Source organism: Spermophilus citellus, assembly GCF_964194105.1.
Source record: "Spermophilus citellus genome assembly, chromosome: 16".
Taxonomy (NCBI): Eukaryota; Metazoa; Chordata; class Mammalia; order Rodentia; family Sciuridae; genus Spermophilus; species Spermophilus citellus.
Genome location: NC_138196.1, coordinates 47,364,622 through 47,475,101, shown reverse-complemented (window position 1 = coordinate 47,475,101; position 110,480 = coordinate 47,364,622). Strand labels below are relative to the sequence as shown.

The 110,480-nt window shown below is 34.1% G+C and overlaps 1 protein-coding gene across 11 annotated transcripts; it reads right to left on the bottom strand.

Annotated features, from left to right (window-relative positions):
* Positions 1-16,869: 16,869 nt before the first annotated feature.
* Positions 16,870-109,823, bottom strand: PCM1 (pericentriolar material 1). Of its 11 annotated transcripts, XM_081269593.1 has the most exons (44): positions 109,451-109,823; positions 109,244-109,289; positions 107,848-107,914; positions 95,592-95,709; positions 93,768-94,013; positions 90,961-91,230; positions 90,121-90,291; positions 89,833-89,949; positions 87,774-87,962; positions 82,758-82,935; positions 82,511-82,600; positions 80,174-80,280; positions 77,978-78,194; positions 75,750-75,954; positions 74,337-74,510; positions 73,723-73,877; positions 73,372-73,607; positions 67,342-67,493; positions 67,066-67,195; positions 65,729-65,869; positions 64,627-64,817; positions 62,840-63,040; positions 61,129-61,351; positions 60,879-61,024; positions 60,216-60,406; positions 56,658-56,829; positions 53,865-54,223; positions 48,016-48,180; positions 45,247-45,303; positions 42,903-43,075; positions 42,460-42,591; positions 37,755-37,875; positions 36,026-36,184; positions 35,651-35,787; positions 34,167-34,301; positions 31,325-31,522; positions 28,899-28,961; positions 28,524-28,659; positions 27,958-28,118; positions 24,487-24,559; positions 23,086-23,342; positions 20,881-20,973; positions 20,676-20,790; positions 16,870-18,948 (listed from the first exon to the last, which is right to left on the bottom strand). In XM_081269593.1, exons 4-44 carry the CDS (start codon positions 95,685-95,687, stop codon positions 18,923-18,925), a joined length of 6,558 nt encoding a protein of 2,185 aa, XP_081125719.1. In that variant the 5' UTR covers positions 95,688-95,709; positions 107,848-107,914; positions 109,244-109,289; positions 109,451-109,823; the 3' UTR covers positions 16,870-18,922. The 11 variants fall into 11 exon arrangements, with proteins under 11 accessions (XP_081125719.1, XP_081125716.1, XP_081125720.1 ...); XM_081269590.1 differs by having other exon boundaries at positions 109,244-109,823; XM_081269594.1 differs by lacking the exon at positions 109,244-109,289.
* Between the last annotated feature and the right edge of the window lie 657 nt (positions 109,824-110,480).

Here is a 110,480-nt window from a genome sequence, read left to right as displayed (position 1 = left end):
ATGACTAAATGGTCACAATCTTACATGATTAATACTTACCTCCGCTTAACTCCACAGTATCAACCCAGCGTGCAGGTGTCCAGAGGCAGCTCTTCCCCCAGACAGCAAGTGCTTCCACAAAACAATAGCTGTTCCAGGATTATTTAGAAAATCAAGAGGAAGTACAAGAGGGTTTGTGTTAAACTAGGATTCTATTAATGGAAAGGAAAAAAAAAAAACAACTTTGCTTCAAATGTTGATCCTCTTTTAAGAATGAAGTGAGGGAAACTTGATGTCTGTTTTTAATGTAGTAGCCTTTGATATGCATTTTAAACCAATCATTTCAGACTGATTCTTTGGGAATAAGTCCAAGAGTTTAGAGGAAATACCTGGCATTAAAAATTTTAGTAGTATTGTTCAGTGGTACAGTGTTTACAAAATACTCTCTACACTATAAGCCTGTCTACGTTATGCTTTCTACAGGTACTTATGCATAACTAACTACACATGTTGAGTACAAAAGGATACCTGGGAGGATGTTTACCAAAATGCTCACCACAGTTTCCCCTGGACAGTAGTCAGTGCAATTTTAATTTTCAGAGGACAGAACTTAGTAGCCATGGACATTAAGCATATGCATTAGAAAAACTGGATAAAATTAAGGTTCAGGTTGGAGCCAAACCTAGAATTTACCAGCCTAGTTTTAGGAGTATGATTTAAAACAGGGGTGACTCATACTACATTCCTTCATACATGTAGCTCCAGGATAACTTGCCTTACTAATAGCTACTACTTGCCCAGAACTGTGTGTGTACCAGGGTTTCTCCTAGGGACAGCTTTACATGAGCTTTAGCTTCTTTAGTTTTCTCAACAAACCCCCAAAGTATTTGAAGTCCGACTTGCTAGTGATGAAGTGAAATGAGTTGCTCAAAGCTGCATTAATATCAAGGTGAGGGCTAGAACTGAGCCAGGTCTGTCCAGCTCTTTGCTGTTACATTGACACTCTCATGCAGAACCTGATCACAAGTAGTTGTGCCGTGGGAGACCCCCACTGGGGTGGAGTGCCCCAAGCCATAGTGCTGAGTGTGCATCACTTGGGTTCTCTTCAAAACTATTCCATAGGGATTAGAAACCTTTGGGGCTAAGAATTGGTTCCAGTGTATCCAAATAACAGGTTATTCGTTTTTTCACTACCCCAAGTCTAAATTGTGTTCAGCTTGTGGGAAGTCAAAGAACCTCACCTTTTTGTGGTTATGAGCCAACACTACATTAAAAAGAGCAGTTCTTGGCTGGGGTTGTGGCTCAGTGGTAAAGGGCGCACCTTGCATGTGTGAGGCACTAGGTTCGATCCTCAGCACCATGTTAAAATATATATATATATATAAAGATATTGTGTCCATCTACAACTAAAAAAATATTTTTTAAAAAAGGGCAGTTCTGAATTTTTTTAATTGCTGAATGGGAAAGCTCAGGTGGTTACTGAAGTTAGTCCTCCAGAGTGTGAGGGATAAATTTTGTTAATTGGTGTAAATTTACAAAATATTTGCCAGCTTAGCATTATGTGTCAGACGTGGCCAGCAGGCCCTGGACTACTACATACTGGGCACTGGTCTTGTCAACAGGCCTACGGAGGTGTAGCTGTTAACTACAGCTACATTAACCCAACAGGACTAGTGGCTGCAACTTCTGGAGAGTTGTTAGCCCACATGAAATCAGCTCTTTTGCCTAAGGGACTCCCTCCCTCTTACATTGGGAAAGCAGTTTCCCACCCAGGTGCCACAGGGGAGATGGCTGTGTGTTGAGCAATTTTCCATGGCATTTCTGCCTATCTTGTGGCAGCTTTTATCCCAGACTATCTTTTCAAGATGTTTGTCTAGGCAGAGAACAGATTGGTTTTCTTACTAGGATAATTAAGACCATTGTCTTCCTGCAGGGCATAGGTGGGACAGGCCAGCTAGCAGAGCAGCTCCTCTTATATTTCGGGAATTTTCTTAGCTATGGCGTAGATCATCCAATGTGCAACATCCACTTTTCCTGTTCTTCCATGTTACCTCCTTGGGGGACTTGCAGGGCGAGTGGAGCTGATATGATCTCAAGCCCATGCTGCCTGGTGTTCCCATAGTAGTAAAGTCCCAGGAGCCTGCCAGCATCCATGAAGCTGTGGCAGGCCAGCTGGTTAGTTTACAAACAGGGTAAGATCTCAGATCCTCCATTCTTGGTAGTGCTGCCCTATTGAGCTACCAATGTGTCCTGTGATACCTTCATCCAGGGTCTTTTCATGGCATCTGTCTCCTCCAGAGCTCCTTGGTGTAGAGGCACAAGCATAGTGGGATAGACTGCATCTCTCTGGGGTATCACCAGACTGGAGAAGGGGGGAAGGCATGAAGCAAGTTTGTGCAGATCACCAGCCTTGCAGACCAGGAGCAGCCTGGGCCACCTGGGTTTTACCTATTTCAAATCCCCATAAAGATATCTAGCCACTTAGACCCCATTTTTTTCCACCAGGACCCAAACCTGTCTTGGTGTCCCTGGTCTTCACTGATAGCAATAACATCCAGATACTGCTGCTCTGCTAGAAAGGCTGAGTGAGACCAATGTATGGTACGTAGCACCCGGCTTTCTGCAGATCTCATTGTCTAATGGACACAAGGCCCATGCTCTAACTGGAGAAGTTCATGTTCCAGGGACCTGGAGCCCAGCACACAGCACCATGCAGATGCTGGGGAGGCACAGAGGCAGTGTGGGTTCCTGGTGGATTCAGCTCCAGGCAGCACTCTGGACTTTTGTGGCTGACAGGCCAGTTTGAGGCACCTAAGCTGGCAGCTGTGACTGTCCTAATGTGCTTTTTGCAAAGTACAATGTGATTATTTTGGAATATTTATAAGAATATTTGGGATGGGTTTTAATATTACATTTATCAGTGAAAGAATAAAAAGAGCTATTAGTCTTTAAATATAAATTCAACTTCTATAAATTCCATCACCCAATTATGCATACAAAATTGATCCTGAATGATTTTTAAAAATTTGATGAGATCATCATAAAGTTTTGGTCAAGAATTTGCAGCAATTTCAAATATAAAATAGGCTATTAAAATGTGTTCAAAGTTAGGCCAAGGGCTGGGGATGTGGCTTGGGCTGGGGATGTGGCTCAAGCGGTAGCGCGCTCGCCTGGCATGCATGCGGCCCGGGTTCGATCCTCAGCATCACATACCAACAAAGATGTTGTGTCCGCCGAGAACTAAAAAATAAATATTAAAAATTCTCTCTCTCTCTCTCTCTCTCTCTCTCTCTCTCTCTCTCTCTCTCTCTTTAAAATAAAATAAATAAATAAATAAATAAATAAAATTACATGGGTCACCTTAAATTTAAAAAAAAAAAAAAAGTTAGGCCAAATGTTTTCTCTGATTAGTGGATGCTGATCTATGATGGGGGGTGCATGGGGAGAATGGAGGAACTTTGGATTGGGCAAAGGGGAGTGTGGGAAGGAGTTATGAAAATAGGAAAGATGGTGGAATGAAATGGATATCATTACCCTAGGTACATGTATGATTGCACAAATTGTGCATCTCTATACCATGTACAACCAGAGAATTGAAATGTTGCACTCTGTGTACTATGAATTGAAATGCATTCTGCTATCATGTACAACTAAGTAGAACAAATTAAAAAATTTAAAAAATAGTTTAAAAGACAAATGACTTGGGCTGGGGTTGTGGCTCAGTGGTAGAGAGATTGTCTAGCATGTGTAAGGCACTGGGTTTGATCCTCAGCACCATGTAAACCTAAATAAATAAAACAAAGGTATTGTGTCCATCTAAAAAAAAATTGTTCCAAGTTCTGTACTTTTAGATCAAAAGAGTAGAGTAGGTGGATGGTAAGAGGGGAGGGGAGGTCCTGGGGAATGAGATTGATCAAATTATATATATGTATGAATGTGGCATAATGAATCCCACTATTCTAATGCACCAATTGAAATATTTTTAAAAGTTCTGTACCCTTAAATATCTGATATGGGATACATATATTCCCTCTATTTTTGTTTATAATTTATAATTTCATAATTATTTATTATAAAGGAATGTAATGAGGTGTGCATCAAGCCCCATGTCCCCTCCAGTTTACCTCAGCATGTCTGATGAACACTGTTCTTTTCTATGTGTGCCTGCTTCTAGCTTTAGGGATCTAGATTCAAACTCTACCTCATCTCAAGTTTGTAGGCAGTTCAGTAGCAGTCAACACCCAGGTGTGGTTGGACGTGCCAGAACTGTCGTAGTGTTTTATCATTCGCACAGTTGCATGGGTAAATCTGATCAAAATATCCATTGCTAGTACTTAACATGGATATCACTCTACTTGGCAGAAGGCAAATGCATTGCTAGAGCAGTCATAAGGAGCTAATTTGGATGCTTCCAAAAATGTCCTGTTGACTGGAAATGATGTTATTTTTATATATGTATAATATACATAAAATTTGTTTACATATATAATGTATACACACACATAGATTTTAAAAACATGGAGTACCCGATTTGAGTGTCAACCCTATTTGAATCCCAGGAAAACAATGATAATTTCCGGTTGTGCTGTACAGTGGTCCAGTGGGCTAAATAATTCCAAATCTTCCCACGTGAAAAAATAATGAGACAGCGTTGGTAGCACTATTTCAAAATATAGTGATGAGAGATAGGAGTCAACCGCAAGGCCATGCATGCCCCAGGTGTGAAGGTGAGTGAAATCTCATTGTGTCAGAGGGCAATGACCAAGGAAAGATAACCTGGCACCAATAACAACTTCTGTTTTTCACATGTGTCCTCAGGTACAATGGACCTTATTGCTGAATGGAATAAGGCTTTTCATCTTACTTACTGAGAAAAAGTATAAACTTGCAAGCCTCACTCATTGATTGGCTCTGTCATTGGAGAATTAAGTTTATTGCATATTAAAAATAGAAAATCAATTTCAGTATTATATTTGTTTCTGAATGTTAATTGGCAGTTTTAAATTTTATTAAAACTAAGGCTGGGTGTAATGGTGCCTATATAAATAGGTGGTGCCTATTTAATACCAGCTTATAATACTAGCAGCTCTGGAGGCTGAGACAGGAGGATCGAGAGTTCAAAGCCAGCCTCAGCAACTTAGTAAAGCAACTCAGTGAGACCCTGCCTCTAAATAAAATACAAAATAGGGCTGGGGATATGGCTCAGTGTTTAAATGCCCCTGAGTTCAATCCCAGGTACCAAAACAAAACAAAAACTAAGTTAAAATTAACTTAACATTTTATAGAGTAATTTTTAAGTTATAAAACTCATTGCCAATGAATGATGAAGTTAAGAGACTTGTCCTGGTATGAGCTTGGCCATTTAGCTTTCCTCTATTTAATATGCAAAGAAACTGAGGCACAATGAAAAATCTTAGATGTCTGCAAAATTTTAGGGCTGCCAAAGACAAAGGAATGTACAAATTGATAGCCTTTGATGTCTGGCTGTTCAACTAAATGAACTTGAGAATCTAAATCATATTAATATGTACTGAATGCTACTCTTATAAGCCAAACAAAATTTTATATTTTGACTTATTCTCCTCCATTTGGAAATTCGGCCATGCCCCCAAATAATCGAATAGTACTAAAAATGTTTTTGTATCATCTCCTTAAGCTCTCAGCCATGCTAAGAGCTAATATGATGGATTATTTTTTCGTTTTCATAATTGGTTGTTTAGGAAAGGAGACTGTGGTTCTTTAACATTTTTTTGTTTTAGATATTGATGGATCTTTATTTTATTTATTTATATGTGGTGCTGAGAATTGAACCAGTGCCTCACACATGCTAGGCAAGCGCTCTACAACGGAGCCACAACCCCACATCCCCTGAGACTGCAGTTCTTATTGTTTATTAATATAATCATATAACTGATGGACTACCTGGGGCTAAATACAGATGCTTAGTAACTTCTTTGCTTTTCATTTTTTGACTCGGCTACTTACAATGACAAATCTAGCATTAAAACTATACAGAATAGCTGATAACATTTTGAAGTGGTTCATTAGAACCATGACCAAAGGAACTGTTATTTGGTGCATCATTTTGTGTAAAGTACTATAAAGTAAAATTTTAAAGTAACATTTTAAAATTTGCAGACTTGCCAAGGTACTTATAAATTATAAAATACAAGTTTATGTTTTTCTGAAATGATTCTTTATATTTTTATTTTTGACAATTAGTTTTTCTACAAAACCACCTTTTTTTCTCCTTCAAATTAAAATGAATTTAAAACTCAGGTAGCACAGTGGACAATATTTTATAGACTCATCAACATAGAGCACTCGAGCAAGTGAAAAATGGGAAATTGCAAGTTTTTACCAAGTAATGTTAAGACAAATTTATTTATTTACAAGTTGTGTTTTCTTTTTTAAGTTTGTTTTAGATATAGCTACAAATATTATTTAATACTGATTTTTAAATTTCACTAATAAAGTCGTGTTGTGAGCCATGTGCTACAAAATAAGGGATTTTGTTTGTTTGACTCGACTTTAAGTCTGCATCAGATCCGTCTAGTTAGGTCAGTTATACTTCTGAGCTACCTGTTAGGTGAAATCACTCAGGAACCAATGGTCTAGGTTACCTTAAAATTTTTAAAGAAATATATATAGTATATAAACAATACATTAATTTAAGCCTCTTGCTAAAATTTTGTTTAAATTAAAAAAATAAAAACCTCTCCCTTTATTTCACCCTCCCCGATACTCCTCTCCAAAGATGAACCCTGTCAGAAATCCATGTCCTGTTCTGTGCTCATTTTTGTTTTTCACATAATAGTAGGAAACTCTTTCCATGTCACTATTTATATATTTTCATCACTTTTTTTTTTTTTTTTGGCTGGGGTCTCACTATGTTCCCCAATCTGGTTTTGAACTCATGGGCTCATGTGATCTTTCTGTGTCAGCCTTCTGAGTAGCTGAGACCACAGGCACGTACCACACCCTTTTGAAATGCTTTGAAGGATTCTAAAGTACACTGATGGGTAGTTTTGCAGCTACAATTAGTGCACAGTGAATGTCCTTTGTGTATACTTGTGAGAATATAGACTAGACAGCAGATATAAAGAATAGATGTGGTTAGGGCCACGTTTACTTTGTAGGGTACTCCTGAAGTACCTTCCAAATGTCTGAATCATTGTAAGCTCCCAGATACAGGGGATAGTGCCTTCCCCTCTAGATACTCAGAAAAGATAAATATTATCAAACCTGATGAAGAAATGATATCAATAAATATATTTGTAAGAGCAAGAGAGTACAATTGCTCTATACCCATTGCTAGATTTATTCTCATGGAATCTCTGGAGCCTTCTGCAAAGACATTACTGGGAAGATGGGACTGAGAACTCTAATTTGGCAAAGGGTCCATTACAAGTACTAATGCACAGGGCAACTGAAGGAGAAGAAACTACAAAGGTGAATCCTCCACATCTGGAAAATCAGAAAGAGTAGCAAAAAAGGATTACGAGCAGGGCACAGTAATGTACCCCTGTATTGTAGAAAGATTCAAAGTTTGAGGTCACCCTGGGAAACTTAGCAAGACCCCATTTCAAAACAGAAAAGTCTGGGGAAGTGACTCATTAGTAGAGTGCACCTGGGTTCAATCCCCATTGCCACCAAAAAGAAAAAAAAAAGGGATTGTGACTCCCATATTAACCGGAAAAATCTCGTGGCAGTTGTTCTATGGTCCAAACCACTAGAGTCCATCTAAGCTGGAATCAGTTGCCTGCAACTATGACGCTTCACACTGAATTCAGCAAGTTCAACACTTGAGTGAAAACCTGCAGAGTGCCAAGTGCTGCACCGGGTTGGTTTAGACACAACCTCTTCCCTCAAGGATCTTTCAGCCCAAGTGGAGCTAGGAGAGTAAATCACCCAGGAGTTTGTGGAGGATAAACACAGAAATGAGAAACTTCCTTTAAGGAAGGTTGAAAAAGAATGTAGTCTGAAAGAACAAGTAGGGTTTGATAAAGAGGGGACAGATGACGTGACAGTGCATATGAAGCGTGGAAACATGAAACAGTAAGATCAGTGCAGGGGCCTACAGTGACTCAAGGCTCGAGATCAGCAGATGTATCCAGAGATCTGTAATTAGCATTTTGTGAGTCATTTTGGAAATAATCTTACTTAATATTCACCCCCCCTCTCCCAGTTGCTGAGTCACTGAATTCCAGAAGTCTTTGGGGACAACTTACTCCAGCATAGGAGTAAGAAAAGGATTCTCCTCTGTCCTTTTATAACACCTTCTCTCATGTTACCAGAGACAAAACCACTGAAGGGACCCAGTGGTCTTATTCATAAGGGCAAGACGGTTCTGTCAATGATTCTTCCAGTGATGTTCTGATTTGAATGCTCTCCTGACAGTATCAAGGGAGGACTTTTATGATGATTATAGGGTTATCGTGAGTACAAACTGGTCAGACATCCTTTCGTAATTCTGCAATTCAATGAAAAGATTAACTCCACAAATTCTCATTTATTCATTCTGAAGTGGCACCCCCCTTCTCCACAGAAAAGTCTTAACTGGGCTTCTCCAGAAATCTTCACCATGACTGATTTTAGGACTGTCAACAAGAGAGTCTACAAAAGAGTTCAATGTGGATAAACTTTCCCATTTTCATGTTGCCCTGTTTTACTTGGTCACTGGCCAGGAAGAAATCAACACTCCAGGAGCTGGAAACCCCCTTACTATTTTCACAAACATGTATCCAGTATAGTAGTTTGTAGAAATGTGTAAACAAGGCCTCTGGCCTTGAGCTGGGCTTCACAGAGATGCCTACATTTCTAAGATGAGAGAAGTTACCAATTTGGCTTGGTGAAACAGCTGGCAGTGGGAGAAAAGAAAGGGCAGAAGAAGTCCCTCTAAGCTGCAATCAGTTGCCTGCAACTATGACGCTTCACACTGAAGGGTTAACCTGCCCAAACAGTGAAAGAAAAAGCTGCTTTTATGTGAACTTCAGCAGACTGTGAACTTCTGAGCCCCTCCCCTTACATGCTGGGTGTAAAGTCCTGAAACGACCTGACCTGAACTCGGGGTTTGGGGGATTGATTGATTACAGCAAAACCTCTGCCCTTTGAACCTGGCTGCAGCCAAATAAAACTGTTTCCTATTATCTTCGGTGCCCTGCCTTGTCTGTCCCTACAACAATTCAACAAAATATATACTGGCAACAAAATGTCATCACTGTCATCACTACATATGCTCCCAGGCAAAATGAACAAGCAAAAACCCGGGTTCACCCCTCCACCTGATAATAGGAAAACTAGACAAAATATATGAAAGATTTTCGAGACATTGGATATGAGACGTCTGGAAGATGGAAAGGTGAGCAGACTATTGACCCAGATTACTGCCTGCAGAATTTGCATGCTTTTGAGCAGAAGGGAACATCAAGCATGTCATATCCCTGAGTTGAAGAGATGGAGCTTGGAGTCTGAGTAGCAAAAATCACAGAGCAGAGTATTAGAGAGGAGAGAACTTCACAGAGAGAGAACTGTGATCTTCAGAGGACTCCTCAATCCTATTACTGATTAGTTTGTGCATCCAAGAGAATTGCCTAAACCTGGGGAAGGAACTACTCATAAAATTAGAGGAAGCAATCTTTCTTTTAACTAATAAGGATTTGGGAACAGTTCCTCTTTCTGCCAGCCTGAGTGGAAAACTTCACATTTCATAGAAGCATTAGGTAGAGAACTAAAAAAAAATTTAGTCTTGATAATGGGGAAATTATTAGATATAGGCTACACTGCTCTGCTCCTGCATAACAAAATATAAAAATAAGACCTGAAAGGATCAGTGTATTTCCAAATAATTTAGATACAAAAACAAAAGTATATTTATAGGAATTTTAAAAATATCCAGTATCCAATTACACAATGTCTAGCATCCAATAAAAAAAAAATGATCAGCCATGTATATCAGAAAAACTGAAAGGATTTCTTCTAAAATCAGGAATAAGACAAGGTCATCCACCACTCCTATTCGATACAGTACTTTCACAGAAATTTTTAGACAGGTAAATTAGGCAAGAGAAGGAAATAAAAGGGATATAAATAAGGAAGAAGAGACTGTTTGCAGATAATCTAGTGATTAGAAGATCCAAAACCCTTCACTAGAAGACTTCTAGAACTGATAAAATTCAGCAAAATAGTAGGATACAAAGTCAGCAAAAATCAATAACTTCTCTATATACTAATATACTCACTGAAAAGTAAATCAGTAAAACAATTCCATTCATAATAGCCTCAAAAATAAATAAATAGCTAGGCTCCGTAGTGCATAATTGTCATTCCACCAACCCAGGAGCGTGAGGCAGGAGAATCACAAATTCAAGGCCAATCTCAGCAACTTAAACCCTGTCTCAATATAATAATATAAATTTTTAAAAGGATTGGGGCTGTAGCTCAGTGGCAGAGCACCCCCTGGATTAATTCTCCAGTACAAATGAATGAATGGAATGACCTAGGAATAAATCTAACCGAGGAGGTAAAAGACCTCTATATTAAAGATTACAAAACAGTACAAAAGGACACTGGAAAAGACGCTGGAAGACAGAAAGACCTCACATATTCTTGGATGAGAAGAATTAATATCATTAAAATTTCAGGTGGCACATGCCTATCATCCCAGCAACTCAGGAGGCTAAGGCAGAAGGATCACAAGTTTGACGCCAGCCTCAGCAACTAAGTGAGACGCTGCTTCAAAATCAAAAAGTGAAAAGGGCTGGGATGTAGCTCAGTGTGCTTGGCCTTGGTTCCAATTGCTAGCACTACAAAAATAAAATAAAATAAATTAAAAAAATAAATAAATAAATCAACTAGATCATTGTCTCAGGCAAGGGCTGCTAGAATTGGTAGATCCCAAAAGTTTGAAGATAGTCTATAGCTATTTGAAACAGGAAAGAATTCTCTTGTCTCTATTTATAGAGGCTGTTAAAATCATTTTTGTGTTCCTAGAAAAGTATTGGTTTTCCCCTGAAGAGCCAGCACTGGTTTACTAATAAAGCCTCAATTAAGTGTTCCTTGGTTGTAGGTGAATTGCAAGGTATTCTATTTGTAGTTTTGGTTTCTTTCCTTACATTTTTGTCTTAGAATACTGGGTAAAATCTATAGTACAATATGAATTAGAAGTTATAATTATGATTACGATCATGAACTTCTTTCTCTTCATTCTAAAAGGGATATAGCCAGGTGCGGTGGTTCACATCTGTAATACCAGTGGCTTGGGAAGCTGAGACAGGAGGATCGAGAGTTCAAAATCAGCCTCAGAGATTTAGTGAGGCCCTAAGCAACTCAGTAAGACCCTGTCTCTAAATAAAGTACAAAAAAGGGCTGCTGCTGTGGCTCAGGGATTGAGTGCCCCAGGGTTCAATCCCTGGTACCAAAAAAAAAAAAAAAAAAAAAAAAAAAAAAAGGATATACCTCATTATTCATCATTACAAATGTTGGTAGCAAGTTTCAAAAGAAATCATTTCTCAAATTAAGAATTCCCCTTTAGTTCTTTTAGCTTTTTTAATTGACATGATCATATGTTTTTTCTCTTTCAATGTGTAAATGTATCTCATTAATAGATGATTCTAATACTAACCCATCTCCAAATAGGATAAATCTAAACACACTGGCGAATTCATTTTGCTAATGAATAAACTTGACCCAGTACAAATGAATGAATGGAATGACCTATGAATAAATCTAACCGAGGAGGAAAAGACCTCTATAATAAAAATTACAAAACAGTACCAAAGGACATTTCTTTTTTCATATCGCTCTTATCTAGCTTTGACAAGGCTTTATAAGCATGATCGATCTAAAAGCACTCATCCTTTTTCATTCACTTTGAATTATCTCCAATACCTCTCTTATTTATTTATTCGTTTATTTATTGGTATCTGGATTAAGCCCAGGGACACTTTAACCACTGAGCCACATCCCAGTCGTTTTTACTTTTTATTCTGAGACAGGGTTCTCACTATCTTGCTTGGAGTGTAAATTGTTGAGGCTGGCTTTGAACGTGCGATCCTGCCTCAGCCTCCAGAGCTGCTGGGATTACAGTCATGTACCACCAGGCCCCGATTACTATTATTATTATGTTATTTTATTATACGAGGGATTGAACCCAGGGGTGCTTAACCACCGAGCCACATTCCCAGCCCCTCCTTTTTTAAAGATGTATACAATATCTTTCTTTTTATGTGGTGCTGAGGATCAAACCAGTGCTTCACAAGTGTGAGGCAAGCACTCTATTGCTGAGCTACAGCCCAAGCCCCTCCCAGCCCTTTTTAAAGTATCTTATTAGAGACAGGGTCTCGCTGAGTTGCTGAGGCTGGATTTGAACTTGCAATCCTCCTGCCTCAGCCTCCCGAGTTTCTGGGATTACAGGCGTGTGCCACAATGCCTGACTCCCATTCTCTCTTAAAACCAGTTAAGGCTACTCTGATCATATTTTCACCCTACCACTGTGAGACAATTACACTTGTCAAGATTATCAGTGACCATCATAATTATAAACTCTCAGTCAATTCTCAGTTCTTAATTATCCAATTAGTACATTTGATCCTTTTCCTTGAAACACTTTCAACCTTGCTTTCCAGGCTCCACATTTTTCTTGGTTCTCCTACTTGATTGAATGAGTGCTATTTTTAAAATTGGAGTTCTTAAACCAATGAAGGGTACATCATATAGGGATATAATATTGATACTTTTCATTCCATTTTTGTTCTAAGTTATGATGTGATTTTGTTTTTAGTTTTCTCTATCATCATCCTTCTGTACTACCTTTATTTTTACAAATAAACTTGATATTGTATGACTTGACATACTTTCCAGTAACAGATGTAGTTCTAAAACAGCCTGTTGGAAAGCAGCTGTACTGGCAGCTAGTATCTTACAAGCCTTCAGTAACTATATACAAAGATAAGACTTTTAATTAATGTTTTCCTCTACCCAAACTTCTTTGTAGAATTTCTCCTGGACAGGCATTATTTTCTGATTGAATAGTGTTTTTCTAAAAAATTGTCTTCATAACTGACAAAGACAGAGACAACTTTCCAAGGGCTTAATAGATAACTAATGTTCTACTTAAACCTTGTTGCAAATAGACAAAATGTCACTGGAAATTTGGTGCAAAATTTCTGACTACACTCCCAACCACCAAAAAACCCTAAAGAAATGGTGAAAAGCAGCGAGTAAGAAATAGCACTGAAAGTAAATGTTTGTTCAAAAATATAGGCAAACATTTGTGGTTTAATATTTTGATAATATTGCAGGCATTTTATTTATCATATTGATCAAATGAGTACCCATTTTATGTTGTCTACAGATAGAAGAGAACATAGGCACACACTGATACTGCTCTTCTTTATCTCTGTCCTACTCAACCAAACTCCTTAATAATAGGAAAATACCAAGGGCAAGGAATCTATTTTCCAGGTCAAAAGCTGTTGCTAAGGTTAGAGGTAGTAGGTAGAGAGGAATTCCTATTGCTCTATACAGTTGACATCAAGTTGTTTTTGTTTTCCTTAAGCTAGATGTTAACAGTGGTGGTGATTTCGCAATTATACCTGTCTTCTACAACATTTGGAAAAATCTACCTAATTTTTTCCCGTTTTAACCTATCAGTATCTGACACTGGAATCAGTAATGCTAGAATGTTGTGAATAGTCAAAGTAAAAATATTAGGTCAGCACAGTTATTACTCAAGTGGTGAATGAATGTTGTAGGCAGGCAATGTCACAAAGGTGACAAATACCAAGCACCAACCCTATAACAGGTCCTGTTTGGTTGCTGGGGATACCATGCTGAACAAGTCAGACATGGTTTTTAATTGTTAATGAGGGGACACAGGTATGAATAATAGTTTTAGATGGTAAATATAGGGAGAAAAGAAAAAGGATGAGATAAAGAATTACCAGAGTGTGTGAAGCAAATTTGATGGAAACTAGAAACCCATAGCTCAAGAGCCAAGCTTAGGGCTGGGGTTGTGGCTCAGTGGTAGAGCGCTTGCTTGGCATGTGTGAGGCGGTGGGTTCAATTCCCAGCACTGCACATAAATAAATAAAAGTCGATCAACATATAATTTTTTTTTTTTTTAAAAAAAGAGCCAAGCTTAAAAGCAGTCAGATACATTGCACAGAGAATAATAATGCCAGCAGATTTCTCGCTTACAAAAAAAAAAAAAAAATGTAGGCCAGGGTACTGCCGGATGGAAGGGTAGGAAGGGTTCTCACAGCTTGCAGCGTCCACCCGAAGGCAGGGCAGCAGAGGAGATGGGCGTGGCGGCCGCCAGAACACAACCCCCTCTATACCGCTTGGCTCCCCTCCACCAGCTGCCATGAGCTAGCGCCTCTACCCCAGGAAAAGAAGGAATGGCGATGAAGCAGATAACCATCTCCACTCTGCCCCCACAGACCAAAAGTAGTAGTAGAAACCCTGTCTTTCAGGATTCCTAGGACACACACAGTCCGAGCAGTGACAGTAGCGGGAGCAGCAGAAGCAGTAGCACCAACATTCCTCACAGGGCCAAGGGGCCAGAGAGCAGCTTAAACCAGGTCATGCCCAGATGCAGCCCTAAAACCCCTCAGCCCATGGCCATCAGTCTGCGCTGTGGCAAGGTCCTTATTTCCACATCAGCCAGACCCTAAATGAAGCCCACTTTCACAGCCTGCAGCACCCAGGACGGCCTCCAACCTGATGCGTGGACAGTTTCTTGGCTTCTATGAAGGGACAGCCTTGTGCAGATTTGACATTTCAACTTATGATTTGTTTTAAAAAATTGCACACAAAAAATGCCTGTTGGCTTTTTAGTCTATATTTGAAATAACATACACTTGTGGTTTTACTGCACTATTGCAATTTCAAAGGAGCTTTGAAGCACTTTATAGGATTTTTTTTGAAGGAGGGTATCAAATCAATATCCAGGAAGTGGTGTGAGGAAATCTCATCTGTGTTGCAACCATAGTGTGTCCAATTCATATCACTCAATTAGAAGTTCTACTTTATGTAAAGGGCTTTTTAAAAATGCAGGATCTTCAATTTTTTATTTCAATTAACTAGTAAAGAGTATCTAGTTTCCATGAAAAAAAAATATATGCAGGCAAAAAAATAATGAATGGACATTATCCATTGCTAAGAGAAAAAAATACTGTCCAACTAAATTTCTATAGACTCAAAAGAAGACCTAAATGAACACATACAATGTTCACGAACTGGAAAACTCAATACTTTTTACAATTCCATTTCCTTCAAACCGATCTAAATATTCAATGCAATTCCAATAAAAATCCCAGCAGGTTTCTGGTTTGTGAAAATTAGCAAGCTGGTCCTAAAATTGGAAATTCAAAATTGCAAAGGACATAGAATAGCCAAATATTTTTGAGAACAAATACTTAGACAACTTAATTTCCAGATTTACTACAAAGCTATAGTAGTCAAGATAATGATTTTAGATATATAATTCAATTGAACATAAAGTCTCCAGATAGTCACATATATATAATCAATTTTCACAAAAATGATAATAGGGAAAGGACAGTTTTTTTTCAACAAATGGTGCTATCTGAATTTTTATGTAAGAGGGAAATAAAATTATCCTTATATTAATACCATACAAAACACCCCCCCCCCCAAAATTACTTGAAATGAAAAATAAACCTAAACATGAAATGAGTCTGAGGTGGAAACCAGACATGTAAAGACAGGGAATTTAACAGTCAGAGTTGCATAAGAACCACAACAGGAAATGCTTGCTCTTCCAGTCAAGCTGACTGTGCAATCTTATTTGTGAAATATATAGTGAAATCCAGACTCCCTATTTCTTGACAGATGAGGTGTTTATATAGTAAAGTAAGCTGGACAAGAAATAAGTCAATTTTTGAGTAAATATGAGAAAGTTCACAAAGTGTTATGTATTGATTGTGTTATTTCCTGATTTTATTGTTTTGACACCTTTAAAAGCTTGCTGATCAGAGAGAGACCAGGCCCAAAGGGTCAAGCTCTCTCCTCTAGGCCAGGAGCACATCTTTGATATGCAAACCAAGCAATCTGATGGTCTATAGCCTCAACCATCTTCATTTTAGTTTTTTGGTGGTGCTGGGGATTGAACCCAGGGCCTTGTGCATGTGAGGCAAGTACACTACCAACTTAGATATATCCCCAGCCCAGCCTCAACCATCTTATGGAACTCCCACACACAAGCCAGTATTTTCCCTGTTTAATATGATCCCTGATCAAGGTACCAGAAAATGAGTATATTCCTATAGCCTGAACTCTAAATTCTACATAGAAGGGAAATATAGTTCATACATTGCCTCATCTTTAATATGCATTCTGAGAAATGCTGCAATATGCAATAACTCCAAGGGAATTATGGAATTAGCCAGTTCTAAACTGTTATTCACCAAGTTCAGATTAACCAATTATTTCTTTCTTGGCTTCTCTTCCTTGCTATGTTTCTCCCCAGAAAGGTAAATAAGCTAGGCTTTCCCTTGGCTCCTGTCTTCTGCCTCCTGACTGGCATGTGCCAACACCCTCACTGAGACCTATGAGCATAAAAAGCTTCTTCCTTCTAAATCTCATACTCATTTCCTCCTTTGGCCACACTGAATTATTTATATATCATATCCGACATTTACATTCTTAAAATAGTATGTAAAATAAATGTTAACTAAGAAATAAAGCATATGCTCATTGTGAAACCAGTGGTCTCAAGCTGAATAAATCTTTCTGGCTAGTCAGTGTGTCATTTTTTATGTCCCGATTTTTGTTTCTTTTTCTACATTAAACACTGTCAAATAAGCCGGTTCTGCAATAAACTCATGAGTGTGTCAATTTAAATAAAAATGCAATTCAGGGTTGTATGTAGGATTTGCATTTATTAACAGTGAAAAAGCATTTATCCAAAGTGAATGTTACAAAATACAAAGAGTATCTCCACAGACTGGCTAGCTCATCATTTTAGGCATTCTTTCAACCTGCACAGGGTTCTCTCACACTCATTTGACATTTCCCCCCTTTATCTCCAACCAAAGTTTTAATTTAAATTTTCAGACAAAGAGGAATATTAAATGCCTAAACCTTTACCAATATAATGCTAGGGAAAACGATAAACAACTTATCTGCTCTCAAGCCTGGGTATTTAAAAACTAAAATACCTACTAAAATAGGAAAAAAAAAAAAAACGATTAGGAGCTATAACAAAAGATAGTTTGATAAGGTTCACAGGTACCACGGTGATAGCAGAAAGTTCTTCTGCTTTCTCTGTCCTTAATATGCATGCAGACATAGAAAGACAGCTGCAATATGTAAGGCTTGGCTTGAGAACCAAAATGAAGTTTTTCTCCTTTCCTGATTAGAGTCAAGAAAATACAGAATCTGAATATACATATAAAGTAATTTATTATTCCAATTGCCCTTAAGTCAGTACAACTGGATAAGAATCCTGACTCTGAACTGATAGTTTTCCATATAGGTCTTATAAAATTGGAGATATGTCTTACACAATTCAAATTAAACATAAACAGTAAATTTCCTTATAGGGAAATTCTCAATTAGTGTTCCTTTGTTAGATGTTACAGATTAATTTGATACTAAGATATCAAGCAAGTAAGAACTTTAAAGGAATACCAAGCTAATTCTTTTATTATGAAGTATTTTAGACCACTGGTAATGATTTAAAGACTACTTGGAACAAAGAATTAATTCCTCATATTCTTCATATTTTATTCAAGGAAGAATCTATAAGATTAACTGGATCCTTTGACATTTCTGTCTATGGCAAGTATGGGATAAAACAATAAATCACCATTTAAAACTTGGCTTACTTAGTGATAAAGAAGTCACATAGATTTTCTTAATACTTCACCTGTGAACCTGTTTCTTACTACACACAGAATCAACCACTAGATTTTTGTCTTAAATTATTATCTCAAAAGACAAGAATCTTAATGTTGTATTACATAAATTTAGTTTTATTTATCCGTACTTGAAAATATTTGGTTTTTCATTTAAAATTAACCAGAAGATTACTGACTGTGCAGAAATACTAACTTTAAAATCCAGATTGAGGCAATATAGATAGGAGTTGCAATTCTGGAAAATATTCATCCAATAGATAAGTATTTAAGTTCTAGGTAGTAAGCACATATATTCTAAACTTCTGCAATTTGAATAGATTACTAACATATATTCTATGATAATTTCACAGATATCCTGGATACATTTATAATCTGTCCTATTCTTCCTTCCTTTTCTTCGTGTGTGTGTGTGTGTGTGTGTGTGTGTGTGTGTGTGTGTGTGTGTGTTTTGCTGGGGATCAAACCTAGGATCTGTGAATGATAGGGAACCATATTATGACTGACCTGCTGCCCTAGTCCTGCTTTGTTTATATAGAGGAATGGGACCTGCAGGTATTTAAAGAATATTAACTATATCCAATAGCAGAAACACTGGCATATGTGGAAGACTGGCCCAATAGCTGGGCTTTATAAATAATATATTTCTCTAATTCTGAGCCATTGCTCTCTCTCAATTGCCTACTACTACCTAGAACAGCAATTTGCTGTAGAGAATTCAACATAATTTCCAAAAAATATTTTACAGATAAGTTCAAACTTTATTTAAAACTACATTTTAAATTTAACGTTACCAAACATCACAATGAGAAGAAAATCAAGACCATAAAAGAGAAAAAACAAAAAACAAAGAACAGCCACAGTATATACCAAGGCTTAAATCTGTCCAAAATTCAGTTTCTGATGTTTTAAACTGCCATGGGCAGAAATTAGCACACCTACCAAAAATGCAGTGTCAAACTAATTTACATTTTATACAGATCATAACAATGTTTATTTAGGGTCATTTTCATATATGCGATGACTTTATAAACAGAGTTAGATGAGTCTCTGAAGACATCTCATACACTCTGGGCTCCCACTATTTCTGAAAAACAGAACAATAATTAATGTCTTATAAATTATTTAGTGAATTAACACATTAGTTACTAAAATTTATTTTTAATAGTTTTCTTCCATTACAGCTTTTAGAATAAAATATTATAAAGAGAATCCTAATTTAGCTCCAGTTCCCTGATAACACACACAGTAAAAAAGAATAGGTGAAGATTTCTATTTTATGATGGCATACTGAGCAGATAAACTAATAGAAGAAAAGAAAATAACTATATAAAAAGAATTAAATTTAGGCCAACAACAACAACAAGAAATCAGAAGCTGGGTACAGTGGTGCTTGCCTATAATCTCAGTGGTTTGGGAGGCTGAGGCAGGAGGATCAAGAGTTCTAATCCAGCCTCAGCAAAAGTGAGATGCTAAGTTAAGTAACTCAGTGAGACCCTGTCTCTAAATAAAATACAAAACAGGATGTGGCTCAATGGTCAAGTGCTCCCGATTTCAATTCCTGGCACGCATCTCCCTCACACCTCCCCTGCCAAAAAGAAATCAGAGACTAGGACACACCAACAAATTATCAGAATGCCCAAAGCAGATGGGCGTACTGTCCAATTGTTCCCATACTGTGCAGCTGGGATAGTTGCCATGTAACAGGCAGAGAAAACTCAGCCAAAAACTAGGACGTTAACTGAAGGTTTCATATCTGAATGGTCTCCCTTCTCTTCCCCATTTGCAGATTTTTTTTTTTAAATCGTGTGATTTGAACCAATTGATGAATTGATGGAGAATAACAAAAGAGCAAATCTGGGACCATCACTTGCCTCTGCAATGAGTTATATAAAATCAACTTCAGTTAAAGTATATAAAATTTATTACAGTTACAAAAACAAAATGTGTATTTATTTTAATAACCTTAATAATGTAAGAATACTTAATCAAAAAGGTAAAGAGAAAAGAATAAAAATCACCCAAGTTGATAAAACAAGGAAAGTTGTTGGCTTATTTATTTTGGTACTAAACCCATAAGCACTTTAAACTAAGATACATTCCCAGTCCTTTCTTTTTCTTTTTTTTTTTTTTTAATTTCGAGATAGGGTCTTATTAGATTGCTTAGGCTAGCCTTGAACCTGCAATTTTTCTGCCTCAGCCGCTAAAGTTTCTGGGATTACAAGTGTTGTGTCTCCATGTCTGGCAAATATATATATATATATATATATACACACACACACATATATATACACACACACACATATACATATATATATTTAAAATAACAAAGATGAAAAACAGAAGAAAAAAAACTACAAACACTGAGGGGGAGGGAAAATGTCTAAATACATATTTATTATAGGGAAGAAAATCAATAATGAAAAGAGGTGGGTGTTTGCTATTTATTATTAACTTTTTACACCTTTCTTTGAACCATGTGCTTGCATAAATTTGCTAAAACTGAAAATTTGAAAGATGAAAAAATGATCTGATAATTAAAGGAGAGTACTGTTTTATAAATTAAGTAGCTAAACTAAAGTTTTTACAGAATACCTCCTCTTTAACATTAGACTTAAATCTCCCAGAAGCTAGTAACACACTAAAAAAATAAAAAATCCAAATGGTAGTATCATGATCAAAAAATTTTCAATATAAAATTAAAACTGATGAGTGGATATATAGCTCAGTTGGTTTCCTTACATGCACAAAGCCCTGGGGTTTGATCTCTAGCACCAAACAAACAAACAAATAAATAAAATTGATGAATCTTACCAGGTTCTTTTAGTGTCTGAGAATTTCCAACTAATTCTTCAGTTTGCATTTCACATATTTCACCAGATAAATGATTCTTCTGTTCTTCTTCTACCATTTTCTTCCTTAGATCTGCCTTTAGAATGAAGATTAAAAATATAATTTTTTCATCTCAATAATATCTGTATTATATAAAGACAAATTTGATTAAAGACAAGGAAAATACCTCTGAATATATTGTCAGTTTAAGTGGTAAATCCTCAACTTTCACAAAATCTTCTTCATCAGACTTTTGACTTATGTTACCAGATTCTGCTTCCTGTAAGATAAATTATATTTATCTTGAAAACGAAAGCATTTTATCACTTAATCTACATCTGTCATCCATCCTAAGAAATAAATGCATTCTTATATGGAAATACATATCAGGAATTCTATGATTTTCTCCTGTATCCATACTTGTATGAATATATCAGAAACCTAGTGTTCATCAGAAGGTTTACACATCTGTAGCTGTGAGCATACTGTTGAGATATGTTTGTTCAAGAGCTGATTTACATAGACTGAAGAAAGGTGTATTAGTAATTACAGAGCAGGCTAAACAATTAGAAAAATGACTTGTTTCTTAATATGTCTACAGAATGCATCAGTACTATATCAAGCAGAATATGAGTAAATACTTTTAAAGTTTTCAATACACTGACTCCATCAAGGTTTGATGAAAGTATGAATTTAATAATTTACCTTTGTGATCACCTCAAACTGTTTTTGCCTTTCCCTTCTAATTTTAATAGCATAATTTTCTATGAACTAGTAACTAAATAGAAACCATATGCTTTTGCTTTTCCTTTTCCTGCAAGTCTACCCACCGACTCTTTTTCAGATTCATTTTGTACTTATATGACAGCAGAGCAACCTAATATACCTTCCTTCTTTTTTTTCTTTTGGTACCAGAGATTGAACCCAGGGGTACAAATAACTACATTTCTAACCCTTGCTATCTGGCCTTGAACTTGTGATCCTCCCACCTCAGCCTCCTAAGTCACTGGGATTACAGGCATGCTTCACCACTCCTGACCCTTTACAATTTATTTGATATTCATTAGATTATTCTTTATAGACCATGAATTTAACCATTTACTTTCTTGTACAAAAATTTTCATAAGTCTCTAAAATCTCACTTCAAATTAATTTCAACTAGGTAATTCATCTAATTTTCAGTTTTTTTGTACAGGGGATTGAACCCAGGGGTGCTTAACCACTGAGTCACATCCCCAATCCTTTTTTAAATTTTATTTAGAGACAGGGTCTCACTGAGTTGCTAAGTGCTAAACTGTTGAGGCTGGCTTTGAACTTGTGATCCTCCTGCCTCAGCCTCCTGAGCTGCTGGGATTACCGGCGTGCACCACCATGTTTTATATGCATATATTTACTGTTGGTGAGGTAAACAAAACAGTTTAAGAGGGTTACTTTCTTCTAATGTTTTTAAAACATTATAAGCACCTTTTCTCAGGAATTTATCTTTAAAAAGTAAATCAATTTTAATTTTTAAAAAATGAAGTACCTTTCTTACATCTAGAAGTACTTATTGAGGTTCAAATACTGTTATAAATCTTTTCAATTTTGCTAAGGAGAGAGTAAAGTATATAAAACATATACACTCAAGATCCAAAACATAACTTGCTACTGTAAACTTAACTGAAACAACTGTCTAGAGTTAAATTAAACTTACTACTTACTATCATAAGTACAGATTTCCTAGTATATTTTTATGCCATTCACTGTATAGAAAAAGGACTCTATTTCTGTGAAATTGTTTTATTTCACATACCAAATATAAACTTTTAGGTTTAGCAAAGACTTATAGAATTTCTTAAGTAGCTGAGAAGTTAAAAATGAGTAGTGTATTGCTGGGCATGGTGGTGCATGTCGGTAATCTCGATTCGGGAGGCTGAGGCAGGAGATCCACAAGTTCCAAGCCAGACCCTGTCTAAAAAATAAAAAAAATAAAAAAAAAAAAAAAGAAAGAGAGAGAGAGAGAAAGAGCTGGAATATAGCTCACTGGTAAAGTGCCTCTGGTTTTGATCTCCAGTATCCCACCCCCCAAAAAGGATAGTATGAGAGATTAATGATGACTCATGTATCATTATTACTTCCGATCTGAACTGAAAATGAACTCTTCCAAAGTTGCCACCTATAATCAAAACTATAAAAAGAATACCCTTAAGGTTTTGGGATGGTCATCTTAATTCATTATCACTCTTTGGCTAAAGTTCAAAATAAGTGTGAATATGAAATAAAAATGCTCTCAAGAGATCTAAACCTAAACCTAAAGCGGAGCTTGGTTTATACACTTAAAATGTTAACCTGAATATAAAAAAATGCACAAAAATGAAAATAAAAAATAACTGGAAATGTAAATGATACATACATAGTCATTCACTAACACTGGAGATTCCGTATCAGGACTTCCAGCGAGAGAACTTTCAGGAGTTTCCTGAGCAGATTTAACTTCTTTGACTCTAGGCACTAAGGTTTCAATTTCAGTTAAAGGTAATGGCAAAGGGTTAGGTTGTTTAGATGAATCAATAGTGGTAAGCGAGTCCTTATGGGCAGCACTATTTAAAGGTTGTTCATTTTCCAAGATATTGAGGTAACAAGGTTTCACAGGAGAGCTATCTTGGTCATCTGCATCAAAACAAAGTCTTAATTTTACATCAGTGCAATACCAACAGCTGTTAAATTTACAATAGTAAATAAATACAATAAATAAAATACCAAATAAATACAATAGGCATGAAAGAGAGTAATCAAAAGGCACTTATAATCCCCCAAAAAGGGCAATTAAAATCTCTTCTTTACAAATTTAGTCCATAAGATCTAATCTGGAAACATTAAATAAATTAGATTCCTGGTCACCTGATTTTCAGTGAATTAGAATTTTCCAGAGTTAAGGCTCATTTGTATGGTTTTATAAAAGGTGTCCTGCAAAAAGCTCATGTGTTGGGCAACAGGAATATTCAACAGTGAAACAATTAGATTATGTGAGTTGTAATCCCACCAGTAGATTAATCTATTTGATGGGTTAATAATTTAAATAGACTACTGGGTGGTAATTGTAGGCATGTGGGGCATGGCTGGAGGAAGTAGGTCACTTGGGGTATGGCATTAGACTGTGTATCTTTTTTTTTTAAATATTTTTTTAGTTGTCAATGGGCTTTATTTATTTATATGTGGTGCTGAGAATCCAATCCAGTGCCTCACACATGCTAGGCAAATGCTCTACCACTGAGCCATAACCCCAGTCCTAGACTTAGTATATCTTGTCTCTGAATCCTTGATCTCTCCCTGCTTCCCAGGTGCCATGAGCCAAGCACAATCCTCCACCACACCCTTCTGCCATGCTGTGTGCCTTATTGTGGACCCTGAGCAATACAGTTTGCCAACTATGGACTAAGCCTCTGACACCATGAGCCCAAAATAAACTTTTACTTCTCTAAGTTGTTCTTGTCAGATATTTTGACCACAGTAAGAAAAAGCTAACATTCCAAAGTATGGGTTTAAAAAAAAAAGTCTCATTTTATCTAAAGATGTTCCTGGCAGAATTTTTTGTTGTGGGTAAATATCTGTCAAATATTTGTAACTGCTTTTGCAGAAACAAAGCTCTCTTATGATTTTCTACAAAAGATTTATTGGGGAAAAAAAAGATATACATCAAGTCCCAAGTGCCTTTAAACCCACATTAGCTAAAAATTTATATTTGTTTTAGTTTTAAACCCATAAAAGGCATTTTAGGTGAACTTTAAATTGAACAATTATTTAGATTTCTTACCTTTACTAGTGGGTTCTTGTTCTGATGAAACATTTGTGCTTTCAGCTGTTTCTTCAAGGTCATGTTGTTGAACCTAGACAGAAAAAGATATTTTAATAACAGGGCTTTAAAATATGTGGTCACTATAAAGGAGATAGTTACTACTATGTGTGTGGTTTTTGTCAAACAAGGAAATTAAAAAGAGTTCCTAAAAATGTTTTGAGTAAGCTTTGGATGCAATGACAAGATGGCTAAGTAAAAAAGTTTACTTTCCTTAGACAAAACTCAAAAAAAGTTGGGTGCTGTGGCGTACACGTATAATCCCAACAACCCGTGAGGCTGAGACGAAGTTCCAGGTCAGCCTCAGTAATTAAGCAAGACTCTATCTGAAAATAATGTAGGGATGCAGCTCAGTGATAAACATTAGTGCCCTGGGTGGTTCAATCCCTAGAATACCCCCCAAAATAAATAAACAAACAAACAAACAAACAGAAGGGCAGGCAGATAAATAAATAAATAAATCCCTCAAACAACTACTCAGAAGCCAGGTGCAGTGGAGCACGCCTGTAATCCAAGCAGCTCAGGAGGCTGAGGCAGGAGGATCATGAGTTCAAAGCCAGTTCCAGCAACTTGGCAAAGCACTTAGCAACTCAGCAAAACTCTGTCTCTAATAAAATATACAAAAGAGGCTAGGTATGTGACTCAGTGGTTAAGCTCCCTAGGTTCAACCAGCACTATATCACTCCCCACCTAAAAAATAAAAACACCAATTCAGAAAACTGAAATAAAAATAGATGTCATTACTTTTTTTTCCTTAGACTTATCTTAAATAAAACTAAAAGACACCTATATACATAGACATTAAGTGAATGGGAGAGGAGCTGACGAGGAGAAGAGGAAGATGAACAAAGCCAGTTGCTTTCAGCCAGAGAAGGGAACAAAAACTGAGGTTCAATTACAATTGGAAGTTATCAGATTCTAGGGTGGAAGGTATATGATGGTAGAGCTGGTGATGAAAAAGAAGTGGTGGTGGTAATTTTAAAACTGAGTAAGAAAAATATGGACTTCTAGGTTCCCATCCCAACCTCAACAGAAAATAAAAGATTTTATTTTACAGAAATTGAACTAGTGAGCCTGCACACCTTGGGGGAAAAGGTGGGGTAAAGAAGGCACAAATTAGGACACAGTAAAATGTCACACTGAAAACCAAAGGATTTAATGCAAGTCTGGTAACAGTGGACACTCGGCCTCGTTCCCACATTTAGCTTCAGAATACCAGTAGTCAAAATTATATACCCTTCTTTTTAAGAAACCACACTACTCTGAAGAAAAGACCAAGAGATACTGACATTTCAGAGTTAATATGAGAAAGCTGGCTGTCTACTGAAATGCCCCACAGAGGAACCAAAAGGAACCAAACCAGTTTCCTGCTATACATCCTTTAATATAAATACCTAAGGTTTAGGAGATCATTTGAAGCAAGCCTCTAGGTGGGATAGAAAAAAATAATGCTTCCATGAAATAACACCACTACAAAAAAAACAGCAATTAAAAAAAAGTGTCTAGAAATACAAAAGATGAGTGGGAAAGTAAAATTATCTTTATACCAGTGTTAAGGCCAAGGAAATCTTCCAGAAAGTACAACAAAAAAATAAAGCAATGGAATAAAGGGGAAAAGGAGAAAACTAGTTGTTGATCAACCCACTAGGGCTAATAATATCTGATAATATTAATTCCAGAGGGAGAGAAAAGGAAAAATGGTGTGGAATTAAAAAAAAAAAAAAAGAAAGAAAAAAAGAAAAGACAACGACGACGACTACCACCAAATTGAACAATAGGATATAAATTCAAAAGACGTAGCTACAAGTATGCTTGTGACATAAATAAAAGGAGACCTGCAACAAGGTATACTATTACAGTATTTCAGAACTTCAGGAAAAAAGATCTTTTAGAAAAGGCAGGGGGGAAAAAAGAGATAAAGGATGAGAACTAAGAAAGCCATGGTTTATCTCTACAGCAACACAGGAAACTAGACAAGGAAGCAGCACCATCAAAGATTTTAAGGAAAATATTTTCAACACCAAATAATTAAGACTTGCATAGATATATAATGTATAAAAATATCATGTATTTTGTCAGGCATGGTAGTAAGCCCCTGTAATTCTAGCTCCTGGGAAGGCGGTCAGTGGTAGAGTGCCCCTGAGTTCAATTCCCATAACACACACACACACACACACACACACACACACACACACACACAAAACAAACAACAAAAAAAAAAACCAAAAAGACACTTTTTTTCCAAAGTTACTAAAAAATATGCTACACCAGGGCTGGGGTTGTACAGTACTTGCCTAGTGTGTGTGAGGCACTGGGTTCAATCCTCAGCACCACATAAAAATAAATAAACAGGGTGGGGTTGTGGCTTAGCAGTAGAGCGCTCACCTAGCATGTGTGAGACTTTGGGTTCGATCCTCAGCACTACATAAAAATAAGTAAATAATATTGTGTAATAAATATCGTGTCTAACTACAACTAAAAAAAATATTTTAAATAAAATAAAAATATTGTGTCCATTACAACTAAAAAAAAAAAATTGAAGATATGGTACCCCCAAATAAGGTGGTTAGCCGAAAGAAAGACTGGATTCTAGAAACAGAGATCTGAGAAAGAAGATAAATAAATAAATGTAATTTCTATATTGGTAGCTATTTTGTAGATCTAAAGAAGAGCCAAATTTAGAATGTAGCAAAAGTCGAAATGCTCCAGAAGAAAAAAGGAAGCCAAAAAAAAAAGACAAATTTAGTTTATACAGAAAATTTTGCTACTGGGGAGTACAGCAGAAAACTTTAAATGTTACAAGAAAATTAATAAAAAAAAATGAGGAACTTATTAAATTCAGGAGAAAGATATACAAGGCTAAGAAATAAGCAATATTTACTTGCTCAATAGTAATATTAACAGTTTAATCAAGTCTAAATAGATGGTTAAATATAGACAGACACACATATTCAGAAATATTGAGATTAAAGAGCAAAAGAAATTACATAAAGTGTTGCCTTTGGGACAGAATAAAGTGAAGGCAGAAAGGGAAATGATTTCATTTTTGTTACAAACTTTTTCATGTATAACTAGGAGAAAAATATAAAGATCTTCTAAAGCATTTCATTGTTTTTTAAGATGTTACAAAAAAATTAAGTATTAAAATGTTTTAAATAGTTTGGGCTGGGGAGATAGCTCAGTTGGTAGAATGTTTGCCTTGCATGCACACACAAGGCCTGGGTTTGATCCCCAGTACCACCCCCGCCCCCAAAAAAACCAAGGTTAAACATTACTAAATATAAAAACAAGTGTTTCAGATTCTAATAAGTATACTAAAGATGCTTATATCCATGAAAATGGGATTGAGAAAAGATAAATATTTTGACATTTTTCAGAAGGTGCTTGTTTTCAATAACTGAAATAAAAGTTTGCCCATCCACACTGAAATACCTGACTGTCCTGTTCAATTTCTTCATTAGTTTCAGTGTTAGCCTGAAGTGAAGTCTGGACATCTACAGGGCTCTCTTCAAATTCTTCTATTTCTTCATCCTCATTCTCATCTTCTCCACTTCCATAATTAGTTAAAGCTTGAGTTTCCGCTTTAGATAAATCTAAGTTGATTCATACACAATTTTTAATAAAGTTCATCATTTAATCTTTTTTGGTTTGGGGGGAGATTTTTTTGGAAACTGGTTGCAAACTCCTGGACTCAAATGTACAATGACTTCAGCCTCTGAGTAGCCAGGACTGAAGGCACCTGCCATCAGGCTCACATCATTGAATCTTATGGGCCAGGTGCTTAAAATAGAGTATATAAAATCTTCAAACTGTAAATACTAGAAATTGTGGCATAAAAAGGCCAGGTAATTTAATCAAGACCACATAGGTAATTTAGTCAAGATCAAATTAGAATTCAAATTCAAGAGTTTGACACTTACTTCTATTCTCATTATATTTCTCTAAACTGTTTAAATAAGTGACCAATAAAGAACCACAGTTCAGACTTTTAAACTTACTAATAGATACTGGACATCCTTCACTTTCTTCATCTTCCTCTTGATCAGAAACATCAGATCTTACATTTTTGGGACCTTCGGCACCATATACCTCAGGTGTCTGAATCTGCTTAACTGTTTCAGTCTCATCCTTGTCCTAGCAACAAGTAATTTAAATAATTAATTCCTTTAGATACTGTAAAAGGTATGTAGTTAAGAAATACAAAGATCATTTCTGACAATCTAATTTGATTTTCAAAAGAAAAAAAGGTTTTTCAGAAGAAATAGCATTTGATGATATACTCTGCTCTCAAATATTAAGGTAAATGCTGTTAAAATTATTTCATATTTTGTTCCAAAAGCATTATTTATAGGCACAAATTAATTAGCACATACTTTGTCTTCATCATCAATCTCTCCAGCAGGTGAGCCATGATCTCCTTCAAGAATCCTTTTGGCCTATTAGCAAATCCATTAAGCAAAACACGTTGGTAATTCAGTAAACTTTAACAAATATTGCATTTTTCATCATGTATAAAGAAAAGAATACTTTCTTAGAAATGTAAAGTCAGTTCTTTTGTTTAAGTCTTTTAAATTAACAAAACTAAAAGTAGCAGTACTTACCTCACTACTCCTTGGACATATAAAAAGGCATCTCAAATTTAGTAAGTAAAAAATAAAACCCATCATTTTCTTCCTCCAAACCCCATCCTTCCTCAATCTTCCCAACCTCTAAATGGCACTTCATTCATCCTGATACACAAACTAGAAAACTGGGAACCAGCCTTTGCTTACATTCATTATTCATCTCTAAACCAATGAACAGCTCACTGACTTAATGATTATCATACATTTGTTGTTGCATACCCATCTAAGACATTAGCTTATAATTTCTTACCTGGACAATTTGAACAGTTTTATAAGTGGTCCCCCCACTTCTCTCTCTACTCTCCTCCAGTACATGTTTAATGTGGTATTCAGAAATTCTTTAAAATTGAATGTGAAATTATGTCACTGCTCTTTTCAAACTTCCCCATGAGTTTCCATCATATAAAGTAAAATATAAATAAATAAAGTTTTTATGTGGCTTAAAATGCTCAATAACTTGACCTTAAAAGAGAATGAAATGAAGGGCCCCTATAAAATTGAGAACAACATCTCCATGCTGACAGTAAGGTTGACAACTTCCATGTCTGACAGGTTCCAAGAGCACTGAAAATGACTTTTGCCCCCTGCCCCTGCCTGTCAAAAACAGAACAACTAAATCTGCATATATTTGTCTCACTTTGTTGCTTTTTCTCTTTAGAAAAGCTGTCCTCACACCCAGAATTTCTGAAAATGAAGTTGCTTCTATCTTTCTTCAAATCTATAAAACCTATTTTTCTACCAAATTGCCTCTGAATGTTTCTGGAGCAGTAAAAAGCCTAGCCTCTTACCTGCTACCAATATTTCTGCAGCCTAGTCCATCTCTACAAGAAGATACATCACCTATATTCTTACCACTTCCCTCAATATGCTTCTTTCCTCCATTACCTTTTCTGTTCTCCAAATGATCAAGCCTTCCTTAGAGTTGTTACACTTAAGTTATCTTTGCATGGAAAGCTATTTCCTTTCATTTTCATTATGAACTCCTTATTTTTCATGGTTTAGTTTATATTTCACTCAGTCAAAGGTGAAGACTACCTAGCTAAAGCAAACTGAAAGGAGACTTCCTTCTAATAATTTAATATGGTGTTACACTGTTTTATTTTCCTTAAACTCTAAAGCAATGGCTAAAATGAATTTATGTCTGGAATATAAATGTTATAAAAATATGAAGTACATGGGCTGGGGCTGTAGCTTAGCAGCAGAGTGCTTGCCTAGCATGTGTGAGGCACTGGGTTCAATCCTCAGCACCACATAAAAATAAACAAATAAAATAAAGGCATTCTGTCCATCTACAACTACTAAAAAAAATTTTTTTAAAAAAGTATGAAGTACATAGTTTGACTTTGTCTACTTTAGATTCTAAGAAAGAGAGGTTATTTCTTTTTATCTGGGTCTTGGCCTGCTTCCATTCTCATGATCAGAGGGCCAAGAAAAGGGTGAAGATATAGGGGGAAAGCTTCCTGGTAAGCCTAAGATACAGGCGGAACTTCATCCAAATTCACATGGTCAAAATTAGTTTGACAAGGGAAAGAAACTACAGGAGGATATGAAACTAAAACCCTAACCAACAAACAAGGCTGTCTGTTGTTGGAACGACCTTTGGTTGATATATAGTCTTAGAGACTCTTTGGGGACTGGTAACAGATACCCAGTCCTCCTCTCCTCTTTGGAGACCTAAATAAGTCACAATGAAGTTAAATAGATGTGTGACAATGTACATTTAGCATCAATTCCTATCTGTATTCTGCATTCGTGATTTCTTTTTTTTTTGCAGTGCTTGCTTGGGATCCAACCCAGGGCTTCACACTTACTAGGCAAGTACTGTACCACTAAGTTACACTCTCCAACCCCTGCATTTCTAATATTTACTGTTTTTACTTCTGAGATTTAATATGTAGTATATGTATGGAACTATAATCTGATTAAATGATTTTACTAAAAATAACTACTTTGGCTGAGATCAAACAAATTTAGGTATTAATACTGATCATGAACCATACTTAGGGCTGAGGAGTTGGCTCAATAATAGAGTGCTTGCCTTGCATGCATGAAGCCCTGGGTTAGAGCCCTAGCACGCATGTGCACGTGCACGTGCACGTGCACACACACACACAACCCACTATATTTATAGGCTAATTATAACTATTCCTAAAATCAAAATCAATGTTATTTACCTCCTTGGCATAAGACTGTATCACTCCAGCTGCTTCTATTTTCCTTTTGCATCTCTGTTTAACAGTTATACTATTATTATCCAAATCTTGCATGAGTTTAAAGAAAGCCAATTCATTAAACAACACTTCAGATATCTCCACAAGAAGGTCTTCTCCACAGTCCTTCAGTTTTCTGCCCGCAAATTTTGCCAGTGAATCCTATGCATAGATAAACCAAATGATTTTAAGATCAGAGAAAACTTCACTTGTGGGCACAGCAATATACATTATTAAAAGATTAAATTATAATACTGACTTGGAGAAAATCAGTAGTATTACTTTTAAGTACTGAAAAACTTAAAACTAAGGAAAGATAGTTAATATTACTAAGTTACTAGGAATTTTGCTAGTCCTGCTTAAAGATTATACAAGGGAAAGCAAATAATTATGGTCATCCATAATTTTAATCCTTATTAATATAATTCCTGGGCACAAACAAAACAGGGGATTCCTAATCCCAAAAAAGTTTTCAGATAGTACATACTAGGCATATACCTATGCAATACCTTTATACTACAGTAATGAGTCATTAAATACTGTGAGAGAAAAATAGAAAGTCCTCCACATCTAAATGGTATCATTAATTTAGTTTCCCCTGTATATTAACCAACCAGTCATTGTAATTAGAATTTTCTTCAGAATAAGTTTAAAAGTAAACTTTAGTTCAAGTTGAATTTTAGCATCATCAAATGAAAGGGACAATATTATTTTATTCTATATTCTAGTTAAAACTACTTCTCTTTTCTTTCTTTAAAAAATATAGAATGCCATTTAGAAATAGACAAGCAAATACAAGCAATGTCCCATTACCCCAAACAAATAGTATCTAGTTCAATCATAGAAAGAAGTACTCAAAAAAAAAAAAAAAAAGTACTCAACAAGGCTGAGTGCTTTGTGAAAAAATTCTTGAAAAGATTTCAAAAGGAAAACTAGACAACAATAATTTAAATTCCAGCTCATGAAAAAAAAATTAATATTCTAGGTGGTATTTCACGTAAATTAACTTGTATTTTCACATATGTGGCCCTACGAAAAAAATCAGGAATGGGATGTAAAAAACACATTCAAATTTTCTTAGATTTAGATAAAAATCTTATTTCCAAATTAATGCTTTGGATTCTGCGTAAAAATAAGGGAGAGCTGTGTGGATCTTGATAAAGAAAATATGTTAATTACAAATAAATTATTTCTCTTTCAGCTAGATTCTAAAAGTTATTTCTTCCTGTAGAAATAACCTGATTAAATTTACTAAAATTCATTTATATACAAGCTATCTTAAACATTTTTAATACTTCAGATATTTCTGCAAGAACATTTCTATAGTCTTTTAGTTTTCTGCCAGTAAATTTTGCCAGAGAATACTATTTAAAGTATTCCTACAATGTCACCACCATTGATGTCTTATATTCCTTATAAATTATGCACTGGCATTATTAAGTAGAGTCTGGACAGTTTGATCCTATTACTGAATTTATAGTCTAGTTTTAATATTAACATGATGGAAATTTGCATCTAATCCAGGGTTTAAAAAATTAACCAAGTGATAATACTATATTTCAAAAGGAAAACTAGACAACAATAATTTAAGTTCTAGCAAAGTGATAATACTATATCCACAACCAGTATAAACACAAAAAACGGAAGGCAAAATTTCATAGGAAAATTATGCAATAAAATGAAATTAAAATGCATTGTCTAATTTGGAGTAACAACATCTTACTGAGCCATCTCAATGGGAAAATGTTAGGTAAAATGTAACAGCAAAAGTGTCTGACATAAGGAGAAATAAAGTTTTCTTACTTAACACAGGATTTTTCAACCTGTCCCCCTTTTTTTATGGTGCTGGAGACTGAACGCAGGGTCTTAAGTATGCTGGGCAAGCACTCTACCACTGAGCACACCTTTAGACCTCAAACTGGACATTAATGATATTTAGAGTTATATAATTCTGTTATGAGAGACTGCCCTGTACATTGTAGGACATTTAGCAACATGTTTGACCTTTACCTAGTACTTCCCCTCCCACTTCCCTATCTCCCTCTATCATACTTGCTGTATGGTACTCATAAAATGTCTTTAGACATTATCAAATGTCTCCTGGAAGGCAAAAATCTCCCCTAGTTGAGAACCACTGCCTTGATACAAAGTTACTGTACATATGAATATAGAATATGGATTACTAAAAGCTGGGAAAGGTTGGAGGGAAGGGGGATACAGGAGGTCAGCTGATGGGTACCAAAAGGAAGTTCAATAGAAGTACTTGTGTTAGAAGCACAGTGAGATAACTGCAGTTCACAATAACCTATTATATACTTTATGAAGATCTAGAAGACAGGAGTTCAAAGTATCTAAACATAAAGACATGATAAGAAAACGGAAATGCTAATTACTTTGATCTGATTAGTGCTAAAAAGTTTTTACAATTGATAACTGGTTTCCAGCTTCTAAAATTTCCTAAATTAGTCCAAAACTATCTTAGAAAAAGTCATAGAACATTTTAAACTTTAAACGTTCTTACTGGGTAGAGAAAAAGAAAATCAAACCAATAGATTTTTAAGTTGGATACATGCAATTCCTAATATTTTTTTAATGAAGAAATAAACTAAAAAGTATTTAAAAGGCTGCTAGAATGAATGACTACTTAAATAAATCATGTAATGTTAGAAAATAGAAAAAAAAAAGAACAAAACAAAACAAAAAAAACCCCACCAAAACCAAAACACACCTCCCCCTCAAAAAAAAAAAAAAAACCAAACCAAAACAAACTAACTAGGTGGTAAGACACAGAAGTATAAACTCTTACTTGCAATATACTTCCAAGTTGCTTATGAAAGAACTTCACAAACTCCTTGCTCTCATCATTTTGCTGGGTAAGGGTCAATACCATGCGTCTTACTGAAGTGAGAAGCTGAGAAGAGCATATTTCATCCATGTGCTCCTAAGAAAAATCCTAGTTGGTTAGGATATACACTTATCTACTATTTAAAAACTTTTAATCCATACATTATGAAATTTCATTTCTCTTGCACAAATAATTTTCATACACATTTTTAGAAAGATTCACTCACGAGAGCAAACTCCCATCCTACACACATTGAGTTTTGCAATTTTGACCAACATACCAGTTAAAAGCTAGTAAAATATTATGTGATCTAACACCTTTTATCATTTTCTTTCTGTATTAAAGAGAACTATCCATGTTATAGTTCCCATCTTCATGTCTTTCTGTTTATAGTTCAATTAATTTCAACTACTTTTACAACCCATTCTTATTATCTTCTAATTCAGGGTTTCTCAAACTTCATATGATAGACATCCTGTATATCACAGGATGTTTTGAAGCACACTGGCTTCTCTATCCATTAAATGCTAGTTAGTTATACTACTCTCCAAAATACCCACAACCCTGGCCTCATCCTAACAATAAAAACTGTCTCTAGATGTTATGAAATGTCTTGGATCAACAATACCTTCTAACTTTCTTAACAAGCCACTTTAGGTATGTTTCTTTTCTTTTTTATATATTTTTAAAATGTCAATGGACCTTTATTTCTTTATATGCGGTGCTGAGAATCGAACCCAGTGCCTCACACATGCCAGGCAAGCGCTTTACCACTGAGCCACAACCCCAGCCCCAGGCATGTTTCTTTTTAACTGTCCTTTAAAATTATGTGTGAACTACAAAATAATCTGAATTACCATTAATTTTTTAACACCACACACACACACACACACACACACACACACACACACACATATTTAGTTGTGAATGAACCTTTATATTTATTTATTTTTAATGTGGTACTGAGAATAGAACCCAGTGCCTCACATGCTAGGCAAGTGCTCTACCAATGAGCCACAACCCCAGCCCCTAACGTTAACTTTCTGAGATGAGTCTAAAGAACATCCATTATCAAGTAATCTCCATGACAGCAAAGGGCTTGATTTGTTTACTGCTATGTTCACAAAACAAGACATAAAGTAGACATTCTACAAATATTTTTGAATGAATAATAAATACTGTGTAATCATTAAAAACATGTAATAGAAAAATAATAATCTTCAAAGATGTTTTAACAAATGAAAAAAGCACTATGCATGTGTACAAAATAGTACAAAAAGGCTCACAAAATGTTGCTGGGGCTATCTCTGGGGGAAAACTAATGGGTCCTTTTTGGCTTTTTTCTTTTGTTTACTTGTATTTTCAGGATTTACTATAATGGAGTCTTTTAAATGAATCAAAAATCAAAATACAGAAAGTTTATCTTCTAGAAACAATAAGTTTACCTTCAAAAAAGGAATGACTTCTTTCATAATTGCTTTGATCTGTTGATCCAGCTGCTGAGTATCAATTCTAGGACACGGGATGCTAGAAACTTCACTTACAGGTTGTTGTGAACTATGATTTTCAATAATGGGAGTTTCTATTTTTTAAGAAAAATGATACATTAACAAAATGAAGCCTATGTCACTATACATATATATTTATGCCACATTTTAAAGAATGTTTAAATTATGATAATTTTATGCTAAAAAAAGGAAATATATGCAGTTTTTAACAGTCCAAACAATTAAGAAAAAGCAATAAAAAGAAAATTATTAATATGCCAGGTAGGGCCTTTAATTAATTGTTTCAAATATCCTAATCAATATAAAACACACCTTCTGAATTATTAATTACAGTGGTGGCGGAAGCAGCATCTGTATCCTCAATAACTCTGCAGGTGCATCTCATATTTGAGTTACTTTCGGCCTCAGTCTTCATACGCTCATATTCTCTCATTCTGGCTAATGCCTGATCTAAGTGAATCACTGTGTTACCTGCATTTGGAACAGAAATATTTTTAGTATTCATAAAAGCAAACTTTTCACGTATTTCTAAAAAAATAATGTTTGAACCTAAGTAAAGAAAATTAGCTTTAAACCAGTTCTATATTAATGGGAAACTTTCTTTACATCATCACATTTATTTACCTAATCTTTACAATAAGTAACCCTATAAAGTAGGCAACAGTGTGTTCATTTTCAGAGAACTTAAGTAACCTGTCAAAAAGATTTCATAGTCGAGCATAAAAGTAGTGATTTAAATTCACGTTGACTATGAAACCCATTTTGTTCATTATATTATGTTTCATTTAAATAGTAAAAAAGAAAATAAATTCCAAAACATCACAAAAATTCTACAGAAAATGATCCAAACTAACACAAGCAAATAAGGTAAGGAAAAAGCCTATCAATGAGAGTTCCTAATTCTCCTATGTCCACTTCAAACAATGCTAGCAGTGAAGGGTTGTTGAAAAAGAAAAAAAATCAGTAAAAGAAAGAATATAGCCAACACTTTAAAAGTTAGTAATTCAGAAAGGGAAGGATAAGCAAAGAGGGAAAGAGTTCAGGTGGAAAACTGCCTTTGAAATCATATCAATCATCTTTTCCTCATATGAACAACTAGAATAATGGCACATGAGATTATTTTATCAACAAAGTGCCCTGGAGATCTGAATTACTGACGATTTTGATATCCTTTAATAGGCTGCAGCATAGAAAAGTGTTATCAGGTTTATTTTCTTTTCTCTGATTTCCTTTCCAAGTTTAGCACTGAAGTTTTGTTTTGTTTTTTAAAGTTATGTAAATTCTTTTTACTACTCATGGGGGAAAAACACAATGTGCCATGCTTTAGCATTACCTGAAATTTTTATATAGGTTATTTATGCCAAGAAATGTGAGTTCTTACCTCACACTATGAAGTTAATATTTTTAGTGAAAATGTGTTTGAATAGGCCTGAAGTTCTCCCATTAATTTACTAGGTTTCCTTTAAGGAAACTTTACTTTAAGGAGAAGGAAATTAACATTTTTGAACTCTTATTATTCATGCTAGAAAGTTACATACATTTCCCCCAACAATACAGCAAGGTATACAGGATCACTGCTTCCTTAGTATTTGCAGAATCATAAAGATTAGAAAATCTGCTCAAGGTCAAAGAGTTAAGAATACTGAAATTAGACTTGAGACTTTTAGGTCCATATTCTTTAAAACGCATATTGCCTTTCCAGTTCTTTTTTTTTTTTTTTTGAGTTGTAAATGGACACACAGTATCTTTATTCATTTATTTTTAAAAAAATATTTTTATTAGTTATTGATGGACCTTTATTTATTTATTTGTTTGTATGTGGTGCTGAGAATCGAACCCAGGGCATCACACATGCTAGGCAAGCGCTCTACCACTGAGCCACAGCCCCAACCCCAGCCCCTCACACATGTGAGGCAAGCACTTTACCATTGAGCTACAGCTCTAGCCGATCCAGTTGTTTCCTTATTAATGCAATTCAAAGACTGCATGAGATCAACTTAAAGTCATGTTGAGATGATAAAAAAAAAAAAAATGCACTTACCAAGATCATCTGTTGCAAAAGGTTCAAAATTTGAAGATACAGACATGACACTAACATTATCAGCATCATTTTGTTCACTTATTTTATGTGTTTCTCTTTCAAAGTTCTTCTCAAAAGTTTCCTAAGTTATAATAAAATAAACAAAAATCACTAATATTTCCTTAAAACATTTTATAAATATTAAAGATCTAACAAGGAAACAATATTTGCATAACATTATACATCTTAAAGAGATATTCCATCCAAGCAAAACTGTGACAACCAACATTACTGAAGGATAAATGCAAAGTCACAGAAAATATTAAAATATTAAGGAACCTTACAGAACACTTTTTATGTAGCTAAAAAGTCAGCTGATTAAAAATTCTAAACTGACAAAATTAACTTTTAATTAAAATTTAAATTATTCCTACATCTTTATGGACATAATCTTTTTTTTAATTATATATTCTTTTTTTATTGGTTGTTCACAACATTACAAAGCTCTTGACATATCATATTTCATACATTAGATTGAAGTGGGTTATGAACTCCCAATTTTACCCCAAATGCAGATTGCAGAATCACGTTGGTTACACATCCACAATTTTACATAATGCCCTATGAGTAATTGTTGTATTCTGCTACCTTTCCTATCCCCTACTATCCCCCCTCCCCTTCCCTCACATCTTCTCTCTCTACCCCATCTACTGTAATTCATTTCTCTCCTTGTTAATTTTCCCATTCCCCTCACAACCTCTTATATGTAATTTTGTATAGCAATGAGGGTCTCCCTTCATTTCCATGCAATTTCCCTTTTCTCTCTCTTTCCCTCCCATCTCATGTCTCTGTTTAAAGTTAATCTTTTCTTCCTGCTCTTCCTCCCTACTCTGTTCATAGTTGCTCTCATTATATAATAGAAGACATTTGGTATTTGTTTTTTAGGGATTGGCTAGCTTCACTAAGCATAATCTGCTCTAGTGCCATCCATTTCCCTGCAAATTCCATGATTTTGTATGGACATAATCTTATCTCCAATCCCTAACAATATGTAGTACCTTACTTTAACATTGTCTCATTCTAAAAGAAACAAAAAAGTATAATTAATATTTTTTAAAAGTAGTATTTTATTTAAATATAATTTACATACAATAATGCACCCACTTTAAGTGTACCGTTTGAGGAATAATGACAAAAGATACACTTCTATAAACAGATTTCTGAAAATAAAGATCACTTCCACCAGCCCAGAAATTTCCTTTGTACCTCTTTACAATCAATCCCATTGTACCCCAATTATATGATTTCTTTCACTGCAGATGTGCTTTGCTTGTTCTAGAATTTCATACAAATGGAACATACAGTGAATACTCTTTAGTGTACTTCTTTTGCTCAGTGTGTTTCTGAAATTAATCCCCAATTGTTGTGTGTTCCAGAAGTTCGTCATTTTTTAACTGCTGTATTTTTTATCCACAGTATTCCCTTGTGTGGATATATCAGTTTATCCATTCATCTCCAGTTTGAGGCTATAATGACTAAAAAGATGCTATGAATATTAGTGTATAAGTATTTTTGTGGATATGTTTTCACTTCTCTTGAATGAATACCTAGAAGAAAAATTGCTGGTTCATATGTCAAATTTATGTTCATCTTTAAAAGAAACCTCCAAACTTCTTTCTAAAGTGGTTATGCAATTTTACATTCCCCACAAGCAGTATAAAGAGTTTCAGTTGTTACATGTTCTAACCAACACTTCTTATGGTCAATCTTTTAAATTTTAACTATTTTAGTGGGTGTGAGGTAGTATCTCATATAGTTATAATTTGCATGCTAGTAATTTGAAGCATCTGTTCAAACTTCCTGCCAATTTTTTTACTAAGTTGTCTTATAATGAAGTTGTAGAGTTACTATGTAGGCCAGCCTCTCCTAACACTACCTTTTGAAAAGCAGAAAGTTTTATGTTTATAAAACCTAATTTTCATTTTTTTTTCTTCTATAGTTAGTCCTTTTTGTGTTACTGGACATGCTGGAAATTTACTATAATCCCAGTAACTTGGAAAGCTGAGGCAAGAGGATCTCAAGTTAGAGGCCAGCCTTAGCAACACAGCAAGACCTTGTCTCAAAATAAAAAATAAAATGGGCTGGGGATGAAACTCAGGGGTAAAGTACTCCTAGGTTCAATCCTCAATATTAAAAAAAAAAAAAAAAAAAAAAAAAAAGCAAACATACAATGACAAAAAATCCCCCCAAACCCCAATGCCTACTATTATTGGGGTTTCTCCCCCAATGATATCATTGGGAGGATTCTCACCCATTTCCTCTTAGAGAGTTTTTATAGGTTTTAGTTTTTATAGGACTCTGTCATTTTAAATTAATTTTGTGTACAGTGTGATAGAGGGGTTATTTATGTCTCATTTATATTCTGACTGAAACATTCAAAAAGTATGTTTTTTCCATGTTCTTAAAAATAACTAGCTATTGATCTTTTATTTTAAGTTACCATCATAGCAGAAAAGTCCCTACAGGAAACTGCTGTAAACACTGAATGATGTGTTGCTGCTGGTAAAATGACTTTGGTAGAAAGATGTTGACATTAATGCTGAATTTAAGTTTTGAAAGAAAAAGTAAATAAACTGTATTCAATTATTTTTTTTTAAATTGTAAGCTTTTTGTTTCAAGTCCCTACTTATTCAAGTAGAACACTGTTTACATTTTACTGTAGATTTAAAATCCTGTCAACTTAACTTTATCTTAAATTTAGTCCAATTTTCAAAATTTGCTATTGATGGTGCAAACCAATGTGCTCAAATCTTTCAAAATAAATGAAAATAATGCTGCCTATATGACAATATGAAACTTGGATAATAAGGAGAGGTACTAGAGTTAGGGATACAAAATTACTGAAAAAGATCTTTAAGAACAGACTTTGCATTCTCTTCCAAACTATTACAATGTCCAATAAACTTTAATATAATCTAATCTATTTTTTATGCATATAATTCACAAAAAGGAGCGCACATTTTCAGTTAACTATAATAATGATTTATCCAAAGGAGTACTTCTTAATTTATATGTGAATTGTATAGTCAATGAAAACCATGTAGTTTTAGACACAGTTTTCTGTTAACAATAGCTTAGAAGTTAGATCCTAGTGGAGAAAGATTTTAAGAAGAAAAAAAAATACATAAAGAAGAAGTATTGTTTTCAACAGGAGTTTAAGCTAAAGAGAAACATTAGAAAAAGTCCACAATAGTTCTAAGGAACTTAGTCTATCTGAAGAAGAGATAAAATAATCTTAAGGAAAAAAATCAAGATCTTCTCAAAAAACTGTGTGTTAGGGGCTCAGTAGTAGAGCACTTGCCTTGCATGTGTGAGGCATTGGGTTTGATCCTAAGCACCACATAAACATAAATAAACTAAATAAAGGTATATGTCCATCTAAAACTAAAAAAAATATTTAAAAAAACCTTTGTGTTAATATTTCAACACCATAGTATGATTCCAACTTTCTACCTAGAGCAAACATTTGCGAATCAAATCTTCATATGTTAAGAGTTGTCCTTAAAAAGAAAGAAAGAAAGAAAGAAAAAGTGTATTTGCTATCCCAGGACCATATACATCTTTTATAATAGAATCAAGACACTTTAAATAGGTGATTTCCAAAAATACTTAGTAACATTATCTCCTTAGTATGGTAGCAATTTTTGAAGAATTTTTTTATAACTTTAATTGATTAATTTAATGTGGTGCTGAGGATCAAACCCAGTGCCTCACCCATGCTAGGCAAGTGCTCTATCACTGAGCTACAACCTTAGCCCCTATGGCAGTGATTTTGTTACTTAAGTCATTCCATCAAAATTATGCACACTAAGTACTATTTTCTATCATGCTCCTCACACTCTTCTACATTTCCAGGGCCTTTTTACTTCATTCAAAAATTTCTCCAAGTTGGGCTGGGGTTGTGACTCAGTGGTAGAGCACTTGCCTAGCACGTTAGGCACTGGGTCTGATTCTCAGCACTGCTTATAGATAAATAAATAAATAAAATGAAGGTTAAAATTTTTTTTTTAACAAATGTAATACATTAAATTACATTTTCCCTTGATGATTTTCTTTTTTCCAGGCTCTTTTTCACCAAAAGACCTGATTTATCCTGTACTAAGCAAGGGTTTTTACTGTGATTGGTTTATTCAATGTTTGAAGGCACACGAGCTACATTTATTAGATGACTGTTAGGAATCAGCCCCTATGTTATTATCTATCATTTATGCAGAATTTTTTGGTATTTCCCAACATATTTTGATTGTATTTTCTATTTCATCCTCAATATAAAGTAATAGATTACACTCAATCTTTTTTTTTAAAGCTAAAAATTAAGCCAGAATCAGTGATACAAGCCTGTAATCCCAGTGACGTGGGAAGCTGAGGCAAGAGGATAGCAAGTACAAAGCCAGCCTCAGCAATTTAGCTAGGCCTTAAACAATTTAGCAAAAACCTGTCTCGAAATAAAAAATAAAAAGGGATACGGATATGGTTCAGTGGCTAAGAGTCCCTGGGTTTAATCCCTAATACAAACCAACCAATCAATAAACAAACAAACAAACAAAATTTAAAAAGCTAAAAATTGAATATATTACACATATTCACAGTTTGACAACAACCTATTTAACTTTTGTTCACTGCATATTGAAATATGTCCATGTTTTTCTAATTATTATCAGCTTACATCATCAGTAGTAGCAAGGCTTTCACTGGGAGTAAGCTCTGAGTTTGAAGCTATCCAAGTACCAGAGTTCACTGACTTTACATTTTCCCCTTCTTTTTCATGGTTTTCAGAAATATATCTCGATACTATATCCTAAATAAAGAAATAAAATTTTTATGAAAAAACATAATGCTTAATTCCAAATTTATCTTACAAATGGAAAAACAAATACAGTACTTCTTATCTCACAGGTTAAATGTAAGAAATAACATTAAAGATGAAACATGGCAAAATTACAAAGACTATCTATAATCCACTTATGCTATACAATAATTTTTAAATAAAATGTCAAGAAAAACAAATCAAAATACATGTAGAATTAGGACATGCTTCAGTCTAAAAAAGTAACCAGACATTATCATGAAGTAAGGTGATGATAGATAGGGTTGGAAAAAGAATGATACCTGCAATGCATATAAAGCCCTCTGCCTTAAGTAGTCTGTATTAAGTAGTTGAAGCTCATGGAAGAGTTCAATAAGAAAATGTGGGCGAGATTCATTTTGAGATATTAAAGTAGCCACTTCAGAATAAATAGTATCCCGCAAAGCTTCAAACATAGAAAAATCACTCCCAGTTTCTGGAAGATACAAAAAATCAGGAAGTTAAAAAAAAAAAAAAATCAGGAAAGTTAATACTGATAAAATATCTTCATAACAATTCTTTTCATTTATGTCCTTACTTTAAGCTTTAGATTTCTTAAAAATTAGAATATATTTCTGTTGCAGGACATTTCAAGTAGAAAAATAAGATTAAAATTATCAAAAACAATCTGAAAATATAAAAATCAACACTATATATTAAAGAAATACTGAAATTCATGGATAACATGAATCACTATATAAAACCACATTTATTTCTCAATAAAAAACATTTGGAAATTTTTATATACTTCATGGGGAAAAAAAAATCAGTAAAAATTTTTCAGCACTTGAATGAAATAAGTTCAAATAATCTGCCTTGTTTTTTGCTAATATGAACAGAAAAGAAAATCCGTTTATTTTTAATGTTGAGAACTGCTAACAAAAGCTACTATCTTTAGGTCTATATGGTTATTAGGTTTACTAATTTTCAAATTTCATCTACAATTCCAAAAAGTGGTACTGATAAATTACTAAATTTATAACATAACAGATCAATTTTACTACAGTATTTTATTTACATTCTCAGTATTAATTGAAGCAGGCAGTGACCTAACTGAAGTTTTTGGTTTCCCCGAATTTCAGCATCTCTATTATTAAGCTACAATTCTACTATATGTATTTATTGACAACATGAAATGATAACTCTCAAATGTACACAGTCATACTCTTAATTTTAACAGTTCTTAACTAGGAACTATTCCCACTGAGTTCTCTCTGGAGGGAAAAAAAAAAAAAATCACCAAGTGGTTTTCCTAGCTAGCAAATTCTGTAAACTTTATAGAGCAATAGTAGAACTTCAAGAAGCCAGTCTCAAGTTCTGCAAAAATCAGGAATACCTCAGAGAACCATGCTTTCAAAACGTATGCAAAGAGCATAAATTTAATTGATTTCTGAGAGAGAGAGAGATAAGGAAATGCAAAAGGAATGTGCTCTAATGGAAGAACTTTCTGCTAATTAAGTAACTGAACAACTTCAGGTCTCAATTTCTGAAAGCATAAAATAATAGTAATACAAAAATGCAATTTTCCTATCTTGCCTCAGATAGTCATGAATATAAAATGAAATGAAATGCTGAAGTTTTCTTAGTAGTTTTAAAATGTTCAAATGTGACATATTATTATAAAAGTGACATTTACTATAAGCAGAAACCAAAACTTCCTTTAATAAACCTCTACTTATAGTAAAATTCCAAATATGATTTGATATACTATCTTGTTCTTTAATCATAGTTGTTTGATCTTGAAAATGTTTCTTTCAAAGGTAAAAGAACAAAGGGTTTAATGACATCTTTAATATCAATATGTGATAAAATTGTCACTCTAAATTTAAAAAATTATTTCTACATAATGCATTATCCTTCCTTCCCTTCTACAGTGATGGAAAGTGTATGCCAATTTCTCCTCCTAGATTATTATTAATTAGCTTTTGCTAGGAAAGACCCTGATCTTGGTGAAGTTTCTCTATCCTATTTTGACTTTATACTATTTTGAGAGTTCTTTTCTTTGGAATTACCACTGATATTTTTTGTCAGTTCTGGGTCCTTTACAGTTTCCTAAAGGTTCAAAAAGTCTTTCATTTTTCACTCTTGTAGCAGGAATTGATTTAATCAAAATAGTTTACAGAGCAAGATAGTTTTCTTGAATTTTTCTAATTTCCATCTTGTATCTTTATCACAGTCTGTCATGGTTGTTTTTGTTTGATGGCTTCTTATTTTTCAATAGATATTAACTGGTGATAAAAAAATAACCATAATATAAAAATATCTGTTTCAAAAATATTAATGCTTTGAAATATTCAAGAAATATAAAATAAGTAACTTTAAAATATTAAAATCTCAAAAATAGTTTCTATTACCCTTATAAATATGTTGGTTAGGTTTCATACACTAACTGTAAAACAAGAAAAGCAGCCAATTTTACCAATCAAGAATTTAAAATAAAAGACTTCAGAATTTTATGAATATGAACTTTTTCATTTTTATAATAGTCAAATAACATACACTAAGCTAAATTGTAAAAAAAAAAAATCAGAACAACATAACTAAGAATTTTAGGGCCAATGGGAAAAAATTCACAAAAGTGGACACCAAAACTAAGCAGATTGTTACCTGGCGCTTCATTGCATGCATTTCTGTTAGATTGCTGTAGTATTCTCCTAGCATGTGCTGTAGGAAAGGGCAGACATAAGGATGAACATAAAATGTGTATGAGTAGTAAAGACAGGGTCTATAATATGAATAAGTGAATGAAAAAAAGAATTAAGCAAAATTTTTTAAAATTTGCCTAAGTGAAATGTTATCACAAGGTATGGTTTATTGTTCTATTTAAAAATAATCTCATTAGGGAAAATCTCAAAAGGTTTACTATTATAAACTTACATTACTGTGACTGATGATGACTATCCTAATAAACTTTTATCATTCATTTTTATGAAGCATACACATTAAGATGAACCTCCTATATAACTCCTATAAGAGAAAAAACTGCATAATCCAATACTAGCAGTTATTACACTCTAATAATCATATAATATGGGTAGAATAACAAGTGTTAGTATACAATGTACAAAATATTTTATAGAATGGTTAAAATGAAAAAAATCTCTTTGGGGAATGTAAGGGAGTACTAATTTATACTACTCAAAATATTGTTAAATTCACCAAAATTCAAGCATTACGTTTTTTTCAAATGACAATAAGGTCTAAAGTACCACTATGACTATCAATTATTTAAGTAATGCCTTTCAATTTAGTGCCCTTCCCAACTTCTACCCACTGTTTACTCTTTAAAGATGTCACTATTTGATAAAGAAAATAAAAGGAGATGAAAATTGTAAAGTTTTGATAAAATTCTGGGTCATGAACAATAGAACTATTATTTTTCCTAATAGGAACCTGAACTTAATGCTTCAAAATTCAGCACTATCATCTCCTAACAATATGAGCTACAGAAAGTCATTTCAAAATACAAGCAAATGTGAGTTTTTTTTTTTAAACCTGTGTAATAAGTACTCATTATTAAAAGTCTTAGAACTTACAGAAGATGATTAAACTGTTAACTTTTTTTTTTGATACTGGGGAATGAACTCAGGGGCACTTGACCACTGAGCCACATCCCCAGCCCTATTTTGTATTTTATTTAGAGAGAGGGTCTCACTGAGTTGCTTAGTGTCTCACTTTTGCTGAGGCTGGCTTTGAACTCACAATCTCAAGCTGCTGGGATTACAGGCATGCACCACCACCGCACCTGGAAAACTATTAACATTTTGATGCATTTTCTTCCAGTATTTTTAAATTCATGTTTCTGTTTACATATAGAAGGAATCATACACGGTTTAAACAACACTAAATGTTGATTTTTTTTTCATTCTGTTTCCTTAAGATAGGTACCAATAAGAACAATTACTGGGTTAAGGATATAACTTTTGAAATCTTCTGCAAAAGTTGTACCAATTTATATTACTAGTTCTTTATAAGTAACAGAAAAGACAGTACCCTGATTCCTCATCAAAAAATGGAAACAAAGCCAACTTAGCATCATAAGTCTCAAATGGTATGTAAAAAATTCTGAAAACAACAAAATAAATCAATTTTGAAAAATTTTAAGAATAAAGCATAATATGTATAATTTTACCTAGACCTTATTAACACATTAGTCTATAATTCCTGACTCCCTTTCCATATTTGTTTGAGATGTCTTTATAAATCAGAAAAGTACTAGTATTTATTTAAACTAAGATGGTGGTAAACATATATGACTCCACTGAACCACGTATCTGGTATTATGCTGGAATTTAAGACATAAATTATCCATTGCCAAGGAACTTGGAAAGGTGATAAAGATATTTAAGTAGGTACATATTACATGATACAGGCAACAAAATAGTTTTATATAGGCAACAAAGTAGGTTTATACAGGCTCCAATGGAAACAAAAAGGAGAAATGGAAGTTATTCTGGCTTGAATTCAAATATAATTTCAGGGTCCCAAATAAAAATTTTAGGTAGGAGTCTAGCATTAAAAAGGGCTTATAGTGTTGGGGTTGTAGCTCAGCAGTAAAGTGCTCGCCTAACATGTGTGAGGGCCTGGGTTCGATCCTCAGCACCACATAAAAATAAAATAAATGTACTGTGTCCATCTACTACTAAAAAATAAATATTTTTTTAAAAAAGGGCTTATAAAGGGCAAAAAAGGACTTGAGGCAGAAAGTACAACTGGTAAGGTAAGAAATAGTGTTAACAGCCATGAAAAAACTTCAGATCCCTGTCACTAAAAGAATAAAGTTCAAGGTGGTGAGAAATGAGTCTGGAATGGCAAGATGGAACCAAGTCCCCAATGGACATATATGTTAAATTAAGGCATTCATACTTTATCCAATAGGCATGGTAAAGACAAAGTTGTAAGCAAAGGAACAACAGGATTTTGTATTAAGCTTTTTTAAAAAAAATATTTTATTTTTTAGGTGTAGATGGACACAACACAATACCTTTATTTTTATGTGGTGCTGAGGATTGAACCTGGGTCCTGCCCGTGCTAGGCGAGCGCTCTACCGCTGAGCCACAATCCCAGCCCTATGTTAAGCTTTCAATTATATAAGATTTTGGAATTTCAAATTGGGAGTTCCATGTTAATATCAACTATTCATGAAATGCTTAGGAATAAGTTTATTAAAATGTGTCAAAAAGTATCATTACACAACACAAAAGCATTTCCAGCTTATATTTCTTAATATCAAGAAATGTGTACCATAATCTCTACTACATAAAATCTCATGCATGATAAAAATGCGATAGGGTAATTTTAAAACTTGCTTTAATAAGGCTTTTCAAATCCAAGATGAAGAACTCTTTTAATTAAAGCAAATTTAAGAGAACATACCTGAAGATATTTCTGTAGACCTATTATATTTTATTATTTTTTCCAGCTGTTCATGATTCTTTCTGCAGAATACTTTTGCTTGAACAGGCTCTTCAGTCTGAGCTGAATGTCTGTTCCTACTTTTGCAAGGTTCACATGTGCTAGACATACTGGCACTTTCATATCCTTTAGTTAAAAAAAAAAAAAAGTTATAGCTGTTACCAGTTGCAGCAACTCAGAGTGAAAAAGAAATCGATTTCCATAGTGAAATAGTTCAAGTAACTTAATTTATAGTTTCTATGAAGGCCTGGTATCAATTGAACATAATACACTAAATAATATTATCTTGGAGCTATCTTTGCAGAAACCTTTGGAAGCATAGGGTAATAGTAATACACACTTCACTAGCTTTTGACACTTGCATTAAAGACTTTATCCCATTTCAAAATATAGTACAAGGCAGACCTTATACCACCAAATGCTCTACCGGACTCCAAGTTAACAAGTTTTCAATATTAGGAAAAACAAGAATCATATTCAATCTATATAAATATCCATAATAAAGTGTACTGGGCATTAGTCAAATGTCTGCCTTTCTTATTTATTATATATTTTATGCAAATAACTTGGTTTAAAAAGACTTACCCCCCACAGGTTATACATATATTCTACTACATTTTCCTTCTATGTATTTTTTTTCCCCTCCCGCATTCATTTTGCTATATGGTACAAGGTAAGAATTCAATTTTGTTGTTGTTGTGGTTTTACATAGGTGATTGATTATACCAACCCTCTCTTCACTGAATTAAAATGTGTATTGGCCAATATATTAAACCCTCATATTTACTAGATTTTATTTATTTATTTATTTTGGTGCTAGGGATTGAACTCAAGGGCACTCTGTCACTGAGTCACATCCCAGACTCATTTTGCATGAGCCCAGACAGGGCCTCACTGAGTTGCCTAAAGCCTCGCCTTTGCTGAGGCTGCCTTACCATGATCTTCACATAAAACACATCAGAAATAAGGGTACGATTGCCACATTATTATATAGAATGACATAATTGAAAGTACTGTTGGTGGTGTCATTTAACAGCACACAATGCTCTAAAGAAAAAACCATTTAAGCACATTATTCTAACAAGAATGTTTTTATAAATGAAAATAAGCTTTTGATTGCTAATACTGAATCACATGAAAAAATGCTAAATAAATTTAAATTACAATGCAGGTTACTTAGCATATATAAAATTATCTCTGGGGGAACCCCAGTAGGTACTTTAAAAAAGATATACATACAAGGACCAAAAAAAAAAAAGAAAGAAAGAAAAATACATACATATATACAGCCAACCCTCCCTCCCAAACAACCAAAAATGTGACATGAAACATACCACAATTAAGATGCTATAAAGAGAGAAGAAGAAAAAACTATTGTTTTATATATGAGACCCAAATTTAAAACATCAAAGGCTAGATTTCTGAAGTTGAGCTACTAACATGTGATTGAACTGGAGGGCAGTTTATAGTAATCCTCCAGGAGCAGCAGAAGAATTTAATGAATGTTAACAGTACAGAATAACACTGGCTAGGTCAGCTAGTATAACAGCAGCAAGAATAATACATGAGGTTCATTACTTTAAGGGTGTGATCTTCTATACCACTTCATTACTCTTTCCTTTATCTCCATTTTTTTCTCAGTATGAGTGGCTCATATAATTAGAAGAAATAGTACTTCTATATGGCCCTTCTTTGAAGGGAAATGGCTTAGCCATGGCCCCTTAAAGACCTTACATGTTTCAAAAGAGGATACCAGACGTAAGGACTAAACCACTGCTGAATCTGATTCATGGCAGAAAATCATGTGACCCTCTTGGAATACAGAGCTTCTATGTGATCATTCCCTACTTGCTGTCTTCTCTCCCTGGGAGGCTATTAGTAGATAGTTTTGCATTGCCACTCAGGTTCTGATGAAACATGAAATCTTTCCACCTCACTCCTGAGGGGACATCTGCAGACTATTAAATGCCTTAACTGCAGTACAGCTCTGATTCTCAGCAATAGGGTGTCCTACCACTGAGGTTACAACTGCCATTTGGCATCTCTTGTTTCAGTTTTCCTCTTTTAAGTGTGAGACAAGGGAGCTGGCATCTCTGACTACTCTTCGTTTCTCAGGCCTTGCCTTACCTTTTTTTTTTTTTTTTTTTTTTTTTGAGATTCGGTCTCACTAAGTTGAACTTGTGATCCTCCTACTTCAGCCTCCTGAGCCACTGAAATTATAGGCATGCACCACCACAAAAGGCTCCCTTGCCTAATTCTTATTTATTTATTTATTTATCTATGTGTTTATTGGAATGGGGTACTGGGGATTGAACTCAGGGGCACTCAACCACTGAGCCACATCCCCAGCCCTATTTTGTATTTTTATTTAGAGACAGGGTCTCACTGAGCACCTCGCTTTTGCTGAGGCTGGCTTTGAACTCTGGATCCTCCTGCCTCAGACTCCTAAACTGCTGGGATTACAGGTACGCACTACTGTGCCTGGCTTGCCTAATTCTTTACATCTGTTTAATGTGAGTAATAAGAGAGGGTGGAAGAAAGACATAAAAACATAAATAGAACCCTGAAGTCAGTACATTAACAAGTCTGTTCAATTTTCCAAGAAAAGAAGGAAGAGGCGAAGATATAGACTATGGACCTATTTCCCCTCAAGAATATCAAAACAAGAAACTGGCCTGGTAGAGTGTCACCAAATATCCGATAACTGAAAAACTCAGCAAAGTAGGAAATCACTTTCAGCTCATAAGGTTTAAATCTGAACTGAAGCAGAGAAAATGAATTTTATATAATTTGTAAATTCTTGCCTCACAAATAGTTAAAATAATTGCCACCATCTGAATGAAATAAGTGAAGATTTAGCATTCCACTCAATGAAAGAATATCAGTAAGTGCAAAATATATATAAACAGTTAAGTCTAGTAAGTTTGGGACAGTAAACTAGCTGTCTCAATTGTCTCAAGATACTAACTTAAGTACCACTGTGCTGGTCTATTTGTAATATGCTTTTTCCTTTCCGAATTCCTGTTAGCATGCTTCATGCCAATTCTATATTCTACATTTTTATTGTTACTCTGATTTGGAAAGTTTCTAAATCTTCTCTCCTCTGACCCCATTACTACTTTTTTTTAAGATGCAAAAAGCATCCTTTTCTTGTAACTACTGTTGGCCATTTCCTTTCCAAACAGAATAAAAACATCAATCAATGACCTATCTCAGCACTTCTCAAGACTTTGTTTTTTAAAAATAATTTTAGTTGTAGATGGACACAATATCTTTATTTTGTTTATTTAGTTTTTTTTTTTTTTAATGTGGTGCTGAGGATAGAACCCAGTGCCTCACACATGCTAGGCAAGCACTCTACCACTGAACCACAACTCCAGCTCTACTTCTAGACTTTCATGTGTGTATCTTCACACAGAATACATGGAATCTTGGTAAAATGCATAATTTTACAAAATGTATGATTTCGTTAGTATATGAGTCCCAAAATCTCCATTTTGATTTATGTTTCCAGATGATGCTGATTTGCTTGTCCATATCTCACATTTTGAATAGCAAGTATTTAGCTGACTAATGTGATTCTGCTACATATTAATCTGATTTTGCTACTAGATACTATTTGATTCTGTTATTGAATCTTTTATTTTTGTATGTGTGATTAAAGTAGTACTCTCACTAACAGAGGGTCTTGAATGTCTGTTGAACAAATACAAAAGTTTGTTTTGGCAGGCATTTGTAAACTTAAATATGAAGAAAGCATAAAGATGACAACGTCAACCCCTGCCTTAAAGTTAAAGATTATGTTATATATATATGGAATTGTAACTTCTCAGAATAAAGCTGTTTACAAAAACTCCAAACACATCAATATTTCTAGGCTTAGGGAGACATGGCCCTAAATTGGCAAGGGTTCTCTAAAACTCTGCTACTCAAGGTGTGCTCCACAGATCAATATTGGTAATACCCAAGTCTGTTAGAAAGGCAGACCCCCAGGATCCTTCCAGGCTACGTGAACTAGAATTTGCAATTAAAATAGATTCTGAAGGAGTCTTGTGTGAAACATTAAAGTCTAAGAATCAATGCCCAAAATTTAGCAAGGCCCAGAGCATCTTAGTGAGACACTGTCTCAAACAAATAAAAAATAAAAAAGGGCTGGGGATGCGGCTCTATGGTAAAGTACCCCTGAGTTTAATCCCTGTTACCAAAAGAAAGAAATCATTGCCCTGGCACTCCCGAATCCCCTGGCTGAATGAGAGAAAGCTAGAATAAACCATTTTTATGGGGGCAAGGCATTTGGGGAATAAAGTTATATGACTATTCGAAGGGCCTCTCTCAAAATGCCATTATTTGGTGGCACCAAAAGTAATCTTGAAGAAAGCACAGTAGTTGTCTGAATGGTTTCAGCACTGGTTAATATACAAAATAAATCCACTGCTCTTGAACATTTAATTACTAGAAAATTATTTCAAGAATATGATGTGTACACTAAGAAAAATGCCATCCCTGATCAAATTTGCTTGTTTGACCATTAGATAGATTCTTCAATGAGGGAAGGGGTAGGAGCCAAGGATTTCAAGGATGCATGAATTACTAAGACCCCACCCCCCCGAAAAAAGTGCAATCATTCTCTTATGTTACATCCATAGGTTTTGCTGGGTTTTTTAAGGGTTCCCATCACCTAAAAATGGTTAAGAAGAATGCTACCAAAGTTAATGAGTATATATTTTTTTACTACAGGATTTTCCAGGGATTTTAGTATATCTGTATGTTTTAAGAACTTCCAAGAGAGGGAGTCAGCAGTTATACATAATTTTTTCAAACTTTCCTTATTATAAGCTTAGAATACTTTATTCTGAAGTACCAAATATTATCTCCTTAAACTCAACAACCTCAAAACCAAAAACAAAAAGAATCCCTTGCAAATGTGAGGAAGTATCCCTTAGCTATAATATTCCAGATTTTAGTGAATAAAAACTATTTTTAACCTAGTACTTGACTTCAGAAAGTTCTCTAAAAAAATCAAAGAAAACCTATTTTTTTTAAAGGTATAGGTAGTAGCACTATGAAGAAAACTTTAGTATGATACTCAAAAGCAAGATTCAATAAAATATCAGTTTGGTTCTTTTTTTGTTTGTTTGTTCTTTTTTTTTTTTTTTAATTTTTTTTTTTTTTAAAGAGAGAGTGAGAGAGAGGGACAGAGAGAGAGAGAGAGAGAGAGAGAGAGAGAGAGAGAGAGAGAGAGAGAATTTTTTTTAATATTTATTTATTTTTTCTTAGTTCTCGGCGGACACAACATCTTTGTTGGTATGTGGTGCTGAGGATCGAACCCGGGCCGCACGCATGCCAGGCGAGCACGCTACCGCTTGAGCCACATCCCCAGCCCCTGTTTGTTTGTTCTTGAAGGACTAACAGTGGCTGTTTTAACAGTGGCTTCATTTGTGTGATATTCAAAAATTACAACGTAATTATAAGCCCTCATTTCTTTAAATGAAACCATCAAAAATCTAACAAGTTACAAAAAGTGGAATGCTGGACCAGATGTAACAAAAGACAGAAAAGAGTAAAAACAAAGACATTTTGGGAATTTTTCAGTAACCTAGAAAATTTGGAGAACACCTTTCTGAGTGAGCTCACAGAAACGATATATGCAGAAAACATACTAATGTTTATGAAGCACAAAAAAAAAATGTATGATATGTTATAAAATATTTACATTAAACTCTTGGAAAAAAATAATAAAGGTAACTAAAACTGACTGTTAGGTTACCAACACTAATGCCAATCAACATTTAACAAATTTCAATACTTACCAATATTTTTAACTCTGCTTTTCAACTGAGTAGAATTCCTCTTTTTACTCTTCGATTTGGGTGTTTTGTCTTTAGATGCCAGGCTGGCTTGTGCAGATGCTTTTCTTGTCTTAAATGTTTTAGTTACTGTTGTTGGATCTACTGGGTCAGGCATACTGCTAAAGCTTTCTAATGATTCTTCATCAAACTGGCGTCTTCTCCTGCTTGTATCTAAGTGATTTTTGCGGTTACTATTTGTAGTTTTCTCTACAGACACTGCAAATCCAGTCTTGATAAATGGTTTTCCTATTTCTCCTTCTTGGTCATATGACCATGGCGTCCTAATGTTTTCTACCTCCTCTTCAGGCTGTTTCTGATTCCTTACCAATGAAAACAAGTATTTAGAAATCACACTGTAGATTTATTAACCGAAAACTTCAAAAACTAGTTTACTAAGGACATTTTGGTGAATAAAATCTTCAACAGGCTATAAAATGTTTTCATTAAATATGCATTAAATGGGCAAATACTATACATTACGGATTACTTGAAACTTTAATTTTGGACTCTTCTCACTAAACCATTTTTACTGGCAAAAACTCAAAATCAAAGATCTAGCATTTATAACAGAAAGAAGGAAAGCAAAATTAAGGCAAGATGGGACACAAAAGGAAAAAAAAAAGTTCAGGGAACTAAAAAAGAGCTGTAGCAGAGGGTTCGGGAACATGGATCTCTTTTTATCTAAAGAACTTCTAACATAACCAGAATTTATGAAAACAAACTCTGTTCATTAAGTATAGCCTACATCTGTTGGTCTAGTATCATTTCCCAAATTTTATTTGCTGAATGCTGGCATCCCGTAATATTTAAAAGAAATTCACTATTCATCTAAGTTGGGGGAAAAAGGCAAAACAAATTTAATATAGGTATGTAGAATTTCTTAGAAGTTTTAATATGTCAGTGTGCTTTATAAATGTCTTAAGAGTAATAGTGAGCAATAATTCTACAACTTTTTATCATAGAACTTGCATGGACAACAGTGTTCCAAAGAACAGTTTGGGAGACACTGTCCACAGGGTAATATGTCTAATATGTTTACTAACCTAGCAACTTTACAGGAAAAGTTCTCTGACCTTAGCTCAAAACTAAAAATTTTATCTGACTTGTTATCTCTATAGTTATTCAGGGAACTTATGATAGTTGGGATTTTAAGAGATAAGTTCTATCTATTCAGAGATGGTAAAAATATCTAAAATAAGATATCCAAATCTGTCCTAAAAATATAAATACTTAATGCAAAACTAAAATAATTTTAGAAATTATTATCAATTTTAGAAAACATTGATAATAATGAAGTAGGGAAATGCATTAGAATGAAGTCCCATTCACTGCGATGGAGATTCATGGCAACAGTGCATTAAACACCATATTCATTTTTTTTTTAAGTTGTAGTTGGACACAATACCTTTATTTTATTCATTTATTTATTTGTTTGTTTGTTTTTATGTGATGCTGAGGATCGAACCTAGCGTCTCGCACGTGCTAGGCGAGCGCTCTACCACTGAGCCACAACCCCGGCCTCCCCGCATATTCAGTTTTGATGAAAAAAAAATAGTTTCATAAAACAACATCAAAGTTAATAGGAAAAAAGAGTCCACAAGGTCCAAGAGATTAATTGTAGGATTCCTAGAGGTGATTACAAAGTCGGGATTGTAATTTTTTTGGTTAATCAAGTTAAAATAAAATCCCTAAAAGTTCATAACAATTAGTATCAAATGCTAAATTAAAAGGCTGAGACATGCCCAAAAATATAGCTAAAAGTAAATGGAATGTGAATTTGGGGGGAACAGGAATACTAGAAATTGAATTCAGGGGCACTTTACAATTGAGCTACATACCTAGCCCTTTTCCTAAATTTTTTATTTCAGAACAATCTCACTAAACAGGTAAGGCTGCCTTCCAACTTGTAAACCTCCCGTCTCTGCCTCTAGAATCACTGGGATTACAGGAGTGCATCATACCTTGCCCAGCTACACCACTGCAACTGGCAATGTGAATTTTTTTAAAGGACTTGGACAGCAAATCTTAAGAGATGTTTCTGACAGAATATAAAGTTTTTCCTGAAACTAATAATAAAAACACTGTAAGATTTTCACCAGCTGATTATGAAAATGAATTTTGGGAATCAACATTATTGTTAAAATATTATTTATATAGCTATAAAAATGCCTAAAGAAAATGACTATCTTGAGCCAATCTAACTAATCTCTCATACTATGTGTGTCAGAAATTGTACCTGGGAAAAGTATCCATTAAAAAATAAATATGAGAAAGAGAAAATGAAATCCTAACTAGTGACTGATTCTATTAGTAGTCAATATTATATCTGAATGATCTTTAGAAACTGATTCTAATCAGAGGCTATGAGTCAAATAAATGGACCATCACTTAACAAATATCTTCCAGTAGTTAACATTACTTTCTAGTCCTAAGTCAATGAACAGTGAACTTTCTTAACATTACAGACAAACAAATCAAGGACAAAACACTATATGGGTCAGGTTATATCCTTCCAAATTAAATCTCACAGAATATCCTGGACCAAAATTCTGAACTACTCTTAGACCAGGGTTACCAGCAGATATAATATGCCTAAGAGATATCTAGTAAGGTATAAAAGTTTCATATTTCCAATACTATCAAGCCAAACCATCACAAACATCCTCCTTCATTGTGTTTTCAAATTACACATAACTACATAATTACAAAAGTGAATGCTTCAGCAAATAACAAGTCATGTTCACAATCAAGTACCTCTGCTTTTCTGCTCCAATAGAGGAACTGCTTTCAAAAGGTTTTGGGAAAGCCATATATTCTGTTTTCCCTGAAGAATTCTGGGCTAAAGGCTGCTGCTGTTCAGTGGATGTAGAAATATTCTGAGAAAAATCTCCAAAATTAGAAGGAAATAAAGGGCTGAAATTCATACCTAATAAATAAAAGCAATGGGTAAAAGAATAATAAAGAAATGTCTTTAGCTTTAAATGAAATTAAAGACAGCTTTTAATTAAAGTGCTACTCAAACCCATTCAAACAGAAAATTATTCATTTAATAAATTAATGTTTATTTATTCAATCACTATTTATACTCAGCCACTGGCATACAAAGATGATTAATAATCCTTACTCCTTAAAGGACTAAAGTTATAAATATTAGTAAATGATATTTATAAAATTATTACAGGATACCAGACTCAACTATAGGCACTTTACATATTATTTCATTTACTGTACAAAACACTATAAAATTGATACTATACTCATTTTACCATGAGAAAAAAAGGCATAGAGATCAAACGTCTAATAAGAAGAGCTGGTTAGATCTCAGGTATGCAAGGATCTAAAGTTTATATTTTTTCCCACCCTAATCAGGCAAGCAAAATATCATTACATACTTACCAAACAGTGCTTCCAGGTCCCTGCATAGGGCTATTTAATAACCTGGAGAGGAGGGCTTCACAAAACTGAACCCGTTTATACAGAATGAACAATTACTGTACATGGTGTTGGCATAGGTATAAAGAGTATTACAGTGAAAAGGAATAGAATGGGTAACTTCTCATTTATCACTTAAAAGTCTACTCAATGTTTGCTGTCAATATTCACAGTCTAGAACTAAAAAAGCTTGTTCAATTTTTTAATGCCACCATCTTGAAAATCCTGCTAAGAATATATACTGTGGTACATGAATATTTATGTTCACAAAGCTCTCCCAACTTTTTTCCTCCTCCTACATTCACTTGTAAACAACAACTCTCCTTTATGATTCATTTCATTTAACTGGTCACTTAACTTATTCATTGTATTTCTAAAATGTCTTTTCAATTACTCATTTTTCTTTACCACTACTAGCAATGCCTTAGATCAGGTTGTCATTCTTTCCCTAATATTACTGCTAAAGTCTTTTATTTACCAGCTCCTCCTTCCTTTTCAATCCTCCCACACTATCACCAGTATAATATTTCTAAAATATAAATCTCACATCTGCTCAGAGTCCTTCAATGGCCTCCTCTTCTCTGCAGTGTAGTCGAAGTGTTTTTTGCCAATTACAAAAGGCTTCTGTCCTACCTACTAGTCACACTTAACAACCTCTAAATTTCCTAAGTGATATGTTATTTCATTGCTTTGTTACTCTAAGTGGCTCCATTGATTAGAAAGTCCTTTCCTTTCTAATCTCTCTGGTAATAAATTGTATTCAAAAACTAATTTGCCCAAGCATTCGCACAATAGCTACATCACTCATGGCACTGCATTATAAGCATTTGTTAACATTCTTAGCTTCCTCAATAGATTCTTAATTCCTGAAAGGATTTATCTCAGTCCTTTGACTCCCAATAACTGAATGAAAGCCTAAGAGAAATGCACTTACCAACAAGATATGGTGCTTCTATAGAAGTATACTATGTTAATCATCTTTACTCTCCTAATGCTTTACATAGTGCTTGCTATAGAACAGCCACTAAATAGATTCTCTCTCTTTCTAAATAGCTGAAGCAATCATTCATAAGTAATTCACTTAATTTTGTTAGCAACTATATTATTAAGCTTAAGTTTTCATTAACGAAACAAAGTAGAAAAAAAGTTTCTAACTTGCCTTGCAAACATTTCCTACCATTTCAAAATAGAATGTTAAAAATCTATGCAATATCACAATACCAGACCTTAAACTATACTACAGAGCCATAGTAACAAAAACAGCATGATACTGGCACTAAGAGATATACATATACCAATGGTACAGAGTAGAAGACACAGAGATAAACCCACATAAACACAGTTATTGCATCCTGGACCATGGCACCAAAAACATTAATTGGAGAAAAGATAGCCTCTTCAGAAAATGGTGCTGGGAAAACTGGAAATCCATATGTAACAAAATGAAATTAAACCCCTATCTCTCACTCTACACAAAACTTAAAGTGGATCAAAGACAGAAGCATTAGAACAGAGACCCTATACCTAACAGAAGAAAAAGCAGGCCCAAATTCTGTACCATTTTGGCTTAGAAACTGATTTCCTTAACAAGAGTTCTTTTAAAGTGCAAGAAGTAAAATCAAAAATCAATAAATAGGATAGATTCAAACTAAAAAGCTTCTTCTCAGCAAAGGAAAGACTCGTAAAGAGAGAGCCTACAGAATGGGAGAAAATCTTTACCACACACACCTCAGATAGAGCATTAACCTTCAGGGTATATAAAGAACGCAAAAATCTCAATACCAAAACCACAAATAACCTAATCAATAAATGGGCTAAGGAACTGAAGAGACACTTCGCAGAAGAAGAAATACAATCAAACAACAAATATATGAAAAAATGTTCAGCATCTCTAGCAATTAGACAAATGCAAATCAAAACTACTCTAAGATTTCATCCCACTCTAATCAGAATGGCAATTATCAAGAATATAAACAAGGGGTTGAAGTTGTGGCTCAGTGGTAGATCACTTGCCTAGCACATGTGAGGCACTGTATTCGATCCTCAGCACCACATCAAAAATAAAATACAGGTATTGTGTTCACATACAACTAAAAATATATTTTAAAAAAAGAATACAAACAATAATAAGTGTTGGCAAGGATGTAGGGGAAAAGGTACACTCATTCATCACTGGTGGGACTGCAAATTGGTGTACCTACTCTGGAAAGCAGTATGGAGATTCCTCAGAAAACTTGGAATGGAACCACCATTTGACCCAGCTATCTCATTCCTCGGTTTGTACTCAAATGACTTAAAATCAGCATATTACAGAGACACAGCCACATCAATGTTTATAGCAGCTCAATCCACAAAACCAAGCAAGCATGCAACCAACCTAGATGCCCTTCAAGAAAATGGATAAATAAAATGTAGTATATATACACCATGGAATATTACTCAGCCTTAAAGAAGAATGACTTTATGGCATTTGCAGGTGAATGGATGGAGCTGGAGAATATCATGCTAAGCAAAACAAGCCAATCCCAAGAAACCAAAGGCTGGATATTTTCTCTGATATGTGGATGCTAATTCATAATAAGAGGGGGCTAACAAAAAACAGAGGTACTTTGGATTAGGCAGAGGGGAGTGAAGGGAGGGGAGGAGGTATGGGGCTAGAAAAGACAGTAGAACGAATCAGATAGTATTACCCTATGTACATGACTGGTGTGATTCTACAACATGTATAACCAGAAGAATGAGAAGTCATACTTCATTTATGTATGATGTATCAAAATACATTCTACTGTCATGTATAACTAATTAGAACGAATTTTTAAAAATCCATGCAACAAATTATAATATCAAAAATTTTTTTTTCTTTCAGTTTCAGTCACCTACCTGGTGCAAATGATGAAAAATTAGTAAATCCAGGCAGATTAAATAGATTTACAGGTTGTGTTGGAAAGCTGAAAGGACAAAATAAACTGGGAGATGAAGGGTGTGATGCACTACTTCCTCTTTCCTTGCTTCCAGATTTTTCTGGATGCTGATTTTGTTGGCTCATAAGTTCATTCAGCATTTGTTTCAACCTACAAAAATTTAAGAAGTCAGTAATTTTAAAACGAGTTATATTATAATCTATAAAGTATATTCAGGAAGATTATATGTAAGAAATAATTCAACAGCATGCAGGACTGTTCTGGTCCTACAACAAATAAATGCTTGTTTTGCTAGCCTTTGGAACAAGAACTGAAGGCAGTGTCTCCTGCCAGACAGCAGGTACAAGTAAATTTTTTTGTTTATAGCTTCATTACTGGCATAACTTACACACTACAATTCACCCAATGTTAAGTATACAATTCAATAATTCAGAATTTTACAAACAAAAGTCCACAATATCAATATGGAACAATAGATGAATCACTGCTTATCCATTTCTCGGGTGGTTGAGAATGTGTTAATATATATTTGGTTCATGCCCTTTCTTCCTAGCAGATAACGATAACACTCTCACTAAATTTTGGCACTCAAAAGTGTCCAAATTTCTAAGTAATCAATTACCTCTGAACATTATTCTGTTGCCATGTTAGCTGTGTGTAGCACTGGTTCAACTGGTGCATTATGAGGTGTACCTGAGGAGATGCAACATTGCTTGGCATAACACTGTAAGGACCTGTGAGAAGAGTTTGCAGCAGACAAGACAGAGTCTATTGAAAAAAAAATTTGGTAACAGTTACTGATGAGTTGAGGAAAATTTGTATTACTTTGAAAATAATACAAATAAGATACTTATTTTTGTAGTAAATTTTACCTGCTGGTCTTGCATCAAAGTCTGACAAATATTGACACTGAAGTCAAGTTGTTTCTTAAGCTGGTTAATTTGTTCTTGCCATTGTTCTTTCTCTTCTACATAAGAGAGCTCTGATACCCACCGAAGGTTTTCTTGCCGTTGCATGCTGATATTCTGTTGTTGTCTTGTCTTGGCTAATGGGCGATAATTTCCATCTGCCGAAAAAGGGCGATTGTTCTTCCACCTAACATAGAATTTAAAGCCTTAAGTTATCACATATAATAATTCGGTTTTTAAAACACAGCCATAAACCTGATATCCTAGTCTCTAAGCAAGTATTCTCGTGAAGTTCAAAGGACTTATAAAATACAAAAAATAGAGGGGAAAACCTGCAATTTTCTAGTTTTAAACCATTTTTAAAAACTGCTTCCTTGTCCTTTTTTCCTTTATGTCTTTACACAGAAGAGCCCGTTTATTTCTGTATTCTTCTGTCAAATGAAAACACTGATTATACTACAATCTTCCATTCCTCATGCTTTAAGTTTAATCACACAACACTCCATTAAGTGGAACTATTCTATCTAACCATCTTTTATTCATGAAAAAATGTTTTCACTGCTATAAATCAAAATGCAGTTATTATTTTAAAAAAATTTCTTTGAGATGGAGTCTTGAGCCCAGGTTGGTCCTGAACTGGGCTCAAGTGATCCTCTCTCCTTAGCCTCCTGAATAGTTAAAGATTACAGACAGTGTGCCCCCAGGTCCACAATGCAATTAATATCTTTGTTGACACATCTTTTCACTATCCACCATTTTTCATTTTTGCTTAATTCCCCCAAACAGTAGCAAAAATGAAAACTTATGTATGAATCTTGACACAGTCTAGCTGGGACCAGCAAAACCTGTGATATATTAATAAAAGCAGTCTTTGTCCCTGGTTTTTAGCATAACACTCTAAAAACCCTTGACATTTCCTGAGTGGTAGAATGTCTTTTGTTATTCATAATAAGCCCACTGCAACCATACCTGAGTTTATACTAATGAAGTAACTATTGGAAGGCCCTATATATCTTCATGATGGAGAAGCGAGTGGTCACTAGAAAAACCAACCAGTCCATTTAGAGGGTTATAATTTTCAGACTCATCCCCTGACCTCCAGAGGAGACAAAGAAGCCAGAGCTTGCGTTTAATCAACAATGGTTTTATTGATCATACCTATGCAATGAAATGCCCATAAAACCCCTAAACAATGTAGTTCAGAAAGCTTCTAGGTTGGTGAGCACATCAAAGTGTAGGAAAGTGGTATAGCTAGAGGACACAGATGATCTGCACACCTCCTCACCCCACATACTGCTTTATGCATTTCTTTCACTTGATGGTACTTGAATCGTACTTACAATTGGTAAATATAAGTGTTTTCCTGCGTTCTGTGAGTTGTTCTTACAAATTATCTACTGAAAGAAGGGTTGTGGGAACTCTCAAATTTGTAGCCACATTGGACAGAAGTACAATTATCCTAGGGACCAAGCATTTACATCTGAAATGAGGATACTCTTAAGGAAATGAGCTCCTTTACTTATGGAGTCTATACTAACTTTTGTATAGAGTGCTATAAATGTGCTATAAATGAATTTTAAGATACTGAGCTAGTTTGGAGAATTGTATAATTCCGTTGTGTCAAAAGACCCGAGATACTTAAAATCAAGCAAAAAACTAAAACAAACAAACAAACCTATTTTTAGATTCCTTTGCATTATAGGAATTGTGATTCACACTATTAGGAGGATACATAGAAAAATTATCATTAGAACTGGCATCTTGCTCTTCTTCTTCTTCTTCATCTGTCCGAACAATTCCTTCAGAAAGGTAACCATCTTCATCTCCTTCTTCATCTAAGGCACACTGAGTAGAACCTCCCCAAGTTGCCATTGTTCTAGTGATTAAGAGACATAAAACAGTTACCATTCTGAAAGTAAGCTAAATACTTTATGCACCAGACTTAATATCAAGCATATATATATTAACACACACACATTTAATCGTAACTCTATAAGATAAATGGTACTCTCCTAATTATTGCTATACAGATTAGTTTGCCTTCCATCAAACAATTCTTTAATTGAATTGAAATAGTAATTAATTACATCCCCAGGAACTTTTTTTTTTTTTTGCAGTACTGGGGATTAAACCCTGAGGCACTCTACCACTGAGCTATAATCCTAACCCTTTTTATTTTTTGAGAAAAGATCATGCTAAATTGCTAAAACCAGCCCTAGCACTTGCAATTCTCCTGCTTCAGCCTCCAGAGTATATGGGATTACTGGCATGCACCATTGCACCTGGCCCTTAGGACTTTTTTCCTTAACTAAACCTCCCTCAACTTTTCCTTGACTGACAATTCTCTACTTCAGTGCTATTCAAAAGAATTTTCTGTGTGCTAGGGATACAGCTCAGTTGGCAGAATGCTTGCCTCCCATGCACAAGGCCCTGGGTTTAATCCCAGAACCACAAAAACAAATAAACAAACAAACAATCAAAACAACTTTTTGCAATAGTGATAATGATTGATAGCTGTGCTGCAATACACAGCGGATGCTAGGTACACATAGCTACTGGGCACTTAAAATGTGGTTGATAGGAAATAAAAATTTTCACTTCATTTTAATTTAAAGAGCCACCAATATCTATGGGCTGCTGTTTTAGGATGTACAACTTTAGTCCAGGAATGTAGCACAGTGATAAAGCTTGTGCTCTGCAGGCATAGGGCCTTGGATTTAACACCCAGCACCATAACAAAACAACAAAAAACAACATACAACTCTAGACCAATGGTTCTGCTCATAAAAACTATCTGAAGAAAGCTGTAAAAGAACAAATGTGTAATAACCAGAAAAGAATACTGATAAAATAGTTTGATCAATAAAACTCCAAAAATAGGATAAGTTCTAAGAGGAAGACAGTACAATGTGGTAGAAATGTTTTCTAAGGATAGGAAAATGTAAAGCTGCAAAAAATCTGGATTTCTAAAATTAAGATATAAATATTACTATATAGCAACTTATAGATAACCAACTCTTTATGAAATATTCTAAATATGGAAATGGTGAACTTAAATCCTAAAATCTAAAATGTTTTGTATAACAAAATGTTTTAAAATCCTCAAGATTCTTACAAATAGCAGATGTTCAATTTAAGTAAAAAACTGATTTTTTCCCCTGGTCTGTTAGAAAAACAAGACATCAAGCATTTTCTTTTTATAGGCTAAAAACTTTAAGAAAATAAGACTTATAGACATTAGAAAATCTGTTATCACCATTTATCACATGCCATAATAATTTGAGAAAGCTGATTTTAAAAGAGCAAATGACTGAATTCAGTCAAATTGAGTCACAAAGGTGATACCTAAAACACTAGCCTCAATGAAACAGCAGATTTATGCTGTCGTATCAAGAGGGAAAAACAAACTGCTTTGCCTAAAGTTTGACATTATTTAAAAAGTGATTTAAACTACTCTCTTACTTTTCTGTTCTACTTTGTTGAGGAGTACACAGGTTCTCAGATCCATCACTTCTCAATGACATGGCCACTGGAGATGTAGTTTCAGCTAGACCTTGCCTCTTCTGATGTTCAGCCATTAGAGCTTCAAGCTGCTTTCTTCTCTGTCGAAGCTCTTCCCTTAATATTTCATGTCTTCGCATGTCTGACCACAACTATTATTTTAAAAATCAGAGTTAAGTAAATATTTGGATTTGCTGTAGCCTTAAAGAATATTGTTGGTACTACAGAACTTTCTATTTTCATTCTATCCTTTTAATGATAAGATTTCTTTGAAGGTTAAAATAATATTTTAGTGATGATTAAGAAAATACTAGGTAATCTTTAATTGTTAATGAAAATAAGCAGCACTCAAACTTCAGGAATTATTTGAGAAAAGACACAATATTACCTACAAATTATATATATACACACACACACACACATATATATGTAGTGCTAAGTCTAATTGAAACAATTAGTGTCTTGAACAACAAATAAAAAAAAGAAAAAAAAACAATTAGTGTCTGCTGTAACTACACTCTTATTATGTAATTCTGCTAAGTATTTGCTAATAAAGAGCATGATTATTTTGAAACAATGCCAGCATAATTATTTTCTGTAAAAAAAAGTTTTACTCCAGGGCTGGGGTTGTAGGTCAGTGGTAGAGGGCTTGCCTAGCATGTGTGAGACACTGGGTTCAATTCTCAACACTGCATATAATAAAATAAAGAGGGGCTAGGGTTGTGGCTCAGCAGTAGAATGCTCACCTAGCACATGCAACGCCCTAGGTTCGATCCTCAGCATCACATAAAAATAAATGAAATAAAGGTATCAACTACAACTAAAAATAAATAAATAATAAATAGATAAAAGTCCATTGATTAAAAAAAATAAAAGAGGTTTATTCCAAGTAGAAGACACAAAACATAAAACATGTTTCAAGTAGAATACTGCCAGCATGTGTAAAGCCTTACATTCAATCCAACAACTGCAAAACCAAAACACCCTATGTTTCACAGATACTGTTCTCCATCTTATGATGTGTCTTAAGACCAACTCAGGAAATATAATAAGTTTACCATACCTCATTATCTACTACTGAAGAATCTTCAGGTTCAAAAACACATTTGCTTGTATTGGTCTCATTTTCATTAGTAGTTGGGGTTGAAGTAACAGCTGGTATGTATTTTTTTGTGGGACAATTACCCACAGTAGTGGCTGACAGCTAAAAAATAATTGGCAAAACTATTATGAGGTATTAAAGTAATAATATTATTTTCATAAAAGTAGTTAGTATACTTCTTCTCTAGATCTTTAGTAACATGTTTAATCTGTTATTACTAGACCCCAAATGCCATCATCATCTGAAAATAACATATGAAAACATAGGTTAAAGTTGAAAAGTAATACTCAGGAACAACAAAAGCAATAGAAATCAAAATTCTGTATTCTTAACCTAACACTGTCACATATTCCTCTGGATATTATTTAGATTGGGGATAAAGGACAAAAGGATTAGATAATGTAGAAAAGGTAAGAGTTTTGAAAATAAACGATTTTATCAGAAACATATATCCTTTGGTATGTTTCCCTTTCTTCAAAAACAAAATATAGGGGCTGGGGTTGTGGCTCTAAGGTAGAGCACTTGCCTAGCATGTGTGGAGGAACTTGGTTCGATCCTAAGCACCACATAAAAAATAAAATAAAGGTATTGTGTCAACCTACAACTAAAAAATAAATGTTTAAAATATATATATATATATATATATATATATATATATATATATATATAGCTAAAAATAAAGCTAACCAATAAATTTTATGAAAATCTCAGAAAAGAATTATTATACCATTCCCATATCAATCCTATACCTGATTATCTGACATGACCAAATATAGCTTATTTTCTGTTCAAACTGAAAGAGCCATATTCAGTACTATTTAATATAAACAAAAGCATATATATTTTATTTTTACAGAAAACTTATAATAAGGACAGATGCAGTGGCACATGCCTATAAAATCTCAGCAGCTAAAGAGGCTGAGGCAGGAGAATTACAAGTTCAAACCTAGCCTCTCAGCAACTTAACAAGGCCCTAAGCAACTTAGCAAGACCCTATTTCAAAATAAAATATAAAAAAGGACTGAAGATGTAGGTCAGTGGTTAAGTGCTCCTAAGTTCAATCCCTGGTACTGGAAAAGAAAACTTATGATGATTTAAAACCTTTATTATTATCAACTGACATTAGTTTTTTTTGGTTGTTGTTTTGTTCGGTTTTGTTTTTCCAATACTGGGGATTGAGCCCAGGGCCTAGCGCTTGGTAGGCAAGCATTCCACCACTGAGCTACATTCCATCCCTAAACTTTAGGTTTTGAACACCCCTTTGCCTAAGCAAACTGAAAGAAATAATTCTTAATTACCTGCAAGTCAGGACATGCCTTTTGCAAAGCTTGAATTTTCTCTTGAATCTCAATCAGTTTCTTTCTTTCTTCCTGCAATTGTTTTAGCTCTCGCTGTTGTTGCTGTAGTTTAGCCTCATAAAATTTCTCTCTATAATTAAATTGACATTTTATTTGTAGACTCCCAATAAAAGTTGATGACAACATTAAGCAAAATAAAACAAAATACCTAGCCAAGAACTTTCTCTGTAACAAGCACTATATTTTTACTAAGTAAAAGCCAAAAATTTTGCATACCTTGCCTTTTCGTTTCCACCAGTATCTTTCTGTGTTTTGTTAGCATTTCCTCTAGTATTATTTGAATTTTGTTTGGTATCTTCTTCTGCTGGGTAGAAGTCATCCAAATTTGATGTATTGGCAGAAGTAACCCCTTGAGCTGCATCATCATCCTTTTAAATAGCACAATTATATTAAAACATATCTTAGATATCTCTTGATATCTAGAGACATTATCAGATTCACACTTTACCAAATGCACTAGATCATAAAATTTTACATAACACAAATTAATGCAATAGAGAAAACACAATAATTTTTATAGAAAACTGAAGTTCATTCTCAACCAATGGTGAGGAATGAATTCTAAGACTAAAACGAACACATTCAAAATATGGGTTACCAACTACTCAGTTGCTACAGTTTAAGTGTCTCCCCCAAGGGTTCAAGAACTGAAATTTAATCCCCACTATGAAGTATGTGAGAGTGAATACTAATCTCACTTTAGTGTTGAGAAGTGATTAGAATTAGATAGAGTTGCCAGGTAAAATCCCAATAACTAAATATTGGTGGGTTTATAGGAAAGGTGGAAAGACCAAAAGACACACATATGTGTTCCCTGTCACTTGCTATGTAACCCTCTGAATTGCCTACAGACTGTCAGATATGGGCTCTTAAACCTTCAGAACTATGAGCGAAATAAATCTATTTTTTTCTATAAAGTTACCCAGCCTCAGGTATATCTATATAGTAACACAAGAGTAAGACAACCTAGTAATAACCAAAATTCTATTTTTTTTTTTTTTTTGTACCAGGGATTTAACCCAGGGGCACTTAGGCACTGAGCCACATTCCCAGGCCTTTTTAAATATTTTTTTAATTTAGAGACAAGGTTTCACTGAGTTGCTTAGGACCTCACTAAGTTGCTGAGGCTGGCTTTGAACTTGCAATCCTCCGGCCTCAGCCTCTTGAGCTGCTGGGATTACAGGTGTGCGCCAACAAATTGTCTTTTCTCATCTTGACCAACAAAAGGTACAATTCTACTATTACTAGGAAGATATGAACTTTTTGTTTTTTTTCCAGTAATTATGATGTTTGAGATAGGATATTCTCACTATATTTGTATTTAATGAAGAGGAAAGAGAGGAAATGGGATAATTTTTAAAGAGGGTCAGTGACAATGGATTTTGATTGTTTGAAATTGTTACTATAAAAATTTATCTATTATCAAGAGTTCCCAGCTCCACTGATAATTTTTTTCTCCTCTTCATGTTCTGCAGAAAGCTAATCTTTGATACCTCAGCAACTTTGCATCAATCTAAACACTAACATAACCCTATTAGTGATATTGATAGGAAGATGGAAAGAAACTGTATTGTAACTTCAGAAAAGGAGAAGCTGGATCACAAAGTATTTTTACAGAATAAAAAGTAGACAAACTAAAGCATGAGAAATAATGCAAAACAGAGCTTCCTGAAATTTCAGATGGTAGTATGAGGGTGCCTAAACAACTGAAATAATATGAACTACAGCATTAAAATAAAGCTGAAAAAGTAACACACATTTTAATATACAATGCATCATAGACTGAAAAACAAAAGATAACAATTTCTGGAGGCTTATTGATACATTAGGCTTCATTAAGGCCTTACTCTAAGTTGTCCAGGATTTTAAATCAGAAAGACTAACAGTTTATATAAACATAATAACTACGTATGTTTAAACCTTCTCCTGTGTCCCTGAGAACCAGGATATAAATACAGGTATAAGAAAAGAGTACTACATTCAACATGAAAAAAGACTAAAAACTATTAACGTTAGATATAAAATGTTGGAAGTTTTAGATAACTCCTGTAAGAGCACTCTTTCAGGAAGGGGCATTTAATCCTTCTGGTCTGAAGTTTTCTTATTTTTCATATATGTATTTCAAGTCTTAGAAAACTCCCTACAACAAGAATTCCATTCAATATAAGCCTGAAATTAAGCCGTATAAGCCACCAAGTTATTCATCAGTTCTTATCTACTATTTCCATACTTTTAAAGAAAACAATCTTAGAAAAAAATGGGAAATTAGCAAATGCAATATTTGAAATAGCATAACCCATTATTAGTATTTATTTTAGAAGTTTTTTAAAGTGTTTTTTTCAAATGGCAATATAGTCATATAATGAACTTCAAAAAGTAAGACATTTAGAAGTCTCCTTTACAGCTTTGTCTTCCAATTGATTCCATTCTCCATAGGCAATTGATATTATCAATTTGATTAAACAAGCAAAAATAAACATACGTATGAATGTATACCTCCATATGTTTGCATATACATGTTTACAAGTGTTCCTGCACCCTCTTTTCCTTCACAGCTCTTCTTAGAATAGGGAAAATCCAAAAAAGGCCAAGCCAATGCTACTAATGCTTAAATAAGCCACAGCATATAAAGATAATAAAATGTCATCAAAGGTATGGGGAAAAGGACTCAATCAAACATCACTACTCTGGAAAGCAATTAAACAGTGTCCATTAAAGTTAAAATGTACAGAAATAAGGCCACAGTAATTCAAATTTTTCATATCTACTTTAGAAAAACATAAACACAAAGAGACTTACAAAAAATGTTAAAGCTAGGAGCAGTGGCACATATCTCTTTTAATCCCAGCTATTCCAGTGGCTGAGGCAGGAGGAAATTGCAAGTTCAAGGTCAGCCTGGGCAACTTACCAAGACCATGTCTCAAAATAAAAAGTGCTGGGGATATGACACAATGGTAGAGTGATTTGCCAACTAGGCATTGAGGGCCTGAGCTCAATCCCTACTACAGACAGAGAGAGAGAGAGAGAGAGAGAGAGAGAGAGAGAGAGAGAGAGAGAGAAGGGGAAAAAAAAGAAAAGAAAAAAAGAGAAAGCTCACTGGCATTTCTAAATAGTGAAAAATTAGAAAAGTATGCGTTGGTAGGATGCTAGCTAGATTAACTAAAGTTAGGTTCCACTGATACTACAGAAAACTATGCCACATTTAAAAAGTATTATAAGTACTCTGTGTTAGGTATACTTGATTGCCTATATAATTATTTTTTACTTCATAGTTATTTATATAATTATATAGAACAGTAAATCCTGACGAGAGGTTTTCTAAGACATTGTAAAGTAGGGGAAAAAGCAAGCTATAAAATAATACTTAAGTGTATTATATGATTTGTAACAAATAAACAAAAGAAAACGATGTGCATTTTTTTGAATAATGCATACCAAAGTATACAAATGCAAAGAAAAGACCTCATAATATATAATTTGTAAATCTGTGTAAAGAAGTTGTGAATGAAAGTCAAGAGAGAGTTTACTAATAATGTATATTTTCTTTTAATGATGACAGCATACCCACTTTTTACTTGAAAATTCAAAGAAAGAAGCATTTCAAAAGAATTAAACATGAGTTTTTCACTCATGATGAAAACCATTTTTCTATACCTTTATTAATGTGGTTAATGTTAATGTTGTATCCTCCATAACTTTCAAGCTAAAACTCAATGAAAATAAATCATTCAGTATTTTACCAGGGATGTGAAAACTGCTGATATTACCCTAAGTTATAGATATCACAAACAAGTTTTTTGGCCAAAAATCATAACAACACTTTAGAGTCTCTAAAATATTTCTATAGTGATTACATTACTAGAAAAAGTAACAGATGGAAAAGATAAACAGGAATGATTTTAAAAGTCAAATCATTTTGGTCACTCTAGATAGATTATATCCATTCTAGTAAACTACAAAAGGCAAATAAGTCTTTGGACCATATTTTTTAATAAAGAAGTATTATTACTTACACAATTACACATTCATATATATGGACTACCTTTTACAATCTATGATTAGTAATTCCAACTTTGTGGTCGGCATGGTGGTGCACACCTGTAATCCCACCTACTCAGGAGGCCGAGATTGGGGGTCAGTGGTTTGAAGATAGCTTAGGCAAAACCCTGTCTCAAAAACTAAAAAAGCCAACAAAACAAAACAAAACAAAAATAGGCTGGGGGTGTAGCTCAGTGGTAGAGCACTTTCCTAACAGAAAATTCCTGGGTTCAACCACCAGCATTGACTGGGGGAAAAATAAAAATCCAACTTTAGTTGGCCTTACTAGAATAAAAGGGTTTTTCTTCTTTACCTCAAATGTGTTGAAATCTCAGGCTCTGGTATCAGGAAGTCTAAATTCTGGTCCTGAAATTTGTACAACGTTGTGCAATTAAAACCTCTTCACAAGGACTCTAACTCTGGATTGACTTGTGACTATGGGCCAGTACTTTTTTGTGGGGGTGGTGGTAACTGGGAATTGAACCCAGGGACACTTAACCACTGAGCCACATCCCCAGCCCTTTTCTGTATTTTATTAGAGCCAGGGTCTCGCTAAGTTGCTGAGGCTGGCTTTGAGTTCACAATCCTCCTGTGGTCTCCAGAGCCACTGGGATTATATACATATGCCACCACACTCAGCTTAGGTTCTTATTCTTCCTGATGCTCAATTTCCTTATTACGAATGTAGACGATTTATTTCATAGAATTATATGAAGAATAATGTAATGATGTGTAGACTCTAATTGCTTGATTTAATCCTTTACTATCCAAACCAAGATAGTTTTGAAAATGAAAGGAGAAACTTGATAACAATTATGCCAGAAAGGAGATAAATTGGGGTTTTCTCAGGCAAGCTAGAATATCCAGTTATAGTTAATATAATTTTCTTTGGTATAGAGGCTATAATAGATTTATGTGAATTCTAGTCTAGAGTAGGAACTTAAAAAATGTCTTCCAAAACTGAGGAGTTTTGCTCTTCCTTTATCTCATCCTCTTTTCTTTTCTTTTTTTTTTTTATTTTTTTTTATTGGTTGTTCACAACATTACAAAGCTCTTGACATATCATATTTCATACATTAGATTGAAGTGGATTATGAACCCCCAATTTTACCCCAAATGCAGATTGCAGAATCACGTGGGTTACACATCCACAATTTTACATAATTCCCTATTAGTAATTGTTGTATTCTGCTACCTTTCCTATCCCCCACTATCCCCCCTCCCCTCCCCTCCCATCTTCTCTCTCTACCCCATCTACTGTAATTCATTTCTCTCCTTGTTTATTTGGTTATATATATAGCATGTCTCAGAGAATGAATTATAGCATATAACAAAAAAGTATGTCAAAAGGTCTTTGTGAAAAGACCCCATGCCCTGAAAATGGTAGGCTAGATTTGGGAGTGATTGCCAGTAGTGACTTAAAAACTCAAAATTTAGGTAATTCAAGACCATAGAGGCCCAAAATACCCAGGAAGATACTAAGATTCAGGAGAGCTTCTGTCTCCCATGCTAGGTGGGAACAGAAACAACATGGGTTGTCTTGACCTGAACTCTTACATATGGTGACTGAGTTTAGCTAGTCCAAATTGTGCTGTAACACATGTAATATACACACCCAATTTTGAAGGCTTATCACAAAAACAATGTGGAATATTTCATTAATAATTTTTAATATTGATTACAGTTAAAGTGATAATATACCAGATTAAATAAAATTATTACTTTTTAACTGTGGAAAAAAAAACCTCTTCAATCTGTTTAATACCTATCTCATTTGGATGTTATAAAATCTACATAAGGCTAGTGTCATAGGCAAAAACAAAAACAAAATAGTCTGGTTTGTAAATAAAGCTATACTAGAAGACAACAATGCTTCTTTGTTTACATAAGGCTGCTTTTGCACTGAAAAGTTGTGAAAGAGATTGTATACACTATAAAGACTGAAATACCTACTAATACCCCTCACAGATGTCTGAGGTATATCAGGTAAAATACTAAGCCTTGCATATAAGAAACAAAATTACAGTGGGGGATGTAACTCAGGGGTACAGTGCTTTCTAGCATCTGTGAGGCCCTGGGTTAGATCCCTAGCACAAGAAAAGAGAAGAGGAAAAAAATGCATACCAGTACAATTATACCAACATAATTATTAAACACATACACAAACTTTATAAAGACTGCACTATTTAGCAAACATGCAGTATTTACCTGCACCATAGCAACAAGATCTTGTAGCTGTCTAAGTTTCTGTTTTGCAGCCATAAGTCTATTAATCTTCTGTTCAAATTCTGCATCTTCTGGAGCCTCATCAACCAGACTGCTTCTATGACTAGACAATGAAGTTCCACTGACCCCCTCCTCTTCTGCTTCCTCCTCCTCTTCCTCATCATCTTCACCTTGTGTTACATGCATTCCCTGTTCTCCTTCTCTATTGTATCGACAATCTATTAAAAACATGTATCATTCAAATCAATAATTTTAAAATAAACTTGAGTATTAAAAAAAATCCTCTTCACAGAATAATATGGCAAAATTATCTGTAAATGCAGTCAATCATACCTAAAGGAGGCATGTTTAGAGCTCTAATATTGGCAGCAGATCTGTTATTAATTTCACAATTAGAATTCCCTGATCTCCCATCTCTATTATTAGAAACACACTGTGTATTACTATTACTATTTACTTCATTCCAGGTAGCAGCTACTTGTGGATTTCTGCAAGAAAGAAAACAACCTAAAGTTATTTAAGTTTTTTTAAAAAAAGTTTCAGAGTGTTAATAAAACAGCTGCAAACTAAGAACACAATTAACTATTTTATTTAAGTTCAAACTAAATAATGTGCTTCTCTTTCCCATTAGCTTTTTGCACCTATGTTATTAGGAAATTTGTGAAGAAAAACATCGAAAATCAAAATACACCTAAAAATATAGAAGTAGGAAAATGCTAAGTTAAATACTTCTTATGATTAATTGCATTTGACCTAACAGCAAATTTACTAAATTATTAAATAATTCCCTATTTTTCTTTATAGAGCAGGGATGATTATACTAATCAAAACAGTAGATTTGCAAGAAAAAAAAGCTTAAATAAAAGGTAAATAGCAATTTATTAAGGTATTTTCTCCCCACACTGAAAATATTAGGTTTGAAAACCAAACCTAAATAAAGTTCTTACCGAATGTTAGTAACAGGTTCAGAATTTTCATGCTCAGAATCGTATTCTGACTCTTCAGTTTCTTCATCTTTTGTGTTTTCATTTACAGCATCTGTCATCATATCTGACGTTTGTTCATAATAATGGACTAATTCTCTTAATTCATTCAATCTCTTTCGAACTTCATTTAACTTCCTGATAAAAATATATAATATTAACACCCATCTTAACAGAACAAAACAAAACAAAAAGCCCACACATTATTTTCATATAACAGCAGTCAGCACAAAAACATTTTATACCTAGTCAAATACCTTGGGAATCTCATGAGTTTAATAAAGCAATAAGTTTAATCTCAAGTATGGTTCCCTCAAAAATCTCATGACTTTATTTTCTTGTGTTAGGAACAAAGGCATAAAAAATCCATTTCAATTTAATTGTTCACTTTATGCAGGTATAAATGTTGACAGCCAAAAACTCATTGTCAAAAATACTAGGTTTCTTTATAAGAGTCAAAAGGATGAAGTATTATATTAAGTACTCAATTTAAATACTACTTCTCAGACAAATCAGCTATAGAGATATTATTGAGCATTTACAAAAGATTATCAACTAGTCTACACGTAGAGATCTATAAAATGCAGCTATTTTTACCAAAATTAAATTTGTTGAATTTTACAAAGTGCCAGGAACTATGCCAAGGTTTCTTAATTTTTAAAAATCTTTATAAATTGAAATGTCATATTGTATGCCATCAATACAATTACTATGTGTCAATTAAAAACTGTATTTTAAAAAATTTAATGTTATTAAATATTAACCCTATTTTGCAGATGCGAAAATAGCCTTAGTAATGGTAAGTAATTTGTCCAGTGACATAACCTTGTATGATATAATTTCAGACCTGAGCTCGATCATTTGAATATAGAAATATTTTAACTACAGTCCTAGCTATTTCTGATCCTTTCTTAAAAAACAAGAAAAACATCAGCTCACCAAAGTTACCTATTTTATAATGTCATATTTCTCTTCAATTATTCATAAAATGCACATATAATAAATCCCTTTTTACCATCACACTTTGTTATGCTTATTAAATAACTTCAGTTTCTCCAAAATTTTTTTAACACAAAGGGGAAAAAATGCCAAGTTTATCCCCATTATTTAATTCTAATTTATGTGATTAAGGATTAATGTCATATTTCTCTTCAATTATTCATAAAATGCACATATAATAAATCCCTTTTTACCATCACACTTTGGTATGCTTATTAAATAACTTCAGTTTCTCCAAAATTTTTTAACACAAAGGGGAAAAAATTTTTTAACACAAAGGGGAAAAAAATTTTTTAACACAAAGGGGAAAAAATGCCAAGTTTATCCCCATTATTTAATTCTAATTTATGTGATTAAGGATTATAAAAAATATTTTACTGTAGTTTTTCAGTTGGGTTCAGATGGCCTTCATTTTCATTCTCATTCTGAGGACCTAGAGAAGCGGCAGGATAAGGAACAGATGATACAAGGCTGCTGTTGGACTCTCCATTGACAACTGGTACCAAGCCTACAGGAACAGAGGGTGCTGAAACTGTACTTCTCTGATCTCCACTCCTCTGTGGAGAGGCTGAAGAAGGCACAACTATAAAAAAGAAAAATATTACCAGTTACCATAAACAAACAAGGCACCAAGCAACCCTTATTAATAATATGCTTAGAGATAGACCAAAAAGTAAACATCACTAACATTTTAAATTTTATAGTTAAATTTTTGAAACTTGAGTATATATTCAAGTAATTTGCTTATTAATATACTCCACAACCAAACACATCAAAATACACAGAGAAAATGCATTTTTATGTCTTTTACATTATAGTTACTGGGCGACTGGGGTTGGGGGGGTGGACAAGATAGACACTGATAAGAATCATGATGTTGTATTCTGGGAAAATAACTAGAAGAGTACTCTGCCAAACTTGGTTCTGGACTAAGTTAACAGGTCCCCTATGTATGATGTGAATTCATAATCTGCAAATCATAGGGTAGCCCTAACTAATTAGGTCTTATGAATACCAAGATTGAGCTTTATTCCAGGAGACAAAGTAAAAATGCTAACATGACTGTGATACATCTATACCATGAAATGCTACCTGGAAACACCATTTTTTGACTAGATAAAAATCAATCCTCTAAAGTCTTTGAACTAATCTAATTACTTTTCTGTCCACATACATCAAAGATATTTTATGCCTCCATGGACAATTAATGAAGACATGATCTTTGCGCTTCTACTTCTATCACTTCAAAACTACTGTCAATTCTCTTAAAAGGGCCATCATTGTTTACTATTCACTTAAATAACACAATTACTATAGCTGGGTTCTAGTAGTCTTTTTACTCTATTCCTTAACCTTTCTAACTGTTGGTGCTGCCCTCACACTATTTTCCAATGGGAAAAAATGACCTTTTAAAATCATTAGAAAGCACAGTACTACTTTCTTTATATGTATAAAACTGACCACAATGACATGAGCACAACTTTCAAATTTTAAGTTTTTCTTAGCTGTTTTCACCTTTTCTTGTATAAGAAAGGGATTGGGATTATACTCTACTTAGAGGAAGAGGGGATTAGGAGAGATCAGGGAAAAGGAGTATGTTTCAGGGAAGAATTAGTAAGGTTCATTTGGAGGTGGCAGAGAAACAGAAGATGTGTGGAGAATAAAGAAAAGGACTTCAGAGATGAGATGTTTTTTTGTTTATCTTTAATTAGATATACCGGAATATTAAAGAATAGAGGCAAGTTAGATTTTCCCCTACTGACTTCAATTTCCAATGCTTTACCCCTTATTACTAGCTGTGTCTCCAGAGGCAGGATCCAGGTTTAAAAAGGTCTGAGGACAGCAACTGAAGACTAGTAACTAGGCTGGAATTAGAATAGGTAGAGTGTGCACTTTACATGCACAAAGCCCTGGATTCAATCTCCAATACCAAAAGAAAAAAAAATTAGAGAAGATGGTTTCTATAGTCACAGCTCTTTGATATGGCTATTTATAATATTTTTAAAAAAAGAACTTAAGTACAGTAGTTATAAATTGGAGACTTTCTGCTCTAAATCATATACTACAGAAATTTTTCATATCTTTGTGTGTTTGTGTGTCTTAAAAACTAAATCTGCTTAATTGTTTCAAGGTTTTTATTTAATTCAAACTTTTATTCTTTGCAGTTCTATAGATCAACCCAAGGTTTCAAGCATAGCATGTAACACAGGCACTCTACAGCTACACCACAACCTATAGTTTTAAGATTTTTAAATCAAGGCACAAATTGGATTAGTAATTCCTTACGAAAACTCTTGTATATGCTAAAAAATGCAGTACCATGTTGAAGTATCAAATAGTTACCTTTTCTTCTACCTTTCCCTTATTAAAATTCTACCTATTTTTCAAGGCCCAACTTTATTCTTTTTCTTTTCTGAAGATTCACCATATATTTGGCTTTTATCATATATTGACTTATTACTTAAAAACTTTTTTCACACTCCAGTTTTATCTTCCTAGCAAAATTGTAAATTTCTGAGAAACTGTATTCATTTACTCATCAAACACTATTATGTGCCAGCAGATACATGTTCTCTATATAGTAATGCTAAACCAGATTTACTTACATGATGAATTGTTCAGATGCTGATCTCGAAGTGTATGAAGTTCTCCAAGTAACTTGTCCATTTTTTGTTTCTTTTCCTGCAGCACTCTCATTTTGCTAAAAAGTTGAACTTTCTCATCAGGCAAATGATCTGAAATTGATGGATTCCTGCTCTGGGAAACCTCCCTAGTTAAAGAAAGACTTTCTGCCTGTCTTCTATTGTCTGGAACAGCTGGAGGCTTATTTAAAAAAAAAAAATAGAATTAAGGCAATTAAAAGTTGCATTCTCATCTTTAAAATATTCTTTATAAGAGGTATCAGTGGGCTTCCATTTCTACTCCCAAATTAAATACTATTTTCTGATATGCCACCACAACACATAAATGATTTCATATACATATGTAACCATACGGTGGTCCTGGGTTCACTGGTTATCATTATTGTCTATATCTAAATAGATGCTAACAATGCCATATTTTACATAGAATAAACCTTCAAATATCTTTTTCTTATTTCTGCTTAGAACCACCATTACAAGCTTTTAATTTCCTAACTATCAAATTTTCCTACACTTTTTTTGGGGTGGTGGTGGTGGGAAAGGGAATTGAATCCTGGAATGTTCTACCTCTGAGCCATATCACTGTTTTTAAAAATTTTAATTTGAAATAAGGTCTTGAATATGAGACAGGCCTTGAACTTGAGATCCTCCTGCCTCAGCCTCCAGAGTATCTAAGAGGTATGCCCAGTCGTGTGCCTGGCCAACTTTTTTATTTAATTATGAAACATATCAAGAATGTACTAAGGCTTAGGGAATCATATAGTAGATACCTACCAGTGAGCCTCATCAAATTTCCCCACATTTGTATCCATTCTTTTTATTTTTTATTTGGGGGGGGGGCACACAAGAGATGGAGCTCAAGGGCACTCAAACATGGAATCACATCTCCACTCCTATTTTGTATTTTATTTAGAGACAGGGTCTCACTGAATTGCATTAGTGCCTTGCTAAGTTGCTGAGGCTGGCTTTGAACTTGAGATCCTCCAGCCTCAGCCTCCCAAGATACTGGGATTACAAGCATGGGCCGCTGCATCCAGACTCATTCTTTTTACTTTTTAAGAGAAATATAACATCAAAGACACTAAGCTAAAGCTCTAAGTACTCTTCCCCAATCCCACTACCCACTCCAGATGTAACCACAACCTGAAATTTGTAACAGCTATGTATGTATCCATAAAAACTTACACATTTTAAAATATTAAATAAGCAGTATCCTTCTTAAATTTATCAGTTTTCATTCATTAGCTCTATTTCATTTATTCAAATTACTATGCAGAATTTCATGGAATGTATATATTATATATATACATATATATTATTTATTAACTCATTTTCCTAGACATTTCTTTTGGTTCTGGTTTTTTGCTATTAGTACAATACTACCATAAACATTTCCTGTATTTACATCCTTGTAAACATCTGATTCTTTAGGGTAGATCATGGCAGGGTCATTAGAAAAAATTTACTAAATATTGCTAAGCAACTCTCCAAAGTAGTTGAATCATATTCTTTTATTTTCACTTGATCGATCAGCAAAAAGACCGAAGAGACAATGCACCTTCAATTACACATATTTCCAGTGGAGAGGTATTAATTTACCCTAATTACCAAAGCCCACATATTGAAAATATGCATTTATATCATTATTTACAAAGTTCTCATATTATAACACTATTAATTCTCAAATTAAATTTAAGAACTTTCTTAAAATTGTTAGCAACTTTTACTTGAGATTCTCCTGTCTCAGCCTTCTGAGCCCTTGGGATTATAGGTGTATGTCACCAGGCGTGGCAAAATTGTTAGCAACTTTAAAATGCTCCAAGGACATTGACTTGAATCTAACAGAAATCTTATTGGTTATGACCTTATAGTCTTCTGGGGCAGGGGGTGGGGAAGGAAGTATTATCTAATAACAGAGAAAAAGAAAATTTCACTTAGCACTTCATTCAAAGTACATTTTGCTCTAATTTGGTGTTTCTCAAAGTATAGTCTCCCAGAACAGCAGCAATAAAATCATGTGGAGAAAAGCCCACTCAAACCTTATGAATTCATAATTTTGGAGATAAAGGGACTCCAAATGTGATGTTTATGTTTATTAAAGTCAGAAAACCACGTTCTAATGAATGTGATTTTAAAATCAACCATGCAAAAAACTGTTACCTGAGAATCACGAAGCTGATTATGAAAACGCTGAATTAAATCATTTAATTCTTCATTTAGTTCAGATGTTATACTGACTCCAGATAAGCTACCTATAGTTTCTCCAACTGAAAAAAAAAAATGAATAACTATTCATTAATATAAATAAATCATTTTTTAAGTTCTGAGAAGCTAAACATAAAGTGAGGGAAAATTCACCTAAAATAATGTGAATTAATGAACCTTCTTATTTATCTGCCAAATAATCCTTTTATTATTATAAGTGTCTATCTATTCTAAAAATAAAGGACAACTGCAAAACTATAGTATAGTGCCTCATTTTTTTTCTGACCCAACATACAAGGAGTAATGGTGTTATAACCCAATTAAAAATCTGTGACTCAATGCATTAGGGGTGGAGCAGGTTTATCCAAACAACCCATCCTTATCTCCACTTCTAACTTTCTTTCTCTCCTGAAAAATAAGAATTTCAGGGCTGACAATTCCACATATATACTCCAAACTCTACATGACAAATAAAGAAGTTACGGTCCGTAACTAGTGTATACTTTGTGAAATACTCTTTCCCATGACAACTGTGCTGCTTCTCTTAAACTCCAGAAGATTAAATAGTGTAACTCTGGCTTTTCATCAGTATCCCTCTGAAAAATCTCATACATACAGGAGCAAATCTATTTAAAAATACTACACTTAAATTCTTTTTGTAGTATTGTATAAAATAAATTCAAATCCAAATTCCTATTCATTCTATTCTTGTTCCTTGCCTTGTGATAGTTTATTTTTTTAAAAGATACTGTGTGTTTACTTAAAAAGGTTCATATTTAGAAATATGAAGAAGACCTCTGGCCTAAAATTCAAAAAAAACTGACTCTTTCTGTATAAGCCTAGGGAAAAAAGAAACTTTGATATAAAACAAGAATAAGAATAAAAGTTTTAGGTATGGTTATAGTTTGGATGAGGTGTTCCGAAAAGCTCAAGAAAGTTTCGGAGGTGGAATAATTGGGTTGTGAAAAGCTTAACCTAATCAGTGCACTTATTTCCCTGATAGAGATTAACTGGGTCATAACTGGGTGGAGGAGGTGGGTAATTGTGAATATGCCCTTGGGATATATATTTCTCCTCCTCGGTGGGTAGAGAAGTCTTTTTGCTTCTTGGTTCCATTTTTCCTAGCTGTCTCCCTCTGCCATGCCCTTTCACCATGATGACCTGCCTCACCTTGAGCCCCAAGGAAATGGAATCAGCCAGTCATCTATGGACTGAGACCTCTGAAACCCTGAGACCCAAACAAACTTCTCCTTCTCTATATTGCTGTTGTCAAATCTTTTGTAACAGTAGCAAAGAAAGCTAACTAAAACAGGTACTAACCTACAATTCTATCATAATCAAATGAGATGATGTAAATATTCAAGATTAATGTAACTATCACGGGAAGTCTTTAAAGTCTGATACTTCAAACTTGAAAATATTTAAAGAGTTACTTCTTAACTAGGATTGTCTTCATATTGAAATAATTTATTTTCCAAAATTATGTACTTTCTAAGTATAAATATAAATACAATGGTACCCTGCATTTTATGAGGAAAAATTAGTATAATTATTAATACACACAACATATATTAAATAAGATATAACAACAGTGATCAGACAGCTGAGTTGGTAGGCTAGATCTGGAGAGCAGTATAAAATAACTCACAAAACAAGTAGTCTCGGGACGTAAGTTCACTAGCAAAAATGAGACGCTCAAAGGAAAAAAAAAATATTAGAATGTAATGATAGAATACTCTATTAGGAAACATAATTTAGCCACTAGAAGAGTGTGTCATAAACTCCTATCACTTTTTACCCCCTAAATACACACAATTATTATTTGTCAATTAAAAATAAAACTAAAAAAATAGCCTAACTAAACTTAATTAATTATCTTAATTTAACAACAAAAAAAAATTAAAACATTCAGGTGAAGGTAATGAGACAAACTACAATACTAAATACTAAACAATTCAATAAAACTTTCAACTAAATGATACATAGCTATGATGAGAAAAAGAAGAAATGAACATTTCTGAGTCTCAAGAAAACTAATATGAAATTATACTCGAAAAAAGCTAGTATACAAAATTGGAGATCTAATTGAAATAACTGAGCTACTACTAACATTGAATGGTAAAGTGCTCTATAAATTTATTTATTACCTCACTTAAGGTTTTTAATACTTCCTTAGGAGGCAAACAAAGAATGGCAATCCTAGTTGAATAAAGTACAAAAACTGGAAATAAAAGCATCAAGAGCCCTATCAATCTGAGGCACAAAAACAGAACTACAGCCTGTCCCTTTTACCTCTTAAGGGTACTCTCTGATGAAAAGGAGAGCGAGCTGTCTGTCTGCATCGTACAGTATGATGGCCAGGAGTTGTCCCTGCAACCTTTTCTGCATAACCAGAGAAAAGCACAGGATAGGGTAAGCCTCGTATGCAGGTTTCTAAACTAGTCAACAATCACAACCTGACTATTTAATAACATCATCAACCTTGCAATGTAAGTGTTTATTGAGCCTTGCTTATAAAAACATTTGAAGATTGTCATACCAGAATCATCCATTACAGCAATAGCTTGCTCTGCTTTATGCTGCAGAGCTAGAAGAGCAGCTTGTCGTCCCTGCAGAGCTCGCAGTTGCTCCTGCTGTTGTAACATCCTTTTTAATAAATCATGTTGTTTCTTCAAATTTTCTATCTCTTCCATAGGCTCCTGTTCAGGATCTCTGGCCTGAAAAATAAGACCAACAATACTTATATCTATATTAAAATCCATTTTCCCCTTTTGACTACAAAAATGGCAATATATGTACATAAATAATACATTAGTATTAAATATGCAACCCTATATACAATTTTAGTAGACCTAAATAAAAAAGAATCAGAATAGAATGATAACATACAGATAGCCTGCCATGTTAAAGAGTTAGGTAATTTCATAGTATAAGATCAGAAGCAATAGCTTATCATGAAGAGGAATTAACAAAAGGAAAGAAAGGAAAAAGACATACAAAACATAAAACAGAAAAATTGACAAGGGCAAGAGGAGTTACCTACATACACACACACACACACACACACACACACACACACACACACACACAAAAGAATGAGGGGAACCACAGCCAATAAAAAATTGAGAACAGTTTAGACTAGGTTAATGCCCAAAAAGTCTCTGTAAAAAGGCCAAACTAAGAAACTTTTCGCCCCACTCTTGGAAGTGATGCTACAAACACAATGCAAGACTCAGAGGCTCTGGCAAGAGAATGAGAATGAGAAACACAATGCAAGCCTCAGCACCTTAGCAAGATGATCCTGTCTCAAGATAAAAGGAATGGGGATATAGCAAAGGGTTAAAGTGCCCCTGGGTTCAATTTCCATCCCTAGTACCAAAGCATACAAAATAACACAATACAAAAAAAAAAAAAAAAAACCTCAGACAACAAACCCACTAATTTCTTTCTAACCAAGGACAAAAACTTTAAAAATAAAGTTACTTGATAATTTTATGTAAAAAGGCTTGAAAGTAACTGCATCACATTAGGCATATAAAACGCAGAAAATTGTGTATTTCATATCATACTATTACATTTTTTTACTTTTAAATTATGCCCATTCAGCTGAGTCTGAGGACATAAAATAGAAGTAAATACTTACAAATTCCCCCAAAATGATAGATAGGAAGTTATCATCCTGCCTAAAAGTAAAGTAAGAGATTAAACAAGCAGCACTGATAAGAAACAATCAACTTTTAGACATTAATTTTAAAATCATACAAAATGTAATCCAACAAGAAAAAAGAAAAGTCAAAGATATGAATTTAAATATAACCCCAAAACAATAATTTTTAAGATAAATTATGCATTAAATATATATCAGTATTTTTTCGTCAGTGATTTACCATAATTTTTTTAATTTAAAAACTCTATGATTTTACCTAACATTTACATAAAATATTCACCTTTGTTTTATTTAGGCAATTTTAAATTTGTCTTGCTAACAAAGTTTTGTTGGAGGTTTTGTATATTTTAAATAAGTGATCCTCGCCCCCTCTATAAAATTACTAAGGGGAGTAAAAAAGTTCAATGACTTTAAGAAAAAACATACTGATCTACTTTCCATATGTACACCTGAATTCTGGACAAATAATGGAGAACAACAGATGGCTCAAAGTAAGTTTCTTTCTGGCTGACATCCCTTCCCAGTACTATGTAAATGCCTCTTTTCTTTAACTCCCCAAATAGAATGCATCAATATTGTGACTAAGAATGCGTAACTGTGAAAACATTTTACATATGTGACTAAGAAATAAAATAGGAAATCAACTTATGATAAAAATATTTAATGTCCATATCAGAAGAGCCTGATCAGTGCCATATCTACTTATTCTGGACTATTTCTAAACTTTATGTACATAGGACAGAAGTAATCTATAATTTTGGTTAGCCTGCTACTTACTGAAGGCTTTTCTATTGTGAATTCCTAATAAACTACAACCCTTTTCAAAGTAACTACTGTTTACTCAGTTTTCTGCCATCCTACACAAGAGGAAGGATGTTATTTATATTTATATATTTATTTAATATATATTTGTTATTTATATTCATCCCTATTAAAAAAATCATCTTCTTAGTTCTGGCATATTTCAAGACTTTACATCTTCAAACCTGGAACACTAGGAATAATTATCAATAAGTCCTCTCAGATTTGGTAAAAGATCATTTCACAATAATTTCAACAAAGTCATTGGTAAAATGTAAAAAAAAAAAAAAAGAACAGAACAGGTACATTATCTCATTGGAATGAGATAATGAGAGAACTACAATGATTTTCATATTTTTCATTAATCCAAAAATGAACTTCCAACAATTTTTTAAGTTTGTGGAGTTCTATCACCACTTAATAACTTTTGTACCCATGTAAATAACATTTCAGACAGATATTTACAAAAGCTGAGTAAAAGGAAGAGGTGTAGACTATGAACAAATGCAAAGAAAGTGAGGATGGCAAAATGAAAATAAAATTACCTCGGAATAAAAACATGCCCAGAAGGTACTTGGAATAGAAATCCAAAAAGGAAGTCAAAATTATATCTATCCTTCAAATGTATACTTTTTTTTTTTTTTTTTGGCAGTACTGGGGATTGAACAGAGGGCCCTAAACATGCTAGGCAAATACTCCACCATTGAGCTACATCCCCAGCCTTTTCTTATTTTTATTTTTTACATTGAGAAGGGTGTCTCTAAGTTGTACAGGCTGGCCTAGATCCTCCTGCCTCAGTAGCTAGGATTAGAGGTATGTACCACTTTTATTTAAACTCAAAAGAGTTTAAATGAAACTACATTTTTACTTAACAGATAAATTATAAAAACAAATAACTTAGTCATAAAATCCCAAACTGCATATATATGAGTCAAATTTCAGAAAGTCCAAGGTCTTCCTTTCTTCCACTAATCTGGCATACCTCTGGTAATTATTCATAGATCCAAATATATTTTTACAGTTTCAGACAATTTTTACTATAATTTTTTCATGTGAAAAGTGAGGAACTGTGAACCCAGAGAAGACAAAGCTGTAATTTGTCCAAGGGCACAATTAGGCTAAGTCAGGTTCCTAGTTTCTTTTTTACTGTTCTTTACATCATAGTGTCTGCTCCTAAATACTATGCTTGGGTTCTAAACACGAAGTATAAAATACAATTTCTAAAGAGGCAGAGCTGGTTGGAGAGAGAAGGCTACCTCATGTAAAATAATTAGAAATGGTAAAAATAATAGCAAAAGAAAACAATGAGGGTATGGATATTTGTGGAAGGCTTCTTTTGTAAAATTATGCAAAATATCATGTCTATAAAATATTTCATAAAATGGAATCTGCTTCTGTAGGTGAATATTACCAGAATATTACTCATTTCATATCAAGCTACAACTCATAAGGTTGTTTTCCACTCTGAATCTCAGACTTCAACCTTTTTTTCCTAACATAACACATTTTGAAAGGATTCTAAAAAGGGGGAAATAGGGAAGGAATGGTGAGAATAATAGATTCTGTTTAGCAGAGGAAAAAATAAAAAGTCAAATTTTGGGAATAAATTTTATCCTAGGAAATTAAAATCATTTTAGGAACTGAGTACTAATAAAACCACACTAGGATGACCTTAAGAATCAAGATTAAAGACAGTCAAATTGTAATAAACTCCAAATTCACTTATAAAAATAATTTTCAAAGAAACTTAAGAATAGAAAAGAGTTTTCAATAACACATTATGGGGATAAAAATAGAGCTAAGATAAACTAGACTGTACTGTCAACTCTCAAATTTTGTTACTATTCAGGATAAAAGGAGACAAAAATTCCAAAGGCTATTATTGTGGTTCATGTTCACTTTCTCCTCTTCACTGCTACTAGTTTTTAAAATGATCACCCACTTTACTCCTCTGTTGGGGCACCATTTACTTAATTAACACTTTAAATTGCAAGATCCCCATAACTGATTTCAAACTGTGTCCTCAAACTCTACAAAACCAAACAAAAAACACAAACTGCCAAAAATCTAGAATTAAGTTTTGTGATTTTTCAACAGTCATAAAAAGAAAATACAAATATCTACAAAATAGAAAAGAAAGATCCAGTTGGAGATAATAAGCTATTAATAAAACATGAAATTAATATTGTATATACTCAATTATTAAAACACTTTGCTCTTGCAAAAGGATATAAATACTTTTATGAATGCTATTTTTATCCAAACTGTTTCAGGTGGAACTACATAAACTTATGTTCAATACCTTTATGCAAATCATAGAAAATTAAAAGAAAGAACATTTAAATCAAACACTGAAAGAAACCCAGCAAAAACATTAATAAACAAGTCTACTACATAATTACTTTTCCTAAAAAAAAAGGTTTCCAATAAAAACAAAAATATAAACAACTATAAAGCTTATCATTCTTACAAAGAGAAGAAAGCTAATAGCTTGCTCAATTTTCTTTTTCTTTTTTTTTAAAGAAAGAGGAGAAAGAAAAGAGAGAGAGAGAAAGAGAGAATTTTTTTAATATTTATTTTTCAGTTTTTCGGTGGACACAACATCTACAATGCCCCGCGCACGCACGCCAGGCGAGTGCGTTACCACTTGAGCCATATCCCCAGCCCTCAATTTTCTTTTTCTTTAATGAATTACCACAGAAAATAAGACAAAATGAAAAGTATCATAATGCACAAACACTAATATCAGAAACAAAAGGTAATTAATAGTCTGGATTTAAGAATGTTAGGTATTTTGAGCCTAGATAACAAAAAAAAGGAAATCAAATTACACTTTAAATCCTTTGTTAATGTAAATTAAAATCAGCTGCCACATATAATCCATGGGAAGGTATATAAGAAAGCAGAAAGAAATAAAAATGCTAAGGGATAGCATTTTACCAAAGCAAGTTACAGTATAATAATTAACCATGTTAATAATTTATGTATTTAAGAGTAATAGCAAGAACAGAAAGCAAATAAGGAAAAGGAATATGAACAAAAGAGGTGCTACTTAGAGACTTCCCAAATTAATATTGTGAAGTATACCTTTGAGGGAAATCCACGTTTTCGGCTATATTTCCTATTAGGCCTCAGTTCCCTGTCATTCTGAGGAGGTCTGTCACCTTTCCCTTTTGGACTTGTAGTAACGTCAATGTCTGAAACCTGTTCTCGTGAGGCTGAATTCCCTAGTTTGTCCTCAATGCACGGCCGAATTCTCAGACTAAAAGATGCCTCCTTTATTAAATAGTGTAGCATATTAATTTCTTAATACAAACTTCTGTTTAACATATAAGCCAGTCTTTTAAATAAACACAAAAGTTACCCAGTTCATCTTTAAAAAAGTAATCCACCCCCACCCGAAGTGGCAATAAAATCAATCAGAACTTTACATTTTTTAGACTAAATTGTTACTTATTATAATTAATAAATATCATATCCTAGCTACACAAAGCTGTTAAAGCATATTTTAACATTTATCCTACAACATATTATTAAGCAATTTCCATAATGTTATGGCTTTATGTTATTATGCAAAAAATTCTCATCATGGTGAACACTTCAAAAATTAGAATATAAACTATAATAATCAACTATACAATTTCCCACCCCTCTCTAATAAATTTTTTTATCCACATTGCCTCAACCCTTCCATTTCTGCTGGTATGTAAGGAAGAAATTATTTCCAGCACCACTGTACATAGAAAAACTATTTCCCCATAGTAGAATCCATTCTTCAACAACTGTTTGGATCAAGCCTTCTGAGCATTTCCTGGTGAAAGCAAGGTAGAGAAAAAAAAAAAAAAAAACATTCAAATTCCCCTCTTCAAATTAGGAAGGGCAGGGAAGAGAAAGGAGGCAGATAAGAAACTATGCAGGTGAATACTAAAAGGAAACAAACTCTCAAATTCCTAATGCTGAATGGTATTTTGGAACAAATCTCAAAAACAGGAGATATATATATATATATATATATATACACGGTTATCCTTTCAAAAGAAAATCTTTACTGGTAATAGGTTTTAAAGTTTACTAATGTATAGGCGTATCTGTTAAAATAAAAATGCTTGCAAGTATACTAGTTTTAAAGCACACTAATATCTGTGAGTAAAGTCTTTTCTACAACCCTTTCCTCAAAAGTTCTGTAAATTATTATTTTCCAAAGCATGGTTTCATGCTTTGGAAATTTCAAAAGAAATTTCATTTTTCAGTCAGAAATTACAGTATTGGCAGGAGCTGTGATGCACACCTGTAATTCCAGCAACTTAGGAGGCTGAGGCATGAGGGTCACAAATTCAAGAACAGTCTCAGCAACTTACCAAGACTCTGTCTCAAAATTAAAGATAAAAAGTCCTGGGGATACAGCTCAGTGGTAGAGCACCCCTAGGTTCAATCCCCAGTACCACACACGCCCACACACAAAATACAGTATTTTTCTCACTATGAAAAAAATAATAATGCAAATGCTGTCCTGTCCTATTTACTACTCTATCTAAATATTTCAATCATCTGGTTTTGCTACAGTACCAAACTAGGGCTTGAGAAATTAAAAATCCTAATATCCTTAAAATGATCCCCAATGGCAAATAACATGAATACTTTTCCAATAAATTATAAACTTAGTAATCATGAGTATCATTAGTGATTACAATAGCCCTTACATCCACAATAGATTTTAACTTATCCAATGCCTCCTAAAATTAGTAAAATTATACTTAAACAAATTAGAAAAACTATTTCTGAAAGCTAAAGTTCAGAAATTATTAAATTTTCAAATTAGCCATCAAAAGTACTTTAATGTGGGCCGGGGTTGTGGCTCAGTGGCAGAGTGCTTGCCTCACACATGTAAGGCACTGGGTTCGATCCTCAGCACCACATAAAAATAAATAAAGCAAAATAAAGATTAAAAAATTTTTTAAAAAGTACTTTAATATAATTAAAATTTTTAAACTTCCATTAAAACATACATACAGCATTAACAGTTTGAGGGTTTCTTCCCCTGGAATACACTTTTCATTAAAGAACGCCTATAAAATATCACTGTGAAAAATGGGGGGAAAGTTTAAACCTTCATTTCCAGCACTTTAATTACCAAAAAGCCGCTTACCGTGGTATCTGAAGCCTCAGACTGCACATCTATGTTTAGCGATGTGCTCTCAGCTACAGAACCAGATCCCACAGCTGAGTCTATAGTCCGAACATCCTCCTCCTCATTTTCTCTAGCCTGAAATATTTTAGTGGTATAAATCATACAACTATTAAAAAGGGCAGTAAAATGTTATAATGGGTGGCAAGATTTTTTGAAAATACGTTAACTCCTCTAGGATAGCATCAAAATGTCATCAGTGATATATTATAAAAATAACTTGATGTTATACAAAGATACAAAACTTACAAGAATTTTTTGGAGAAATTTCATGTATGACTTTTCTTGTTCTTTAAGGTGATCTATTAGATGAGTAAGGCGTTCAACATTAGCAGATCTTTCATTTTTCTCCACAAGATCTTCTCGCATGGAGCTAGCTTTAGTAATATAGTCACGAATTTGAACAAGTCTACTTACAATCTGCAGGGGAAATATTAAAAAGAAAAATAGCATGACACACAACATGTAAAACTTAACATAACCATCTCAATAGCAACAATTTAATAGATTTTTTACTTCAAAAAGAATAATGGTACATCTAGGTTTATTATATGAATCCATACATGCAAAAAGTCTGAATCAAATTTGGATTTTAATCAATATAATTGGCAAGATTAAAAATCACTATCAATTTAAAAATAAATTTCAAAACTATTTTACCTTATATTACTTGATAAATACTAGTTATAAAAGAAACTATTATTTATACAAATTTCCTTCTAATGTTTTCTCTTTTATGCCTAAGTATTATACTTTGAAAAGTACTTTTAAAAATACTACCATTAAAAAATTATTAGCGAAAATCTATTAATCACATTGTTTCTAATCTCCCTTTACCAAAATTAGCCATTCATTATTTTGTGAATAAAAGAAATCTTAGTGAACCTATATGCCATATTTCCAATCATTTAGTTTAAAAAATATTTATTCTACTTTAAGTATATCTGGTATATTGAGGAAGAGGGGCAGGGAAATACTTTAATTCCACCTAACTAAAATTCCAATGTGCATAACTAATATAGTTCTTTAAATATTAATGTTTATTCTTTGAGGTTTGTGAAAACAAGCAAAATAAACTAGTTTTATCACCTGGCTGCTCTCCATTGCAGGCTCTCCTCTACCATCTTCTTCAGAGACTTGACAGTTTTGCAAAAGGTCATTACTTAAAGCAGTAGCAAACAATTCTTTACATTGTGTTGATCCAATCACTTCTCTTTTTTGAAGACTTGCAGCCACATCTTTGCTCTTGTTAGTGTTAATCTGCATAGGCAAAAAGTTGAAGGGCTTTCGGTTTTCACTAAGCTGCCGTTTGTTGTTAGCTGCAGTGGCTCTACCTTGAGAATCACTTCCAATGCTTCTCTATACATGAAAATGAAATCAAATCACAAACAGTAATCTTTAACCACTTTTTAAAAATTCAAATGTTCTTAGCTTCACCATCAAGTATTGATTCAGCAGACATAGCTTTGTAATAAAATATGAAAAAGCTTCAGATCTACAAAATTTAATTAGCACTTCCTAGTTCTCATTTTCTTCAGACAACCGATGAATATGAACAAAATTAGTCTAGGTGACTTATTAGAACTTATGGGCCATATTTATAATTAATACTGCTATTTGTTACTTCCTTACAGAATTTTTATAGTCTTTGGAACCAACGAATCAATGTTATTTAATATTAACATCAGCATAAAGACCTATGTGCAGCACTGTTTTGAAAAAAGTATTCAGTTTAGTATCTGGTATAAATTAAGTATTAACTAATAATTTCCCTTTTCTGTAAATGTGGAAACATTTCTCTTTAAAGCATGTGTGACAGTAAAACATTGGTCAAGAGTTCATTATCATGTCTATTGGCTTTTAGATCAATAAAAATTCATCTAAGCTTTATTTCAGTGATTATATAAATACAAGTCAGTTTTAACTATAAAATATTTTTATTTATTTAATCATACCCACATAATTCATTCAACAAAAACATCCACAAATTCTTAGTTTATCCATATTGCGAGATTCAGTTACTGTTGCAACAAAGCCATTCATAGATACTTTCCTCTTTTATAATTAAAAACTCATATTTCTATGAACTGTCTCTACACCTCAATCCATGGGTAGATATTCGTGCTAACCTTATTTTACCCTTTCCTGGTCACAGATGACCTGGAAAAGAAATACATATCCAATTCAAATTGGTATAATTGTATTTTAGGTAATCTAGCACATCCCACACTTAACCAATAAATATGCTAAAGCTAAACTGGATACTTCCACTTACTTTTTTTTCCTTTTTTTGGCAACAGGGATTGAACTCAGGGACACTCGACCACTGAGCCACATCTCCAGCCCTGTTTTATATTTTATTTAGAGACAGAGTCTCACTGAACTGCTCAACGTCTCACTTTTGCTGAGGCTGGCTTTGAACTCTCAATCCTCCTGCCTTAGCCTCCCAAGCCACTGTGATTAAAGGCATGCACCACTGCGCCTTCCCTTTCCACTTATTTAATAACAATTTTATTCAGTTAGTATCATGCAAAATTTCATTTCATAATGAAATAATTTAAATTAGTTATTAGCATAGTAATAAACTCCAGAAAGATGTCTTTGGCAAGCTGAGAAATAATACTGTTACCCACCTCTAGCAATTAGAGAAATGCAAATGAAAACTACAATGAAATTTGATCTCATTCCAGTCAAAATGGCAATTATCAAGAATATAATTAACAATAAATGCTGGCAAGGACATGGGGAAAAGGGTACATTCCATACATTGTTGGTAGGGCTGCAAATTGGTGCAGCCACTCAAGAAAGCAGTATGAAGATTCCTCAAAAAACAGGAATGGAACCACCATATAACCATCAATTCCACTCCTCAGTATATACCCAAAGGATTTAAAATCAGAACACTTCAGTGATGTAGCCACACCAATGTTTATAGCAGCACAATTCAAAATAGCTAAGCTATAGAGCCAACTTAGGTGCCCTTCAACAGTTGAATACATAAAGAAAATGTGGTATATATATGCGATGGAATATTACTCAGCCTTAAAAAAGAAATTATGGCATTTGCAGGTATATAGATGGAGCTGGAGACTAACATGCTAAGTGAAAAAAGCCAGTCCCCAAAAGTCAAAAATAGACAGACTACTTTTTCTGATATGCAGAAGCTAACCCAAAATAAGTGTTGGGCGGTGGAAGGGGGGGAGGGGACTTAAAAGAAAAAAAATAGTAGATTGATTAGTGGAGTAGACAAAGGAGAATGAAGTGAAGGAAGGAGGGATAGGATGGGGAAAGAGAAATGAATCTGACCTAACTTTGTTATGTTCATATATGAATACTACAGTGAATATCTCACCATCATGTTAACCCATAAAACATTAATTAAAAAAATAAGTAAATGAAAGATCAGTAGAATTGAGGGAAGGGAACAGGGGGAAGGAGGAGGGGAGGGCAAGGGGACATACTGGGGACTGAATTAGAACAAATTATATTCCATACTTTTAAAAATTATGTCAAAATGTAACCTGTTGTCATGTACAACTTAAAGGAACCAATTAAAAACAAAGAAAAAAACCTGTTTTCTTCCAAAAGACATAGTAGTATCATCTAGTATTAAAATTCTTTTTCCACAGCACAGAAACCTTTTAAAAAGTACAAGGCTCAATTCTTTTTTTTAAAAAAATATTTTTTAGTTGTATATGGATATAATATCTTTATTTTTTTTATTTATTTTTATGTAGTGCTGAAGATCCAATCCAGGTCCTCACATATGTTAGGCAAGCACCCCACCACTGAGTCACAGCCACAACCCTCAATCTTTTATTCTTGAGAGAAATTACTTACTCAATTTCAACTATTTCCCCATAGATAAAACTTGATTTTTAAAATAATTCACAAACCTGATCTAAGTCACTGAAGTTTATCCGTTGTTTAAGTTTCTCTAATTCTGCCTGCTCTGGAACAGACATCTGAGTCATATATCTACTATGTGGAAATGTATGTGGAGTCTTTGTTCTTCGCCTTCCAACTCCTGGTGATGACTCCGGAGAAATCTCATTAGTTACCCTTTTATCGCTTTCTACACCAAACTTTTTCTTATTCTTTTCTGATGATCTATTTGCCTTCTTCTGCTGGCCACCCCAATCCTTTAAAAAAGTAAAAGCATAAGTTAATCTGGCCTCTATCAAATCAGGAAAATAATTTGATAAGCTTAAGGCAACAACACTTTTTGTGTAAACATACACCCTAGAGACATTTATGTCAATTAACCCATTTCCCCCCATTATTGTATCTATGCTAAATCACAGCCTATCCTTCAGAAAATAGATTACTTTCCTATTATACATCATTGACAAATCCCCAAATCTCAACCTTAGAATCTAAACATTTTCAAAAGCGTTTTAAATTTTTTTTTCTATTTATAAATTAAATAGTGAAATAAACTATAGACACGTTTACTGGCCTCCTTTAGATTGAAGTCAGCATGCACAATAAAAAAAGAACAGATCTGAAATCAACCTGGGTTCTAAAATAATTACTGTTTTTTAAAGAAATGTTCTACTGGATGACCCTAGGCAATTTATTTAACTTACTACAGTCTGCTTCCTAATGCCTAAAATCCTAAACTTTAAAATGGGATTAAAAATGAAATACATAAACATCTAATACAGTGCTTCACATTTAGTAAGCAATAAATGTAACTATTATTTTTATAGACAATGCTGTATTATATAATACCACACACAGAATTAAAATATGCTTAACATTATTGCTATAAAATATTTTTATTAATTACACCCACATAACCTAATTCATTCAACAAAAACATCTATAATTCCTACCTTATCCATATTAGTTACTACTATAATGAAACCATTTGGGTTACTTTTCTCATTTATAATAAAACTTGCCTCTCTATGAACTGTCCCTTCCATATATAGGTATTCCTGTCAACCCTTTATACTTACCCTACTCTCTCCTGGCCATAGCTGAAGGGAAAAGAAATACATATGCAATCCAAATTAGGAAAATCTTATCCCAAATTTTCAATTTGGAAATAAGAGATAACCAATCAGCATATAATTGCAGCCATAACTGAAAACTTTAAAATGATGGGGCAATTACACTATAACTTCATGGACCAGAGAAGCAGATAATCCTATTCTGTGAAGAGAAAACTGGGTTAAGAAGTACTTTGAAGCTGGTCATGGTGGCGCATGCCTTAATCCCAGTGACTCAGGAGACTGAGGCAGGAGGATTTCAAGTTTGAGGTCAGCCTTAGCAACTTAGCTAGACCCTATCTCAAAATAAAAAGTAAAAAAGGGCTGGGGATGTGGCTCAGTGATTAACCCACCACTGGTCTCAACCCCACCGATACAAAAAAAAAAAAGTACTTAGAAGCAGAGTCACAGTAGAAAAAGAGTGGATTCTTGACAACTTTCCAGTTCCTTTTTCCAGTCCCTTCCCTAAAATCCACCTATATTCCTTCATATGGTTTCCATAAAACACCTTTATATCCTTATAACAAATTTCCTTTTTAGTTTAAGCTAAGTCAAATTGATTTGTTAGTTATAATCAAAGGGTCTTCAACTAATAATGAATAATCCAGGGTACCTTAATATGTTAGCTAGCAATGTTAATAAACAGTGAGTTAGATTTGATGTGGAGAAAGCTGCATTTTAACATTAGAAATCAACAACACCATCAATAGTAAGATATCATACCATATTGTTGAGTCGGTCATCAACACTTTCATTGCTCCAGTTTGATAAATCCTGATCATTCATTCCTTCTTCAAAAGGACCTCCTCCTGTGGCCATATTGGCTTTAACAATTAATTTCCTGAAAGACAAGTAAAAACTAAGGGTTTTAACACATAAAAATAAGTTTCAATGTTTAAATCATTTCATGAAACTCAGCATATAAAGGAATTTCTGAAACACTAATTTTATGAAAATAAAAAGAAGCACTATCAACCATATGTTACAGACAACATCAACTTTATCTTAGGTGCTATCATATATTATGTTATCATGAGTTAAGTAGCTCGAGTAGAGAAGGAAAAGAAACCCTCTGTATATCCATTATGTGCACTGCATGCTTTAAGATTATTTTAACTTACTCAACACAGTCCTAAAATGTAAAGAAAATAGGTAGGAAAGAACTTTTTAACAGAACCAGTGCACTGTTAATGAACTTGGCATAGAAGTGATACCACAAGAAAACTGGCATTAGTTTTATTCCAAAGATCCAAAAAAGTTAGAACTACTCTGCATAGAACAAGGAGAAACAAGATATATCAGAACGTTAAGTAAGATGACAAGAAGGTGGGGAGACAGAAGCAGATCAAGGTGGGGTGAAGGGCCAATAAAATCCAAGAGTGCAATGGCTAAAATACATTTTAAGAACAGTGATGTAGTAACCATAGCTTCCCTTATTTGCTGAAGTCTACCAAGCTCCCCAGGGAGTTTTTGCTTGGGCATGTGAAAATAAGGACAAGAACTTAATGTCATACCTGGGTTAAAGAGACTAGAAACAGAAGTAGCAATGGTGGAAGCAAAGGTTCAGAAGCAGAAATGGTCATGAGAAAAAATTTCTAGATAATCTAGTAGAGGACTCTGGATTTCCAATAGTTATAAAATTATGTAGGAGTAGGAAATGTTGAGATAATTTTATCTAAAATTTAAGGGACAGAGAGAGCCATTAGACTACAAACAAAAGTAATAATATTCAAAAGAGTTAGATAATTTTACTATAGTCATTGTGCTAAAAGGGCAAAAAAGATTACAAATCCAAACTGCTTCAATTATAAGATCCATTTGCTACAGCATAAAAGCAAAAAGATCATCATCCATGACTAAACAGGATTAATCCCATGGATATTTTAATGCTAGAATGTTTATTAGAATACATATTACATTAACAGATTACATAACAAGTTAAATCTTATCTTCTCAAAATAAAGTGATGTGATAAAATTCAACAAATATTTGAAAATCTTAAAAACAACAAATACACTGAGATTTTCCTTAGTTATACATATTAAAACTGTTTGTATTCTTTGAAATAGCATACATTAATAACTCTCCAAATAGCTGAAAAGAAGTATATTTAAAACCAACAGTCAACATTATACATAAAATAAGACATGAAGGACAATCCTACAAAAGCCAAAATAAGAATGCCACATTCAATTTGGTAAGCACCATTTCAAAAGTTCTATGAAAAAAAAGAAAAAATATGAATATTAATATTGAAAAAAGGTGATATTCTTAAAGAACATGCATTAAAAAATTTAGAGAACTTCAAATTATTACCAATACCCACTCAAAAAAAATAATGGAAGCCAGGCGTGGTGACACATGCCTGCAATCCCAGACACTTGGAAGGCTAATGCAAGAAGATTCCAAGTTTAAGGCAAGTTGGGCAACGTAGCAAGACCCTGTTTCAAAATAAAATTTTAAAAAGTTTGGAGATATAGCTCAGTGGTCCAGCACTTGCCTGGCATCTGTGTGGGACCCTGGGTTCAATCCCCAGTACCACAAAAAAATATACAAATATATAGTTACGTATGTAGGGGAAATGATGCTACAGTAACATACACAAATTATCTAAGAATAATATAATTTTCCCCTTGTGAAGAAACACTATTACATGCTATAAAACAATATAATAGGTAATTAAACGGGAAGTCCAAATATTGCAATCATATCATTTTTCTAAATGCTTAATGTAATTCCAATAAAAATCCCACCGGGATCCTTCTTGAAACTTGAAAAATGATTCTAAAATTCATCTGGAAAAATAAATAGGCCAGAACAAATATTGGTATATGGAAAATAAAAGCAAGTAGAGGTCAGGAGGGTATTAAATTAATTTAAGACATTCAACTGTGAATATCTATATATAAATTAGTACCAGCTCAAGAAAGAAAATACTCAGCACCACACAGAATACTTTACATCCATTATATCACTTTATCCTCACAATTCTACAACATAGGATTATTCAGTTGATAGGACAATTTGCTAACAATTTTCAAGACTTATTAAGAACCTTGGTAATCTTTCTTAACTGGAATTCTTTATCTCAAACACAGAACATAGAAAAATGACTTCAGTCATTATTTTCTCATTTCTCCCATGGACATATCCTGATACTATTCTACACGGAAGTTAATTTCATAGTAAATAATAAATGTCTTATTGCATTAAAGTTTAATCCTCCTAATGTTAAGAAAAGGTATCTTAAACCACAAATATTGTAAATAAATTAAAAACAGACAAGACAAAAATTCATATAAGATAAAAAAACAAATAAGAAAATTGAATGGATTTAAAAATACAGACTTTACTAAACTTAGAATACAGAGCAAGGCATGGTGGCACACTCCTGTAATCCCAGAAACTCAGGATTCTAAGGCAGAAGGATCACTAGTTCAAAGCCAGGCTAATAAGCAACTCAGAAAGACCCTAAGCAACATAATGATATCCTGTCTCAAAATCTAAATAAAAGTTCTGGGATGTGGCTCAGTGGTTAAGTGCCCCTGGGTTCAATCTCTGGTACCAAAACAAAAAACAAACAAAACAAAAAAGAAATCACACATACACGCAGAAAAAAAATTCAACAGACTTTACTCACATAAAAATGAATCCTGCCAAGCATGATGGCTAAGTTTGTAATCCTGAATACTCAGAAGGCTGAGGCAGGAGGATCACAAGTTTAAGAACAACCCTGGCAAATTAGTGAGACTCTGTCTCAAAATTTAAAAAAGGGGTAGGGATGTAGCTCGGTGGTATAGTGTTCCTTGGCTCAATCCCAGCACCACTACAATAAGAACAAAAAAGTTAATCTTAAGCATTCTGAGAATAAATACTAAATGACAAACTGGGGGAAAAGGATCAAACAAATATGAAGGTTAGTTAATACCTTTAGCACATGAAGAATTAAGGATATTACAAAAAAAAGTAAACATAAAATAATAAAAAATATTAACAAAGTACAGCACCAAATTAAAATAAGACTCTATTAAACTTGTTAATTTCATATAAATTACATACTACCTAATCCTGGTTGAGAGTAAAGGGAAAATGGAACACTCAGAATCTATGATGAGAACGTAAACTGATATAATCTTTCTGAAAAGTATTTTGGCAATACTGCATCAAGAACTAAAACAAGAGTTCTGACCTAAAATTTATAAATCTCCATATCCAACCTAAGAATACAACCTTAAATTTAAGATTTTACTAAATGTCAAATGACAGGATGCATGTTATTAGACAAATTGTCCTATACCCACAGATAGACTACTAAGCCCCCTTTAAAATATATAATTACAAAGGCTAAACAACATAACATCTTTATAGTATAAAAAGTCACATAATATTAAGAGGAAAAAGCAGTATGAAAATTGTATACAGACTTTTAAAAAATAGGAAGTATACTAAAGTGCTTTTGTTAAACTAATTATTGGTTACAGGGTAGAAATGAGATTACTTTTTTCCTCTTTTCTCTGATTTATATATATTTAAGCAATCATTTGTATTATTTTTAACCTAGAAGTATATTTAGGGCCTTTTAAAATAGTTAATACCCTAAGAGTTATTTCCAGTGAACTGAAACAACTCATTTAAACAAAATGTTCTGCAACTACTATTTTCTAGAAGTAATGACATTAATATTAATGTCAGTAATATTAAAGGAGCTCCAAAAATACAAATGCAATAGAGGTGTTAGTGTACTTTTTAGAAAGTACTAAAAACATCTGGTGGCAGAGTTCTTGTTTGGCATATAGGGTCCTAAATTCAATCCCTAGTCTGACAAAAAAAAAAAAAAAAAATAGTATTAAAAGGAAATTGTATTTTTTTAATATTTATTTTTTAGTTTTAGGTGGACACAATATCTTTATTTTATTTTTATGTGGTGCTGAAGATTGATCCCAGTGCCTCATGCATGCTAGGCCAGCACTCTATCACTGAGCCACAAACCTCAGCCCCCAAAGGAAACTGTTTTTAAATGCAAATTAGACAGCTAGGGATATAGTTTAGTGCTAAAGTACTTGCCCAGCATGAAGAGGCCCTGGGTTCAATTCCTAGTACTGCACAAATAAGTAAATAGGTTAGAAGATTAAATTATGATATTTAAGTAAAAATTCTCATATGCTAGCTTTTTCTTCAAATACAGTATGCTGTTCTTTCTTTTTTTGTGTGTTTTGTACTGGAGGTTGAAACCAGGGCCTCACACATACTAGGCAAGTATTTTATCCCTGAGCTACATCCCCAACCTACATGTTTTACTTTCTGTCAAAACAACAATAAAGTAAACTCACTTTAAGATAAATTAATTAACAATATATTTGGAGAAGGTCTTACATTCTATTTCTGAATTACAATAAATTTTCTATAGCCAGCTACAGTGGTGGCCCACACCTGTAATCCCAGCAACTCAAAGGATGAGGCAGGAGGAGTATCTCAAGTTTGAAGTCAACCTCAGCAGCTCAGTGAAGCCCTAAGCAACTTAGCAAGATGCTGTGTCAAAATAAAAATTAAAAAAGGGCTGGGATGTGACTCAGTGGTTAATCACCCCGGTTCAATCCATGATATTAAAAAAAAAAAAAAAAAAAAAAAAAAAAAAAAAAACCTTAAATGAAGAACTTGTTCTAAAGGTGAATTTATATATCAATGACTAAATACTATTAAGTAAGTTTCTAAAACAGTTCAAAAATTGTACATTATAATTATTTGGGGAAAAAATTATAGAATTTTTTAAAATCTTTTAAAAGACTATTTACTAAAGTCTTATCTACTGTTAGTAAAATAATTTTGTCCACTGTTATACTGCAATTGCCATATAGAATATTAACTTAATAATGATATCAAATGTAATTTAAAGGCACATAACAGAAGTAAAATTACTAATATAAAGAAATAATTACATTTGGATGAATTCTCAAAACATGAACATTCAGCAGATTTCTCAAAGATAGTAAATATCTCCCCTATACAATGTAGAAGACAGTAGCAAGGGACTGGGGTAGTGGCTCAGCAGTAAAAGAGCAGTTAGTTAGTAAGTGCGAGGCCCTGGGTTCAATCCTCAATGCCACATAGAAATAAATACATAAAATAAAGATATTGTGTCCTACTACAACTAAAAAATAAATATTAAAAAAAAGAAAGAAAGAAAAGAGTAGCAAGTCAAAGCCACCATTAAAAATATGGGATATCAGCTGGGGTCGTAGCTCAGTGGTACAGCACTTGCCTAGCACATGTGAGGTAAGGGGTTTGACCCTCAGCACCACATAAAAATAAATACAGGTATTGTGTCCATCAACAACTAAAAAAAAATTAAAAAACAAATATGGATCTCTGCCCTCTAAATTTTAATCTATAGACCTATTAATGTAAATTAATATTTAGAATAATAAAAAGATTCTCATAATCAAGACTAGGAATGTAAAGAGAAATGTAAAAAAAAAAAAAATCTGGCTGTGCACAATGACTCAAACCTGTAACCCCAACAACTTGGGAAGCTGAAGTAGAAGGATCCCAAGTTGAGGCCAGCCTACACAACTTTGCAATATCATAGAAATAAAACAATAAAAAGGATTGTGGATATAAATCAGTGATAGGGTGCCTCTGGGTTCAATCTCCAGTAAAGTGGGGCAGGGGAGGGGGACCAATTCAAGCAAGATTTCTGTGGTACAATCAATACAACTTGGAGACTATTATAATTGGGAGATGAGGAATCAGTTACAGGATGAATCCTAGGTTTCTAGCTTAAGCAACTAGGTATATGATAATCATGTCAAAGTGATTAGAAATGAAACAAGTTTTAATTGTTGAGAGAAAAGAATGATGAATTCAATTTTAGAAATATTAGGTTTGAGGTACTTATGCTACACCCAATTAAATTCATCTAGTAAGCAAATACACATTCCTCACAAGAAAAATCTCAGCTACAGAGATAGATCTGTAAGTCATCCAGTCATAAATAAAAGTACTTTGAAAGTGGGCAAGAGGGCTCAGGAAGAAGATGATGAGTAAGAAAAGATTAAATCTTAAAGGACATTCACATTTAGAGAGAGAGAAGAAAAGGACAGCAAGAAGGCACCGAGTTTAGGACAGAAAACAGGAAGTGTGCCAAGAAGGAGGGGAGGGTGTTTTACCAAGGACAAGCATGTGATGAGAAACCAAATGTTACCTTTGTCAAATAAGAAAAGCACTGAGAAGTGTCCACCTGGATTTAGCAACAAGGCTACTGTTGACCTTGGTAAGAGCAACTTCAGCAAAGCAATGAGTTCAATTCCATAACTAGGATGCATTATTGAGAGAAAGGAGAAAAAAATAAAGGAAATCACTAGACAACAGTCTTAAGAAATTAATCCATGAAAAGAAGCAAGCAGAAATGATCATGAAGAATAAAATGGAACCATCCTAAGCATGTTTAAAATTTGTCAGGAAGAGCCTAAGGAGGGTAAAATTGAAGATGCAGCGGAGAAAGGAGATTGGATATAGTCTCTGAGAAAATATGAGCAACTGGGATCCAAGGCAAAAGAAAACTGATTAGCTTTTAATTTTTTATTTCTTTTCAGCTATGTATGACAGTAGCTTTGACATATTACATATGTTTTGACATATTACACATACATGGAGCTTAACTTATTCTAATTAGGATCCCATTCATGTAGTTGAATGATTAGTTTTAGATAGACAGAGGAACATCTCTTTCACTGAAAGGAAAGGATGTAACTGGACGGTGGTTAGCAGATTCAGTACTAGGAAACTGAGGGAGATCACAAGTCCTGTGAAGTAGGAAAGATTGTATGTTAAAGGTTAAAGGGTAAGATGCAGTGGCTGCGAGATCTGAAAAGAAAGTGTGGCGAACTAAAGGCAGCACTAAGTACTTAGGTGAAACCAGAGACCATTCACTAGTTTGTTAACATGCATTACATTTTTTTTTCTTCTCCAAAAATGCTTATAGGCCTTGTAATAAATTCTCCACTGAATTCATCCAAGGTTGGGATCTTGACAGGCAGGTTCAATATACAATAAGATGAGAAAGTTGAAGCTGCTAAAAAACAAATGGTATGGGTAATGGATGAAAAAATGAACATCTGAATAAAATTCTTTTACTTTAAAGAAGCATTCTTACACTAAAGGAAGTTGAAACAGTTAAATTTGTGAGTTTCACTTATCTAATTTTGACAGTCCTACTGGGCTTCCTTATCTTGCTAATAAAAATATAAAATGTAAATACACTATAGCAATTTTAAGCTACTTGCCATGATTTTTCTTTCTTTTTTTTTTAAACCAGGGATTGAACTCAGGGGCACTCAGCCACTGAGCTACATCCCAGCCAAATTTTTGTATTTTATTTACAGATGGGGTCTCACTGAATTGTTTAGTGCCTTGCCATATGCTGAGGCTGGCTACGAACTCGAGATCCTCTGTCTCAGCCTCCATAGCCTCTGGGATTACAGGCGCACACCATTGTGCCCAGCAATTTTTTTTTTAAGGAAAATCCTATTACAGAATTCTTACTAGAGAGAAGCATCATATACAAGTAGAATATCACAGTTTTACTACCATGAAAATACCTACAACTGAAGTTTGCCTTTGAAATAAGAATATGAAGTAAAGAGCTGGGTGTGTGGGCTGTGGATGTGGCTCAAGCAGTAGCGCACTCAGCTAGCATGTGCCGAGTGCTGGGTTCGATCTTCAGCACCACATAAAAATAAAATAAAGATGTTGTGTCCACCAAAAACTGAAAAAAAAAAAAAAAAAAAAAAAAAAAAAGAGCTGGGTGTGGTGGTGCACACCTATAATCCCAGCTACTTGCGAAGCCTAGGCAGGAGGATTGCAAACTCAAGGCTAGCCTCAGCAATTTAGTGAGGCTCTAAGTAACTTAGCAAGACCCTGTCTCAATATGAAAAATAAAAAGGGCTGGGAATGTGGTTCAGTGCTAAAAGTGTCCCTGGGTTCAATCCCCAGTACCTAAATCAATCAATCAAACACAAGGTAAAGAAAAGATTTAAATAATCAAGTAATTAAGTTTAAAAAATTCCCCTGGATTTTTAAAGTTAAGGTATTATTTTTTCAATGGCATTACATTACTCATAAGCGGTCTGGGGTTGTGGCTCAGTGGTACAGCGCTCGACTAGCACGTATGAGGCAATGGGTTTGATCCTCAGCACCACATAAAAACAAACAAATAAATAAATAAATAAAATAAAGATATTGTGTCCAACTACAACTAAAAAAAATTTTTTAATTACTCATAAGCATCTCTGAAAATACATTACTTCTCAACTAATGGGGTAAAATCAAGATTTTAAGAAATTCTCAGTAATGTAGAAAGGACAGTTTTTTCTCTTAATATTAGTCACAAAATAAAAATTGTTGGAATTTTATGTATCTAAAGGATATTCTAAAGGTTGGACTATTCGGGGTGTTTCCTCTACTGAATATAAAAAAGAAACAGCCTGTTTTGAAAGATTTAATATAGTATATAACCAAGCACTTTTAAAGAAAACTGAGAGAAAATGTAAAAGTATTTAGTATTATGTGTAATTTAACTAAATTTTCATTTGAGGAATTTCTTCAATTCTCTGTACTTCCATTTTTTTACTGGTACTTTTTAGTTATACATGACAGTAGAATCCATTTGACATAATTATACAAGTATAGAATATATCTTATTGTAGTTAGGAACCCATTCTTGCGGATGTACATGATGGTGGGATTCCCTGTGATGTTTTCACGTATGTACATAGGAAAGTTATGTCAGATTCATTCCACTGTCTTTACTTTTCCTATCCCCCCTCCTTTCCCTCCATTCCCTACTGTCTAATCTAGTGAACTTCTACCCCCCACCACCACCACTTTATTGCCTTTCTATGGGTTAGCTTTCTTCCACATTATCAGAAAGACCATTCGACCTTTCGGGGACTGATTTCTCTTAGCATGATAGTATCCAGATCCATCCATTGCTTTTTAAATTTGAGACTTTTCAATTTTTAAATAAATTTCTAGGACTTAAGATACCTCTACAATTACCCTCTTCAAATTAAAAAAAAAAAAAAGCCTAACACTGCAAATAAATTGGGAAGAGATGGATAAATTTCAAAAATATATACTGCTTAATTTGAATCAACCAAAATTTGACCTTACTATATATCAAGCTTTGTATTAGGTCTATCTTAAGGTACAGTTACCAATGGTATAACTATATTTTTTTAGTTAAAAAAAGTTTAACTGATAACATAAAAACAAAAAAGTTGTACATATTAATAAGGTGACATGATGTTTTGATATATATATATATATCTATATATATATATATACACATTACATAATATTTAAATCAGGTTAAATATATCTCCTCAAGCATTATCAATGCTTTATGGTATACATTTTATGCCAACAAAATTTGTATAATATACTCTTGCCTTCTACAAAAGCAAGTGTGAACCATCGACACCAATTAATCTCCCAATATAAAAAATTCTAATTGTTAAGACTTCTTCCTCCCTACAACTATCTCTAAAATTTATCAATTCCTTATCATGAATTACATATCCTCCCTAAGAAAAAAATCACTAAGCCCTGGTACTGCCATCAATCTCAAATCCCTATTTTCAATGCCACTCCACCCCATACTCACTAATAACAACTCTATTATCTCTTCCACTGGACCATTACAAACTCCCCATACATCCATCTATTCCCAAACATTCCTCCTGCTACTTTGGCTTCAGTAAAATCCCAAAGCCCCTAAAAGCACCATTTTTTAGTAATCATTTCTTAAAAAACGTGCTACTTGCTGGGTGTGGTGAAGCATGTCAATAATCACAGTAAGTTGAGAGACTGAGGCAAGGCGATTGCAAGCTTGAGGCCAGCCTCAGCAACTCAATGAGACCCTGCCTATAAATAAAAAACAAAAAGTACTGGGGATGTAGTTCAGTGGTAAAGTGCCCCTTGTTCTGATCCTAATAATAAGACAAAACAAAGATGCTATTTTTCCTATTCTCCTAGAAGGATACTGTTTGCAGACCATTCTTATTTAATGCTTAACTTCTCCTTTTAAAAAATTATTCATAAAAAATACCTCTCCTCCTGTCTTGGACACCATTTCCTATTATCTTAGCCAAGGCACTTTTCTTAATAACAACTGGCTCCTAGTTTTATTCTCCTGTGTTCATGAATTGAACATCTGCAATACTTTTTCTAGATTCTGGCCTCAATATCAATGTCCATCTCATCTTCTCTATTCCAATACCTTTTCATCCTGAATTGGTAATTTATTCAGAGAAATTCTGAATAAATTCCTTTCTGTTCATAAATTCTTGCATTATATTTTTTCTCACTGCCTCATTTCTGTTAACCTTGCTCTTGGCTCTCCCCCAAATGCTTTCTAGTCCCTTGATCTTTTTTTCTCTCTCAATATATTAATCTGGCTTCCTTACCCAAACCCAAATGCAAGTAAATGCATTCTAAAAACATCTTGCTAGCTTCATCAACTTTCTCTTCTATTTTCCCATTTTGATAACTCTAGATAAGCCCACCACCTGCTTTGTTGCTTCTACCCTCAAATTCTCAAACAGTGAGGAAATAATGACGACATTGGTTGTGCCCACTATTAAGGTACACTATATTCTATACATATACACTTTACCATGAGGTAAAGCACTTTGACTGCTTTGTACACTGTCTTATCTCCAGTATTTTATGGTCATTACATAGTACACCAGAGCATTCAACTAGATTTATAAAATAAATGTAGTACTATGTTTCTCCTGTTTAGATTCACACAAAATTCACTAGTGTAATCATTCTAAACCCTTTGCTTTTTTCAAGTCTCAAAACCATTTACTTCAAAAGGCTACATCCCCTATTAAGAAAATGAAAGTTGGGGTCAGAGGTAGAGCACTCACCTACCACCACCACATGAAATTAATTAATTAATTAAAGGTATATAAAAAAGAGAAAATGAAAGTCTTCCAATGTGAATTAACTTGATTATTATCATTATTTTTATTTCTTTTATCTATCTTCCCTAATGTGCTAAAAGGAAAATTAATTTTATAATTCTTTTTATTTCACTAAATGCCTATTACATAGCAAGCATCTGTTAAAACCTGTGACACACTCACATCTAACCATTTTTCTTGTCCTATTCTGTTATAGTCTTCCAGGAAAAAAGCGAAACAAAACAAATACACACTCTGAGAATTATAATGAAGATATAAATCAACTACCAATTTGTATTTCTACACAGCAGTCTCATTGCAGGTCCTCATAGGGAAGCTGAAAATCTGTTGCTTTCATAGAAAGCAAGAATATAGTAAACAAATTTTGAAAATAGGCTTTCTTAAAATCTTAACAGTAGAATTAAATTCATATTCTGAGATATTTTTAAAGACCAATTATTTCTAAAGTGGTTTTGACATAATTTCTTCTGATCTTCAACCTTTAGTCATTTAAATTCCAAAGCGCCCTTAACTTTCCCTGAATGAACTTTCCCTAGTAATGACTTAACATGTTTCAATGCACTAGGCACAAAAAATTCATGTTAAAAGTAATTTTAAACAACTAAAAGAATTTCAATAACAAGTATAACAAACTTAAAAAACAGTTTTATGAATAAAAGATAAAACCAATTAGCAGACTGTGGAAGGACATTTCAGATTAAATGGATTTTGAAAGAGATTATACTAATAGTTGTCATACAATAAATTTGAACTCACATGGTCTGAGGAAATTCTGTGAAGGCATATTTGAAAAGATACTTCACAAACCATTCTAGTTATTTAGTTATTAGGAATAGCATGGAAGGCTGGCCAAAATAATATGCCAAAAAGCAGAGCAAACAAGGCAGCAGACCCAGAATGTTTGTACAGCCCTCAATCAAACACTGGATACCAGTCTCCATCATAAAGTGTTCAGCTATAATACAAAGGAAAATAATATGTCAAATTACCTATTTAGAAACAAGTTTTGCAGCTCAGAAACAGCTCCTTTTCTGCTTCACACTTTAAAGTTGTTGTCTGCATATGATAAAAAAAAATCACTTCAGTAAATTCTTAACACTGTGAAGTACAGAATAATAAATATTACATTTGTGGTCTAAAATATATTTAGGAAATCAACAAAGAATAAAAATATAATTTATCAGTATTTTTAAGCTTAAGTTACCTTAACTCTTTTGGAAAACAGTGCATTTAAATGTTAAAATTCCCCAAACCTCTAACACGCTACCAAACTGCAAAATGATATCTTAACATCTATTTTGTAATAGTAATGAAAACAGCTAACTCCTATTATCATTGAGAAATCCGTGAGAAAGTTGATTCTGATTGATCAAGTCATTAACTTTCTATCACTATTCAAGAACTTTGGTCATACGATGATGAAAAATGCAAGGCTAGCTCCTTCATAACAAAATAATCCTGTCTCTATGTAAACACAAAGTGTACCTTCAGTTTAAAAATTCAGTATTATAACGGCATCCAGTTACCCTGACCAGGAAGGTGATAGGGAGAGAAAGGAGCAGGTGCAACACCCACTCGGGTAACCAGAGAATACCAGAAGGCGGGGTCTGGAAAGCGGTTAAGGGGCGGAGATGAAGTGGGCGCCCAGAAAGCCCGCTTTCCAAAGCCAAAACAAGATCCCCATAGTTCAACCGACCCAAACCTCAAACCGTCCAGGAAAAAAAAAATCCTAACAAGGTGAGCTGTGGGATGTTGGGCCGCGGGATGAAAAGTGAGCTCTACTGTCCCCCCACCAATGGGGCCAAATACCTAATCCCTAAACGCCAGTTTCTGCAAAGTAAGCAACGTTTCCCAAATCCCACTCAGCATTTCATTTCCCCAAATTCTTGACCCTAACTAGATCTGCAAAAGGGATGGAGAACAGGGGCAACAGGAGGAGTGGGAGGGAGAGAGCGCTATTAAATCAACATTCCCTTCGCAAGTAATAAACCACCTCGGGTCCAAAAGTCAGGAATGCCGACCCCCGCTCGGTTACTTCCAGAATACTAGAGAGCAGAAATCCGGCTGCTCACAGGCCAACCCAACCCTGTAAGGGTCACGACGCTCCTCGTCTGCCCTTCTCCACCCAGGAGTCTGGACGTCCATAGCCCCACAGAATGGAATTTGGGGGGTGGGGTAGGAGGAAGCACGATGAAGGGGCCTCCAGCCACCAAGGCCTTCCTTTGAGAGCTCGACTCCGACACCCAAACGACAGCCCTCGCTCTTCTGTCTCCACCCGTAAGGGGGCATTCCTGGAGCACCCCAGAAGCAGGGTGACATCCTCCCCAAGTCTACGACAAGAGAGACGGGGAGTCTGTAGTCGCCAACGCGTCCCCAGAAGCTCACCTCGGAGATCGCGTCGATCGGTCCGGGGGAGGGGCGGACTGTCTGCCTAGGGGACGAAAAAGAGGCAGCAAAAAGTCTCAGGAGACACCGAGGAGGCGTGGGTCCCAGGTCAGGCCCAACAGGGTCAAGCGTCCCAGAGCCGTTGCACTCCCGCCCCTGTGGCGCGCTGTCCTCGGTTGCCAGGGACCGGGAACGCGGAGGCTTTACCTGTAAACGAAGCAGCCGCTCCTGCCAAGGGCGCAGCGGCCGTCAGCCCCCACGACCCGCCACTGGCAACGTTCCTCCCTTAGAGACCACAGCAGGGAGGTCCACAAGTTCCCTGACTGCCTAGAGCCCAATGGCCGCCTTTCTACTTTAGGTACTCGGCGCCAACCGCCGCAGCCACCGCCATCTTAGGACCTCATTGTGGTGGGAGAAGCGGGGCGGGGGGACTGCAGAGGGGGCAACGCGAGGCGAGACATGCGCCGTCACCTCGGAAACGGCCGCGCGGGGGCGAGAACTCGCCGGGGCGGGAGCCGCAATGCGATCTCAGTAAGCGCTAGACTCGAGTCACGTGACCCGCCAGCGTCTACCCTGTCCTCTGGCCTTTTAGTCAGAATATGTTACACAAACGAACAACCAGAGACTACATAGCCCAGAATGCAAACTCGGTCCCGTGTTATAAATTCCCTTCCGCTTTAGGGACGGAGACTACAAATCCCAGCAGTCTGTGCGCTTCCAGGACGGAGGCCTGTGCGGAAGTGGATTGGCCCCTTCGGACCCTGGAAATAGAGCGTGGGGCGGGGCTAGTTTTCCGTGGGGGTGTCAGCTCCAGGTGGTGCCCCAAGGAGGAAGAAAGACTGAGGTCGCACTTTCTGTCTTTCTTAACCAGAAACTGGTCGCGAAGGGAAGGAAACAAAACAGCCCTGACGATCTTATCTAACCCCCTAATTTTAACGTGAGGAACTAAATCCTCGGAAATTAGTTTGCCACACCTTATATATACCTAGTCGGTGGGAAAATCATAAATATTGTTAATAATGAATACTATTTTAGAATCACGTCCTGCTTTTTCCTTAGAAGAAAAAGATATCTTTAATCAGAGTTTAATCTCTGGAAACTTTCTCATAACCTGTAGCTTTTGAATTCCTTTTATTTGTACCCTTCTGTTAACAGCTCTATCAAGATTAACAAATTGACGGATTATCTCTTTAAAAACAAATTCGATAAAGGAGGAGAACTTCTTAAGTTAAAAACA

Coding starts and splice junctions, on each gene's coding strand:
- PCM1 (XM_081269590.1), bottom strand. CDS start 95,687: ATGGCCACAGGAGGAGGTCCTTTTGAAGAAGGAATGAATGATCAGGAT. Junction 73,608..73,722: donor TCTAAACATGCCTCCTTTAG/GTATGATTGACT, acceptor TGTTTTTAATAG/ATTGTCGATACAATAGAGAA. Junction 65,870..67,065: donor AGGCATGTCCTGACTTGCAG/GTAATTAAGAAT, acceptor ATTATTTTTTAG/CTGTCAGCCACTACTGTGGG.